Genomic DNA, 126,023 nt, shown 5'->3' on the forward strand with positions numbered 1-126,023 from the left:
TGTTAATCTTTGCAAATGGACAGGTTAGAAAACTAGTAATTAGGCTTCTTCATAAACCAAGACATATGCCCCAGTCATCTCCAGTTGTACTATTGCAATTCACTCTATAGGTGGCTGCCCCTGGAGGGTATTCAGAAACTTCAGCTGGTGCAAAATGCAACATTGCCAGCAGTTATGTGTATTCCAGGTAGAATGCATTACATAACACTGTTCCAATATCTCAGGGGTTGCCACAAAGAAGAGGGAGTCAGGCTATTCTCCAAAGCACCTGAAGGAAGGACAAGAAGCAACGGATAGAAGCTAATCAAGGAGAGAAGCAACCTAGAACTAAGGAGAAATTGCCTGACAGTAAGAACAATTAATCAGTGGAACAACTTGCTTCCCAAAGTTGTGAATGTTCCAACACTGAGAGTTTTAAAGAAGAGATTGGACAACCATTTGTCTGAAATGGTATAGGGTTTCCTGCCTGAGCAGCGGGTTGGACTAGAAGACCTCCAAGGTTCCTTCCAACTCTGTTATTCTATTCTATTCTATTCTATTCTATTCTATTCTATTCTATTCTATTCTATTCTATTCTATTCTATTCTATTCTATTCTATTCTATTCTATTCTATTCTATTCTATTCTATTCTATTCTATTCTATTCTATTCTATTCTATTCTATTCATACCTGTGCTATGCAAGTTACATTAGTTACCGGCTTGTTTCCAGGTTCACTTCAAGCTGGTGTTGACCTTTAAAAGCCTACGTGGCCGGTATCAGTTTATCTGAGGGACCGCCTCTTCCAATTTTCATCTTACAGCAGATCCAACAGTATGTGTGTGTTATGGGTTCTGTTGTCTAGAAAACTATATTTAACAGGCCTTGCCTGATATTGTGCCCACATTGTAGAATTTCTCCCCGCAAAGATGAGGTCAGCCTCATCATTCCTGAGCTTGCAAAGGTCCTTCAAATCTTGTTATGCCAGCAGGCCTGGAGACCCTAGGGAACTGGTGACCCTGTGAGATAGATCTGTTATTATTAACATTCCTATAATACTATAGAATAGAATAGAGCTGGAAGGGACCTTGGAGGTCTTCTAGTCCAGCCCCCTGCTCAAGCAGGAGAACCTATACCATCTCAGACAGGTGAATGTCTAGTCTCTTCTTAAAAATCTCCAGTGATGGAGTGCCCATGATTTCTGGGGATAAGCTGTTCCACTAGTTGATTGTCCTCACTGTCAGGAAGTTTCTGCTTAATTCCAGGTTGCTTCTCTCTTTGATCAGTTTCCAACCATTGTTTCTCATCATTCCCTCTGGTGCTTTGGTGAACTTGGCCTCCTCTGCCTTGTGGCAGCCTCACAGATACTGGAACACTGCTATCATATCTCCCCTATTTCTTCTTTTCTTTAGAGTGTCCAAACCCAAGTCCCGTAGCCGTTCTTCATATGTTTTAGTCTCCAGGCCTTTGATCATCTTAGTTGCTCTTCTCTAATTTTTTTCCAAATTCTCAACATCTTTTTTGTGATATGGTGACCAAAATTGGCTGCAGTATTCCACGTGTGGTCTTACTAGGGTTTTATAAAGTGGTATTAATATTTCACGTGAACTTGATTTTATGCCTCTGTTTATACAGCCCAGGATTGTATTGGCTTTTTTGGTTGCTGCTGCACATTGCTGGCTCATAGTCAAGTGATCGGGGGGGGGGATTTTTGGATGGCTTACAAAATGACTTTAGGGGTCATTGTTGAGAGGTGGGCCCCTTTAGTCAAAACAATAATTCAATATTATATTCATGGCAGGAAATCTGATAGGATATTTTCGGAAAGCTCAGGGTTTGGAAAGCTGAAGCCCTGAAGAATCTGAACCTGCTGTGGTTTTGTGTTTTTAAAAAGTGGATGTTGACAGTAAATGCAATTGCCTCGCCCACGGGCCCTGTGGGAATAGTCTCCTGTTCTTGCTTTGTCTCCTCCCTCCATACTAAGTGGTAATTGCATGTCTCAATTCCAAACCTGCCAGGAGTTCTTTAGGTGTTAATAACACCCACAGCTGGTTGCATGTCTGCCAGCCCTGGCTATATTTTAAATTACAACTCATCATGCTGTTAGAGAACTGATTACTGAACTGACTGGATTGCTTTAAGAGAGAGGGGACAGGAAGAACAGGGAGTTCCTATAGGTATATATAGGTTTTGTTTTCATATTTTTACAGGGCATTGTCTGTGATGTGTTGTAGGGAGGTGTCTGTATGACTTTATGACAGTTAAGGCAGTTCATGCAAAACATCTTGTATGAAACTGTCCATATTTATTAAGCCACACAGAGATATCAGTGCAACAATTAGCTGTATTGTTCCAGGGAATGGGAGAAATGGGCCCATGCAGAGATCTGCTTTACTTTTGTATTTTGCTTTTAATTTTGCTTTTAATTTTATTCCCAGCTGCTTTGGGCATTTTAAATGGAAAAAGTGGTCTCAGTTAAATAAATCTGAACTGATGAACATAATTTGTCATCTAGCCATGACTGTATGCATGACAGTGCATCTCTATGTATACTCCCGAAGAAAAATCTGTGGAGATATATGCAAATTGCCCACCACTGCAGAAATGCTGTTATCCATATAAGATGCTCTGCTTCTTTTTGTGGGACCACTCACATTTTCTAATCCGATGGCATTAGAGGACAGGCACCTTAGCAAACGTACAGGCTGCTGAGACTGCAGTGGGCGGGTGGATGAATGCGTGGAAGGGAGACGGAGGGAGTATTGTCTGATCCGGCATCACCATGGCAACCATTCTGAAAGAAACTGGAAATCCCATTCTCTAGCCTACTTTCCTTTGCAAGGCATGAGAGAGAAAGAGGCAGATGAAGGGAAGCAGGAAAAAACAACAACAGCTAAATAAAAGCTGATGGTTACTTCTGTCACCCAAGGGACAGTTGGGAAAAGCTGGGAAGCACATTTTCCATCAACAACCTAATAATAAATAGAAGCTGAATCTTGTTTACGGATGACACTAGATGTCGCTGACGTCCTAATTTCATCTGGTTGAACAAAGGACAGGGCAAACTCTTTTTTTTGCATCAGCCCTTCACCAAAACCATCCTCTCCAGATGTACTGGGGCTTTGGTTTCCAGGAATTCTGGGAGCTCCATATCTGACTGCTGGGAGAATCATCGGGGAAACCACCTGGAATATTGAAAGGCAGATTTTCCTGACTTGATTTCATCCCAGCTTCACATCTGGAGGGCACCACATTGGGGAAACCTGCCTTTGTGCCATCTATCAGGTATCCCAAAATATACACTTATTTCCAAATATTCTGTCTGCTTGAACGGTCCCCAAGTTTTCCTGGAAACAAATCAAGCAGCTCTCCTCCATCCAGATGTACAATGGGGAACTTTCTCTTATTAAATCCCTTATTGTTGTGTAATTAAAGACTCATGAGTATTGCATGGAAGACATGGGGGGAGGACAAGTGGAGAGAACACATAGTATCAAAATGTGGGTGCTTGGTGGGATTAAGGCTGCAGGTTGGATCCTAACCCTCCAATGCTCCACCCCACCCTGCAAGTTCCCTCTAATAGTTTCAGCCCCCTTCCTGAGACGTAGTGCCAACTCATCCAAGATCTAGAAATAATCATTCAAGAAAGACAGGGTTTGTATGTGACTCATTGCATTTTTCACCCAGGCAAACCAGACCAGCCAGCATGTTAGCTCACGCTTCTCCTGGGTAAGCTTTTTGAAGTTCAACACGCTATGCAAACTTGGCCCATGCAGGCAGGTTTTATTCCACACATCCAGAAAAATGAAGTCATGAATGAATACAAGTAGGCTCCACAAGTTTGTCCTGGATTACATGTTGCAGAAGAATGTTTGTATGTAATATCGTAACTTGAGATTGCTTTAATTGCTTAGGTGGAGCCAGTTTAAGGCAAAGAACTACGTAGAAAGGGACATCAATAATTATATATCTATCAATATTGTTCAGTTGGCTCCTCATCGGGGTATGTTAGCAAACCATTCATTTTATTTTTCCAGTTTTTCTTTAAAAAAAGTGCATCACTTATATACTCTAAAGCCAGTCCCACAAAATTCAAGGAAGATTCTTTCCCATTATTTGACTATAGGATTATATTTTGAGCATGCTCTAAATACTTTTTTTTTGCTCACTTAAAAGTAAAAACTAATTGAATTATCTGATTGGGTTCACACATTACTTTTAAGCAGTGTTTTAAAAATAAAAATAAAAAGTTTACATCTGCAAATAGCACATTGATAGGGCTACCAGGTCAGGAATGCAAAAATCTGGGGAGTTTTTTCCAGTCCCCAGAATTCCTTCTGAAAGGGTGGACCTCACATTTTCAGTTGGGGGTGGGGTGGGGGCATTTCTGTAAAATATTGGACGGAGGGTCAAGATCCTTAAGACATGCATTTCAACCCTTCGGGCTCCAAGCCCCTCCCTGGTTTGGAGTGAGCTGTCCTCACATTAGGCAAAGCCTGGCGCAGCCTCCAAGCAAAGAGAAGTTCTGTACCATTTGCTAAAGAGATATGATCTTGGGTGGCAGGAAAAAAAAATTATGACATGCCCAAAGCAATCCAGATCTTGTGGGGCTCTAAGTCCTTTTCTCGCGCCACACAACCCTTTGGTAGTTCTTCCGTAGCTTCTACCTGTTGCTTCCACCTGGCTAAATCTAAGCAGGCCTAAACACAGACCCCTGGAAGACACTTTCAACAGGTTCTGACAGGCCCGGCATGAACTCTTGGCCTAGACGAATGGAGGCCTCACCAGGTGTTTCAGAGGCACCAGCTGGTGAGCAAAAATGCAGCTCCCTCCAGGCTGCACTTGTAGATGAAGGTAAGGGGGGGGAAATTTCCACTTGATGTAGGAAGACTTCAGATGGAGGAGGAGGAGACAATACAAATGTCTTTAAAGGGGGGGGGGGAACTGAGAGGCTCTGTGGTGGTGGTGGGATTAGAATGCTAGACCTGGCATTCTGTTGCCTCCTCAGCCATGACACCCACTGAACAATGATGGACCAGCCATTATCCCCCAACCTACCTCTCAAGATTGTTGTGAGAATAATGTGGGAATGAGCATCTTTAAGATCTTCCAGGAAAGATGAAGTCTAATGTAAGGCTATATTGGTGAAAGTGGAATTGCAAAATGTAGTATATTGGAATCTAGTTTAATGAAAAGAAGAAATAAGGGTGACATGATAGCAGTGTTCCAATATTTGAGGGACTGCCACAAAGAAGAGGGAGTCAAACTGTTCTCTAAACACCTGAAGGCAGGATAAGAAGCAACGGTTGGAAGCTAACCAAGGAGAGAAGCAACCTAGAATTAAGAAGAAATTTCCTGGCAGTTAGAACAATTAATCAGTGGAACGACTTGCCTCCAGAAGTAGTAGGTGCTCCAACACTGGAAGTTTTTAGGAAGAGATTGGACAACCATTTGTCTGAAATGGTGTAGGATTTGCTGCCTGAGCAGGGGGTTGGAGTAGATGACCTCCAAGGTCCCTTCCAATTCTGTTGTTCTGTTATTCTGAAGCCCAAGAATCCAAACAACCGCTAGTAGTATATTATTTTTATATATAAAAAATCATCTCTTTTTTCTCATTCATATCTGTGTCACTTACCCATGTATATTATATACAGAGGTGGGGAATCAGCTTCAAATCCTTTTTGAACTGAGATTCTGCTTCCCAATTCTAAGATGGAATCGTGCCCCACCCACCTTTTTCTGAAATAAAGTCTTTGGCCTTGCCTACAATGGGGAAATCAAAGAGTCTCCTTCTTTCCTTCTTAGACTGTGGCTGTTTTGGTTGAAAAGCTGAAAGTAGAAATTCTACTTCTAATTTCATATACTTAACCACTTCCATCTTAATCAGCGTGATACTGCTGTTTGTCTGTCTCCCCTCTTATACTTCCGGCCAAACAGCACAACCCATTTTAGAAATACTTCCTGAGCTTTCATTGCAGTATCTTCCTTTCCAACACGGTAAGACCTGAAAATAACATTCCTAGGATAGCACATTCAAGAAGCTGTTGTGGAGTTGTGACACACGGAACACTTCACTGTGTGTTCCTCATTACAAAATACTTCCAACGGCACGTGCTCTCAGCGCGTTCTTGTTATTATTTTGATCAGATGCAGAGGATGAACAGGAAAACTCTGCTAAGCTCCGGAAGCTCTGCTACTGTTTCGTTTTACAAGAAGTTTAATTTTTCTGCAGTTCAAAGAAAAGCAGAGACCTGAGGAAAACTTTGCAGAGCAATAAATGGGAGATGATGGACAGAGATACCCCTTAAAAATGATTGCTCCAGGAGAAATCAGAAACTCTTCTCATTGAAGGAAACTCTACCAGTACCATCCCATCATTCACAAACATTGGCTATGCTGGCTGGGTATCCTGAGAACTGGAACCCCAACATGTACAGAGGATGTTAGATGGGGGGTGGGGGGTGGGGGGATGATCAGGCAGGGGGGGGAAATCTGCTTACATTCATATATACAGGCAATTATTCATAGAACAGAGATTTAAAAATTAGAATGACTCAGTCAGTTCCTCCAGTACACAGACAAGAATGGAGAAGAAAATGCCTTATATTCTTCTGCTACCCAGTTCGGTTTTCCTGGACAACTGTACTGGGGAGAAAGGGAAGTTTCAGCTCTTTGAGATGGGCCAGGTGAGGGAAAAGACAATGCAATGATTACCTCAACTCTATTGTTGTAGAGCAGGGGTCTTCAGACTCGGCCCTTTTATGACTTGTGGACTTCAACTCCCAGAATTCCTCAGCCAGCGTGCCTGGCTGAGGAATTCTGGGAGTTGAAGTCCAAAAGTCATATAAGGGTCAAGTTTGAAGACTCCTGTTGTAAGTAGAGTATTATAATAGAATCTCAAAAGACTGTCAGTTTCCCTCTGCCCCCCTCTTTGTAGTCCTCAACTTACCACAGTTCATTTAGTAACCATTCAAAGTTACAATGGTGCTGAAAAAAGTGACTTACAACCATTTTTCACAGTTGCAAGCTTTGTAGCTTCCCCATGATCGTGTGTTCAAAATTTAGATGCTTGGCAACTGGTTGCTATCCTATTTATGATTGTTGCTGTGTCCCAACGTCACGTGATCACCTTTTGCAACCTTCTGACAAGCAAAGTCAATGGGGCAGCCAGTTTCACTTAACAACCTAGAAAGCAAAAATAACCTTGCTCCCTTCCTTAAAAATAACTGGACTGGTTCAGGACAGGGCTCCATTTGTCTAGGCCTTGGTTGGTCACCACTTAAACATCGTCAACTCTGTATGATGGTAGAAGAGCTGCATCCAGTAAACAAAAGAAGTTGGCAACTGTGGTCAGTCAAGCAAGCAAGTGTCCTTCATTACCGACCATTTCTGGGTCTTATTATGCCCTCTTAACTTGGCTTTCCTAGATTTTGCATCTCAGGTGGACTCCTAGTCCCAACCTGATTGCAGCGTTATGGGACTAGAAGTCAAGAGCGCCAATGTGGAGAAGGCCTATTTTGGAATTAGCTGCGGGGGGACTGAAGAAAATCAGAGCAGCTTGAATGAGTGAGCCAATTTGAGCAAATCCCAGGTTTTTCTTCCTATTCAGCCTTTCCTCTGCTTGCTTCCCCAGCTGAGATTCAATTTGCTGCACCCTAGCAGTTCTTTATTGAGCCCACGTAAAAGCTCGGGCCAGCCTTCACTCATAGGTTCCCCCTCCTTGCCTACAAAATGCTGAGACAGGATGAGGCGTGCCAGGCACTGGGCGAGGCAGATCCCAGTGCACCAACCAAGACCTGCCCGCCTTGGTGGATATTCCTTCCCTCAGGTGGTTGGTTGGGTTGGGTAGGGAAGGCCATGGAATGCAGCTCGACTGCTCTGGGGTGTGCAGGGAGCCGGCCTTGACACGCGCCCCCAGCTGCTTGGCTCGTGGCTCCCTCACGCCAGGACTCGTGGGCCCCACCTCTCCCCTTTAACCCTGTAGTCGCCAGATCCTACTACCAATCCCTGGGTTTCACAGCTAGTTATCATGGGATTTTTGCATAAATACCATCCCCCATCCAGAGCAGCCCTTTCTTCCCATTTACATAGGGAGATTAAACACTAAAGCAGGACTAGCTTGATTAAAATCTGTCAGTGGATAGCCTTAGGCCAGCTGCTGCCTCTCAGCCCCTTAAACTCAAAATAGAGATAACAAGGTATCTGCTTAATAGACTGCCCCCATCTCAAGGATGCTTATGCAGGTGTACATAAAATAGAACTATGGACATTCATATGTGTAAAAACGCAAATCTGGAAATGTATATTATATAATGGACAGAAATGCAGAGCATCCCATCAAACTGGGAAAGATTGGCCAGCTTACAATCAGAGCCTCCTTGTTGGGAAGGGCTATCAATTTTCCCTCCCCCAGCTCCAAATTAAAGCCCCCTGCCCCCCCCCCCAGATACATGGCTGTCTAGTCCTTGTCTGAACACATCCCAAGAAGGCGAGTCGACCATCACCACAACCCCGGGTAATTAATTCCATGGTGAACCTATTCACAATGTTAGGCTGTCTTCTAATTGAAATCCTTTATTCCATGTCCTGCCCTCTGGAACAAGAGAGAACAGGTCTTTTTTTTCTTCCCTGTGACATCTTTTGCTTTTAACTATGTAAAGAATGCTTTCTATTCCCCTCTCAGTCCTCTCTGCTCAAGGGTTAGCGTATCCAGCTCCCTCAATCTTGCTTCACTTCATTTCTCGTTCTGCGGTCACTTATGTAAGGCACCAAACCAGGCTGTAGACGAGCAGAATAAAATGAAAATATTTGCTGCCTGTGGTGCTGCTCGAGGCTGTCTGAATTCCGCATTGCCTTCCTCTGTAGCTAAATCACACTGCTAACTCATACTAAGTTTGAAATTAATTGGGCTACTCAGTGGTGTTTCAGAAGACACAAGTACTAAGGAGAAACTTCCTGACAGTGAGAACAACTAACCAGTGGAACAACCTGCCTCCAGAAGCTGTGAATGCTCCAACACTGGAAGTTTTAAAGAAGAGACTGGACAGCCATTTGTCTGAAATGGTATAGGGTTTCCTACCTGAGCAGGGGGTTGGACTGGATGACCTCCAAGGTCCCTTCCAACATCATCATCATCATCATCATTAAGAACGTTTGGGAAGCATCCCTCAGACTTAATTTCATTCTTTCCAGGAACCACAGAAAAATGTGAATTACATAGGCAGTTGGGAAGAGGACAATATCCCCTATTTGCTTTGAGATTTTTTTTTTCACAAGTACCATTATGAAACCAGATAGTCCTCACAAACAAAAACACAGACACACAGAACACAAGATTTTGCTTTCTCACTGAAGAACCTGCATTTGTCACTGTTAAAATTCATGTTGCTATTTTCACTCCGTTTCTCCAACTGATCAAATTCTTGTGAAACTGAGTTTTGCCTTCTAGTGTATGTTACTCCACCCATTTGCAGACATGGCAAACTTTTCCTCCACCTCTTTCTCTTCTAGGCTGTGTTCTTGTTCGCTCAGCAAACCAGACATTCCTTTTGGATGAGCAAATTCGAAGCATCGCCTTAGAATTATTTGCCTTTCAACTAAATTAGGCAGCCTTTCAGGCAAAGGGATAAAGTGCTGTGCAAAGGAGAACCCTTGAGCAGCCTAATGCACACCAGGCTTTGCTGCACATCAAGATTTGCTGGGAGAGATTTAAGCTACCGCATCTGAAGCACTGTTAAATTCTAAAATAGGATTTTCCAACCTTGTGCCTTTCACATGTACCGGATTTAAGTTCCCAGGATGCTCAGTTAGCATGACAAGCTACAATCCATCTAGAGAATTATTGAATTGGTTGAAGTCCAACACGTTTGGGGAGCATCAAATTGGGAAAGTTTTCTTTATCCGAGCTTCTCCAAAATCAATTTAGGCAGTTTCTCCAAGCATCCTCCATTCCCATAAGACCTCTGTCCGCTTCTTATTCCAAACTCTCCCACATCCCTTGACTTCGGAAATAAACATGTGCACACATGCATACATGCATTTGCATAACCAAATGCACACATGCCTGCGGATAACCACATGCATACAGGTGTGAGAATGCGTGCACACACACACACACACACACACACACACACATTGCTTGTTGCCCAATCCAACTGAAGATGCATGAATGTTTGCTTATTACCCAGATTTCATGTCATTTTAAAGAGAAACTACAGCTTGTGCCAGAAAGCTTTCCAGAATGTAATCCAGGTCGAACTAAGAATCCTCTCATCTTTCTCCCACTCTGCAAGCCCCTTGACATTCTCATGCATGAAAATCCTGAATAACAACTCTCTCATTTCTTGACTTATACCACCAGTAAGGTATCCTTCCAACCAACAGCTTTCCTTCTTTCCACCAGTCTTCTCAAGGGTCTTGGGGGCAGGGGAAGTAAAGGAGCCCCCCCCCTCCAAATTCAAAATGGAGGTTAGTGTTTGAAATAATCATGTGAACCAGTCCATTTGATTAGTTGATTAATGACTCTTGAATTCTTCAAAAGAGCCCACTCTTCCTACTTATCCTTCATAAAAAGAAAGCAATATTTTAAAAAATGAAATTAAGTTACTGCAAAATTATTCCATTGTATTCTGGTTTTTTTTATCGGTGTATAGGTAAAAAAAAAATAAAAAATAAAAAGTCTAGATTAGCAAGTCTTCCCCAGAAATAATAGAGTTTGTCTGGGAGTTCCTTTCTTCTCTTTGTTCCTGTCAGCAATGAACTTCTAAATGCAGATCATTCCTCTGAAATTGATCACATGTTTCCTAATAGAGCCAATATTTCCTACTCCTCTTGGACCCCCATCATGCCTGCCTCTGCCTTTTACTTCCATTCCAAATCCGCCCTGTCCCCCCCTACACACACACACACACACACACACACACACACACACAGCCCGCAAGGGAATGGCACAATCCAGGCACACGCACATGCCCGGAGGGGGCTAACAGGCTTGGAGAGGCGTGTGTCGGGCCTGTTGCGACTGGCCAACTGAAGCCCCACCCGCTTCAGAGGCACACTCCAGAAGTTCAAGAAGGGAAGTGCCATGAGCTGCAAGAGTGTGACTTTTGTGAAAGAACAACCTGCAGGGTCCAGGCAGTTGGTCATTCCTTCCCTTCTCTGAAGAAAGGGGACACTTTCCATGCAGGAAGGTTAGGAGGAAAGAGAGAGAAAGAAGGATTTAGGGCTGACATTCCCCAGGTCCCTGCTTCCTGAGCATAAGAAGGCCTGAAACTTTTAGATTCCGGAGACCACCTCCTTGATACCCCCATTCTACAGCAGAGTTAATATTGTTTGCAATTGTCTGGGGTCAGCATCTATCCCCTGTGGACAGTCCCTTCATCCAGCAGTGATGGCCTTGGCTGATTTTCATTACACCACAGGGATCAGCAGTGGATTCAAAGTCTATATTTTGGAAGGTGAGTATTTGAAAACCTTTTTTTTGTTGGCCCCACCTTCTTCTATGGTGCTTGGCGATTTTCAGGCTTTGATTGTTTAGTTCAGGATTGAACTGGCATCTGCTCAGGGCCCAAAAATTGCTATTGGGGAGGGGTGTGAGAGACTTTTATTAATTGAAAAGTAAGAGCCATCAGAATCTGTCAGTTCCAATGTCCAGCCTTCTCCTTAATTCCCGGAGGGCACTGGGGGGGTAGAATGATTCAAGCGTGTGTGCGTTTCACTGAATCTGGGTGATCCAGTCCTGAGGATCAATCAGATCAGGAAAGTCCAGTTTGAATGGGAAGAGCTTCTTTGCAGCAGCTGCGTTACTCCTGCACAAGACAGCTTGACAATCTCCTGAGGGCATGAAAATTCATTCATGAGGCTCCAGTTGACGATAGGCCTTCTTGGACCTGCACTCTGCCTGTCTCCTTCCACCAAAGCAACCAAACCCCTCTCACTCCATTATGTCTTTTTTTTTTGTTCACCCTCTAAGCTGAAATAATCAGCCTTGGAGATGCAACAGCCTCAAATGCATAATCCAAATTCTAATGTGTTTGCTTTCGTTAATACTGCTTTATTTTCAACCTCATTGTCTTTACTTTTGGATCTCCAACCTCTTTGTCACCTCGCTGTTGTAATCAGTCCCATGGGTTGCCTTGTGCACGGCTAACATTTGAATTGGAAGCTCGTTGAGCGAGAACAGGTAATACTATATTTAGCAGAAAGAAATAAGTGTTTTCCTTAAGGAATTTATTTTTTAATTGGAAGAATTTGCTTAAATTCCTTAAGATATGACCATGAAATCAGATGAATTGGGGGTGGGGGTTTCCTGTGTAAAACTTCCTTTTGATATGGGTTGAGAAGGTGTTAATAATTTAAATTCAGAGTGGTCTTTCTTTGCTGTTGCTGTGGTTTTTATTTACCCTTAATGAAAACAATGATTCTGGGGATCCTCGTTGTGAAATGAAAGCACTCGGATGTTGCATCTGTAGAAGGGAAACCAAGTATTGAAGAATTCCACCATTCAAATCATGCACAAGCCAGCACCGCCAAGTGAAGATCTTGTAGTACACCATGTTTTGTGTGTGGACTTCAACCTCTATGGCTACAAAGGGCTCTTCCAAAATTACTCTTTTTCTTTCTCCAAATTTCAACCAACCAAGGCCCCTAATTCTTTGAAACAAAGGAAATCTGGCTCGCAAATTGGCCAAAGTTCACTGCTAATTAGCAAATCCCAGATGCAAAAATGCAGGTCCTGATGTGCCTCTTATAAATGTGTGTCAAACGCCATACCAAACCTGTCTGAACAGGAGTCATTCGTCACAGCAATTATGCCACCTACTTTAATAAGGGCAGAAGAGTTCAGCTTAAACATCTTCCCGGAGGGGCAATTTAGAAATTCAGGGAAAGTGTATGCCTCAGCCTGCCAAGAAATGCATTAGATCTCCTTAGCATGCAGGTGAGGAAGGCTACCTGCTTGAACAAACCAAGGGTTACACCAGTGGCCCATGTCCAAACAAACAAGGAAGAACCAGGAGGGATCAATTAAGAACTTTTCTGGTGTTCCATATGTATGCTACATGTCATGCAAACCTATAACATCTGTGTTTATGACTCATCTCCAGTCCTTTGGATGCCATAGCAATGTGGAGTTCTGCAATTCCGATGCCATGTATTTAAACTGCGCATGCTGCATGCCCACCCTGGGCAATGTTGCTGGTTAATGTGGCAAAATCATGACATTTCTCCCAATGCATTATTTCAGTCAGTCTGACAATATTGCCTATATCAGAGAGAAGTATTTAGGTGATCTTGGCTGATCCATGAAAGCTAACCGAGCTTGGAACTGGTTGGTATTTGGATGGGAGACCAAAAGGAAATCCCAAGATTATAGACTGGACTGGGAAATCAGAAAAAAAAACATTGTGAATGAAGGCAATAGTGAATTACAGTACTTACATACTATAGCAAGAAAATTACACGGATATGCTCATATAGTCATATCATAATAATCTTATACCATACCATACCATAGCACAGCAATCCCAACCTTTGCGGCTTGGTAGGCTGGTTGGGAGGAAAGAAGGGATCCGAGCTATGTGAGCGGCGGGCTGGTGCACATGCACATGCAACTCCACTAGTGTGAGCAGTGGGCTGGCATGCCTGTCAACGTACACCAGCCCACCTCTCAAGAGGCCTGGTTTTGAATAAGCCACAGTCCAGTAATAGGCCACAATCTGGGTGTTGGGGACCCCTGCCGTAACACACCATAGTGTTATCATTGTTAGATACTGGGAGCAGGGCAGAAAAGTTGGAAAAATCATGTCTTGCCTAATTCTACACAAATCAAAGACATGATTTGAACTCTGGAGGGGATAGAATTTCTAGTTCACAGATGGAACTTGAGCTGAGTTTAAACTGACAGGGAATATGGAAAAAGTCTCAACTGAATTAAAGATAGATGCCCTCTGGATGAAAACGGGGACCTGTGAATCAGTCTGGTGTAGTCTGGCCCTTGCAACATTGTCAGGGAGCTTAGTAAAGGTGATGGCAATCATCCTTGATTGGCTAAGATAGCCTCTACAAAGAAGGGGGGGGGAATCTATGACAGTTTTATGAAAAGTCTATTCCAGAAATAATAGGACCTCTGAGAATAGAGACAGGTGATACATTAGGAATAGCATCCTTCCATGGCACAACCTGACATTTTTTGTTTCCCGCGCACCCAGTTCAACACCTAATGTCAAAAGCAATAAATGCAAAAAAGTACTTGCTTTCCTTTGACAGGAACTGAAATGAAATGATATCCATTTGTTAGTTTTGACACCATTTCATTCTCCAGTGCTGCTTGGGAAATCAAATGTTTCAGGGGAAGGCTTTTTCTATGCAGCTGCCTGCTTCAAATTCCCCAAGGTCCACGTGAACCTGTTTTCCCATTGTTTCCCTATTATTTTCTCTTACTGGAAAAAAAAATAATAATAATGAAAGAGAAAAAGGTGTTGCTGAAAGGCTTTTTTCTAATATATATGTATTTCTTGATATGGTAAAAATACAAGACAAAAATAATAACTGCAAGAGAATAATGAATAATGGAATAACGAATGAATAATGAAAGAGAAAAAAGTGGATTTCTGAAAGTCTTTTTTTCCTGTGATATTGATATGTGTGTGTGTGTGTGTGTGTGTTTGTGTGTGTATAGGCACGCGGTGGCTCAGTGGGTTAGGACGCTGAGCTTGTCGATCAGAAGATCGGCAGTTTGGCGGGTCAAATCCCGAGTGCCGCGTAACAGAGTGAGCTCCTGTTACTCATCCCAGCTTCTGCCAACCTAGCAGTTCGAAAGCACGTAAAAATGCAAGTAGAAAAATAGGGACCACTACGGTGGGAAGGTAACGGCGTTCCGTGCGCCTTTGGCATCTAGTCATGCCGGCCACATGACCACGGAGACGTCCTCGGACAAACGCTGGCTCTTCGGCTTTGAAACGGAGATGAGCACCAGTCCCTAGAGTTGGAAACAACTAGCACGCATGTGCGGGGGAACCTTTACCTTTAATATATAGATAGATATAGATAGATAGATAGATAGATAGATAGATAGATAGATAGATAGATAGATAGATAGATAGATAGTAAAAATACAAGAGAAAAATAATAACGGAAGAAGACTCTCCTATCTGGAAGAACCCACAAATCTTTAACCGAGCAGACTATTTTTTTTAAGCCATAATATATCAGTGCCAAACATGGTCCTTTCAAACAATGGGTGACATTTGTATCATCAACGGAAGGTTTAAAAACACAACCCAGAATTTCCAATTTAATGCTTGCTTGCAGCCTTCTCTAGTACTGAAATACAGTGGTATTCACCCCCCAGCCCACCCCAACCCCCCACCACGTTTTCTCCACTTATCTCAGCTGCCATCCTGTTTCCTCTTGCCAGGCCACTCTTCCTTTGAGAACCAGCAGAGGTTCCACCCACTCCCACCCTACCGGCTGCCCACGTGTCCCATCAAGCGCAAGGCCAGCCTTGACGGGAGAAGAATTCCTGAGGGTCAGAAGGCATCCAAAGCCAGGAGATTGTCATGCCTGCCTGTTGCCGCGTGAGTATACTTAGTTGCCCAGTAGGGGGCAGTGCAGCCCTAGGAGAAAATCCGCCCCAGGGACTGAATCTTGGCATTCAAGTCCCAAACGTGCTTTTTCGGAGCAACTATGACCTGGATGATGAGAATCTCCGTAGATACTTTACCCCGAAGAATGACAAGCCTTTGGGGAAGCTTGGGGGTTCTGTTCTATTTTCTGTGTATAACGATCCTGCAAGGTAGCTGAGCGGTATCACTTCTATTTTGCATAAGAGGACAAAGAGGAGGGACTTGATGCAACATGTGCCTTTGATTATAAGGGGTGGGGGAGAGAACACCATAGGAGGAAAAATACATAAAGAAGCATAAGGTAAAGGTTCCCCTGCACATGCATGCTAGTCGTTTCCGACTCTAGGGGCCGGTGCTCATCTCCGTTTCAAAGCCGAAGAGCCAGCGCTTGTCCGAGGACGTCTCCGTGGTCATGTGGCCGGCATGACTGGACGCCAAAGGCACACGGAACGCTGTTACCTTCCCACCGTAGTGGTCCCTATTTTTCTACTTGCATTTTTACATGCTTTTGAACTGCTAGGTTGGCAGAAGCTGGGACGAGTAACAGGTGCTCACTCTGTTACCCGGCACTCGGGATTCGAACCGCCAAACTGCCGACCTTCTGATCGACAAGCTCAGCGCTTTTTTTTCTCATAGAACGCCCAGAATGGAGTTCCAGCACCTTTTCTGGATGGAACCTTGTAGGGTAGGCAAGGCGGGTTGTATGGCATGTGTGAGTTCCGGCACCTTTTTCTTTTACAAAAAAAGCACTGAGCATACCTATTTTGAGAGTTGCCTATTGGAGTTTGCAAGAACAGTACGAAATTTAGGGCAAAAATGTTCTGACTTATAGCTCAGCTTTTCACCCAAGAATTGAAATCTCCTATTGGGAACACAATTTTACTCTGTGTTTATTTTCTATCACCTAGAACAGGGGTCTTCAAACTCGGCCCTTTTATGACTCATGGACTTCAACTCCCAGAATTCCTCAGCCAGCATGCCTGGCTGAGAAATTCTGGGAGTTGAAGTCCATGAGTCATAAAAGGGCCGAGTTTGAAGACCTCTGACCTAGAAACTTTTTCCACCTATAGCAGCATTAACTCTGGGGAGGTCTCTCTCATCCTCTTAAAGGAAGACACACGGAGGTGGTCCTCAACTTGTTACCACAATGGAGCCCCAAATTAATGTTGCTAAGTGAGAAATTTGTTAAGTGAGTTTTGCCCAGTTTTACCTTTTTATTTGCCACGTTTGTTAAGTGAATCGTGGCAGTTGTTAATTAATAACACAGTTGTTAAGTGAATCTGGTTTCCCCATTGACTTTGCTTGTCAGAAGGTTGCCAAAGGGACACTGAAACCGGTCATAAAGATGAGTCAGCTGTCAAGCATCCAAATGTGAATCACGTGACCCTGGGGATGCTGCAGAAGTCATAAGAGTTAAAATGGTTATAAGTCACTTTTTTCAGTGCCATTGTAACTTCAAATGGTCACTAAATGAACTGTTGAAAGTCGAGGACGAGCTGCACTCCGTTTTATGCCAGTCACATCACAACCTGCCAACGTATCGCTGTGTCATTTCAAGCTGCTTCCGGCTCCTCAGGGCAGTTGGGTTCCCGCTAATCTGATTTAATTTTCTTCTCCTTCCTCAAAGAGAAACTCCTGTTTTAAGAGGATTCTTTCTTTAGGCCAGGGGTGTCAAACTCAATTTCATTGAGGGCCGCATCAGCATTGCGGTTGCCCTCAAGGGGCCGGGTGGGTATGGCCAGGGTGGGCGTGGCCTACTGGGTGGGCGTGGCTAGAGGGCGTATGGCCTACTGGGTGGGCGTGGCCAGCTCTACATCGTTCGCATCAAGGGTGCCTATGGGGGCCTGGGCAGGAGTGGGACAGATCTGAGGGTCTCTGGCAGGAGGAGGGTCTCTGGGCCAGGGCCAAGGCAGTGGGGGCCGTTCCCTCACTGTTTCCAGGATGGCTTCGCGGGCCGCATGAAACCACTTCGCGGGCCGCATCCAACCCCCGGGCCTTGTGTTTGACATGTCTGCTTTAGGCAGTGACTTCAGACCTGGCTTTGTTCTAGTTTTTCCGTTTATCTGAAAAGCAGAATTTCTGGAGAAGCCCTAGAAAAAGTCCAAATGGTGGGTTTCCAGATGTCAGCTAGAAAGTTTCTCACCCTCTCCTTCACTCCATAACTCCTAGGATGGATAAGTGCCAGTGAATAAATTCCCCTGTGAACATGTCTCCAAACAGTGAGTCAAAGTCCATGCATCCTTTCAGAAAAAAACAGAACCGGGTTGAAGGTATTCTTTGCCCAAAGGACCCACTTTAGCAAACCTGACATTATTTTCTTTTTCTCCCCCCAAAAAAGTTTAAAATTCTAGTGTCCAATTGATATATGGCCCTTGTCTAGAGCCAAATGTTTCCAATTTAATAACATTCCAGTTTAAATGGCACACTGTGAATTTTAAATCCGGTTGCACTGGGTGAGTCATTAATCTCTAAACTTCAATTTCTCATGAATAATATAAAAGATTAAAATATGTAGGCTATCTTAGATCCATTTCACTTCTGTTTATATTAAATTAATGGGGGGGGGGGGAAACCCTGAAAGAGACCGACCAGTTGGATATGAGCCATGTTTTAAGCTGGAAAACTATTCTGGGAACTGATTCAAAGACTGAGGGGCTTATCCTATTATAAGGTAGAAGAGCACACCTTGAAATTCCACAGCCTATCTAAAAAATGCCATAAATAGATGCTTTCTTAAGGTGACACAAGAAAGAACATGATTAAATGTATTAAATATTAAATCAAATTGAATATTTGTCCTGGTCCGGTCCACTTTTTTGGACCTAGCTACCTTCCTTACAAGGGACGCGGTGGCTCAGTGGGTTAGGACGCTGAGCTTGTTGATCAGAAGGTCGGCAGTTTGGCGGGTCAAATCCCAAGTGCCGCGTAGCAGAGTGAGCGGCTGTTACTCGTCCCAGCTTCTGCCAACCTAGCAGTTCGAAAGCACGTAAAAATGCAAGTAGAAAAATAGGGACTACTACAGTGGGAAGGTAACAGCGTTCCATGCGCCTTTGGCGTCTAGTCATGCCAGCCACATGACCACAGAGACGTCCTCAGACAAGCGCTGGCTCTTCGGCTTTGAAACGGAGATGAGCACCGGCCCCTAGAGTCGGAAATGACTAGCATGCATGTGCGGGGGAACCTTTACCTTTACCTTTTTTACCTTCCTTACCTTTTGGACCACCACATCAAGTGCAGAAGATGGTGTAATATCCACACACACAACGCAGAGGTCTACATCCATACATTATAGACCTCTTCCTGTTCTAGAAGTTACATTCCAAAAATATATACAGTAAATCATCCCTGGAACAAAGATCAGGCCATTACTGGAAGGAGCTGGGAGTGGTGTAAGAGAGGAAACAGGCCTTTCTGTTTTGAATATCATCCCTATCTCTGTTTTAAAAGGTAGCAATTGTATCAAAGCACCGAGCCATAATCTAAGGTCTCTTGTCCCTGATTTCTGATGCACAAAGGTAACCTATCCTATCTTGTGTCTGAAATAATAAACTGAAGTGTCTTCCCTCCACATTTTTGTTTATCTACTTATTAGTACTGTTTTGATAAATAACTCAAGGCAATGAACATACCTAATGTTCTGTCCTCCTCCTATTTTCTCCCCAACAACAACCCTGTGAGGTGGGCTGGACTGTTGGCCCAAAATCATCCAGTGGCCTTTCATACCTAGGGTAGGATTAGAACTCAGTAGCTCCTGGCATCTAGCCAGGTTCCTTAACCACTAGGCCACCTTGGCTCTTTTATGACTCATGGACTTCGACAGCTATGCTGACTCAGGAATTCTGGGAGTTGAAGTCCATGAGTCATAAAAGAGCCAAGGTTGCCTACCCCTGCAGTAGACCAAATATTTTATCTTCACTGGGGTAAGGTGTAGTGCTACATCAAAGAGAAGTCTTTCCCGCGGCTGTTGGAGCAAAGACTTCTCTTTAATCTACCAACGTTAAGCTGCATGATGAGGCCTCCTTGGTGTTAGACTTTGCACTCTGCACATGGCTCAGAAGCACTTTATTACTACTACTCAAGGGATGAGACAGACCCTAAAGTCACAGAACAGACTTTCTATACCGTTCTCCGAACCGATCTGATACCGTTTTGCATTATAGGTTCTAAAAACCCATTAATCATCTCTGTTGTACCCCTCCATCATTTCCGGAACTGTCCCGGTTGGAAAAAGCTTGATCGATTTGCTTATTTTTCTCTCTTGCAATCACCCTTCCCTCTGAGTTTGGATTCTGTGCGGGGGGGGGCTATGGGAAAGATGCAATTAATCCAGCTGTGTGAAGCCTAGACAACCTCCCTGCCGATGGGTGACAGTTTCTGTGTGTGTTTCTCTCTCTTCCTCTCCAGCTCTCTGGAGCGGGTGGCAGCTCCTGCAGCCATCCCCGTGGCCCCCATTGCCGTGTCCTGCGTCTCCACTTCCAGCACTGCTGCTTGCAGGGATTCCCAGGGGCTTCTCCCCTCCTGTGCACAGAAACGCCCCCCAAGAAAGACTCTCTCGGAGCCCGCCCTCACAGTCGCCCAGCTGCAGCAGGTAAGTCGGCTCAGTGCCCCCCCTTTCTTTTTTTGCACCCCCTCCTCTTCTGACCCCTCACGTCCTTCTCTGCCTCGACCTTTCAGATGCGACCATCGGTCATCACCTGTGCCCCGCGTCGGAGCTGCCCGGAGGCGCCACCAAGTCCCAGCTCCCCAGTAAGTCTCTTCCCGTTTCCCCACTCGCGCTTCCTTTCCTTTCCTTTGAGCCCTGCGAGACCGACCGCGTCTCCTTTACCGACTGGGAGTTCCCTCCCTGCAAAGGGACTGGGAAAGAGCCATCTCTGGTGGGGACGGCTGGGGCATTTTGGTTGCCGAGCACTTGAATTGCGATCACTAGACAGCTGAGATGCTACGAGGGCTGCCACCACGAGGACTTTCACAAGTCCCCCCCCCTCACCCAGCACTGTTGTGACTTTGCACAAAGGGTTGTTCAGCAAGGACTGCCTGTAATCACCAAATCTTGCAACTTCTCGACTTAAGACCACAACTGAGCCCAAAATTTCTCTTGTGAAGTGAGACATTTGTTAAGCGAGTTTTGCCCTGCTTTACGACCTTTTGGCCACCGTTGTTAAGTGAATCACTGCACTTGATAAGCCAGCAACTCGGTTGTTGAGAGAATCTGGCTTCTCCCCATTGACATTGCTGGTCAGAAGGTCGCAAAGGCTGATCACATGACCTCGGGACACAGCAATGGTCAGAAGTACGAACCGGTTGCCACACATCTGAATTCTGATCACGTGACTGTGGGGGATGCTGCAAAGGTCATAAAACGGTGAAAAACGGTCATAAGTCACGTTTTTCCAGGGCCGTTGTAACGTTGAACATTCACTAAATGAACTGTTGTAAGTTTGAGGACTACCTGTATATCCCTCCTTGTAGTTCAGTGGATTAAGGGGGCATCTGGTATTTGCCTGACTTCCAAAAGTTGCCTCTTGTTCTGGACTGGAAAAAAAATGTTTCAGCCCCTTTTAACAACAGCAACAGCACTTAAGACTTATATACCACTTCATCAATCTTTACAGCACTCTCTGAGCAGTCGGAAGATTGCTGAGTCTGTAAACCACTTACCTTCTGCCTAGATTACACTTCTTGCATATCCTGGGGGTCCTTGTCTTACAACCATTTGTTTAGTGACCATTCAAAGTTACAACAGCACTGAAAAGTCACTCATGACCGTTTTCCACACTTGTGACTGCTGCAGCATCCCCCATGGTCAGATGATCGAAATTTGGACGCTTGGCATCCGGGATGCATTTATGACGGTCGCAGTGTTCCCCCGGGGTCACGTGATCAACTTTTGCATCCTTCTGAGAAGCAAAGTCAGTAGGGAAGCCAGATTTGTATAACAACTGGGTTACTAACTTAGTAACTGCAGTGATTCACTTTACAACTGCAGCAAGCAAGGTCATAAAGTGTGGCGAAACTCGCTTAACTATCTTGCTTAGCAGCAGAAGCTTTGGCCTCAGCTTTGATTGTAATGAGGACTATCTGTATCCATCAAGTTCACCTTTCTCGTTGGGGAGTCCTCGGTGCTCTCTGAGCGTGGTTGTTTGTTTATAGACGTTTCGCAACCAGACTAGGTAGTACCTTCAGTGCTAGAAGGGAGTGGGATTTGTTTTGTTTATACACAGTACCTTGCCCTGTCGGCGCCGTTTTCTCCTTGGACATTTCTTGATTGTTCAGAGAGGAGGGTCTACCAAAGATCTCTTTGATAGGTCCATGAACAAAGAGCAAACCCCACTCCCTGGAGTTTCTGGGTTGAGACAGCGGTCAAGATCACTGAAGTCAGAAAGAGCCATCCCTCAGCAATATTAAGAGTCAAGGACCATGTACTTGACCGATCCATTTTTAGAGATCAGAGGAGGAAGGAAGGGGGAAAGAGGACATTTAGAAAAGAGGATGTGGAACCATGGCCCTCCCACTGACACTGCAACACGTAATGCACTACTGGCCAGACTGGCTACAGCGGCTGATAACTGGACTTCAGATTGACCCAGGATAGATGTAATCTTAAATAAATGAAACCAGAAGTCAAGGTTTCCCAACTAACCTATTTCCCTTTCTCCCTAGCTCTCCCCAGCCAAGCAGAAGAACAACCTGACCTCCAATTCTCCTCGCTCTCCAAGGCTTTGTCCGTGCAACACCAGCATCTCGGCATCATTCCCTAGAGCAGCATCTCCCAAGCAGACAATCAAAGAGGCAGACAGGAATCTCTAACCTAGCTTGTGATAGCCTAGTCGTTGCCCTTGGCCTGGGGGGGAGGGTCTTCTTTTACCCCTGAAGCAGCCCATCCTTCTTAGGACTGGGCCCCAAAATCATGCTCACTTCTTCCCTTTTTTGTATTAAAGAGTTTTACCAAAAAAAATTTTTACAATACATATCCCCAAAACCCACCCACCCCAACTTCTTCCCTTTTTTGTATCTTGGTAGCCTACTCTGTTCCTACACCCTAAACCTGGCTTGGGGATCTTGGTGGTAGCTGCATTCCTGACTCTAAATCCTTTAAATATGTGAAAGCTCCCCTCGAAATAGAGAATTGCCTTGCTAATCTCCACGGGTGAACAATCTTCTAGTTCAGCATTTTGGTTCCCGTAAAAACCAGCCATATGCCTCGCAACAGGCAAGAGATGACATTCTTTGTCCTTGCCAAGTGGTGCTTGGGTATACCTTTATATACTAAGGTCCATTTCGTCACTGTCTCTACCAGTGCTTTTCGGCTTTAAGATGTGTGGATCTGAGTCTCCAAATTTCTCCAGCCATCATTAATGTTGCCAAGTTTGAGAAATCCTTTCCTATACCAATAGTCATCTCAGAATCCTTTGGGAGTGAAAATAATTTAATTTAATTTAATTTAATAATTTAATTTGTATACGGCCCTTCTCCCGAAGGACTCAGGGCGGTGAACAGGGCAATACATAATAAAAAACAGGATACAAAAATTAAAAAGTGATTAAACAACTATGCCCGTAGTAACTGATACATATTAAAAATTAAAACTAATTATAAAAAACCCAACCCCATCCCGTCAATCCAAGTAGAAAGAAGGGGATTTAGGAGTCAAAGAAAAACCTCGGTCTAAGGAGGAGAAGACAGATCGAGCCCAATAATAACTGAACACAATCATGATCCAGGAACATCAGAAAGAGGAAACTGGAGGAAATGAAATGGGGTTTCCTAGAAAAAGGAAACATCATGGTTATCTGGAACCTAGCACATTTTCTTGCAGATCCTACCTGTTATAGCAATCATCCATCAAAGAATCATAGCAGTGTGCATGGTGTCAGCGTATGTGTAAGAGTCATGTGCAGGCTAATAGTACAGATAGTCGTCAACTTACAACAGTTCGTTTAGAGACCATTCAAAGGCACTGAAAAAAGTGACTTATGACCATTTTTTACACTTATGACCATTGCAGCATCCCCACGCTCATGTGATTTACATTTGGAAGCTGGGCAACTGGTTCACAATTATGACGGTCACATTGTCCCAGGGTCATGTGATCAGCTTTCGCGGCCTTCTGACAAGCAAAGTCAATGGGGAAAGCCAGATTCACTTAACAACGGTTTTACTAATTTAAAAACTGCAGTAATTCCCTTAACAACTGTGGCAAGAAAGGTCAAATGGGGCAAAACTCACTTAACGAATTTCTCACTTAGCAACATGCATTTTGGGTTCGTTGCGGTCGTTTGTGGAGGACCCCCTGTAATGAAGTAGAAACAGTATAGCAGGTGCAAATTGTTCTCACAGGTTGCACTTGCAAGCGAATTCTTATTTTCTCCCATACACATGCACCTCCGATGGGGAAATCTTTAGAACAAAACAGATGATGATTTGCAAAGAAATACTGGAAAGAGGAAACTGTGGTTGACCTAGCAATGCCTGGAGAATCGGAAACTGCAAGTAACCTCTTACACTGGAAGAGTCAGATGAGGAACTCCCACAGCCTAGAAACTGGACAGCAGTTTCCCTGCCTATACGTACCTACCTACATCTATCCTATTTGTAATTCATGAATGTCAATAAAGTAGTATTTAACTGTGTATGTGCAAATGGGTGGGAGGTTGTGGTGAGGGTAGAACACCATTTTCTTGAGGCTTGCTATCAAACTCCACAAATAATCATTAAAAAACCCCAACTAACACGGGAGGGGAAAAAAGTTCTTAAATTATTTTCCATGGAACTGGTTTTTCATTATTTGTTTATCTGGCCAAGTGTTTTTTTTTTTAAAAAAAGCATCCATCCGGTCTAAAGCAATGCACTCCATTCTACCATTTCATATCCCTGCAACTTTAGTTCTGCTGCAAATCAGGCTTCAGGATTGCGTGGAGCAGACATGTCAAACACAAGGCCCGGGGGCCAGATCCGGCCCGCGAAGTGGTTTCATGTGGCCGGCGAAGCCATCCTGGAAACAGTGAGGGAACGGCCCCCACTGCCTTGGCCCTGGCCCAGAGACCCTCCTCCTGCCAGAGACCCTCAGATCTGTCCCACTCCTGCCCAGGACCCCATAGGCACCCTTGATGCAAACGATGTAGAGCTGGCCACGCCCACCCAGTAGGCCATACGCACTCTAGCCACGCCCACCCAGTAGGCCACGCCCACCCAGGCCACACCCACCCGGCCCCTTGAGGGCAACCGCAATGCTGATGCGGCCCTCAGTGAAATTGAGTTTGACACCCCTGGCGTGGAGGATCAATAATATGTGGAGAAAGAGGAAGGATGTTGGTAAACATGCACACACAGACACACACACGCTTCTCAAATAGATTATTATCTGACTTCTCCGGGACAAATAAACTGAGAGTGTGGCTAAGTATTCCATAACAGCAGAACATGCCTGCCAGACCTGCCACAACTTAAACCTCTAAGTAGAAACAATCCTTGGCTCAGTTTGTTGAGAAAGATATAGTTTTATTAGAAGTCAAGTATATTGCAGCAGTGCAAAGCCAGAACTGAGAATCACATGCCAAAGTCCCTAAGTTCTACTTTTCTTTCCCTTAACTCTCATTGCCCACCCCAGTATCTCCAGGTTCAGGCAAGATGTTTAGGTAACAGTCCAAGTGCACTTTAGTATGCGGCTCCCTCCTTCTTCCAGTTGGATGACCTTGAGGCAGCATCTCAAGGAGATACAGCACTTACTTTCATTTCCCCAAGCATTTTCCCCTTCGTTCTCTCTCCCCACAGTTCATGGCAGTCTGTTACTGCATAGCAGCAAAGCACAAGCAAGCATGAGGTGGTAGCTGACAATGCCATTAATTTAATAATGAAATCTCTAAAACAGATTTGTGTGTTTTTTTTGCTTTACAAATGTTTATGGCTTTCAAGCAAACTGACTAACCTATTTTTCAGCACATCTATATGTTCATTGCTTTTGTCATTGTATGTACAAGTAAAACATTCTGGTGCCCCAGCTGATTCCTTTGCTAAAGTATATCTTTAACTCTTGTGGAACTCTTAAATGAGGGATCATTAGCTTAACACACACTGAACTATACACCTTAAACTGTAAATATAGATGCAATGCTAAAAAATATTTAAAATCAAGTTTGCCTTATATTTGAAATAGGAACATAACACAAACATGTGCATTTTTTCTTCTTTACTGTATATAGAAGAGACAAAAGTCCAATGTAATGTATACCCTATGATCAATCATTAAAAAAGCAGCAGATGATGGGTTCAAAAATCATAGGAAGCAAAGTCAGCATTTCTCACAACCTCATATATTGTGGTTTGCAGGAATTTCCAGGACAGCAATTTATAGCTTCCAGTTCTGTAGCATCAACCTACAAGAAAGTTTTAAAAAGGAGTTGGAGTAAACAGGAAATCCAAGAAACTGCTTAGCAGCTTTATACTGAATTGGGGAAATGCCTTTGTGTAATTGCCTTTGAATGAACCTTTATTGTCAAAGTACAGCCATGTATACATTGAAATTGGCTTTGTTAAATAACCAGGAATCAAGTCCTTGCTGCTTTGGAGCAATTCATGCAGAATTCCACACTGTACTCTTTAACAGGATTTAATTTTTGATGCAGGAATAAAGTTTCCCCCCCCCTCCCAAAATGCTTCCTTTACATTCATCACTAACCTGCCACCCAAGTTGTATTGTAAAATGGGAACCAGGAATCTGGGCAGAGGGCCTAGAAGGATCTGAGACTCACAATCCTTAGGATTGCAAAATTCTAATCCAACAGAGAACAGGAGCATTCTTGTGTGCATGATGAAACCCTCCCTTCCCCTTCCTCCAGTTTTTTGCAGAAAAATTGTATTTGGAATACTTGGAATACATGTAGCACTTGACACTTGCATTCTCTCTATAACCACAGATAAATGCCAGCAACTTCAAAGCATTCCTAAATGCAGGATGGTCCCTTGCAGATTTGTCCGTGACGCTTCCCAAGATAGCCCAGAATTTGAAGTGCAATTTTCCCTCTGGCTCCTGAAATGGGCACACACACACACACACACACACACACACACACACACACATGAAGGAACCTCACTGTCACCTCACCTTCGCAAGGAGGCACATTTTGGCACGGTGTTTCTTCCACCAGTTCCAAGACTTGTCCTTCCAGCTGCTTACATTGAGGTTTCGGGTTTCCCCAAAACGTTACGTTATGCTGCTTCCCGTTCTCTCCTGGCACCACCCTCCTACAGCCCGGAAGAGAAACGAAAGGAAAAAAGAAAAAAGAAAATCAGAGCCAACATCCTAGAAAGATTGAATGGTACATTTTCTCTTCCTTGTGCCCTGATCTTATTTGTCTAGGACAGATATGAGTCATATCTAGGTTTTATATGGCGCTCAGAGACCTTACCCATCACCTCTTTAATTTCCCATTACCATGCCTCGTGGCAGGATTTCATGGGGACAAAGTTAAAGACTCTCTTCCCCAGACACCCCAAACCTGAATGACATTCTTGGCAGCCTTAACCAGATATCATAGACCGCCCGTCCCTCAAACGAAGACCAAGAGAGCCCACACAATCCTCCCACTGGCTGCCCGGGGCAGAGCAAGATGGTAGACAGAAGCACCCCATCTCCATTTACAGAACCTGATTAGATGAGCCGTTGACCTTTGGTCTTGCCGTGAGGTATTGGCTTCTTCTGAGCCAGAGGTAGGCCGTATGTCAGATCTGCTCCTGCCTTCCAACAGTTTGTTGCTGCTCCCCGCCTTCTAGCAGCTGCTATTTCATTGGGGCTCAAAAATGGTATCTGGCTCAAGCTGCACAGGAAACTTGCCTTTTTTTCTTTTTTCTTTTTTTGGGGGGGAATTGGTTTCGTTTTTGTGCTCTGAGCATCGGGGCTCAAATGCCACTGCTCCTGTGACATCAGGGAGGGTGAGGCACTAGCCGTGGGACAGACATGTCAAACACAAGGCCGGGGGGCCAGATCCGGCCCGCGAAGTGGTTTCATGCGGCCCGCGAAGCCATCCTGGAAACAGTGAGGGAATGGCCCCCGCTGCCTTGGCTCTGGCCCAGAGACCCTCCTTCTGCCAGAGACCCACAGATCTGTCCCACTCCTGCCCAGGCCCCCATAGGCACCCTTGATGCGAACGATGTAGAGCTGGCCACGCCCACCCAGTAGGCCATACGCACTCTAGCCACGCCCACCCAGTAGGCCACGCCCACCCTGGCCACACCCACCCGGCCCCCTGAGGGCAACTGCAATGCTGATGCGGCCCTCAATGAAATTGAGTTTTACACCCCTGCCGTGGGAGAAAGCAAGGAGACCAAAACAGATGGAAAGGCAACAGGTAAAAAAAGAAAGAAGAAGAAAATCACCAAGCAGGCCAAATCACTCCAACCCCTGCCCCAAAGTATAGAAAACCAGCTCAGAGCACCCGCAGCCAACGTTTCCTGGGAAAGAAGCAAGCGAATGAATGGGAAGGGGAGAAATGGACAGGGAGCAACAGGAACTGAGAGATGCCAAGGGTGATTGAAGAAATTGCTCTTTACCCAGAAATCATTTATCACAGGAACTGATTACCGTTAAGGTGAAGTTGTTCAGGAGAGCAACAAGTTGAGGCTTCTTCCACCAGCAAGAAATCTACCCATCGCTTTCCTTAACCCATCCCTTATCATATCTCTGAGAAAAAGTTTTAGCTGTTACCCTTGTCAGAGAGGCAGGTTGGTTGTCACACCTACAGTCCTTTTTAATTAGTTGGGATTTGCTTTTAACTGATTGGATCAAGACGTGGTGCTCATAATAAGGCTCCAAAATGGCTGCCAGGCTGGCTCTTCTCATTCAGAATTGGGAGCTGCCCTGCCCAAAAAAGAAGCTCTGACCTGGAAACCAAATTGAAGGCTTCCTTTCTGCAAGCCCAGCAATTCTTAAAGTCCCACGGGGGAACCAGAAGTCTGCTAAAGGATGTAGCAATCCTCATAGTCAACATGAAGCCTATCAGGTTCTACACTTTTGTTTGGCCCAAGAAATTGGATACTATGACGGCAGCCTTTTACACCTACAGAAACACCCCAAATTAGCAACTGATTGCTGTGTAGGGTAATACTTCAGCCCAGGGAAAACGATAGCATTATCCTTTACATTTGGATAAAGAACTTAAGGGGTGAAGGGAAGGATGCATGAAAAGCATCTCTCCCAAATACCCCTGGGCACCCCAGACTATGGCTTTCCTTGTTCCTTTGAAAGTAAAAGAAGATATTTCAGAACGAGATGCAAAGGGCAGAAAAGCCAGATCCTCAACCCAAAATGTTTCTCCTTACTTGCCTTCTCTAAGATGGCACCTTCCAGAACACTGGAAATCCTCAGCCTTGCAATCCCCATCAGTCCTCAACCATTTGGAAAGGTACTAAAGGTCTCGATAAGGCTATTGAGGAACCAGTTAATGGTTGTTATGACTGCCAAAGGTCCAGACCTGAGATGCCCCATGCACCAGTACTCAAGTGGGAAGAGACACACACTCCATGGTCCAGAGTACACATTGATTACACAGGCCCCTTCCAGGGACAGTTGTTCTTGGTGGTGGTAGACAGCCACTCTAGGTGGTTAGAAGTGGTACCAGTCACTAGCATGACCTCAGCCAAAACCATCCAACTGCTCAGGGGGCTCTTTGCCACACACAGCCTTCCAGACGTATTAGTTTCAGACAATGGGCCTCAATTCACCCCTGCTGAATTCCAGGCATTCACCAGGGCCAACTTGATTAGGCATGTTACATTGGCGCCCTTTGCCATGAAAACCCTATGGACAGTACCAAAAGGCAATACGATATGATGCTGGAAGATGAGCCCCTCAGGTCGGAAGGCATCCAATATGCTACTGGGGAAGAGCAGAGGGCTAGTACTAGTAGCGCCAGAAAGAATGAAGCGACTGGGCCAAAGCTGAAAGGACGCTCAGCTGTGGATATGTCTGGTGGTGAAAGGAAAGTCCGATGCTGTAAAGATTTTTTCTCCATAGGAACCTGGAATGTAAGATCCATGAATCAAGGAAAGCTGGACGTGGTCAAACAAGAGATGACAAGACTAAACATTGACATCTTAGGTATCAGCGAACTAAAATGGACAGGAATGGGTGAATTTTATTCAGATGACCATCAGGTATACTACTGCGGGCAAGAATCCCTCAGAGGAAATGGAGTAGCCTTCATAGTCAATAAAAAAGTAGGAAAAGCAATACTGGGATACAATCCTCAAAATGACAGAATGATTTCAGTTCGAATCCAAGGCAAACCATTCAATATCACAGTAGTCCAAGTCTATGCCCCAACCACCGGTGCTGAAGAAGATGAAATTGACCGGTTCATGGAGAAAGCTAGGGAGTTCCAGAAAAACATCTACTTCTGCTTCATTGACTATGCTAAAGCCTTTGATTGTGTGGATCATAACAAACTCTGGCAAGTTCTTAAAGAGACGAGCGTACCAGACCATCTTATTTGTCTCTTGAGAAACCTATATGTGGGCCAAGAAGCAACAGTGAGAACTGGACACAGAACCACTGATTGGTTCAAAATCGGAAAAGGAGTCCGGCAAGGCTGTATACTGTCGCTCTGCCTATTTAACTTATATGCAGAGCACATCATGAGAAAGGCAGGGCTAGATGAATCAAAAGTTGGAATTAAGATTGCCGGAAGAAATATCAACAACCTAAGATATGCAGATGATACCACTCTAATGGCAGAAAGTGAAGAAGAACTAAAGAGCCTCGTGTTGCGGGTGAAGAAGGAGAGTGCAAAACTTGGGTTGAAACTAAACATTAAAAAAACCAAGATCATGGCATCCAGCCCTCTCAATTCCTGGCAAATAGATGGGGAAGAAATGGAGGTAGTGACAGATTTTATTTTCCTGGGCTCCAAGATCACCACAGATGGGGACTGTAGCCAATAAATTAAAAAACGCTTGCTCCTTGGGAGGAAAGCCATGGCAAATCTAGACAGCACACTAAAAAGCAGAGACATCACCCTGTCAACTAAAGTGCGTATAGTCAAGGCTATGGTCTTCCCAGTTGCAATGTATGGCAGTGAAAGTTGGACCATAAGAAAGGCCGAGCGCCAAAGAATTGAGGCCTTTGATCTATGGTGCTGGAGAAGACTCCTGCGAGTCCCTTGGACTGCAAGGTGATCAAACCGGTCAGTCCTAGAGGAGATCAACCCTGACTGCTCTTTAGAAGGCCAGATCCTGAAGCTAAAACTCAACTACTTTGGCCACCTAATGAGAAGGAAGGACTCACTGGAGAAGAGCCTAATGCTGGGAAAGATTAAGGGCAAGAGAAAAAAGGGACGACAGAGAATGAGGTGGCTGGATGGAGTCACTGAAGCAGTAGGCATGAGCTTAAATGGACTCCAGAAGATGGTAGAGGACAGGAAGGCCTGGAGGAACGTTGTCCATAGGGTCACAATGGGTCGGACACGACTTCGCAGCTAACAACAATCGGCGCCCTTCCATCCGTTGTCTAATGGATTAGCAGAACGCATGGTAAGAAAAACCAAGGACGCATTGCGGCGCATCATCAATGGCAACTGGCATCAACGATTGGCACAGTTCCTGTTAGTGCAACACACCACACCCTGCACTGCCACAGGCAAGAGTCCAGCAGAACGTCAGTGGGGCCGGAGGCTCATCACCAAATTGGACAGACTGCACCCTGACAGAGTGGCTGCCGAGACTGAGCATCTCAGAGTCCCTAGAGAATTTCTCAATAACGGTTTGGGCAAGGAACTATGGGCCAGGTCATTTTTGGATTCCGGGGGTGGTGGTTGACAGAACTGGGCCATTGTCCTACGTTATTGGGGTGGAGGGGAATCGTCAGATCAGGCGTCATGTAGATCAAATCAGGAAGCGGGTTCCTGAAGGGTCTCAGGGTGACCACTCACAACAAAGAACAATTGAACAAAATGGAAAAGCCCAGGGACGGGGTCAAGCAGAATATTGGGACCAGGGCTCAACCATGACCGATGATGATTTGGAAGACCAGCAAGGACCAAGATGGTCTATCAGGACCCACAGACCACCAACATATCTTGCTGATTATGAACAATCCTGAACAGGCCAGAGCTGTTCACTGCTCGGGCTGATGTTGTATTTGTAATGAATTATGCTTGCCAATTGTTTTTTTATATATGTGTGTCATCTTTTAAGGGGGAAGGGGTGTTATGTATGGGGTGTGAGCAGCAGCTCTGCAGGTACCACCAGGTGGCGCTGTGCTGTAGCCGGATTGGCTGAAAGGGTTTCGGCGAGAGATACGGACAGATGGATTGGCCAGAGTGTCATCTGGCTAGGTATATAAGGGGTCCAGGTAACCCCCTTTGTTCAGTACGCGCCTACCACCAATAAAGAGCTGACATGCAGTACTCATCTGCCTCTTCATTGCCATGCAGTCCACAACCCACTACACAATACATATGGGTGTGAGCAGGATCTCCTTGTAAGTTCTGCTAGATGTCCATTGCAATGACAGTTATTGAACTGACTTCATAAAACCAAATAGACTGAGTTGTACCCACAAATCCCAAAAGTTAAGAACCAGACTGAAATTTTGGTGTGGTCCTAACCTTTGTCCAAAACTGTTCTTATTTCAACCCTCTTTCCTTCCAGATTTCAGACTTACGGATAATTAGGGTAGATGGGCTCACAGACTCTCTTACGAGATTTTTTAGGTTCAGGTCCACAGGCTGGCTCACAGAGACCCCAAGGACTCCAAGCTGTCCAGGCTCCTGGCACTGAGGAAAAAAAACACCAATCAAAACCGGCAGCCTTCACCACTGCCCATTATCTCATATAGGACCATGACAGATATCTCAGGCTGGGCCCAGAAAGACATAAATGGGAATCTCTGCCTTATTTAATTTAATAATTTAATTTGTATACCGCCCTTCTCCCGAGGGACTCAGGGCGGTGAACAGGGCAATACATAGTGAAAAACCGAATACAAAAATTAAAAGCGATTAAACCATTATGCCCATAATAATTAATACATCTTAAAATTAGAGCTATTTATAAAAACCCAACCCCATCCCATCAGACCAGGCCAGCTTGTTCAAAAAAGAAGGTTTTAAGATCGCGCCGGAAGGAGTGAAGGTCGGGGGCCATCCGGAGCTCAACCAGTAAGCGGTTCCAAAGGTCTGGCGCGCCCACAGAGAACGCTCTCCCCCTGGGGGCCACCAATCGGCATTCTTTGATCGGCGGCACCCTAAGGAGGCCCTCTCTGTGGGAGCGCACTGGATGGAGGGAAGTTGACGCCGGCCGCAGGTGTTGCCGTAGGTAATCTGGACCCATGCCATGAAGGGCTTTGTAAGTCATCACTAAGACCTTGAACCTCACCCGGAGAGCAACCGGTAGCCAATGCAGCTCGCGGAGCAAAGGTGTAACATGGGAGTATCGGGAAACCCCCAAGACAACTCGCGCGGCTGCATTCTGCACCAGCTGAAGTCTCCGGGTGGACCTCAAGGGCAGCCCCATGTAGAGAGCATTACAGTAGTCCAGAAGAGAGGTCACGAGCGCATGAGTGACTGTACGCAAGGCATCCCGGTCTAGATAGGGCCGCAACTGGCGCACCAGGCGAACCTGGACAAAGGCCCCCCTAGTCACAGCTCCAATATGCTCTTCCAAAGAGAGCTGTGAATCTAGAAGGACCCCCAAGTTGCGAGCCCTATCTACGGGGGGTAATAGCTCACCCCCCATGGCCAATGATGGAATAATCGGAATTTCCCGGGATGCCGGCACGAACAGCCACTCAGTCTTGTCAGGGTTGAGTCGAAGCCTGTTCCTCCCCATCCATACCCGGACCGCTTCCAGGCAACGGGACATCACGTCGAGGGCATCGCTGGGGTGGTTTGGGGTAGAAATAAAAAGTTGGGTATCATCAGCATATTGGTGATACCCAACTCCAAAACCACGAATGATCTCACCCAGCGGCTTCATATAGATGTTGAACAGGAGAGGCGAGAGAACCGATCCCTGAGGGACTCCACAAATGAGAGGTCTCAAGGTCGATCTCTGCCCCCCTGCCAACACCGACTGCGAACGTCCCAGAAGGTAAGAGGAGAACCACTGGAGAACCGTGCCTCCCACTCCTAACCCTCTGAGACGTCGCAGCAGGATACCATGGTCGATGGTATCAAAAGCCGCTGAGAGGTCTAAAAGGACTAGGACAGAGGAGCAACCTCTGTCCCGAGCCTGCCAGAGATCATTCACCAGCGCGACCAATGCCGTCTCCGTGCTGTACCCGGGCCTGAAACCCGATTGGCACGGGTCTAGGTAATCAGCTTCATCCAAGAACAAAGGGAGCTGCTGCGCCACCACGCTCTCAACAACCTTCGCCAAAAAGCAAAGGTTGGAGACCGGACGATAGTTGTTTAAAATTGCTGGGTCCAAGGCAGGCTTCTTGAGGAGGGGTCTCACCACCGCCTCCTTCAAGGCGGCGGGAAAGCTACCCTGACTCAGAGAGGCCGTAATCACTGCCTGGAGCCAGCCTCGTGTCCCATCCCGGGCTGCATAAGTCAGCCAGGAGGGGCACGGGTCCAACAAACACATGGTGGAGCTCAGCTTCCTCATGATCTTGTCCACTTCTTCGGGAGTCACAGGATCGAACTCTTCCCAGATTAAATCGACAAGGCCGCCCGTATCCTCTTCGTCAGACTCTGCCCAGTCGGAGTCCAAACCGGTCCGGATCCGAGCGATTTTGTCCGACAGAAATCGACTAAACTCCTCGGCTCGACCCTGCAAGGGTTCCTCCCTCACCTCCTGATTAAGAAGGGAGCGAGTTACCCTAAACAGGGCGGCCGGGCGATTATCTGTGGATGCGATGAGGGTGGCAAAGTGGTTAGACCTAGCCACCCTCAACGCTGCGAGATAAGTTCTTGTAAACGACCTTAGTCGTAACCGGTCGGATTCGGATCGGCTGGACCGCCAACAGCTCTCTAGGCCCCGTCTCCGACGCTTCATCTCGCGGAGCTCCATGGAGAACCATGGGGCCCGTTGAGATCTGCGTCGGGTCAAGGGCCGCATGGGTACAACTTGGTCGAGTGCCTCTGTGGCTGCCCTTTCCCAGGCTTCCACTAGGGCATCGACCGAGCTGTGAGCAAAGGAGGCAGGTGGGGGCCCAAGCGCCATTTGGAACCGCTCAGGGTCCATAAGGCGTCTAGGGCGGAACCATCTTATTGGCTCAGCAACCCCACGACAGGGAGTGGCAAAACGGAAGACCATCCGCAGGAGATGATGATCGGTCCATGACAGGGGTGAAATAATTGGAGAACCCCCCCCCCCCAAGATCATCTAACCACCGTCCGGATAGAAAAACCAAATCGAGCGTGTGACACCCCCCCCCCGTGAGTTGGGCCCAGAATAACCTGCTTCAGGTCCATGGCCGTCATGGAAGCCATGAACTCCCGAGCTAACTCAGATGATCCCCCCAGGGATGGTAGGTTGAAGTCCCCCAGAACCATAAGTCTGGGGAACTCAACCGCCAACCCAGAGAGGATGTCGAGGAGCTTGGGCAGGGCTGCTGCTACACAGGTAGGCAAAAGATATGCCAGCAACAAATCCAACTGAGCCCCAGGGCCACATCTCAGGAGGAGCGACTCACACCCGAATATCTGAGTAACGGTAGCCTCCCGTGGACACAAGGTCTCCCTTACAACCACCGCAACACTCCCACCCCTGAGCCCGAGGCTGGTGAAGCACACGGAAACCTGGTGGGCAAAGTTCATTAAGAGGGACACCTCCCTCTGGGCCCAACCAGGTCTCCGTGATGCAAGCCAGATCAGCACGCTCCTCCTCAAATTGAGTTTGACACCCCTGGCTTAGGGTTTGGAAATGGATAACGGAAATGATGGGTCAAAAAATTCAAAACAAACCAGAGACGCTATTATTACAAATATTAGAAAAGAACATAAAGAAAGCCGATACATACTTAATCATACATTTATTTATTTATTTATTTTAATTCCATTTATATCCCGCCCTTCTCCGAAGACTCAGGGCGGCTTACAAGCTTAGCAGTAGCCTTCATTCTAGGTATATGCCTGCTTATTAGGGCTTTCACACACACCCCAAGCGGCATTATTACAAAGTCAGCTTAATTGCCCCCAACAATCTGGGTCCTCATTTTACCTACCTCGGAAGGATGGAAGGCTGAGTCAACCTTGAGCCTGGTGGGATGCGAACCTGCACTAATTGCAGGCAGCTGGTGTTACTTAAGGAGGCATTAGCCCACTGCTCCACCAAGGCTCCATGTCATAACGGCGGCAAGAATTTTGTTTGCTCAAAACTGGAAAGTAGCTGAGGCTGCTAGCGGAGATGCGCTAATAAGGAAAATCTTGTATTGCGCAGAATTGGACAAAATTACAAAAGAACTAAAAGGTCAGGATGAAACAGAATATTACATAGTATGGAATAAATTTTGCAAATGGAGGGAAAAAAGAAGGAAGTCGATAGAATGGATATAAGTAGGAAAAGGTTAACTGGGAATGTATAGCGGTATATAAATATATGTAATAGTTACTTTCTAATGTACCACATGCAAGGTTACCAATGTGGAATGATCAGACAAAGATGTATGTCGAAGATGATACACTATGTTCAATGTTTTTAAACTTTTGTACTTAATAAAATGTTTAATTAAAAAAAGAAAAAAGAAAAGATAAGGTACAAAGAGATCTCACATCCCAAAGCAGTCTTCCCCAATTTGGTAGGCTCCAGGTGCCTGGCAATTACTAGTCTCATTTTGCCCAAAGAGCTCATTGTCTGGGAATTGAATTCCAGTACATTTGGAGAAGCCAGAAAGTGGCTTAATCTTTTTTTCTCTTACACAAGCCTGAGAAAGTTCTAAGAAGTAACAGGCATTCCACTGAAACCTGTTCTGAATATTAAGATCCTCTTAATCCAGGTAGAATTTATCTTTTTTTTTAACCTTTTTGTGAGTATATTGATTATCTTCTGAAAAAGTTCAGGGCTCCAGTATTTTGAGCACTGACTGATGCAGGTGGTGAGGTAAAAAAAATGCAGAAAATGGAAAGAAAGAACCTTATAGAAGTAGGGATTAATTCTGAATTAATTAATTAATTAATTTGCAGCAGAAGCTAACTGTAACCAGCACTGGTGTCCACAACATCATTCTAAAAAACCTGCAGAATTTTGCATTTAATATGGCATCAGAAAAAGATTATTTTTAAGTGACATTTTCATCAGTAAATACACACAGTGCTTTTAAAACAACAAAATGTGTATAAGCAGGGAGAAATGGTATAGGGTCTCCTGCCTGAGCAGGGGATTGGACTGCAACCTGCGGCTCCGGAGCCGCATGCGGCTCTTTCAGCTTCTGCGGCTCCCAGTCCTCTGCCATGTGCAGTCCAAAAAAAAAAGTGGGACTAAAAAAGTTCAACCAACCAATTCAAATATGCAGGGTAGGTGCATATCTCGCCTTGGCTCCACTCTTCAGTCAAACCCTGTTCTGCGCATGTGCGCATGTACGCACATGTGCACACATTTTTTGCGGCTCCCAGTTTTTCATTTTGTGAGGGAACCGGTTCCGAGTGGCTCTTTCACTGTTTCAGGTTGCTGACCCCTGGACTAGAAGACCTCCAAGGTCCCTTCCACCTCTGTTATTTTGTTATTCTGTTATTGCTCACCAAGCCAGCACTGTATTCAGTTAACTGCTCCTTTTGTTATTCATAACACAAACCTGGGAGGAAACTGCTCACCTCATGGCTGACAGACTTTCCATGACTTCTCTTTTTATACTTCGCTATTCCAGAATTCCTACTTCATCCATTCACAAAGGTAGGGTGATTGTGCCACCCTAATACTCTGTATGTATCTGGCATATAGCCCCCATCTAATGTCACAAGAAATTTGTGGTTGAGAGATAACAACTGGCCTAAAGTCTTTGAGTGCTTGCATTTACATGATACTCTTAGCTAGCTTACAAACCCAGAAGAAAAATTCAATAAGCTTGTTTACTATTAAACTGGATTAGATTTTTATGGGAGGTTTATTTTATTGGGCAAACATAACTCATCTGGTTGATTAATGCAAAGCCATAAAGTTGCTTGATGCAGTACTCAAGTTACACATATCTGAACTTTATTACAGTGGCCCCCAACCCTTTGGGCACCAGGGACCAATTCTGTGGAGAAAGCTTTTTTCCCAGACCAGAAGGAGCATGGTTTTGCAGGCTGTCTGCATCCTGTGGTTGGGGATTTGCTTGTTTGTGCACCAGATTTCTGGCATGCCACAGCCCAGTGCCAGTCCACAGACTGGGGGTTAGGGACCCCTGCTTTAAGATAAGGGCCTTCCGTTTTGCCCCCTCTGTCGCGGGGTTACGGAACCGACCAGGTGGTTCCGTCCCAGGCGCCTAATGGACCCTGAACGGTTCCAGGAGGCACTTGGATCTGTGCCTGCCATCTTCGCTCACAGCCCGGTTGATGCCTTAGTGGAAGCCTGGGAAAGGGCAGCCATGGAGGCACTCGACTGCGTTGTTCCCATGCGGCCCCTGACCCGGCGAAGATCCCGGCGGGCACCATGGTTCTCCGTGAAGCTCCAGGAGATGAAGCGTCAGAGACGGAGCCTAGAGAGCTGTTGGAGGTCCAGCTGGTCTTAGTCTGATTGATTGCGGTTAAGAACCTTTACGAGGTCTTATCTCACAGCGATGGAGGCAGTGAAGTCCAATTACTTCACTGCCCTCATCGCATCCGCAGATAATCGCCCAGCCGCCCTGTTTAGGGTGACTCGCTCCCTCCTGAATCAGGAGGTGAGGGAGGAGCCCCTGCAGGGTCATGCCGAGGAGTTTAGTCAATATCTGGCGGATAAAATCGCTCGGATTCGGGCCGGTCTGGACTCCGACTGGGCGGAGTCTGACAATGGGGAATCGAGCGGTCTTGGGAACATTACTTGGGAAGAATTTGATCCTGTGACTCCGGAAGAAGTGGACAGGATCATGGGGAGGCTGAGTTCCACCACGTGTTTATTGGACCTGTGCCCCTCCTGGCTGGTTTATGCAGCTCGGGAGGGGACACGAGGCTGGCTCCAGGTGATAATAACTGCTTCTTTGAGAGAGGGTAGCTTCCCTGCCGCCTTGAAGGAGGTGGTGGTGAGGCCCCTACTCAAGAAGCCTGCCCTGGACCCGGCCATTTTGAATAACTATCTTCCGGTCTCCAACCTTCGCTTTTTAGCGAAGGTTGTTGAGAGTGTGGTGGCACATCAGCTTCCTCTGTTCCTGGAGGAAGCGGATTATCTGGACCCCTACCAATTGGGCTTTAGGCCCGGGTACAGCACGGAGACAGCATTGGTCACACTGGTGTATGATCTCTGGCGGGCTCAGGACAGGGGTTGCTCCTCTGTCCTAGTCGTATTAGATCTCTCAGTGGCTTTTGATACCATCGACCATGGTATCCTACTGCGGCGCCTCAGGGGGTTGGGAGTGGGTGGCACTGTTTTACAGTGGTTCTCCTCCTACCTCCTGGGTCGTTCGCAGTCAGTGTTGACAGGGGGGCAGAGGTCGGCCTTGAGGCCTCTCATTTGTGGAGTCCCTCAGGGGTCGGTCCTCTCGCCCCTTCTGTTCAACATCTATATGAAGCCGCTGGGCGAGATCATTCGTGGTTTTGGGGTGGGGTATCATCAGTACGCTGATGCTACCCAGCTTTTTATTTCCACCCCAAATCAACCCAGTGATGCCCTCGCCGTGATGTCCCATTGCCTGGAGGCGGTGAGGGTCTGGATGGGGAGGAACAGGCTTCGTCTAAATCCCGACAAGACCAAGTGGCTGTGCATACCGGCATCTCGGGTTGTCCACTCTATTCCATCTTTAACTATAGGGGGTGAGGTGTTACTCCCCATAGATAGGGCTCGCAACTTGGGTGTCCTCCTTGACTCACAGCTCAGTTTAGAAGATCATATAGGAGCTGTGACCAGGGGGGCTTTTGCCCAGGTTCGCCTGGTGCACCAGTTGCGGCCCTATTTGGACCGAGATGCCCTACGCACAGTCACTCATGCGCTCGTGACCTCTCAGATAGACTACTGCAATGCTCTCTACATGGGGCTGCCCTTGAATACCACTTGGAGGCTCCAACTGGCGCAGAATGCAGCCGCGCGAGTTGTAATGGGGGTCTCCCGATACTCCCATGTAACACCTCTGCTCTGCGAGCTGCATTGGCTTCCAGTTGTCTTCCAGGTGAGATTCAAGGTGCTGGTGATGACCTATAAAGCCCTAAATGGCATGGGCCCTGATTATTTACGGGAGTACCTTTTGCCGGCGTTAACTTCCCATCGTCCTGTGCGCTCCCATAGAGAGGGCCTCCTCAGGGTGCCATCGGTCAGGGAATGTCAACTGGTGGCCCCAGGGGGAGAGCATTCTCTGTGAGTGCGCCTGCCCTCTGGAACCAGCTTCCTGTTGAGCTCCGGATGGCTCCTGACCTTCGCTCTTTTCACCGCGACCTGAAGACTTGGTTATTTGAACTTGCCGGCCTGGACTGAGGGATTGGGGTTTTAGATTTAAAATTCCAAATTTTAAATTTTAGAACGTGTTTTATTGCTTGGGCTACTTGGTTTAATTTATTTTATTTTTTTTATATTATGTGCTGTATATTGTGTTTTAATTGCCCTGTACACCACCCTGAGTCCTTCGGGAGAGGGGCGGTATATAAATCCAATAAAATAAATAAAATAAATAAATAAATTTCATTGAGGGCCGCATCAGCATTGCGGTTGCCCTCAGGGGGCTGGGTGGGTATGGCCAGGGTGGGTGTGGCCTACTGGGTGGGCGTGGCTAGAGTGCATATGGCCTACTGGGTGGGCATGGCCAGCTCTACATCGTTCACATCAAGGGTGCCTATGGGGGCCTGGGCAGGAGTGGGACAGATCTGAGGGTTTCTGGCAGAAGGAGGGTCTCTGGGCCAGGGCCAAGGCAGTGGGTGCCGTTCCCTCACTGTTTCCAGGATGGCTTTGCGGGCCATATGAAACCACTTCACGGGCCGGATCCAGCCCCCAGGCCTTGTGTTTGACATGTCTGCCCTAAGCCAATAAATCTGTAATCTTTGCAAGCCCACCAAACATGAAAATATGTACCCTTTTCCTTCTTACATTTCCAACAGGTTGGTGAGTAACCACTATACATTCTTGCAAGTCTGGCCGGTGGCAGGTGCCACCTATAAAGCATCTTATAGAGATTTTCTTTATAAGATGTCGCTAAAGTAATTTTATTATTACGTTCCCAGATTGGCTGCAATTGATCCAAATTTGTAACTTTGTATCTTTTCTGATTCCCCATACTCACCAGGGCATCCTTCAAAATTGTAGCAGGCCCTGGATTCTCTGCTGGATCCCTCACAACGCTTGCCATCATGGCGCCGTCCAGTACAGATCCTAGTTCTTATATGAGAGGCAGGGATGTCCTCACATTCAATATTAAAATCATGACGGCTACACGGCTTCCAAGGACTCCATTCCTTCCAATAACCATCCACTATGGGAAATGTTTGAAAAAGATCTGGTCAGTGCAGAAAAGGGTTGAGGCCGGGGGAGGGGGGCAGTTCTCCAGCCAGATTCTCTGAGAGAGAAGAATCTAAGCCCAAAGCCACCAACAGTTTTACAGGAACAAAATCATCCTTCCCCGTATAGTTGGGGTCCTATCTCTGGCAGTGTATCCAGAAGGGCGAAGGAACAGCAGTGCCACTTCTGCTGAAGCTACCCGATGTTGCTAGCCCAGAAGTACCAAGGACTATGCAAAAAATATCGTCCCGACTCAAGAGACCCTGTTAAATCCATCAGTCCTGTTTTCCCATGTTCAGCTTGCCCCATCTCTTAGTTTTTCAGAAATCACATCTCATTTAGGTTCCAATTTATGCCAAAGTCAACTTAGGTAAAGCTTTCTAGAATAGAACAGTTGCATAACTTGAGGGTGGGGGGAGCATCTCATTGGATTCAGCTACCTTAGAAGCAGCTCTCTGTGTTCATGTTGTGGATTACCCCGCACAGTCTCTACTTATTCCTTCACCTTCTTAATTTTCCCCGTTACCTGGGCAGGGCACCTTGACAGTGCAGGGTTGTCTACTTATGTCATCCCCAGGGCAATTCCGCCCTCCGTACTTTGGTGCAGGGTTATCACACAGACGCTTCTGCAGCATTTGGCCAACTCCACAGGTCACAGTGCAGGGTTGGAATGGTTTCCAGCTGCCCCAGTTGCCATCCCCTGTGGGAGAAAACAGTGGGTGGAGTCAGAAGAGAGAAGAGGCGGATCTCGTAAAAGGCTTGTTCAGAGAAACACCATAAATAGCATATTGTATCTTTCCTGCTCTTAAAAAGTAACCAGGACTTTATTTCCTGAAGCTGGCGCTTTCCAGGTGTCCTGGAGGGCAACTCTCATCAAGCCAAATCAAGATGACCAATGACCATGTTTCCAAATAAGAGTGTAATGTATTGGGATTTTTACTTGAACTGATTCACGTGCCTGTTTGAATGCTGCTTAAGGTTGCTCAATGGTGTGTCTGTGTAACGGTCACTGACTAAGCCAGACTTCTTGTCTCCAAGAAGATCATTGGTTGATTTGGGGTGGGAATGGGTTCCTTTAAACCTATTAGCCGCCGCCTAGTGGCCAACCATATAAATAGCTGCGCAGCAACCTCTGTTTCAGTTCTGTTCCTGTTTGCCTAAATAAAGCATGTTCCTGTTTGCAACCCTCCGTCTCGCTTATTGTCTGCAAAGAACTGGCCACACAACAAAGAGCAAATCTGAACGGGCCAGTGGGTCTATTCAGCTGGAACTAGCTGGCCCAAGACTCCAGGGGGCACAGCCTCTGCTCTTCTCCTTTGTTGAGAGGGTGATTCTATGGCCTGCTATAAAGGGAAAGAGCATCTTCCTAGGAATGCTAAGCATAGGAATGCTACACCTGACTAAAAGTGTGGCTTCCTTCTCTTACGTGGACAGTAGGGCAGTCCTGTGCAGCTTTGGGAATCCTGGTTTGCTCCTGGACATGCCTTGCCCCGAGGATTGATAGAAGGTGGAGGGTTGTTACACAAGCGGAATCGTAGTTGTTGAGGCTCTGCAGCTGAGCCTTCTTTAGTGCAAGTATGGGAGCACTGCTGCCAAGGTCCCCAGCTGCCCCAGTTTCCGTGAGCTACATTGAAAAGAAAAACATGAATGAGAGTCAGAGGATGATGGGTCAAAGACCTGTGGAAGAGACCAGGAGTACAATTCATATCAGTCATATTTGTTTCTGCTATTTTGGGATCATCATTTCTTCTTCTTTCTGTCAGGCCTCAGTATGTCTCTTCCCCTCGATCTGCCTGATCTGATCAAACTGATCTATCATTGAGATTTCTTTTAATTCAGATTTCCCTAGCTGGTTCCTCCCAAAAGGGTCAAATTCATTATGCAAAATCCTGAAAACTGAAGTTAGAGGAGTTGAAATTACTGTCTTAGTACACTCAGATTTTTTCTATCTCTTCTTTAGTGCCTTTTATCTCCCCATTCTCAAAGCCTTCCTTCCTTCCTTCCTTCCTTCCTTCCTTCCTTCCTTCCTTCCTTCCTTTCTTTTTTCTTTCTTTCCATAGCAAAGGAAGTGTGGAAACATTTTAAAAATTAAAATTGCTATTCATGGTTGGAAGGAAATTCTGCTGCAAATCCTGAGATTGTGAGCCAGGCCAGAAAAATGTCACAGCTTCCTTATGGAATTGCCAAGTGTATCCTTATCGCTTTTAGGTCTTTTGACCCTAAGTAAAATTTATTGGTTGAATCTTATCTTACAATTCTAAAGAGGAACTTGACTTTTGCCAACAACTTCAAATAAAGCTGTTCTGTATTGATCTGCTAGCAAAACTCAAGTGATCACTGATATTTTGCATAATTAAGAAGTTGTTAGTTATCCTTTTCCTATCTAGTGGTGAATGGAAGCCAGTGAAACTGCCTTCAATCAGGGTTGAAACTGGAATCCATACAGTCTGTTGTCAAGCCTTCAGCAACTGGTTGCTCCCCAGCCCAAATCAATGAATCCATATGCAAAGCAGATTACCCACTCTAAATTAGAGATTGAAATAGAATCTCTAATAAACATTTCCCTTTTCTCCATCATGCTGCTTTTCAACAATGTTTGTGTGTGTGTGTGTGTGTGTGTGTGTGTGTGTGTGTGTGTGTGTGTGTGTTTGTACAGGCACGCCTTCAACTCCTGGAAACCACCTGAACAAGTCCCTACAGTTTTCTTGGCAAGATTTCAGAAGTAGTTTGCCATTAACTGCTTCCTAAGGCTAAGAGAAAAAAACTGATGGCTTTGGAACAGAGGCAGGCCTAGAACTTGCTCTTTTCCAGTTTCCAACATATGCCTTAAACTACTACATCAAACTGCCTCTCTATCCCAACTTACTTGGGCAAATCTGCTGGGTATCACATCTCTTAGTTTCTTTGCTGGCTCCTGAGCAGGTGCCTCCACAGATAGGGGCTGGATTGGTGCAAGTTCGTTCCCTTATCTGGGTCCCAGTTAGACAGGTCACTGAGCAAGGTTGCCAGGCACTCCATTCTGTCCATCCACCCATCACTGCAAGGAGAGAACAGCTGAGGTCAAGGTTCAGGCATGCTGGAGACTCAACAGCTCGTGGACATGATATAAAGCAATCCACATCCAACCAGGGGAATTTCTAAGTTGCATAATCCCATTTCCTTAGGAGGGAATTCCAAAAGGCTTACATACATGAGGAAGTGAAAGTATCAAAACAAGTTATCACATAGGAAACGTAATTTGTGGGCTTATTAACCACTATTTTCTGGAGCTGTACCAAAACATGCAGGAATATGGGATCACTGTTCCACACAAAATCACTAATGTGCTGTACAAATCATCAAAGAAATCTGCCTTTAAATTTTCTGATTACAGGCACTAAAGGAAAACAATAGAAAGTTTTGAAAAACAAAAACAAAAAAAGGTTGTTTGCCTGCTTTCAATTGTCTGTTGTAACTCTCTTTAAAAACAATTTAGCCTGCTATCTCTACCCACCAAAACCACCACTTGTCTCCTGTTTTTCTGCCCATCAAAATAATTGCTGAAGCCATGAAGAATAAGAATGCTTGTGCTGTTTTTCTTTCTTCTAGTTCATTGATAACTTTATTTCATAAACCAGGGCTTTTCAACCAGTGGTACGGGTACCACCTGTGGTACATTGGCACCTAGCAGGTGGTACGCAAAAATCCTAGAAAAGTGGTAGTGGGGGAGGGGAATGAGCTGAACCAGTGCCGCACAAGCCTGAGCAAGAGATGACTGGAACTGCAGTGCTGTCAGGGCTGAGCAGAAGTGCCAGGATCAGTGCCAGGCTCCAGCTGGAGCTCGGCACTGATCCCGGTGCTTCTGCTGAGCCCAGAAGAATGTTGGAATCATTCCGATCAGACCCAGCATCTCCAGGGTCTTGTGATTTACATTCAGATGCTTGGCAACTGATTCATATTTATGATGGTCAGTGTCCCAGGGTCATGTGAAATGACCAAAACCTGCTGCAACCACCCAGCGGGAGGGGGGGGAATAAAAACCAAACACCCCCACCCTACCCATGCTGCCAATCCTCAACAGAAATGCTCACAACAATGAAAACCTCAGACAGGAGGAAGAGCGCCGCCGGGCAGGCAGGCAGGCAGGTGTCTTGCTCGGCTGTGGCTTGGGGGGCACTTTTTTCAGTGCCATTGTAACTTCAAACAGTCACTAAGTGAACTGTTGTAAGTCGAGGACTGTTCTGAACCAGCCCTCTTCTCGCAACCCCTAATTAAGAGAAGAGTCTGGAAAGCGTCCAAGGCTAAAAGGCTTCTGCCAAGATTTAATTACGCAGTTAACAAAAACACAAGAGCTTGTCTTCTCAAGCGGAAAAGTTGCTTTCAGCAACCAGCCCCTCCCCAAACACTTCTTTTATAGAGAGCTCAGGGCGTGGTCTCCCTGTGCCTCCTCCCGAGGAGTCCCATAGTCTTTCTTTGTTTGTCCCTGCTCGTCTGCCTCCTGCGTCGGGCGTCCTTGAACAGGGCCAGCTGTGGGTCATCATCCTCCGCACTCTCGGGCTCACACAGCTGAGAAGAGGTCCCCGGCTGAGCACTCTGCAAAGCCTCCAAATCATCATCAGCCGGTTCGTTTCCCTCCTCCCCCACATCTGAGTCCTCCGATACATCGGACCCGGCTGTCGGACCCACAGGCTGGCCCTGAGTCACAACACTATCCCGCACCGCAGGGCCCTTCCCTCGGGTCTGCCGATCCGGATGCGGTCGGGATGGGAACTGTTCGTGAAAAGCAGTCACCAACGCAGGGGCATGAACGGCGGTCGCGTCTTCCCATGTGAAGTCCTCCGGCCCGTACCCTTTCCACTCGATCAGGTACTGGAAGCGACCTTTCAGCCAGCGGGAATCCCTGATGCTGGCGACCTCGTACTCGGGGGTGCTGCCTCCATCACGAGTTCCTGATGGGGGAGGTTCCGCTTTGCGAAGTGGACAGGCCGGTTGTTCGGGGACCAACAAGGACCGATGGAAGACGGGGTGCACGCGCAGGGAACGTGGCAGAGTTAAACGATAGGCGACCGGGTTGATGACGGCCTCGACTGGGAACGGTCCAAGGTAACGGTGGTCCAGCTTCCTCGCCGGCCGAGTGGATGGTAGGTTCCTGGTGGACAGCCAGACCCGATCCCCCACCGATAGTGGAGGCGTATCCCTTCTCGACCGATCGGCGAACCTCTTGTAGTCGGCCTTGGCCTTCTCCAGCTGCCGTCGCACCAACCGATGGATCGCCTGTAACTCCGCCATGAATTCGTTCGCTGCCGGCTCCGGTGAGTCCACGGGAGAAAGAGGGAAGAACCTGGGGTGATAACCCACGTTGGCCAAGAACGGTGTCATCTGCGTGGAGGTGTGTTGCGAGTTATTAAAGGCAAACTCGGCTATGGCCAAATAGTCCACCCAGTTGTCCTGCTGCAGGTTAACATAGCAGCGCAGATACTGCTCTAAGATGCCGATGACCTTCTCGGTACCCCCGTCGGTCTGAGGATGATGCGCGGACGAGAGGCAAACCTTAATGTCCAACGCCCGCATCAACTCCTGCCAGAAGCGGGCTGTAAACTGGGCCCCCCTATCGGAGACGACCCTATCGGGGAGGCCGTGCAGCCGAAACACCTGTTGGATGAACATGCGACTAGTGGCGCGAGCTGACGGTAAGCCGCGACAGGGGATGAAGTGCGCCATCTTGGTCAACATGTCCACCACCACAAACACTGTCGTGAAGCCGGAGGATGGGGGTAGATCCGTCAGAAAGTCCATGGACACAGCCCCCCAGGGTCTCTTGGGCGTTGGCAAAGGCTGCAGTAAACCAGGCGGGGCCCCTGTCGCTGACTTGGCCTGCCTGCATGGGACGCAGGAGGTGACATAAGACTGGACATCGTGTCGGACTCGGGGCCACCAGAAAGTACGGGAGACCAGGTTCAGAGTCTTGAACAGGCCAAAATGCCCCGCAGCCGGGTTATCATGACATTGGCTGAGGACGAGTCCCCTGAGTGGCCCTCCTGGAACATAGAGCCGGTCACGATAATACAGGAGTCCATCCGTGACCGACCAAGGCGAATCTGGCCCCACCTCTTCCTTCCGCTGAGCCACCCACGCCTCCTGCTGCTGCGCCTCCCGGATCCGAGCCCGTATATCCACCGGCTCCCGTACCGCAGCAAAAGACTCGACGGGGATCACTGTCCTGGGCGGAAGCTTGTCTTCCACTCGGGTGTACTCGGGCTTCCTGGACAGAGCATCCGCTCTCTGGTTGTGCCCGCTTGGTATGTACCGCACCCGAAAGTCAAACCTCGCAAAGAAGAGGGACCACCGGATCTGGCGTTGGTTCAAATTCCGAGCGGTCTGCAGGCTTTCCAGATTCTTGTGGTCCGTCCGGACCTCGATTTGATGCCGCGCCCCCTCCAGATGATGCCTCCAAGCCTCGAACGCCGCCTTGATGGCCAGCAGCTCCTTCTCCCAGATGGTATAGTTGCGCTCCGAGGGATTCAATTTCCGAGAGTGATACGCGCAAGGGAAAAGGGTACCGTTGGGCGTCGCTGCCTGGAGTAACACGGCCCCAATGGCAATGTCGGAGGCGTCCGCCTCCACGACAAACGGCCGTTGCGGGTCAGGATGCTTCAAGATGGGCTCCTTCATGAAGGCGTCCTTCAAAGCTTGGAACGCCTGTTGTTCGGGGGCGTTCCACTGGAACCGAGTCTTCTTCTGCAGGAGCCGGGTGAGGGGGGCTGTCAAGGCAGCAAAGCCAGGGATGAATGTCCGATAGTAGTTGGCAAATCCAAGAAGTCGCTGAACATCCTTCACGCGACGCGGGGGTTGCCAACTCTGCAACGACTCAACTTTACTTGGATCCATGGCGATGCCCTCGGGAGAAATGCGGTGGCCCAAGAAATCAATGGTCACCTGGTAGAACTGGCACTTCTCCAACTTGGCAAACAGCCGATGTTTCCGGAGGCGCTGCAGGACCTGACGGAGATGCTGATGATGCGCTTCACGCGACGGGGAGTAAATCAGGATGTCGTCCAGGTAAATCACAACAAACTGGTCCAACAGATCCCGAAAGATGTCATTCATAAAATGCTGAAACACAGCGGGGGCGTTGGTCAGGCCAAACGGCATCACCGTGTACTCGAAATGTCCATAGCGAGTACCAAACGCTGTCTTCCACTCATCACCCGGCCGAACCCTGACGAGGTTGTAAGCTCCACGCAGGTCCAGTTTCGTGAAGATCTTAGCCTCCCGGAGTCGGTCCAAGAGCTCGGGGATGAGGGGCAGCGGGTAGCGGTTACGCACCGTGATAGCGTTGAGTTTCCGGTAGTCACAGCAAAGCCGTAACTCGCCCGACTTCTTTTTGACGAAGAGCACAGGCGCAGACACTGGCGAGGACGAGGGCCGGATGAATCCACGAGCCAAGTTCTTTGTCAGGAAGTCCCGCAATGCGGCCAACTCGGGCTCCGACATGGAGTACAAACGCCCCACTGGGAGAGGCGCATCAGGGACTAGGTCAATGGAGCAGTCGTAGGGCCTGTGCGGGGGTAATTGGTCCGCCTCTGACTCGCTGAACACGTCAGCAAAGTCGGACAGTACGGGAGGCAAGGAAACCCCTGAGGAACCCTCCACCTGGCCGGCACAGATATGGCGGGTGTGGTCCACGCACTGCAAACTTGGGAAGGTGACCAAGTTCTGAGACCAATAGATCTGTGGATCATGCGCCCGGAGCCACGCCAGTCCCAAGACCACGGGGAAGTGCAGATCCGAAGTGACGTAAAACTGAATGGCCTCCACATGGGTACTGATGGCCATACACACGGGTTGCGTGGCGGCCGTGATAGGCCCGGACAGGAGCACTCGACCATCGATGGTCTCCACAAGCATGGGCGGATCCACCGGACACTGGGGAACAGCCCATTTGGCCACAAAGGCCGAATCCATAAAGTTAGTGGTAGCCCCAGAGTCAATTAAGGCATGGACCGGAATCCCCTCTGGCTTGCCAGGAAGGATCAGTCGTGCCTCCAAAATCAAATGCCGTGGAGGTTCACAGGCACCGTCGAAACGGCGTCGCTCGGCGTGATCGTTGTGGGTTGCCCGATCTTTCACACCGTCTAGATCGGGCTCGGGCCGTATTCCCGATAGCAAAGCAGGGGACTTTCTCAGGGCCGGCTTGGTCACTGACGCCCGCTGACGCTTCTTCGGGCAAGAAGCAGCCAAATGTCCAGGGTCCCCACAGTAAAAACACAACCCCTCCGATCGTCGTCTGTCCATTTCCGTCACCGATAGACGGGACCTGGCGGCACCCAGCTCCATTGGCTCCTCCCTCTGGACTGGGGGCTCACGCACAACAGGGGCGGCAGGGGTCTGTGGGGTGGCACGGCGACTCTTACGCTGCTGCAGCCGGGCATCGATCCGCAGACAAAGATGGATCAGCCCATTCAGGTCTGAGGGAATGTCCACGCGGGCCAGCTCATCCAACATCTCCTCTGTCAAGCCATCCTGAAAGGCATCCACGAGCGCAGCCTCATTCCAGGCGGAATCCTGGCTAAGCAGCCGGAAATCGCTGATATAGGCCTGTAGGGGGCGCTGACCCTGCCTCAAAGCTTTCAGACGTCGGGTGGCGGTCTGCGCCTTAATCGGGTCCTCGTACATGAGGCGCATATGGTCACAAAACCCCCCAAAGTTATCCAACAAAGGGCTAGGCTGTGCCAACAGAGGCGTGCCCCAACGAGCTGCATCTCCCGACAGAAGGCTCAACACGAATCCCACCTTATCTCGGTCAGTGGGGAAATCAGCTGCTCTCACGCTGATATAAAGCTGGCATTGTCCCAGGAAGGCAGGAAACAGTTCTGGTTTACCAGCAAATTTATCCGGCATAGCTAACTGACATTTCCTCCTGGGTGGGGGGGCAGCATGTACCTGAGCCTGCAGTTGTGCCACCTGAGTGGCCAGCAAGGTGAGTTGCTGGTTGAGCTGGGCATTCTCGGCAAGAAGCTGCTCCATCGTAGTATTAAGGGGTGGGTGGCTGAAAGCAAACTGTTCTGAACCAGCCCTCTTCTCGCAACCCCTAATTAAGAGAAGAGTCTGGAAAGCGTCCAAGGCTAAAAGGCTTCTGCCAAGATTTAATTACGCAGTTAACAAAAACACAAGAGCTTGTCTTCTCAAGCGGAAAAGTTGCTTTCAGCAACCAGCCCCTCCCCAAACACTTCTTTTATAGAGAGCTCAGGGCGTGGTCTCCCTGTGCCTCCTCCCGAGGAGTCCCATAGTCTTTCTTTGTTTGTCCCTGCTCGTCTGCCTCCTGCGTCGGGCGTCCTTGAACAGGGCCAGCTGTGGGTCATCATCCTCCGCACTCTCGGGCTCACACAGCTGAGAAGAGGTCCCCGGCTGAGGACTCTGCAAAGCCTCCAAATCATCATCAGCCGGTTCGTTTCCCTCCTCCCCCACATCTGAGTCCTCCGATACATCGGACCCGGCTGTCGGACCCACAGGCTGGCCCTGAGTCACAACAAGGACTACCTGTACTTCATCACTTTTTTCCTTTTTTTTTTTTTGTCATCAAGTTTTTGACACCTTGCTAGGCGACTGGTGGTACTCGGATGTTGCCATATCCTTAAAGTGGTACAATGGGTGAAAAAGTTGAAAAGCCCTGTCATAAACTATAGAAATTCTGTCAAAGCCAGTATTATCCACTATTGCCGAAAGTGGGTGCCTCAGACATTGACTATCTATCTCTTTGAGAGCCCTAGTGGCACAGTGGTTAGAGTCCCCTAGTACAGGCTAACTCTGCCCACATCCACGAGTTCAATCCTGACGGGACTCAAAATGAACTCATATTGGGGGCAATATGTTGACTCTGTAAACTGCCCAGAGAGTGCTGCAAAGCACTATGGAGGTGATATATAAGTCTAAGTGCTATTATTATTTATGGACATAACTAAAATGTTTTAAGCTTATTTAAGTCCTTATCTAAGTCCTCATTTAACAACCCCTTCTTCAGTGATTATTTGAAGTTACAACAGTGCTGATCGGGAAGACTTACAACCAGTCCTCACAGCTGCAACCATCACAGTCAGAAGATCATGGCTCTAGTGCTTGCAACTGGTTCACAACTGCAACAGTTGCAGCATCCCAGCAGTCACGTGATTGCCATTTGTGACCTTCTCTGCCAACTTTCCGCAAGCAAAGTCAGTGGGGAAGATGGCAACAGGTCACAAACAGCAAATGACGTAATGTCACGCCTAATAACCACATGGAATTCATTTGACGATGGCCACTGAAATTGCCACAATTACTGTTGAATTTTGGCGTGATCCACACGATGCTATGCTTTACAACCACATTGCTTGGTGACAGAGTTATCACTTTTGAGTTCTTAACTGAGGATTACCTGTATTCCAAATAAATGAGATGAGATGTTGGGTCTGCTTGAAATTAAGCCCGACTGTGTCCAGTCCAGTTGCTCAGAAACAAGCCTAGGTTTTGCTCGGTAGGACTAGCTGCTAGATGCACGGATGTAAAATTGCACCTACTGTGAGAATCTAATTTTAGGCAGATAGGATGCCATTGCCACTAAAGTGGGCGAGACACAAAAATCCCTCCAGGGCCTAAATTTGGAAGGACCCTCATGGAATCCAACTTACATGTACCTTTTTCTTTACAGGGTACATTCTGCCAAAAAGGGAAAAAAAGGAAATATTCTGGAACATGGCATTAAAAGTTGGTTGCGATTGGTGCTGACAAACTAACGCTTGTGATGTCACAAACACACCTCCCCCACAACTTCTGTTGTTGTTGTTGTTGTTGTTTTTAATGAGGAAAAGCAAGATGGCATAAATGAATAAGTATTCAGGTAGTGCTTTGGAGGGAGAAATTCTCAAAATATCACTTGAAAAGGCGGCGGGGGGGGGTTAGGACAGGTAACACTGCCAGCTAATTTAGAGTCCTACTTCACAAGACTCCAAAATCTCAAAACTCAAGGTCATGCAAGGATAAAGAAATGACCCTGACTCATTTCTAGCTTCATGCTTAGGACAAAGATCAAGAGTAGAGAAAGATGATTACCGGGGCAACACTCCTTCAGGATGCAGGATTTCATTTCCCTTTCACGTGTATCACTCGGACACATCCCTGCACGGTAGCCATAACACACCCGACTGCGTCTCTGGACACCTTCAGTGCAGGAGACAGAGCACGCGCTCCACGCGCTCCATTCATTCCACCTAGCTTCGCTATAGGAAAAGAAGAACAAAGATGGATGTCATGACTGACTTGGATCAGGGTTTCCCCGTGACGTAAAAATCCAACCATGAAGGATCCCCTTAGATCAGATCAAGGGTCCATCTAGCCCAGCATCCTGTTTCCTAACAGCAAAGGAAATACTTAAGGGACTTCAGTAGTGGGATCCAAATACAAGCCAAGAAGAACTGTGTTTAGATTAGAGGAAAGGGCCATTTCCCCCCAGCATTTTGATCCCATAGTGCAGGGGTGTCAAACTCAATTTCATTGAGGGCCGCATCAGCATTGCGGTTGCCCTCAGGGGCCCGGGTGGGCGTGGCCAGAGTGGGTGTGGCCTACTGGGTGGGCGTGGCTAGAGTGTGTATGGCCTACTGGGTGGGCGTGGCCAGCTCTACATCGTTGGCATCAAGGGTGCCTATGGGGGCCTGGGCAGGAGTGGGACAGATCTGAGGGTCTCTGGCAGAAGGAGGGTCTCTGGGCCAGGGCCAAGGCAGTGGGGGCCGTTCCCTCACTGTTTCCAGGATGGCTTCGCGGGCCGTGTGAAACCACTTGGCGGGCCGGATCCGGCCCCCAGGCCTTGTGTTTGACATGTCTGCCATAGTGGCTGCCATCCAGATGTCTCCAAGGAGTGCAAGATATCAGCAAGCTTCTACTTAGGGTAGACTTAACCATTATTAATCTGTCAAAAAGCTGTCCAAATTTTTGATCATCGTGACATGTTCTGTTAGCATATTCCTCAGTTTAACTAGGAATTGTATCTAAGTGTATGCTTATATCTCTGTTCTATAATTCCACAAAGAACATGGGAGGTGGGGGATGAGTGGGGGGAGGAGAAGGAAGTGATTGCCCAGAGTGTTAATTCAATGGAAAGGAACAACATTTGGTTAAATCTGCTGTCATATTTCTTTAGAAGGGATAATCTGAAATTAAAATAGAATGTTTTGTTTCCCAGGTATTTCTCTATATTTAGATGTAGAGAAAGCAATGCATTGGTCAATGTATTAACCAGATCCAGTGCTAGATAAAGCAACAGGCAGGGAGAATTTTTTTAAAAAAAGTCTGGAAGTTATAAGTACAAAAATATATTAAATAAAAATATATTGAAATGTAGGAAACTGCCTTATGCAGCCTGGTTTTACAGATACTTGTGGCTCATAATGGCTTCAGTATATCATCGTTTAAAAACCCTGGCTTAGCATGATTCATGGACACAGATCAAAGATTAAATTAACCATTTTAATTAATTTTAATAACTGATTTTAATTTGGGTTTTGACTCTAACTGCATCAATATTCTTGTTATGGTTTATACTCCACATTTTTATTGAAATAATAGCAATAGCACTTAGACTTGTAGACCAGCCCACAGTGCTATGCAGCACTCTCTGGGTTGTTTTACACTGTCAGCATATTGTCCCCAACAATCTGGATGCTCATTTCACCAATCTTGGAAAGTTGGAAAGCTGAGTCAACCTTGAGCTCCGTCAAGATCGAACTCTAGACTGTAGATAGAGTTAGCCTGCAAGACTGCATTCTAATCACTTTGCCACCAGGTCTCTTAAATAAGTTGCCCTTAATGGTGGTTCAAGTATAAACAGGAATCCTGGGTATTAATTAAACGCTTCTGTCAATGGGGCACATGATGGAATGTTGCTGTCAGTGACCAATAGGAGCTTTTGAATCTTTGGGCAGAAACCTATTTAGCCCTGCTTGGAGACAGCAGGGTTGCAGATGAGAACTGCATGCTGCCATACGCACACTACATGCGGCTACTCTATAGACACTCTTCCTATACAGGAGATGGGATAAGCAATCCTAAGGGAAGATGCCCAGCACTCAACCAATAGGCAATATCTGGAGGTTTCAAAGACAGGAGGCTTAGGACCATTTGTGCAGCACAGGCCAAAAATGTAGCTAATTAGAACTGTTGGTGTTTTACTTACCGGCAGGACTGGCAGGGCCCCTGTTGAGTCACCTGGAAACCATATTGATGGTTTAGGCAGCAGTCTTCCTGGGAAATTTCACTTCCCAATAGGTTCCTGCAGGCCCCTGAGATTTCATCAAAAGTTTTGTAGCACAGAATATTCTGAGCCTCTGAAAAAGGGAGCCCAGTTTAGTTTAGCTGAGATCAAACAGAGTGCCACTTCCCAGAGATACACATTTTTATCCATTTAAGAACAGTCCAGAGGAAGATGCAAGAGACAGGAGGGGAGCAGCAAAATAAAAATCAGAAAGCTGAGAGGATGCTTGTTTCTTAAAGTGATTGTTTCTTTTCTCTTCTTCTGCCTTTCATAACTATACTCAATATGAGCATTTATTTGTCCACGGCAGCAATTAGTCCCTTAGTCAGTTAGGTATTAAAAATCAATAATATCAGTTTTGCTCAAATACCTGCATTTTTAAAAAGACATTTACCCTAGGACACCAATAAAATAGACATATAAAAAATACAAGGGAACAAGTCCCATTTGAATGTTCTCCATGGGTGAAGGAAGGCAAATATACGTGTCCCACAATAATATTGCAGGATCCAATCTGGGCCAGTCACTGGAACCAGAGGTTTTTGTCTTCCAAGCTTTCAGATTTGTGCTGGAGCCCATCCCTCAGGGAACCTCTCTCTCGGGGCTCCAGCACGTGTCCGAAAGCTCGGAAGGCAAAACCTCTCAGGTCCCGGTGTGTGAGCCAGATTGGATCTTGCTCTCCATAGACACCCAGATTATCAGTGTGGAGAATAACCCAAGGCCTTGCATTTTGCTTCACCAAACAGAGAGGCCAGATTTCTTATGAATGAAGGAGTAGACTCAAGGGGTATAGTTGCAGAAGACGATATAAAAACCTTCTCATTTGGGAGCCAGCTGTTGAATTTGCTGTTGAATTTTCTGCCTATTCTGGTGATGGGATGGTGTCCTACAAGCTGACCTAAGGGCTGAAAAACTGCCATGTGAGCCACTGGAAGGCCAAAGGGCAGAACCCATTCTGTTCTCCAAGCAAAAGAGGGTTCTAGGACAGTGGTGGCGAACCTTTTAGAGACCGAGTGCCCAAACTGCAACCCAAAACCCACTTATGTATCATCGGGTGCTGGGTGGGCATGACCCATTGGGTGGCCGTGGCCCATTGGGTGGGCATGGCTGCAGTGGTAACAGCAGACTGGGTGGGACTAAAAAGTTCAATCAATCAATTCCAACTTTGCAAGATCTTTTTTTTTTCCCGCGAGAAGTTGAAATTGATTGATTGAACCTTTTTTTTTTTTGCACGCGGCGGCGGAGGCCTAAAGTGAAAAGGTTTTATAAAACCCAGCTGAAGGCCTAGGACTGGGCCGATGGCGTGCGTGCCCACAGAGAGGGCTCTGCATGCCACCTGTGCACCCGTGCCATAGGTTCGCCACCACGCGTCTAGGAAGAACTTCTGAAGGGAAAGTCTACATTACTGCTCCCTATCCTCCAGTTATCACCATCGTCTCGAACTGCTGAACTTTTTAAATTTCCCAGAAGATATTAAGATAGCAACAGCTCTGAGTACTTTGGGGGATTTAAATGATGGCTTGTCTCAACTGGTCCAAACTACTCCATGGACCAGAAGAGCTCTGCTCCTTGTCCTCTATCTTTCCTTCTCCACCTGCCTGAGGCAGATTAGAGTCTTCTTAGCAGAAGCATAGTTGCCCTCATTCCTTCAGTGATTAGGCATTTGATAGCTATAAAGTTTCAGTTTTAATGAATGCTCACCAACTGCGCTTTTTACATATGTCTCTGCAATGCATCTGTTGTTCCCCTTCCCCTTGTCAGCTGAGCAAGGGTAACATTTCATGTGCCTAAGGAAGTGGACATTGATCTATGAAACCTTCTGCTGTAGTAAACATAAAAAATGTCATCATTCTTTATTTTATTTCTGATGGTAAAGATCTCAAGGTGGGATTTATGGAAGGCAGCTCCAGAGTACAATTTATAAATCCTAATTCTACGTTGTCCACAGTTGCCTGATAAGACAGACAATAAAGAGGAGAGCTTGCATTCAATTAAAAAAAGCAACACGGGAAATATATTTTTTTGAATCAAAAGCAGGAAGTTTACACTTTTACACCAGGTTTTTATATTCTCAGAAGTTTGTAATTCCTTATCAACACAACACACTCACTTATCTCTTTAGTTTCTGTTAATTGGACTTTCTCCTACAAATAATGTTCAAAAAACAGATAATGTTCAAATAATGGGCTTGGATTGTAATTTTTATCAGTATGATATCCTTACTTTAACTACTTACGATTTGTTTGCTGGAAAGCTATATGCTAATGCTGCAATCAAAAAATAAATATTCCTAAGAACTTCACAGCGTATTGTACTATTTATTGCCAAGAGTAATTTCTGTTGGCTCCAGTGGTATATACTGTAAGGAAAGGAAAAGAAAGGAGTACCTGCGGATTTTACTCCACTAGTTGTTGCCAACTATAGGGTGCAGCGCTCATCTCGATTTCAAGGCTGTGAGCCAGCGCTCTCCGAAGAGCCTTCCGCAGTCATTCTCCCCACTGAAGTGGTACCTATTTATCTACTCACATTTGCTTGCTTTCAAACTGCTAGGTGAGCAGGAGCTGGGGCAAGTAATGGAATTCACCCCATCCACGTGGCGCTCAGCCCCAAACCCGGGCTATTGGCTTTCTAGCCGACAAGCCCAGCATCTTAACCGCTGAGCCATTGTGCTGCTCCTCATAAACTGTAAACCCGATAGATAATAAAATTACCCAATATAGAATTAGATTAAATAACCTTTAACTAACCTTTAAAATAGATAAATGTTGAGAGCACAGCAGAGTGAGTTGCCAGACTTCTACCAATTATATTACTTGAACTGACTGGAGAGCCTTTCCAATTAACATGAAATCCTACAGTTCTATCTAACATTATACAAATGTTGGATAGGGAATTGGGGTGTAGCAATTTCCCACAACTGGACAGAAATTCTGAGGAAAATATTAAGGTTACTCTAGGCAAATTATCAAAAGATTATTATTTTTTTTTATTATTATTATTATTATTATTATTATTATTATTATTATTATTATTATTATTATTATTATTTGATGGACAACATAGAGCTGGTTGATATATGGAGACAGAAAAATGGCAGTTTAAGAGAAAATACCTATTTTCCTGAAAGACATAAATCCTTTTCAATAAAAGACATAATTTGAACTTCAAAGAATTTGGCTACTAAGGTTTCTAAAATTGAGATATTACCAAAGAGTTTTTCAGATCATAATCCCGTGAGTTTGGTTTAAATAAGAAAATCTAATTCTTTTAGTTGGAGACTAAATAAAATGTTGGCATAGAATAGAAGCAATGGTGGAGGATTGTAAAAAGAAATTAAAAGTAAAAAAAAAGTTTATGTAAATTTATTAATTTAAGAATGGTTTGGGATGCAAGTAATGAGAGGTTAGTTTGTATAACATGATAGCAAAATTAGAAAAATCAAGAAAAATGCAGGCTATTTTGAATGAAATAAACAGGATTCAGGCCAGGGTATGGACTGAGACAGCACTGATGACATTCTTGGATGACATTCTTGGAGAGCAGGTTAGGGGTACTGCATCCATCCTTGTTCTTCTTGACCTCTCAATGGCCTTCAGTACCATTGATCATGGTATCCTTCTGAAGCAGTTTTGGAAGTTGGGGGTGGGTGACACCCAGTGGTGGGATTCAAATATGTGAACAACCAGTTGCCTGTGTGGATGCCACTTCCGGAAGTCCATTCTGGGCCTGGGCAACAAAAAATTAGCTACTGGTTCTTCCGAACTGGTGCGAACCAGCCGAATCCCACCACTGGTGACACTGTGTTGTGCTGGTTCTCTTCCTTTCTCTTAAGTCAATTCCAGCTGCTGTTGATGGAGGAGGATGTCCAGACCACAGCTCCTACTTTGTGGGGTGCTGCAGGGTTCGGTCCTCTTTCTTATTTAAAACCTACATGAGGTTGCTGGGTGAGGTGTTTCGACGGTTTAGAGCAGGGGTAGGCAACCTGTAGCCAAGAAATTAAAAGACGCTTGCTCCTGGGAAGGAAAGCCATGGCAAATCTAGACAGCACACTAAAAAGCAGAGACATCACCCTGTCAACAAAAGTGCGTATAGTCAAGGCTATGGTCTTCCCAGTTGCAATGTATGGCAGTGAAAGTTGGACCATAAGAAAGGCTGAGCGCCAAAGAATTGAGGCCTTTGAACTATGGTGCTGGAGAAGACTCCTGCGAGTCCCTTGGACTGCAAAGCGATCAAACCAGTCAGTCCTAGAGGAGATCAATCCTGACTGCTCTTTAGAAGGCCAGATCCTGAAGCTAAAACTCATATACTTTGGCCACCTAATGAAAAGGAAGGACTCACTGGAGAAGAGCCTAATGCTGGGAAAGATCGAGGGCAATAGAAGAAGGGGACGACAGAGAATGAGGTGGCTGGATGGAGTCACTGAAGCAGTAGGCGTGAGCTTAAATGGACTCCAGAAGATGGTAGAAGACAGGAAGGCCTGGAGGAATGTTGTCCATAGGGTCGCGATGAGTCGGACACGACTTCGCAGCTAACAACAACAACAACAACAACAACAGGCAACCTTGGCTCTTTTATGACTCGTGGACTTCAACTCCCAGAATTCCTGAGCCAGCCATATCTGAGGGGAAAGGGAGAGTTTCCAAGCTGAGCCATGCTGGCTCAGGAATTCTGGGAGTTGAAGTCCACAAGTCATAAAAGAGCCAAGGTTGCCTACCCCTGGTTTAGAGAGATCAGTATGCTAATTGTATCCAACTTTCTATTGCCACCCCAGCTGCCTGAGCGATGCTGTGGATGTCCTGTCCCAGTACCTGGAGGCTGCATGGGGCCTGGATGGGGCACAATGGGCTTTGGATCAACCCAAGTAAGACTGTGGAGGTCTGGGTATTTAAGCCTTCCAGTGTCAAGGTTTTTCCACCTTTGCTCCTCAGTGGCATGGCACTGGTACACAGTCTGGGGTTTCTCTTGGACTCACAGCTTCTACTGGAAGAGCAAGTAGTAGCCACGACTAAGAGGGATTTTGCACACCTTTTGTTTGTGTGTCAGTTGTGGCCATTCCTGGTTTTGCTGTCACTCATGCCCTCGTGACTTGCCATCTAGATAATAGCAACCTGCTCTACATGGGGCTGCCCCTGAAGAGCATTTGGAAACTCCAATTGATGCAAAATTGATGGATAGTAAATGGTGTCAGATACTTGGCACATGGAACCCCATTTTGTTTTAGTTGAATTGGTTGCCAATGTGCTTCTGGGTGCTGGTTGTCTTCTTTAAAGCCCTTCATGGCTTGGGACTGGGTTACCTCAGGGACTAACTTCTCCTAGTTGTTTCTCCCCATCCAATTTGGTCAGTCGGCTGGGCATGCTCTGGATCCCATCTGTTATGTACTGAGCTTTTGGGAAGACCTTATCACGTGTATGCTGGAATGCTAACGGTTCTCCAACAACACAGATGGGACTTTCCAGTCAAGGCTGCAGTCAACTTGGCGGGAATGATGGGTTCAATCTGATTGGTTGTTCAGACTATGGGAGACTATATAAACACTGCATGGATACCCCTAACCCTCAGTACAGTTAAAGTTATGAATAAAGCAACTATTCTTCTGTACTCATCTGCCTGGCGTCTTTCCTGCTCGTCCGAACCCGAAACATAACACCATCAGCCAAGGAATATTGACTGGCAGGAATTACGAAGCATACCTAATCCCAGGAAAAATGACCTTATGGTTTATGTTTTGATGATTAGACAGGATAGAAAGAAGTACCCGTATATACTTGAGTATAAGCCGAATTTTTCAGCCCACTTTTTGGGCTGAAAAATTCCACTTCGGCTTATACTCCAGTCAACAAAAAAACTTACCGAGGACTTGTGCGCGGCCGAGGCTTTGGTGCTTCCGGGATCGCCCGCACCTCTCCCAAGCCACCGCCGTCCGAGACCTGCCGAAGTTTGGGGAGGTTTGGGGAGGTGCGCGCGCACCTCCCCAAACCTCCCCAAACGGCAGGTCTCCGGAGCTCCGCGCCTTGCCTGCCTGCTTCTTTCCGCAGCGGAAAGAAGCAGGCAGGCAGGGCGCGGAGGAACGGAGACTTGCCGACGTTTGGGGAGGTTTGGGCGCCTCCCCAAACCTCGGCAGGTCTCCGTTCCTCCGCGCAGACCTGCCGACGTTTGGGGAGGTTTGGGCGCCTCCCCAAACCTCCCCAAACCTCGGCAGGTCTCCGTTCCTCCTGCCGACCTTTGGGGAGGTTTGGGCGCCTCCCCAAACCTCCCCAAACCTCGGCAGGTCTCCGTTCCTCCTGCCGACCTTTGGGGAGGTTTGGGCGCCTCCCCAAACCTCCCCAAACCTCGGCAGGTCTCCGTTCCTGTTTGGGGAGGTTTGGGCGCCTCCCCAAACCTCGGCAGGTCTCCGTTCCTCCGCGCAGACCTGCCGACGTTTGGGGAGGTTTGGGCGCCTCCCCAAACCTCCCCAAACCTCGGCAGGTCTCCGTTCCTGTTTGGGGAGGTTTGGGCGCCTCCCCAAACCTCCCCAAACCTCGGCAGGTCTCCGTTCCTCCGCGCAGACCTGCCGACGTTTGGGGAGGTTTGGGCGCCTCCCCAAACCTCCCCAAACCTCGGCAGGTCTCCGTTCCTCCTGCCGACGTTTGGGGAGGTTTGGGCGCCTCCCCAAACCTCGGCAGGTCTCCGTTCCTCCGCGCAGACCTGCCGACGTTTGGGGAGGTTTGGGCGCCTCCCCAAACCTCCCCAAACCTCGGCAGGTCTCCGTTCCTGTTTGGGGAGGTTTGGGCGCCTCCCCAAACCTCCCCAAACCTCGGCAGGTCTCCGTTCCTCCGCGCAGACCTGCCGACGTTTGGGGAGGTTTGGGCGCCTCCCCAAACCTCCCCAAACCTCGGCAGGTCTCCGTTCCTCCTGCCGACGTTTGGGGAGGTTTGGGCGCCTCCCCAAACCTCGGCAGGTCTCCGTTCCTCCGCGCAGACCTGCCGACGTTTGGGGAGGTTTGGGCGCCTCCCCAAACCTCCCCAAACCTCGGCAGGTCTCCGTTCCTGTTTGGGGAGGTTTGGGCGCCTCCCCAAACCTCCCCAAACCTCGGCAGGTCTCCGTTCCTCCGCGCAGACCTGCCGACCTTTGGGGAGGTTTGGGCGCCTCCCCAAACGTCCCCAAACCTCGGCAGGTCTCCGTTCCTGTTTGGGGAGGTTTGGGCGCCTCCCCAAACCTCCCCAAACCTCGGCAGGTCTCCGTTCCTCCGCGCAGACCTGCCGAGGTTTGGGGAGGTTTGGGCGCCTCCCCAAACCTCCCCAAACCTCGGCAGGTCTCCGTTCCTGTTTGGGGAGGTTTGGGCGCCTCCCCAAACCTCGGCAGGTCTCCGTTCCTCCGCGCAGACCTGCCGACGTTTGGGGAGGTTTGGGCGCCTCCCCAAACCTCCCCAAACCTCGGCAGGTCTCCGTTCCTGTTTGGGGAGGTTTGGGCGCCTCCCCAAACCTCCCCAAACCTCGGCAGGTCTCCGTTCCTCCGCGCAGACCTGCCGACCTTTGGGGAGGTTTGGGCACCTCCCCAAACCTCGGCAGGTCTCCGTTCTTCCTGCCGACCTTTGGGGAGGTTTGGGCGCCTCCCCAAACCTCCCCAAACCTCGGCAGGTCTCCGTTCCTCCTGCCGACCTTTGGGGAGGTTTGGGCGCCTCCCCAAACGTCGGCAGGTCTGCGCGGAGGAACGGAGACCTGGGGAGGTTTGGGGAGGCGCCCAAACCTCCCCAAACGTCGGCAGGTCTGCGCGGAGGAACGGAGACCTGCCGAGGTTTGGGGAGGTTTGGGGAGGCGCCCAAACCTCCCCAAACAGGAACGGAGACCTGCCGAGGTTTGGGGAGGCGCCCAAACCTCCCCAAAGGTCGGCAGGTCTGCGCGGAGGAACGGAGACCTGCCGAGGTTTGGGGAGGCGCCCAAACCTCCCCAAAGGTCGGCAGGAGGAACGGAGACCTGCCGAGGTTTGGGGAGGTTTGGGGAGGCGCCCAAACCTCCCCAAACAGGAACGGAGACCTGCCGAGGTTTGGGGAGGTTTGGGGAGGCGCCCAAACCTCCCCAAAGGTCGGCAGGTCTGCGCGGAGGAACGGAGACCTGCCGAGGTTTGGGGAGGCGCCCAAACCTCCCCAAAGGTCGGCAGGAGGAACGGAGACCTGCCGAGGTTTGGGGAGGTTTGGGGAGGCGCCCAAACCTCCCCAAAGGTCGGCAGGTCTGCGCGGAGGAACGGAGACCTGCAGAGGTTTGGGGAGGTTTGGGGAGGCGCCCAAACCTCCCCAAAGGTCGGCAGGAGGAACGGAGACCTGCCGAGGTTTGGGGAGGTTTGGGGAGGCGCCCAAACCTCCCCAAAGGTCGGCAGGAGGAACGGAGACCTGCCAAGGTTTGGGGAGGCGCCCAAACCTCCCCAAAGGTCGGCAGGAGGAACGGAGACCTGCCGAGGTTTGGGGAGGCACCCAAACCTCCCCAAAGGTCGGCAGGAGGAACGGAGACCTGCCGAGGTTTGGGGAGGTTTGGGGAGGCGCCCAAACCTCCCCAAAGGTCGGCAGGAGGAACGGAGACCTGCCGAGGTTTGGGGAGGCGCCCAAACCTCCCCAAAGGTCGGCAGGTCTGCGCGGAGGAACGGAGACCCGCAGAGGTTTGGGGAGGCGCCCAAACCTTCCCAAAGGTCGGCAGGAGGAACGGAGACCTGCCGAGGTTTGGGGAGGTTTGGGGAGGCGCCCAAACCTCCCCAAAGGTCGGCAGGAGGAACGGAGACCTGCCGAGGTTTGGGGAGGTTTGGGGAGGCGCCCAAACCTCCCCAAAGGTCGGCAGGAGGAACGGAGACCTGCCGAGGTTTGGGGAGGTTTGGGGAGGCGCCCAAACCTCCCCAAAGGTCGGCAGGAGGAACGGAGACCTGCCGAGGTTTGGGGAGGTTTGGGGAGGCGCCCAAACCTCCCCAAAGGTCGGCAGGAGGAACGGAGACCTGCCGACGTTTGGGGAGGTTTGGGGAGGTGCGCGCGATCCTGGAAGCACCGAAGCCTCGGCCGCGCGCAAGTCCTCGGTAAGCTCCGGGCGGTCACTTGCTTCACGTCTCCTGAGGGAAGGGGGGGCGACTGGAGCGGGCGTGTTTCCTCGCCTGCTGGGCGCCGCGATTTGCCCGGGGAACGCGCGGGCCCCGAATGGCAGCGTGGAGCGAGGAAGCGGACAGCCAGGGCTTCCCCGAGAGCCGCGGCCACACAGGGTATTCCTGTGTATTCAGGCTTGCAAAATGGCGGATCGAGCCTCTGCTGGCGGCAGAGGCTTGCAGAACGGCGGATCGGCTTATACTCGAGTCAATAACTTTTTCCAGTTTTTGGGGGTGAAATTGGGGGTCTCGGCTTATACTCGAGTCGGCTTATACTCAAGTATATACGGTAATTTGTAACCCCAGAGTAAGAGATAAAATTTACAATTAAGATAAGATTTATTGTCATTGACCAGTAAACACAACAGCACAAATTAAAATGAAATTCCAATGCTCCGCTCTTGAAAGAAGGAATGCCACCCACCAAACAATGTCATCACCCCAAGATAACAATAATAATATAATAACAGCAGCAGCAGCAGCACCAAAAATGCCAAGTTATACAGAAATGACACCCAAGCTTATATTAATCACAGTCCATTTTGAATACATAGTGGAAAAAAGAGTCTTGAAAGATAACAAGGTTAATACTATATGGAACAAAGCTGTTGTGGAATCTATAACAGCCTCCTCCCAGAAGGCAACCATGAAAACTGATCACAGAGAGTCCCTGACAATACTACAGACCTGGTCAAGCAGCGTTTATATGCCATGTCCTGATAGAAGAAATTGAACTTCCAATAATCCTTTCTAACCCCCTCCTCACTCTTTGAACAGCCTTCCTGTCAGAAGCAATAATGCTTCCAAACCAACCAGAAATGCAATACGATAGGTTAGGATGCTTTCAATCGTCTCTCTATAGCAGGGGTCTCCAACCTTGATAATGTTAGCACTTCTGGACTTCAACTCCCAGAATTCCTCAGCCAGCATGGCTGCTGAGGAATTCTGGGAGTTGAAGTCCACAAATCATAAAGTTGCCAAGGCTGGAGACCATTACTCTATAGAAAGTGGTAAGGATTGTACTTATAACTGCTATAAAATCAGAAACTACTTCTTTGTACCGTTTCCTTTTTTATTTTACTTTACTTTTTCTCCCTTTCTTATACTTTTTTAGCGTTCTCGTTTATTTCTTTTTCTTTTCTTGTTCTTACTTTATATTGGTTTCTATTAGTTTTTATCTTCCTTTTCCAAAAACTTTCAATAAATATCACATTAAAAAATGACATTATATAAGGAGGTTTCCATTCACAGACAAAAGCCTTTCTTAATATTGTCTAAACTCTTCCACATCTGTTACTTTAGCCTATTAAAATATAGATCACAATGATCACAGACCACACAAAAAAAAATTAAAAAGCAAAAAAAATAAGTGTGTAACATGTGTGTTTGTTAAAAAAAATATTTATGCCTCAGCTAAGCATCCCTAGGCAAGTAGCCAAGTTCAGAAAGTCTAATTGCCACTGCTAATAGTATAAAGTTTGGCTACAATTCTAGATGTTTCAGATAATAATAATTTGTCTTATTTTTCAGTTTCACTTCCTGTGCAGATACAGCACCCTAAAACAACTGATACGATTGTCTTACAGATTTTTTTACACTAAACATAAAAAGTAAAAAGGTAAAGGTTCCCCCGCACAGGCGTGCTAGTCGTTTCCAACTCTAGAGGCCGGTGCTCATCTCCGTTTCAAAGCCGAAGAGCCAGCGCTTGTCCGAGGACGTCTCTGTGGTCATGTGGCCGGCATGACTAGACGCCAAAGGCACACGGAACGCTGATTACCTTCCCACCATGGTGGTCCCCATTTTTCTACTTGCATTTTTACGTGCTTTCGAACTGCTAGGTTGGCAGAAGCTGGGACGAGTAACAGGCGCTCACTCTGCTACGCAGCACTCGGGATTCGACCTGCCAAACTGCCAACCTTCTGATCGACAAGCTCAGCGTCCTAACCCACTGAGCCACCGCATCCCACACTAAACATAGATATTTAAATAACTATCAGTACTTCTAAAGAGGTTTTGCATCGATTCTGCCTGGGCAGCAATCATTCTCACCTAAAACCAGGTATTAATCCAATTTCTTAAGAGATTTAAAAAGAGTCAATATATCCGTGGGAAGCAATTGGAGGTGACATCTCAAGTTCCACGAAAATATTTTCCACTGTGGTTTTTAGCCACAGCTTCATTCCTGCAGGCTTAAGTTATCCTCCGAAAAGCATTCTACTTCAAGCAGGGAACCAGTTTGGTTTAGGGGTTAAGGCATCAGGCTAGAAACCAGGAGGCCCTGAGTTCTAATCCTGCTTTTAGGCACGAAAGCGAGCTGGGTGACTTTGGGCCAGTCCCTCTCCACCCAGTCTACCTGGTTGTTGTCATGGAGAAAATAACATAACTTCATTATTTATAAACATAATAAAGGTGGGATATAGATAAATCTTTAAAGGAGCATATTATTTTTTTTAGATCAGGGTTGAAAGGAGCAGTGGCGTAGCGTGGGTTGTCAGCACCCGGGGCAAGCACCCGGCCGCTGCACTGTCCCTCCCCCAGATAGTCCCTCGCTCTCTCTCCGCACCGCACCGCACGCCTGGCACCCTCCCCCCTCCACAGTGGGCGGCACCCGGCGGCTCGGATCGGATTCGCACAGCCAGCACTGCAGTGAGAGAGAGTGAGTGAGCCAGGCAGGGGCAGAGAGCTGCGAGTGCGAGCGCGCCCCCCCCAGATGTTGCGCCCGGTGCGGCTGGCCCCCCCTGCACCCCCCACGCTACACCACTGGAAAGGAGGGGTCCTTGGTGCTCTCTGAGCTTGCTTGTTTCCTTGCAAGCATTTAATCACCCAAACTAGGTAACAGCAGCACCTCTCTAGCATTGATGATGTTACCTAGCTTGGTAATGAAACACCTGCAAGAAAACAACCAAGCTCAGAGAGCACCAAGCACCAAGGACTCACCCCACATAAACCTTTCCTTTCCTTTCCTTTCTCCCTCTACTTAACAGGTGCATATCAGGCAGGAGCTGTACAGGAAGAAAGCCTAGCTGAAGCCCTGCCTTCCGTGGAACTAATCCAAAGTACACCAGTTCTGCTGTGGCAACTGAAAACTAAGTAACCAGTGCAAAGTGTCCTTGGGGCTGCCACTTTTTAAAACTTGGATTTGTTTACTGGTCGATGACAATAAATTTGCGTGTCTCTGTTAGTTGGTGGTACATAGATATAAAGTTTCCCCCCCCCCAAGGATGGAAAAGAATAGGGCAAGGGGCTTAATTTCTGACTGTGGTGTTAAAGATACAGGTCACAGGTGCACGGGTGGGGAAAATGAAAACCCTTCCCCTGACCTCAATTCCCTCTCCCCTTTTACCTGTAGGAACTTCCAGGCTCACAAGAAACCAGCATACTATCAGGAGGAACTGCAGCCTCTTCCACCCCAGAGTCCCCATCATGAGCTCAAGGGAAGCATGAGAACAGTGGAAAGGCTTTTAAATGAGCAGCAAGGGTGTGACTCCACCCTGGTAGGTGGGAACATCCTGAGGTTTTAAGATCTCTCTTTTGGGAAGCCTCTATAGCAAGGGGCAGGGCCAGTCCTGGCCAGGGACAGTGGACAGTTTGCAGGGATATTGCAAGGGAGTTCTGGTGTGTGTCCACAGAAGGAAACAGTGCCTGCACAGTATATAAGATCATCAATGTTCCAGAATGCAGTAACAGGAAATAGCCTCTCTGCCCCCGATGAAACTTCTACTCTGATCAACCCCAAACTGCTGTAATTAGTCTGGCTGATCTTTAAATGCCCCACAAATCAGGGCTTCCATAGGACACCTCAATTATACCATCGTTCTGCCTCTTTCACAACATTTTACAGAGCGTCAAAATGTCATTGTCCTCCATGTGAGACCCTTCTTACTTTCCCATTGCTTCTTCCATCTATTTTTCCCCAAAAAAAGAAGAATCTGTTAATGATGGAAAGATGAAGTCACTGTCCCATTTTACGCGGTATTTTTTAAACTTTCCATCTGGAAGGTTCCTCTCTGCCGTTAACAGAAATCCGCCAGTCTATGATATGGACAGGAAGGGTTTTACATCCCTGACTTGCTTAGAATTTGTCAACTAACAGAAATTTAGCTTCCTGATGAAGTATCTGACGCTGACATACGAAGGGAAATAAAGTTACCTCAGCATTTTTACTATTGTCCCTGTTTTATATTTTGGCAAAAGAAAATATTGTGTTTTTTGCCCAAAAGATTATTTCTTATGAAAAAGAAAATGTACAATGCATATATGAGTGGGAGGGGAAAAGACATGCAGCCCGTATTAATAATTTTACTAAGTGTAAGAATTCTTGGTAACATTAAGAGGAAGTTTCATGCTGACCTTATATCTTCATAATTGCAACACACTTGTTTTTCTCCCGTCACATTTGTGTTGGCTCCGTCTTTGAGTAGAAGCTCCTCCCAGGTGAAGTTTGGTCTCAGAGCCTGCAGACATCACCATCTTTGAATGCAGAAGGTAAATCAGCCACAGTGAATCTGGCAGCAGCTTATATGGCTTAAGAGTGGACTGCACAGATTAAGGGAACCATTATATGGCAGCAAATGGACAGTATTTTCTATGCCAAGTGACCCTGGTTGCTACCAGCAGTTTTTCAGTTCTGAAGTAGTAGTTTACTTCTATTTTTTTCCCCTACCCCAAGATAGGAGTGGGATAAATCCTCCCTCCCTTCCCTCCTTTCCTTGCCCCTTGAAGTACCTTTCTCCCTAAAGAGGCAGCAAAATAGCAAATAGAAGGGGAACTCATCAGATCTGCAGACAACACTCAACTGGCAGGAATAGCCAACACCACAGAAGACAGGCTGAAGATCCAGATGGATCTCAACAGACGTGAACACTGGGCCCTATCCAACAAAATAAAATTCAGTGTAGGGAAAAGTAAGGTCTTACACTTAGGCAAGAAAAGCCAAATGTATCGGTGAAACCTTGCTCAATACCGGTAGTAGTAACTGTGAGAGGGATCTTTTCTGTCTTAGTGGACAATCACTTAAGTATGAGCCAGCAGTGTGCAGCAGCAGCCAAAAGAGCCAATTAATAGAGGGATGGAATCAATATCAAGTGTAGTATTATTATCACTTTGTAAAGCCTTAGTAAGACCACATTTACTAAGTGGAACCGATGGAACAGTTTGCCTTCAGAAGTTGTATGTGCTCCATCACTGGAGGCTTTTAAGAAGAGACTGGACAGCCACTTGTCTGGAATGGTATAGGGTGTCCTGCTTGAGTATGGGGTTAGACTAGATGACCTTCAAAGTCCCTTCCAACTCTGTTATTCTGTTATTCCTAGTCAATTCCTGAGTGGAGTGTTGGAAGTTATGATGGCAAGAACTGTTGTGTGATCCAAGTTGGGAAGCCCTGGTCCATACAGTTTGAAAATAATATATTTGGTAAGATCTGAAAATAAGGCTGGGTTAAGGATACAACTACAGCAGCCTTGTGAAAGAGATCTGTTGTCTGCCATAGCAATTCTCTGGATTGCTTTTCCTACAAATTAGAGGTCTGACTACAATTTACAACCACAGTTGGGACTAAAATTTCCATTGCTAAGCATGGTGTTTTTTAAGTGAGATGTCCAATTTTACCACCTTTTTGCCATGGTTGTTAGGCAAATCACTCTAGTTAAGCAAATTGTGTTTGCTAAACAAATCCGGCTTTCCCCCATGCTTGTCAGAAGCCAACTGGGACGATCACAAATGGCATACAAAGCATCTTTCTGCAGAATTCCACTTAACATCCACCCGAAATATTTTTGAAATATTCCAGCCACGCACGTGCACCCTTGCCCACCAATCAAAATATTTTTTGGGGGGAAAAAAATTCCAATTGTGTACATGCAGACTCGGTCATTATTTATTGTTTTAAACTTGGGCCCTCCCACATCACACCCTTGGGCGACACACAATTTGCATACTGGGTTGCAATGTCCCTGGGTGGCTTCGATGTGGAAAAAGAGCATACAGAACTGGAACAGGGATTCCAGTCCTTAATATGGAAATATAATATATGGAAAAATCAAAATAATTAATAAGTGAATTTGCTAGGAGCAATAACATGCCCCCATTATTTTCCATTTGGGCAAAGAGCGGTTAAATCTGTCGCCCTCTTAACTTTTTGAAAAAAGGCTTGGCTTCCCTCTTTTATTTCCTCATGTTGCATAATGAAGAGGCAAGTGGTAAAACCAGTGCCACTCAGCTATTCCCAGAAACCACAATAGAAATTCAGCTTCTTTATCAGGAATGGGTATTCAAGATACAGAAAACTAAATAACAGAGGGTAAAAGAATCCTGGCTCGTAAATAAACTCAAAGAGCTATGGTCACCTGGGAGAAAGAGTTGCTGCTCCAGAGGGAGACAAAAATGGGGAAGAAAAGGGGATCCTATGTTAAAATTAAAAGCATTTCCTCAGGACTGTAATGGAATAGCCAAGTGGATCGCACAGCAATGGCCTTCCAATATTTTGAGCCACAATAGCTACAATCTATGAATATTGCTGCGCTCACTGGTGTTGATGAAAGTTGATACAAGACACTTGGAGATATGGGCTAGAGAAGGCTGGCCTTAGTTGTTTCACCTGAAGTAGGCGTCTTTCATACCCTTTCATGCACATTGCATTATACAGACTAGCCTTCCTAAGCTTCCGGCATACAGGCTGCCTGGTGCAGAGTTTCAATCCCCCTGAATAATTCACTGCCCAAATGTTGGTGGGGTGAGACCCATCACTGCCAGGGCCCAGCCAAGACAAAGAACTCTCAGTTCTTTTAAGAGGCTTTTCTTTGACAGCCCACAACTTGGTAATTCTTCCCCACCCACTCACCCCTTTTATTTTATTTGCTTTTCTGCTTTACAAGATTCTGAAAAAAATACATAAAGGAGTAGCTTCTAACCTTCATCACAAGAACTATAAACAAATGTAGTAACTCTTTGCCCCCTATAAAGTTACAAACCGATATCTCTTGATCCCTTTCCCATCCCTTATCTATCAGCCAATCTATAAATCAACAACTTTTCAATTTCTGCTGTCAACAAAAGTCTATAAAGGGTGGCTAGAACTTTGCAGGACAAAATTCCTATTTTAACCTTGATCAAATAAACCAACCTTATATTCCTTCCTTTAATTTCTAACAATCTTAATCTTTAATTCAATCAAATATTGTCATGTATATTATATTTATATTTATTAAATTTTTATACCGCCCTTCTCCCGAAGGACTCAGGGTGTGATTTGATTTATCTTCAATTCTTCTTTATCCCATCACCTGGGATTCTTCAAGGTTTTAACAAGGCTTTTGCAAATCCAGTAAGAAAGCATTTTTCAGATCATTCTATTGGTGTATCATTTCTATTTCCCTTGTAATTTTTAAAACTTCAGTCAGTTTATTTTGCATATCTGGTAAAGAAATACTTATTCGAGTCTTTCTCTTGGCCTGTCATTTGTAGTTCTAATTTCAGTACTTTATCTGTCTTATTAAATAACATTTGTTCTACATCTGATATTCCTTCATTAATATCTTTTGGACATAGTTTATTCAGAGAATCAGATATTAATACTGACAGTGTTGATTTTGTAGTTACTAATTTCTGGCTCCATTCTTCAAAGATCTCCTTTAATGTTTCCTATATTATAACTTTTTGTATCATTTGGTAAGTTCCCTGTATTAACTGACATTAAAAACAGACTTTTATTTTTTTCCCCTTCTGCTTAGAGCCTTTAGTGCCCTCTAGTGTTCAGTTTCTAAAATAATAAAATAACGTATCTTTTTCAATAGCTAAGAATAACATACTGTAAATCTGTTTCCAACAAGTAGCTATTTATTTTTAGAATTAATTCCAAAATCTTATAGTAAATAATATAGTCAATATTCCAAATTTATTGAGACTTTTGGTTCTTTATTTCAAATTATTTACATTTCTAAGCTGATAATGAATTTTTCTTTTGTTCAGAGTTGAAGTTAAAACTGATCTAATGACTTGCTAAACTTGTTCTAAAGTTCTCTTATAGCTTTAAGATGGCTAGTAGGCAATTTGTAAAAGTGATTAGAAAATAAGATTTGTGAATTTAATGTCCTTAAAAAAATGAATTTTTAAATGCAGTTAGAAAAGGAGGTTTGCAAACTTACTGGCCTTTAAAAGATGCCAAGTGCAGTTGCAAGCAAGATATCCCTTGCTCCCTTCCATAACTTCAGATGATCACTGTATGGCATTTTTAAAAAAAAACACCCTCTGTGCTGCCATCTACAGGGTGCCCAGGCTTTTATAATTAAATAAATAAAATAAAAATAAATGAATACAATTTTTATCTTTGGGTATCTGTGGAGGTCATCCTTACTTCTTTGCTTTTAAAGGATGGGTGACTCAGCATAGAAAGCAGAGTTGCACAATTTGTAGAGAAATGCATATCTATTCCAGAAATGTATTCAAAATCTGTGGGACAACATCGGCTGATTTAACCAGGATTTTTTTCTTTCAATGATTCACAGAGATATTAGACAAAAATGAATACAATGTCTACTGACAATGAATCAGGTTTTTTATGCCATTCACGTCTGGTTTGTATGTACACTGAATGCTTCTGCATTGGAGACAAATACTTTTGTGTGTCCAATCATAGTTGGCCGAACAAAAGCTATTCTATTCTATTCTATTCTATTCTATTCTATTCTATTCTATTCTATTCTATTCTATTCTATTCTATTCTATTCTATTCTATTCTATTCTATTCTATTCTATTCTATTCAGACCATTCATCAGAAATCATAATTACTGAGGTTGAATTCCTCACCTCCATTGCAAAATGGAATAGAGAATAGAGTGGCTTTTTCCAAGCTTGAAGACCTAAATATTTGTGCCTCTTTTCAACAAAAAAACTCTTTTAGTATAAATAGATTAGAAGACCAGCTCCTATGGAAAATCATATCTTATGTGGATATTTCAATCCTATCAAACGACTTTTTTGTCTGCAGTAAGTAGTCTGAGGAGTGAAAAAATAATAATCAGCACATATCATGAAATATTTTTATACAATGCATACACAACTTGAATAATATACCATAGTCATAATAGGGGATAAAAAGTATATATTTAAAAAGCAGAGCCAACAATTGCCATGGGTGTCCACAAGAGGGAGATGGCAAACCATCGAATTCACCACATTCACTAGGAATGGCATGTTCAAAACAACCCCAATCCTCAAATCTCTGTGGGTTTTAAGCCGCTTTGTGAATCACCTAAATTTCTTATTTGATGATATTTCTAGTTAAGCCTTTACTGATGTGTTTTTTAGACAGCTTGATTGCTGTTTTCTATGCAGTATTTATTGGGATTTTCTTGTGTATTTTATTGCCATACCCATTTTTTTTGTGGGAAAGGCAAAATGTGAAAGTAACAGAGGAAATGTTAAAAAGAAGGCTTGGGGAAATATAAACCATTTGTAGAATCTTACCTCCTCAGAGAACAAGTTACAACAACAGCAAGAACCGTGTTTCTGATAGCTGCCCAAATTAGCGTGATATGGAGTTTTTGAGTCATACTGTACTGTGTATAGGCTGAGGTCATTTGATGGAGGGGCAGGAAAGGATAATCATGAATATTAGTGCATAAAGGGCTATTCCAAGCATTTGAAAGACACATCATCGCCATCTGTCCAAAGAAAAACTAAAACCTTTTATTTTTCTTTTTCTCCTGGCATAGTTGCTTAGATGGTGGGAAGTATGAGGCAGTGAAAGCTGCTGGCGCTGTCTACTGCTTTGCTAGCCAAATAACAGTTGTGTCACCAGCCAGGGTGGGGGAAATTGTTTCAGTCGGGAAGCTGTGATACTTCCTGGGTTGCACGAAGTCACTGTCCAGAGGAAAACCATTGTCAGCCCTTAGAGGTAGTCTAGATCAGAAGGACTAACCATGAGTACTAACGCTGCCCTTACAGTAACAAAATCTTACAAATCTGAGAGCACATCTCTGTGCCTCCTCTTCCTCCTCCTCCTCTTCCTCCTCCTCACCGACCATTACAACCACTCCTGCAAAGATTGAAACTCTGGAACATTGTAAAGAAGCATGGAGATGGCCACGAAAAAGAAATTCATTAGGTAAACTGAGAAGGGAACTTCAGAATGCCCTGTCTTAAATATAAGAGATTCTCTTGGATATAAGCGATGGGGGAATGAAAGCCTTTGTCAGGCTTCCAATATTCTGTCATCGTATCATCCTTCAGTAATAGAGTACCAGTAGTTCTTCTGGTATCTTCAGTATTTCCCAATTATACTGAAATATCGAAGGGCTGACAAACATGGAGAAGATCCAGGGTTTTTCTCCATCACCCCATCACTCCCCATTTTATAGCCAGAGAGCCATGGAAAGAGAGATCTGCGACAATGTGGCCATAGCGGAAGAGTTTTTAGATTATTTTATTAGCATTTGAAGGAAAAGTTCAACTTTTACTCCATGCCTTCCAATTAAACATGATGATTGTCTCCACTTTCACATGTTAAACTCAAAGTGATGTGCAATAGCTCTACCTGCCAGGTCGGATTGTGACAGATTTTTTATTTTATTTTATTTTTACACACAGCACAACTTTGTCCTCAGAACAAAGCCCTGCTCCTCAGGATTCAGCTTCGTGTTCTATTTATTAAATTCCACCCCGACCTTCCCTCATCCGGAGATCTTTAAGATCTGCTGGACTTCAGTGATAATGATTCTCAGATAGCACGCTGGGAATTATTCCTCTCTAGGAATTACGTAAAAGGATTGAGATCAAAGACATCTGGAGGGCACCAAGTGTTGATGTCATTTGCTGTCAGGAGGTAGTCATAAGGAAGAGTGTAGCCATTGTGTCATTTCTCATTTGGACCATTGGACCGTGTCCAAATCCTCTTCTGCAGTTACAGTATAACTCTGAACAATAACTCTTGCATGTCTTTCTATTCTCCTCTCCCTTCCTCAATTTAATATTAAAGGCTCCTGGTATTTTATGTGGGCCCCGGAATCTTGAACATTAGGCTAGGGAAGCAAAACTGACTAGATCCTACTAGAAAATGATTTGAAATTATCAAGGAGCCTTGGGGTTGGGAACGTTTCTGTCTAGTTTTTAAGGGGCGGGGGGGTTCTCCACCGCTGAGCTGCCCACCAGTCCTTGGGTCAGTAGAAAACTCTACCGGCATGGAATTGCCTGCCTGTTCTGAGTCATTGCAGAATGAAACCGCCGCTAATTTTGCGTGCTTGGCATAGGATAGGTTGAAGTCCTCCAGCTTTGTTGCCCTCTGCCTCTACAGCAGCTGGCAGGGAAAGAATTTGCTAAGCACAGCACAACAGCAGGAATGGAGCAGATCTTACTGCAAGATTCTCTCCATCAGCTCTAGAGTCCTTCCTGGACTTTTTTTTCCTCTAAACTCCCTTCTGTTTGAACTTGAGTTGAATAAAGTTGCTGATGGGATTAGAGCAGAGGTCCCCAAACGTTTGGGCACCAGGGACCGGTTACAAGGAGAGAGGTTTTTCTGCGGACCGGAGGGGTTGTGGTTTTGTGTGCTGCCTACATCCTGTGGGTGGGGCTTTGCTTGAGCAAAATGCTATCAGTCTTGGTTTGTTGGATAACACTGAAAGTCTGAATTGCTGTGGTGGTCCTGAACTCTGAAACAGTCTACCTATTGACTCCTATCCATCACCTGATCTGGTTTAGCATAAGGTATCACTTTAAGGCAGGGGTCTTCAAACTTGGCCCTTTTGTGACTTGTGGACTTCAACTCCCAGAATTCCTCAGCCAGACATGCCTGGCTGAAGAATTCTGGGAGTTGAAGTCCACAAGTCATAAAAGGGCCAAGTTTGAAGACCCCTGCTTTAAGGCATTCAATCAGACTGACCTTCAGGAATGTTTTAATCTCAGAGCTATTTTCAGGGCAGCCGTCATCTCAGCTGTTTTTATCTAGATCCATAAACACATAAAATATTTGGATAAAGAGCAGCAAAACATGCTGCAGAATACAAATCTGAATACCCAGTGCTTTTTTTTGCAAAAGAAAAAGGTGCCGGAACTCACACATGTCATACAACCCACCTTGCCAACCCTACAAGGTTCCATCCAAAAAAGGTGCTGGAACTCCGTTCTGAGCGTTCTATGAGGAAAAAAGCCCTGTGAATACCAGTGGAGCACAGCTGCTGCTGCTGCTGCTGCTGTTCTTCTCCCCAACTCCTCAGAAACAGTTCTGCCCTGGGTCACATGATGGGAGGAGGAAGGAGAAGGGCTTAAAATGGAGGAGGGATGCTTAGTGGTCCTTCGTTCCCGAATCTTTTCCTTCACAGCCCTTCTCATTCTCCCATCCTTCCTTTTACATTCTCCCTCTTGACATGTTTTGTGCCGTTCATATTCACGTCTATATACAACTTTTAACATTTTATAATTCTTCCCACCTCATCTCTTTGTGATGATCTATGACCATAATAAAAATTTATTGGATTTTGTCTGAATCTGGCCCATTTCCAAACTTGATTTTGCCTTTCTCAGTTTCCATCACAAAGACGTGCACAGGTCAAAAGTGTCCATTTCTGTTCTGATTTCAGGGACCTGTCCTGATAACAAAGTCTTGAACCCCATCCCATAATTTATTTCCAACACTCCCCTGAGTTGGAAAGAATAAAAAGAGATGGATGAGAGGGAGAGGGAAAAACACTAAAAAAAATCACTGAAGAGAATTTAGTAATATAAAATATAGTCCTGCAGACAATGATCAGCCATAAATACAACCCCTTTTTTCTTACAATATAAAATATATCCTTCTATTTTTTTAAAAAAAAACTCAGCACCTTCCCAGTCTAATGGACTACAGGTCTCATAATTCCTAGCTACTAGTCTGGATGAGGTAACAAGGATTGCTCCTCATCCAGATCTAGATCTAGAATTTCCAGATCTAGCTGATGGATATTGTCATGTAGACCATCTGAGGATATCTGGTTATTCCAGAAACTAGGATTTAGACTGAGCAATGGTTTTCAAGACTTTCTGTCTTCAGCTGTCCTTTTCCTACCAGCATCTAAACCAGAGGTCTCCAAACCTGGCAACTTTGTAAGACTTCTGGACTTCAACTCTCAGAATTCTTCAGCCAGCCATACTGAGTTGGTCCACAAATCTTAAAGTTTGGAGACCTCTGATCTAAACCACGCTTCCATCTTTATGATTGTCACTGCACGTTTTGTTTGTTCGTCAGAAAAGTTCATTTCTTTTTTTTTTTTTTTTTATTGAAAAGTTTTAAAAATACAGTTTTCCTTTAAAAAACCCCCTTCCCCCTCCCTACCTCCCCTCCCTACCTCCCCCCTTCCCCCCCCTCCCCCCCTCCCTCCTCCCCCCCCACCTCCCCCTAACCCCCCTCCCCCCCCCGGACTTCCCAGAGCTAAATACAAGGTATATATATATAAAAAGGCAATCATAAACAACCATATACTAACAACTATAAATTCTAAAATCCATCACTCTCTAACTTATATAGGATCAAACAAAACTTAGCGTTATTAAATATATATAAAAGACAAAATAAAAAAAGAAAAAAGAAAACGAAAGAAGACTTATTCAAATGCTAGATAAAACTTCTTGACCCTATACTTATTCTGGATAAACTCAATCCATTTTCTCCATTCCATAATATAATGTTCTTGCGAGTAATCTTTCAAATAGGCCGAAATCTTCGCCATCTCTGCCAAGTCGGAAACCTTTAAAATCCACTCTTGTATAGTCGGCAGTTCCTCTTTCTTCCAATATTGACCTATCAAAAGTCTTGCTGCCGTAACTAAATTCAGCATCAACTTAGAGTCCACAACTGTAGCGTCAACAATTATTCCCAACAAAAAAAATTGCGGACAAAACTTTATCCTCCGTTTAAAAATCTTCTGCATATTCCACCAGACTTTTATCCAAAAAGCCTTGACCTTTTTACATGTCCACCATATGTGAAAATATGTTGCCTCTTCATCACCACACCTCCAACATTTAGGCTGATAATTCGGATACATACTTGCAAGCTTTTTAGGATCTAGATGCCATCTATAAAACATTTTGTAAAAGTTCTCTCTTAAACTTTGAGCTTGAGTGAATTTTACATTCCTCACCCAGATCTTTTCCCACGTGTCCATTGTAATAACTTCCTGAATGTTTTGGGCCCATTTTATCATACAATCCTTAACAAGCTCTGTTTCTGAATCGATCTCTATCAATGCAAGATATATCCGTTTAATATGTGCTGGTCCTTGATTTCTAATTTGCTTTATCAAATTTTCATCAGTCGTTGCAAATCCATTTTTTTGGTCTTCTTTCCACCTGGCCTGTAACTGAATATATTGAAACCAAGTCTGAACAACCTTCTCTTCTCGCAAGAAACTATATGATTTCAAGCACCAAATATTCCTTTCCAAACTTAAAATTTCCTTGTAAGTAGTCTCATCATGTTTGAAACCAGCATGTATATTTTCTATTGCGTGTTTTGGGATTGCCCACAATGGTATCTTGCTGCTTAACTTATGTCTATACTTCTTCCAAACTCTCAGCAATGCCTGTCTTAAAATATGCATCCTAAACACAGTATCTACCTTCTTATCATACAACAAATATGCATGCCAGCCAAACAACAGATCATGGCCCTCAAGATTTAATAACCTCGATTGTGTCAAATTAATCCAATCACTTATTCCTACTAGTGCAGCAGCTTCATAATATAATTTAAAATTAGGCATTTTAAGGCCACCTCTCTCACGAGTATCCTGCATAATCTTAAGTTTAACTCGTGGCTTTTTCCCTGCCCACACAAATTTATTGATACCACGCTGCCATTCCTCCAAGTTAGAGTCTTTCTTAAGAATCGGTATCATTTGAAATAAGAATAAAAATTTGGGCAGGACATTCATTTTCACTGCTGCGATCCGTCCCAACAAAGACAATTGCAATTTTTCCCAACTCTCCAGTTCTTTTTGAATTTTCCCCCATAACTTTTCATAATTATTTTTATATAGCTTTGTATTAGAGGGCGACAAAATCACCCCCAAATATTTAACCCTTTTAACAATCTCAAATCCAGTTAATCCTTCTAAGAGAGCCTTCTGCGAAACTGTCATATTTCTAACCAAAATTTTAGTTTTCTGTATATTTACTTTAAATCCAGAAACCTTCCCATATTGTGTTATTATCTCCATCAGGTCCACAACAGAGTTCTCTGGCTGGGTCACTGTAACAACCAGATCATCTGCAAATGCTCTCAATCTATAATCCTGATCTCCAACTTGTATCCCCTTAATTTTTTCCGAATTCCGAATCTTAACCAATAGTATCTCTAATGTTAATATAAATAACAAGGGCGATAGCGGACAGCCTTGCCTTGTGCCCTTCTCAATATTACATACTGTTGTCAAACTATTGTTAACTATAATTCGGGCAGTTTGTTTTTGGTATAATGCCCTAATCGGTTGTAAAAATTTTTCCCCAAAATCCATTTTGTCTAAAACTTTCAACAAAAATTGCCAGTTCAATTGATCAAAAGCCTTTTCAGCATCTAAAAAGATTAGCACAGCAGAGATCTGGTTGTGCCTTTCCAAAAACTCTAACACATCAACTATATGTCTCACATTGGTTTTCATTTGTCTTCCACTAATAAACCCCGTTTGGTCCCCATGAATCACCTGTTGCAGAACCCTCATCAGTCTATTAGCCAAAACCTTAGCAAATATCTTATAATCTGTATTTAAAAGCGATATCGGTCTGTAATTTTTAACTAAAGTAGCATCCTGGTCTTCCTTCGGAATCAAAGAGATAAAAGCTGTTCTCCAAGACGGGGGCACCTTTCCCCCCCTCTGGATTGTCTGGAACAGTTCCTTTAACGGTTTTATCATCTCTAATTGTAAGTTTTTATAATAGGCCGCAGTCAAGCCATCAGTGCCTGGTGCTTTATCCACCTTCAGTTCCTTAATAGCTGTAAAAATTTCTTCTTCTGTAATCAGTTGGTTAATCCCCTCTTTTTGTACTTGCGTAAGAACCGGGATGCTAGCCTTCTCCAAATACGTATCAATATCTTTTGCATTAATGTCCTCTTTAGTATATAATTTCGAATAAAAATCCACAAAGGCATCCTTAATAAGATTCTGTTGATACACAACCCTTCCTTTATGCTCAATCTTATCTATATTAGATGCCCTTTGTTTTTTCCTCAGTCTATAAGCCAACCATCTGCCTGGCTTATTAGCATTGCAAAAAGTATTATGCCTAGCAAACCGCAGATTGGTCGCCACTTGATCAGCCATTAATTTATCAAATTGTCCTCGTAACAGTCTAATAGCCTCCTTGATCTTCACCTCCTCTGGGTTCAAAATCAAAGCCTTTTCTTTTTCCTTTATTTCATTCTCCAGTTCTTTCCTTCTAGTTTCCACTGCACGTCTATGTCTATTATTCATATATATCAACACCCCTCTCATATAGGCCTTGCTAGCATCCCAAACCATATCCATAGAGGTACCCTTATTCATATTCATCTCAAAAAAATCCTTCATCCGCTGTTTGCATTCTTCCACATTTCTCTGATTTCTAAACAAATTCTCATTTACGCGCCATGAGCGTCTATCTCCTCTTTCCTTATCAATCTCCAACCACACTGGACTGTGATCAGAGATAATTCTTGCGCAGATTTTCACCTTTTTAGTTCTCAAAAGAAGATCATTAGTCAACAAAATAAAATCAATCCTCGAAAAAGATTGGTGTCTATCAGAATAAAATGTATAATCCTTCTCCCGCAAATGTCTCTCACGCCAAATATCTCGCAATTCCAGGTCATCCTTCATTTCAAAAAAAGATTTAGGCAGTCTAGCGTGACTTGGAATGCGTTTAAAGGCTCCAGCCTTATCCAACTGTACATCCATAACTCCATTCCAGTCCCCCATAAAAATAAAGGATTTATAATCCAACTGGGTAAGCTTTGTATGAAGTAAACTAAAAAAGTCAGCTTGTTGTTGATTTGGAGCATATAATCCAACTAAAAGCATCTTTTTACCTTCAAACAACAGCTCGATCATAACATATCTTCCATGCTTATCTGCTTCAATTAGGTCCGCTGTTAAGGCACTTTTAACATAAACAACCACTCCATTTTTCTTATTCTCTGCAGAAGCAACAAATTGCGTACCCAGCCTCGAGTTCAATAAATACTTTTGATCCAAAACTCTAATATGCGTTTCTTGCAGGCATATAACATCTATCTTAAATTGTTTTAAATATTGAAAAACTTTCTTCCTCTTCTGCGGTGAGTTTAGTCCATTAACATTCCAGGTTAAAAATTTAGTTGCCATGTATATCCTCGAAAAGCTCTTGGACCACAGCTTTGATAGGACTGGTTACTTTAGGCCGTGCTCCTCCCACAGCTTGGCTATGAATGCGATGTGAAGAATCTGAAGACTTTTGCTGATCTTGTTCTTTTATTTTCTTTGCTCGTTTTAAAGCAGCACGCGTCACTCTTTGCTCTCTAGGATCATCCAAAGAGATTGTAGCTTGATCTCCTCCAGCACCATTTTCCTCTGTTTCCTCCTCTTGTTGTTCTTCTTCTCCAGATCCCTTTCCAGCTTCCAAGAGCGTTAATGAGGTTGCTTTTAAGACATTATTGTAGAAATCACGTGCTTGTTTCACAGTAGTCAGCCTATACCTTTTACCTTCATACATCACCATCAGCCCCTCTGGAATCTCCCATCTGAACCTTATATCTCTTTGCTTGAGCTCTTGCACAAGAAATGTATAGTCCTTTCTTCCCCTTAAAATCCTTGGAGGAATTTCTTTTAAAACCAAGACTTCTTGTTCAGCAATCACAACCTTAACATCATAGGCAGCTTGTATAACTTGATCTCTAATTTCTCTTTTTGCAAAATAAACCACCACATCTCTAGGCAACTTTCTCTGTCTGGCAATCCATGAATTCACCCGAAACACTTTATCCATAGCTGCTCTTATTTCAGATGCTGGCTGGTTCAATACCCCTTCGAGAGCCTCAGAGATCAGCTGCTTTAAATCTTCTTTAACATTCTCTTTTAAGCCTCTAATTCTGACAGCAAACTGCATCTGGTAATGTTGGGCATGGCTTAACTCCCTTTCCAACTTGCCTCTTTCAATTTCATTCTCCCGTGCTTTTACTTCTAGTATAGCATTCCTTTGAGCCAAATCATCCACTTTTTCATCTAAATCTTCCACACATTCCGCCACTTTATGCACTGAAGTCAAAATGTCTACCTTCATCACGCTGTACTTCTGTTCCATCCTCTCTTCCATTCTTTCCTCAAATTTCTCCAATTTCTCCTCTATCTGTGCAAATTTATCAGCAATTGATTGATTAATTGATTCCAAAAGTACCTGGGCATGTTTATCCAAGGCATCTCGCAAATCCTTCGATGTCAGCACTTCAGGAGGGTGCAATGCCTGTAGTGATGATTGTTGCACCGGCGAGGATCCTCCACTCCGAAGAGTTTTAGAGGGAGGTTTAGCCGCCATCTTTTAATCCTCAATTATGACGCACTTTCAATTAAAGTTTAAAAAGTCCAACAAGTTAGAGAGTACAGTAAAATAGTCCTCTTCACCTTTTCCTCTTGTACCGCTCTGCCTGCTCCTTTAAATCATAGTCCTTTCATCAGGCAGGGCTGGTTCGCAGACGCCTGGCTCTGCTCCAGGAAGTTCGGAGCAGAGACGACGGCCAGCTGGGAGCAACCCAGGCTTCGGGGGAGTTCGATCCTTCAGCCGCCCAAGCTCAAAGCTCAGGCGGCCTCGGAGAACTCTACCCCTACCTGGGGCCTCACCCCCTCCTCTTCTCCCGAGGAGGGGGCTTCAATTTCGCCCGAACAGCTGATCGGCGCTGTTTCAGGCAAAAAAACAAACAGCTGAGCCGCGGGCAGCCAGGGGAGGCTGTCTTCAGCGCCGCGCCGCCAGCGGAAGTCTTCAGAAAAGTTCATTTCTAACTGTACATTTCCCCTGCTCTCTGCACCTGTTGTGATAACTTATCTGGTAACCATAGTGAATCCCATATGACTAGTTATGTTATGGTTTCAGTCTGTTTAGTGCGCATGTCTAGAAAAAGTTCTCACAGTGTTTTCTTTTTTGTTTTTTCACTTTGCTGTTACTGTCTGTTACGTTAGGATGTAGTCAGCTAGCTCTCTTTATAATATATATTTAGTTTTTATATATTTTAGTTTTTATATTTTTGTAATTAAAAGGTATTTAGTAAGATTATGCGTCGTGTTTTATTTCCTTCCTTCATGCACATCATGCATTCTCTGAAGCACGGTCCTTCGCCCTCTACTAAGGTGATTTACACCTTAACAATGATGGAGGCATCTTACTGCTGCTACAGCACCTACATAGCACTTCCAGCTATGCAGCCCAGTATGGCATCTGAGAGAAGTTTCTAAACCACTCTTCTGTACCATTCTTCCATTTGACCTTGCAGCTTGGTACTATAGTAGACTGCTAGATTAACACTAAAGTTCCCGGCTTTGCATGTAAAAGTTCCCTTGTGGATTTTACCTGAAACCTTCCACAGTCATTTATTACTAGTCATTATGCTAAGTTAAAAACATCAGAGCGTCATCATACGTTCTTAAGCAGCAGTATATAATTTCATTTCCTAACTTCATGTAAGACAGCCTTTTAAATCCATATTTTAAAACCCCTCTTAATATATTCTGTGTCATGTCTCTGGCTCTATGGCCCATTTGATTTTTTTAAAACTGTTTTAATTACAATAATAATAAAAAAATTAAAGGGAAGCTAGCATGCTAAGAAGCAAAATGTCAACATCTGCAGAAAGAATTATGTCCAAGAATGCATCTGGGTCTCGTGTGAACACCAGAAGTATTTTTAGAAACTAAAAAGGGTAAGTGACAGCAGCCTAGCATTTTATTTGGAAATGTGCCCTTCCTGCTCAAAAGAAGAAGAAGGTAGTTGAGGGGACTTCAGAGAGCATCTAAGAGGACTAGAGGAGGCAGCAAGGAGTGATCTCATCAGTTTACCTGCCACTAAATGGATGCTTTGTGGCAACCATTTTGTGAGAGCATTATGACATGCTATTAAGACTCTAGAAAGGGTACAGAGAAGGGCAACAAAGATGATTGGGGGACTGGAGGCTAAAAAACATAGGGAACGTGCAGCGTATTTCCATAAATGACAGCTGTCACAGGCCACTCCACGTGGCCGCACTGACAGCTGTCAAAAGGAACGCGCACGCGCAGTCGCGCTCCCCGGGCTGTCAAAACCGCTCCACGCGGGCGCTTTGACAGCTGTCAAAAGCCGCGCATGCGCCCCAGTCCACGAGCTGTCAAACAGCAGAAGCAGTGGACTGTCAAAGCGGCGGCAGCCGCTGAACTGTCAAAATGGAGCATGCGCCTAGGCCGCGAATTCTGACTGGCACTAGCTGTCAAAATGCCGGCTGGATTATTCCGACCCCGGCTGCTCGGGCAGCCAGCTGACAGGATTTCCCCAGCCCAACGCGCATGCGTTATCACTGGGGAAATGTCAAAAGCTGCCAGCTGATTATTGGCACAGGGTCTCTCGGCGGGAAAACACCCGCCCCTGATTCGTCGACTTGTTATGCCGTTGCCTATATAAGGCTGTTGTAATCGCCCTGTGGTTGTCCGGGCTATGTTAATAAACCTTTTGAACCGAAGACGCCGTCTCTCTCTCGTCCCTGCCTCCGCTAATTCAGAACGGTTGCTGGAATTGGGTATGTATAGTTTAACGAAGAGAAGGGTGAGGGGTGACATGATAGCAGTGTTCCAATATCTCAGGGGCCGCCACAAAGAAGAGGGAGTCAAGCTATTCTCCAAAGCTCCTGAAGGCAGGACAAGAAGCAACGGATGGAAACTAGTCAAGGAGAGAAGCAACCTAGAACTAAGGAGAAACTTCCTGACACTTAGAACAATTAACCAGTGGAACAACCTGCCTCCAGAAGCTGTGAATGCTCCAACCCTGGAAGTTTTTAAGAAGAGACTGGACAGCCATTTGCCTGAAATGGTATAGGGTTTCCTGCCTGAGCAGGGGGTTGGACTAGATGACCTCCAAGGTCCCTTCCAACTTACTACTACTACTACTACTACTACTACTTATTATTATTATTATTATTATTATTATTATTATTATTATTATTATTCATTTGAAATATTCCCACTGTCCCCAAATGGTTGGGGAGCCCTGCTTTGTGCCACATGCTTTTGATCAGCTTGTGCCAAGGACTTCTTTGGCATTGGTGACTACTTATATCTCCCAATTCCTGCGGGGCTACTTGCTCCTTGGATAATCCCAGGAGTTTCAGACCTTAAACCTAACCTTCTTATGAAGCCCCAGTAGAAGGACAAAGAAAAGCATTTTCAAAATACGTTGATGTCATCTGTATGAAATCATCTCCAACCCCATCGCTGTTGTACATTTCACAGTTGCTGGAATGGTTTCTAAAATTGAACAGTGTCATAATCAAGCTCTTTGTTAGCACAGAGTATGCTCTCTTGCCAGATAATGTTTCTGGTAGTCAAATCCCTGATCTAAATCTCTCCAAGCACTTACACAGAACTCTCATCATAAGAATATACTAGCACTCAAGATATTTCCAAGAATCCTTCATCATAAATTGCAATGCAGATGGGCTTGCCGAATGCAATGGTGATATGGGGTGAAATAGATCGAAGCCCCCAGTGCGTGGCAGACTTCCCAGGGCAATTTTGGATCAGTTATTATCCGTCAGTCTATCTCCCATTATACTGTACTTCCAAAATCGTTGCCTTTTTTTAAAGAGAAGTTAGGATATGAGTAAAATAATAGAAATGTGAGGAAAATCTGAAGACCCACTTTGGTGTTTTCCACCCTCTTCCCTGTCCCCCCCCCCACACACACAGGTTCATTCGGGATTGCTAGCTCACACTCCGGGCAGATTAAGTTAGAAGCAAGTTTTACTGAGTTCAACACAGCTTCTTTAATCATTTTTATTCTTAAAGAGTTTGTTCTCAAAGAAATAACATCTTCTGTACCCTTTAAAGCTAAGCCATCTCTAACATAGGTGACCCTTCTGTTATTCTTAGTAAGCATCCAGTCCTTTCTGGATCACACTTCCCCCCCCCTTTTTTTTCTTTTGCTCTTCCCAAATCCAACCTTTCCCCAAATAGGTGCCTTCCAATTGTCTTGGGTGAACTCCTACCCCTCTTAGACAATGAGGTTTGCAATCCAACCCATCCGGAGAGTGCCGGAGTTGAGGAAGCTTGCCAAATTCCAACAGATCCATTTACCCAAGAGAGCAACCTGGTGCCCAAAGTCATTCAGCCCAGCCAACCACCCACCCCATCCAGCAAGTAACTGCAACATCCTCTCTTCCCCGAAAAAAGGGAGGGGGGGATCCAAGTCACCGCTTCCCCTCATCCCCTCCATATATCATGACATCATCCCCGTACTTTGCCCACCTCACCGAATGGTGCTCTCCATCTGGGCGGCTCTCGCCTCCCTATTGGCCATCAGGAGCTGCCTGTCATTCCCAGAAGTAGGCGGCCCCACGCCGCTCTCCCTACAACCTCCCTCCCTGGATCTGGGACTTCAGAGCGTAACAGCTGGTAGTCGGAGTTGGGCACCAACCCCCAGCGAGAGGAAGACAGCCCGACTCAGTCACAGGCAAGCGGGTGAGTGAGCCTCTGGGTACCACATGCCGCTGCTGAAGGATGCAGTTGCTGGGGGAGACGGGATGCAGGAGGTGGGAGGGGGAAGCAGCTAGGCGTAAAGTTTCTCCGTTTCGTCTGGTCCTCTTGCTGACCTAATTTCTCAGCCCTCTAATTTGGAGCCCAGCGTCTTCCTCCTAGTTCCTCTGGGCTTCCTTGGTGCTTTTTTGGCCATTCCTTTGCTCTGCCTTGCATTCTCACTGGTGCATCATCCCCAACTCTACTTCCTGGTCCCAAGACAATATGCAGGGAAATTGTTTAGCTCCTAAGCCGCCTGCATGGTCCAACACCTCGCCTAAAGGGCGAGGAATGTAGCCCTGGAGTTGCTGCTTGTTCTTACAAACTGTATCTCTCTGAATTGAGAATTTGAACTCTGAGCCTGAGCCGTTCTTCCACAGGCACAGAAAGAGGCAAGGCTGTGGGGAAAGATTGAAGTAATTGTTAAGCGGCTTCTCTTTTTGGCATTGAAGAAAGCTCAGCTGGGATCTGAAGGAAAGTCAGAGTTGGGAGGGCATTAGAGGGAAGAGTGCCAGAAGAAATCCTTGCAGCAGAGAGGGACAATAGTGACTGCCCCCCCCCGCCTTCCATTCCCCTCCCCCCCCGCCATGCCATGATGTCTAGCCAACCTCTTCTGATTTTTAAGGGCATATAGTTGCTTCTCATCTATTTAATCGTCCATGCGGAAGCCCATTTCGCCTTGCTTTAATGTCAAGGGCTTTCGAATTAATTGAACAATCCCAGGTTGCGATGAAGGGCATGCTATATCAACAACCAGCGCATACTTAAGCAACTCCATTACTTAACTCTGCTGCAATGCATGATTTGCATCAAAGAAGGACATGACTGTGTGGTCTCTCACTTCCTGCCACCCCCACCCCCCCAAACTCAGCATCCTTGAAAAGTGGGGCTAAGAAGGAAAGCTCTTCAGGCAACCTGACCCTGGTTAAAGTTCTTTTGGGAGAAGGACCACTTGTGGCCTGGACTGGGATTCCAAAGTTGGGTAAAACACCAAAAGGAGGACCATGTTTTAAAAGAGGAACTGGCCAGAGGGCAAGGCTGCCTCAAAGGAGTCCGGGAAATTAAATTCCCAGAGTCAAGGACAGGGGTAGGCAACCTTGGCTCTTTTATGACTCGTGGACTTCAACTCCCTGGGAGTTAGAGTCCACGAGTCATAAAAGAGCCAAGGTTGCCTACCCCTGGTCTAGGAGGCCTTGGCCAGTTTGACCTTGCATCTGCGTTCATTTCTTCTGCTTTCTGAAGTCAATCTCGTCATTCCCTTTATTGTTCACCAGCCTCTTCCTCCTCTTCTCCTGCCTGGTGCTTGCCGTATGTGTTGATATTACAACTTACAGAATCTTACAGCCGCCCTGAATGTAGGAGTTGTAATCCCAACGCAACCAGGGATGACGACTGTTGTGCTGGATGTGAAAGAGAAGAAAGGCTGCTGCCCTGTAGGGAAGGACGGGTCTAATTTGGTGAGGAACTGCAGCCTATTCACCGTTAGGCTGTTAATTTTGTTTCCTGTGTAGGAGAGCAGTCTGGTTATTTATTTAGCATATTGTGATGGCATTTTTATCCATACAGAGGGGAAGGGGGTTTTTGAGAATAATTCTGCCCCAGTTGTTGAGAACTGCTGCGGGGACAAATTCAGGTGAGGTAATTTGGGATGGGACACCTAAGGCGAGGGAACCCCTGCCTTACTTGTCATTGTCTTTTGCTCTGTCCAGTTCTTCGGACTTTCACACATCCACAGTAGCCCGTGTTTACTTGTTTCTATATCTCTTAAGGGACGTGGTGGCTCAGTGGGTTAGGACACTGAGCTTGTCGATCAGAAGGTCAGCAGTTTGGCGGGTCAAATCCCGAGTGCCGCGTAACAGAGTGAGCGCCTGTTACTCATCCCAGCTTCTGCCAACCTAGCAGTTCGAAAGCACATAAAAATGCAAGTAGAAAAATAGGGACCACTACGGTGGGAAGGTAACAGCGTTCCGTGCGCCTTTGGCGTCTAGTCATGCCGGCCACATGACCACGGAGACGTCCTCGGACAAGCGCTGGCTCTTCGGCTTTGAAACGGAGATGAGCACTGGCCCCTAGAGTCGGAAACGACTAGCACGCATGTGCGGGGGAACCTTTACCTTTACCTATATCTCTTAATTGTTAATTGGCATCCTACCTTTCCTCCAAGAACTCAAGCCAATGGCCTCCTTCCCTCCTCTAATTTTTCCCACAACAACTCTAGCGGGCAGACCAGACTAAGAGAAAGTGAATAACCCAAAGTCATGCACTGAGCTTCCATAACTGAGGGGGGTGGGGAGGACTTGAACCTGGGTCCCTGCTTCTAATCTAACACCTTTGTGGCTAGTTAAGATTTTTGGATAGGCCTGAAAAAGCAGGTGCCATTTGCTGCTCTACCTCAGGCAGCAGAATGCCTCGGCCCTGTCCTGAAGCCGTTCATGTCTCTTTGGAGTAGAGCAGAATAATGATAGCAATAGCAGAATAATACCAATTAACAAAAATAGGAGGGGAAAGATAAGCTAGCAAAGCCCTTTGAATCCTCCCCCAGTAATGGGTTCCTCTGGGCATCCTTCCATTGAAGGATTAATATAATCATTCAATAATTCTCTACTGTTCTGACTCGTCATCAAATTCCCTCCAAGCTTTGCTTTCTCCCCCCCGATTCTTGGAAACACCCTCGTGGTTTCACTGTGAGGCCCTGGCCTGTTGGGAAAGAAATTAAATATTCTGGGGATAAATCAGATGGGATCTAGAGAAGGCATTAGGAAATAAAAGAAGGGAGGAAGTAGAAGGAAATGTACTGTTTTCACAGCTCTGGGTAACAAGGGATCCTTGTTTGCCGGAAAATTTAAATACTGAAATTGGCAGGAAAAGGGGGGATCTGCATTCCTGCCAGAAGAAGCAAAGGGCTTCTACACCAAAATACCAAAAAAAAAAAAAATAAATAAAAAGAAGACCAATTTTCTTGCTGGGAAAAACCCCAAACAAACAGACTTCATTAGTGGAGGTACGGTGTATGCATAACTGTCCAAATTAATTTCAGATGAAACTATCTTGATCTAACACAGAATGTCAAGTTTTTCAAGATGCCTCTTTGAGTTATCTTTCTGGGATTGTTGGTGGCTATTCACTGCTGAAAATAATATTCTGTAGGACCTGCTTTTATTTATTGTTTTAATTCAGCACTAAGTACCTTGATCTGTAATCTTCTCTACTTGCTTTCTGTTCTGTACAATTTCTATTTATTATAATAATTGCTTTCTAGTCCAATTGCTTAAGTTCTTTTTTAATATCATAACAAAAGCATGAGTTCAGTACTGTTTAAAAATCACAGCCCACCCAGCTGTGCCTGAAGTAATAAGAATTTTTAATAGATGGTAAAAGAAACATCCAGCAACAGCTTAGTATGTCCAGTAATTTGATTACTGAATTAATTTATTTTCTAGTTGTGGCCAGTGCTAAATAGTAAAACAATAAATAAATGCATAATAGAATAATATCACTAAATTGAAAAACAAACTAGAGCAGGCTGACCAAGGTTAAAACTGTTGTGTGAATGCAGCTACTAAATCTTTAACTGGGTATGTTAAGCATGCTGTTGGAAGCCAGCATAAATAAGAGGTTACAACAAACTCAGGATCCCAACTTGGCCTGCTCTTTTGGAAATTTTCTCCCTCCCTTTCCATTACTTTCTTACGAAGTGAGTCATAGCAAACGTTAAAAAAAAAGCTGTTGAAAACATCAAACAAGGCTTTACCATCAGTCTTCTAATCCAAGATAAACGACACTGAAGGAATTAGGGTCCTTGAACAAGTCAGTTAAACCTCACTCGCCAGCCTGGCTGTACCAGGCAAAATAAATCGTCTCATTTAGGCAGCAATTGTTGAGGTAATAGGGCAGGGGTGTCAAACTCAATTTCATTGAGGGCCGCATCAGCATTGCGGTTGCCCTCGGGGGCGGGTGGGTGTGGCCAGGGTGGGCGTGGCCTACTGGGTGGGCGTGGCTAGAATGTGTATGGCCTACTGGGTGGGCGTGGCCAGCTCTACATCGTTCGCATCAAGGGTGCCTATGGGGGGGCTGGGCAGGAGTGGGACAGATCTGAGGGTCTCTGGCAGAAGGAGGGTCTCTGGGCCAGGGCCAAGGCAGCGGGGGCCGTTCCCTCACTGTTTCCAGGATGGCTTCGCGGGCCGCATGAAACCACTTTGCGGGCCGGATCCGGACCCCGGGCCTTGTGTTTGACATGTCTGTAATAGGGGAACAGGTGGGGCAGCCCAGTTTGACAGCCCATTCTGAGAGGACTGTGATTAAGCACCCCAGGTGACTTGGTGACAATGCTATCTTATACTGACTGATCTTTGGAATATGGAAATAGCCACAGTGCTGGGTGGGATTGCGCCTGCTAGACCTCTTCCTAGTAGGCAATCTCCTGAAGCCTCCTGATATACCAAGAAGTTGCAGATGAAATGAATGTGTCTAAGCAGAGGTATGTGCCCATGTTAATATCTACACACTGGTGATCAGAAAGTCTCTGCTTTCCTCTGGGCTTAGTGCAGCCATAATTTCCCAGCAAATGGCTCTATTAAGGATGAGTTGAACTCCAGCCATCCGGAGTTTTTTGTGGGGTACCTTACAAAGGAAGTTTCTCACTTTCATCAGATGTGGATTATAGTTGGCGAAGCCCAAGTGAGATGCAGAGGGCTATGATGATGGATGGAGAGATGGACAGATAGAGATAGACAGACGTAGATATTATATAGAGATATATAGAAGATATAGGATAGGATACAGGGTATATATCCCACCACATCTAAGCTAGATCTAGACCCCTCTTCACTTCTGAGTGGGAAGTTTATGATTAGATTTAGGAGTTGGTAAATTCTTCTCTGAGGGAAGGCATGATTCCATCTGCTTCAAAGGAAGTAGTGGTTTCAGCTTGTAATGGTATGTGGGAATGACCTTGGGAGACAGGAGGAAAACCCACACACTGGACAATGGTCAGACGAGTACCAGCTGAGTCTTCAGTAAGAATGGCTAACTTCTTGGATTGTAAAGCAAGGAATGAGAAATGTACTTTCACACTTTCAAGATTGACGTCAACCTTGCAAGGCAGTTAAGACAAGAAGCACTCCCGAGAAATACAGGCTCTGACAGGATCTTGCAAAATGGAAAGTACATCTCTACTCCCTCTCCCTATTGTCTTGTCTGCAGATATTCTTCCTGTCTTTCAACGTCATTCCCACATACTACCCTCCAGAAGAGGCCATCTCTTGAACCTATCGTATTGGATGACATGGGGGGAGGGGAATGGTGGAAGAAAGAGGCCATGGTTGCCCCAGTGTGAACTGCCATAGGATTTCCTCCTGTCCTTCATATTATTTACTACTTACATGAAATCACTGGATAAGGGCCACTACAGATAGTCCTTATCATAATGAAGCCCCAGTTGTTAAGTGAGTTTGTCCCATTTTATGACTTTTTTGCCACGGTTGTTAAGCAAATCAATGCAGTTAAGTGAATCATGGGGTCGTTAAGTGGATCCAGCTCCCCCCCCACTTTGACTTTGACAGTCAGAAGCCAGCTGGTAAGGTTACAGATGCTGATCACATGATCCCATGGCAGTGCAACTGTCATCTATCTTGACAACTGTTGTATAATTGAGTATCATCAGTAATTCGATGACGCCTCATTCCAAACCAATGCAAGTCATCCTTGAGTTACAGCCATTCGTGACCATTCAAAGTTACAACGGCACTGGGAAAAGTGACTTAAGACCAGTTTTCACACTTATGACCCTTGCAGCATCCCCATGGTCACCTGATCAAAATTGGGAGGCTTGACAACTGGCAACATTGGTTTGCCAGTTGGTTTGGAATGAGGTGTCATCGAATTACTGATGATACTCAATTATACAACCTATCCCAGAAAAGCATGAAGTCCTGAACCAACGTTTGGAGGCTCTAAGACACTGCAGTGGCCAAAACAAACTCAGATTAAACCCAAGGAAGACAGAGGTGTTGACCTTCCATAAACATCTGGCCTGTCTGGAAACATCGGTCTTGCAGATTGCTCTAGACAGGTCCACCTTTCCCCTTAAGAAGCAAGTCCATGAACTGGGTGTTATGTAGTGGGCCCGATGCAAGGAAGAGACGCCAGCCAGAGTACATGTTCAGCTCTTTATTGGAGGGGGGAACGTACTGGGGAACAAGGGCTACCGGGCCTCCTTAAATACCCAGCCAGGTAGGCGACCAGCCAATGGGGTTGGCCCTAGGTTTCCCGCCGAAACTAGGTTTCCCGCCAAAACCGTCCAGGCCAACGCCCCCTGGTGGCTGTTGCTATGCAGATGACTTGGATACATAACACTGGGGGTGTTCTTCCTGGAGCCCCAGCTCCTTCTTAAACAAGAGATGCAGGGCACAGCAGAGACTTTTTACCCACCGGGTGCACCAGTTAGAACTTTTTTGAGCCAAGAGGCCCTGGTGATGACATGATTGGACTACTGCAATAGTGTACCCTCTACATGAGGCTGCCTAACCTGAAACTGTAACTAGTTCACAACAGCCAAACTTCTGGTGAAGGAGATCTGCAGCTATAGCAAACTCTCTTCCATTCTACTGCATAATAATTGGTTTCACGGACAGCAGATTTCTGAGCCTGATTCCGGGTGCTGTTTATCACATATAAAGTCCTGCATGGTGCAGCACTGGATGATGTCGATGGCCACTTTACTAAATGTGATTCTGCCTCTCCTATATTTACAGCTAGAGGAGACCTGCTCCAGATGTCCTCTCCCTGCAAAAGAGGGGCTACAGTCCAGAAGGCAATGCTGGTCTTTTCTGTAATGGCTCCCGTATCACTGAATAACCTGACCCTGAGATACATGTGATATTTCAAACAGCTCTGAAAACCATCTTGCTTCTTTGCAGTCATTTAATAATAATAATAATGAAGTTGGAAGGGACCTTGGAGGTCATCTAGTCCAACCCCCTGCTCAGGCAGGAAACCTTATACCATTTCAGACAAATGGCTGTCCAGTCTCTTCTTAAAAACTTCCAGTGTTGGAGCATTCACCGCTTCTGGAGACAGGTTGTTCCACTGGTTAATTGTTCTAACTGTCAGGAAGTTTCTCCTTAGTTCTAGGTTGCTTCTCTCCTTGATTAGTTTCCATCCGTTGCTTCTTGTCCTGCCTTCAGGCGCTTTGGAGAATAGCTTGACTCCGTCTTTCTTGTGGCAGCCCCTGAGATATTGGAACACGGCTATCATGTCTCCCCTCATCCTTCTCTTCATTAAACTAGACATACCCAATTCCAGGAACTGTTCCTTGTATGTTTTAGCCTCCAGTCCCCTAATCATCTTTGTTGTTCTTCTCTGCACTCTTTCTAGAGTCTCAACATCTTTTTTGTATCGTGGTGACCAAAACTGGATGCAGTATTTCAAGTGTGGCCTTACCAAGGCATTGTAAAGTAGTATTAACGCTTCACATGATCTTGATTCTATCACTCTGTTAATGCAGCCTAGCACTGTGTTGGCTTTTTTGGCAGCTGCAGCACACTGCTGGCTCATATCTAAGTGATTGTCCACTAGGACTCGGAGATCCCTCTCACAGTTACTACTATTGAGCAGGCTCTTTCAGTCCTTGTGAGGAAATGTGGGTGAGCAGACAGCTCTATGTTTTTGAAGTCTGTTTAATAGTATACTATGGTTTGTCAGCCAGATGTTTAGGCTGGTTGGGGCATTTTTATCTACCTTCCAAGGGACCTGGAATAGGCAGGTGTTATTTGATGGTATTAAAGGTATTATTGCATGATGTCAGTTGTTAAAGAGGAAGGCTGCCTTTTGCAATTGACTGATGGTGATTTTGTCAATGCGGGTGTTGTTCAAATGGGGCTCTGGAGGGTTTGAGATTGCACCCAAGGCACCTATTACTATTGATACTATCTTTGCTTTATTTTGCCACACTTGTACTACTTATATTTGCAGGTCTTTGTATTTCGTGATTTCCCCCCCCTCCCGCCCCCCAGTTCTTTCTCTTCTATTCTGCTGTCTCCAGGAACTGCCAAAGACTTTATTTTTCCTATTGACAATTGTTAAGCCTGGGGCATTGTGTGGCAGATAAAACTCAATGTTTGAATTTTAAAGTACCAGAGGACTTCATCTTCTTCATTTTCTATGACTTTGTCTAATTTGTGGTTCCAGAAGTTCTTGTTTGCAAGCAAATGGTATTTCTTGCAGATATTGCAATGCACCCTTTTTGCTACTTTGTCGAGACGTTGTCAGAATGTGTGATCTTCTTGCAGCAGCTAACTAGGCAGTCCGCTGTTTCTTCAGCTTCTCTGCAGAGATAGCATTTGCTGTCTGTTGCTGTCTTCTCAACTCTGGCTTTGTAGGCATTTGTTCTTGAGGTTTGGTCTTGTGCAGTCAGAATTAGCCCCTCTGTGTCTTTCTTCAACTTTCCTGCTCTTGGCCACTGCTCTTGTTGTTATCTGCTTTGCCTGCTAATGTAGTGGCCATGACATAGATGAGGGAATTGAAGGGGAACTCATCAAATCTGCAGATGACACCAAACTGTCAGGAATCACCAACACCACAGAAGACAAACTCAGGACCCAAAAAGATCTTCACCAACTCGAACAATGGGCCCTGTCCAACAAAATGAGTTTCAGCGTGGAGAAAAGCAAAGTCCTACATTTAGGCAGAAAAAAACAAAAGCACGAATACAGTTTGGGCGAGACCTGGTTTAAAAACAGTAACTGTGAGAGGGACCTTGGGAGTGCTAGTGGATGATCGCTTGACTATGAGCCAGCCTGTCATGGCAAGGAAATGAAAAGAGGCAGCTGCCAAACCTTTTCTGCAGGAATGCTCTCTGCTTAGGCATCTGCTCCCCCTGGTTATTGCAGACCCCATTGTTTCTTGTAATGACAGGCAATTACGGAACAGCAAAAGGCAAGGCAGAAGGTGGCTTGGCTTAATTTCTTGCTTAGAGGAAATCTATGTTTCCTGACCTTCCCATGCAGCGCTACAGTTTGGACTTGAGGCCACAGCAGAAACATACCAGTAAACAAGTGCTTGCTAGGGAGAAAGGCTTTTTTGTTCTGATCTGCTGGCATTTGCACATTAAGCTCTTATTGTGGAGCACCTATGTGTTGTTCACTCAGCTTAGTTCCAGACCAACTCTCCCTGTCATTACGCAGGCTGGGGAAAATTGACCTACCCCTGGAGATATGTTGGTGGTTACATTTCCACTTGGGTTGTGTTTTCTCTAACGTAATTTCCTATATCCAGCTCTTATGCGGTAGCCCCCCCCCACCCCGTCAGGTTTTAGATGGAAGTCAAACTTCCCCCACCCTGTGTAAAGCCTGCTTCTGTCATCCTCGTGGGTAGGGAAGCGCATTTCTCTTTTTTCTGGCCTAATGGTTTGGTCGAGGGTGTACCCCATATAGTCGGAAAGATCACCCTTGCTCTAATGTCTTCTGTCAGTTGCAGATTTTCAGCCTGAAAGCACTATGGAACACTCTTCTTGCATTCCAGCAGTACATAAAAATGGAGGGAATCCCAATCCACCCTTGTCTCTATCACATACACCCTCTGATCCGGAACAAGAACCCTCAGTATCTGTAAAATTCACTCTTCTGAGCAAACATCGCCAGGAACATCAATTACTACGCTCATCCTTACTTCACTATTCTGCTCTTTGCACCACCTAATAACTGTGTTAGGGTCCATTTTGTTCACCTGGCTCATATCTCTACGTGAGACCAAACACCCCCCCCTTTGCTAAAAGAGGAAGGGGCCAGGCAAGGTAGCCCGGACGAACCCCCACGTGTAGCATTACCTCCTCAGAGGCCGCCAAAGCCCAGACCCTCCTAGCCCCCTCCCTCCTTCCCGTTATGCCCAGCAGCCGCGCTCTCTAAAGGAATGTCCTTTTTAGTGGGAGCTCACGTGGGGTGGAGGGGTGGCAGGGTCTCATTGTCAACAGAATTTACAGGAACAAAGATGACCAACCCCTAACCGCGGCAGTCCATGTGTGACAATGTTTATCAACCCCCCTGGCAGTCGTGGCGGTAATAGTCAATGGCTTGTAGCAGCCACTTGGAGAAATAAAGGGGGTGGGGGGAGAAGACCCTCCAGCTCCAGGCAGCAGTGGAAAGCACCAGCGAAGATAGTCAGTGCTCCGTGGCAACAGCTCACCCCACGAGGGCAACTCCCCAAAGTGTCTTCAGCTTGCACAGGTGATAATAATCAAAGTTTGGATGGCTGCTGGTCTCCAAAATTGTAGCGGCCAGCCTTTCCTTCTTTTCTGTCGTCCCTCAAAGCCCAAATCCACCCCCTTCCCTCATTCTCTAGCTAAAAACCCCAGCAAACTTTCCCTCTTCTCACTCTCTCTTCCCTTCGCTCGTAATATCCCCCCTGCAAAAGAAAGCAATAAAACTCCGCTTTCTCTCTCCCTCTTTCCCTCTACCTCAGAGGAAAGGAATCACCTAAAAACACTAAAGACCTTTTCACCTTCACCTGGTCTCTCTCTGACAACAACAACCACCCCACACACCCCTTTCTCCTTCCCCCTTTCTTCTGCCCGATCCACGCCCACTGCGCCCAAACCGGCCACAGCTGTCCAAGCCTCCCACTTCTCTCCCCGGTCAGGCTCCCGCAAAGCCTTTCAGCCAGCCCCGCTACACATGCATGTTGTAAAATAAGCAAATGGACGAATAAATAAAATTACTGCTTCATTAGACTTGACATGCACCCTTATGTTACCTTTTTATCCTTCACAATGGAGAAGGCCACACTATCTCCAGTGTTAAGGGAGATTCAATTAGCAGTCTATCAGCTAGGGTGATAGAATGAGGAAAGGACATTTTGTCTTTTGGCCCAGAGGAAAAGAAAGCATTTAGCCAACACAGTATTTGCCCTTTTCAAAATATGGCCTTGGACATGAAAGAAGGAAGGAGTTATTGTGATGTTAATGATTATTCTGTTGCTTTGAATGCACACTGAGAGTTTCAACACTGGAGACAAATTAATTTTGTATCTAATAAAACTATTCTATTCTATTCCATTTTTCATTTTCCATTCCAAGTTTTAACTTCCTTTGGAAGGAGCTCCAACTATGTCATATGCCAAAATGTTTTTCCTCCTTTTCCCATGCAGCGTAATGAAAGAGAAGTTGACTTTTGAAATGTCCTTCAAAGAAGAATTTTGGTGAAATTCTCAAGCATGAAATGAGACATTCTTGCACTTATCTACTTCCAAGGTAGCCAAGGGGTATATTTAAACAACTTGTCTTTAAATGTTCAAAAATTTCTTCACTTGTCTGTTGACTTCCAAGGAGGGAGGGAGGGAGGGAGGGAGGGAGGGAGGGAAGGAAGGAAGGAAGGAAGGAAGGAAGGAAGGAAGGAAGGAAGGAAGGAAGGAAGGAAGGAAGGGAGGGAGGGAGGGAGGAAGGAAGGAAGGAAGGAAGGAAGGAAGTAATTCTTTTTTTCATACTAGGCAATCAGAATGGCTTCAGACTAATGCAAATATACAATATGTAGTAAAACAATACTAACTTCACTAGTAATTTTCCATTGTAAAGCAAGCTCAAAACAACAGCCAAGAGAAATTTGAACCTCTCTGTGAATAAGAGAATTTAAAAAAAAAACACCTCTTTTGTAGAGAAATTAAACTTTTGAGAAATCGCCAGACTGATCTCAACACCTTAGTCCCAACAGAGAAGGCAGACATCATTGCCATGGTTTCTCTTTACCCTAACTAAGGATCCCCTCCCCAGACTTTTATGTTGAAGAGTGTTTTGAGACTTTTGAGAGTCTATGAGAAGGTGCCCTTGTGGTATAGTGGTTAAGGCTGGAAACTGGGAGACCATGAGTTCTAGTTTCTCCTTGGGCACAAAGCCAGCTGAGTGACCTTGGGCCAGCCACACATTCTCAGCCCTAGGAAGCAGGCAATGGCAAATCACTTTGGAAAAAGCTTGTCCAGGCTGTCAGTAGGGATCAACAATAATTCAAGGGCAAAACAATAGCAACAGATAGCCCTCACAAAATGCGTGTGTGTGAGAGAGAAAGCCACTCGGAAAATACTGTATAGATTTACAAAATATTTACCACTCACGTTTGCCTGCTATTCTGGGTGGTCTGCCACATTAGTACTGCTTATCTTCAACCTTTTCTGGAGTAGGGAAGAAATTTCAAATATACTACAATCATTCTGTTACTATTACTTTCTTTTCATTTTCTAAGAAAGCATCTACGATCTATTTGCAGTTCAGAGGGATTGCTGGAAATACAGATAATGGAGGCTGACATTTCACTTTTCAACATTCCAATTTCTTTTTTGCATTAAAATATTTTTAACGTTGGAAAAAAAATTCAGGAGGAATTGGAGCCTGACAGGCAGTAAGAAAAATACTGTAGGCATGAACATTTTTGCTTACATTATATATTTCAGTAGAGGAAGATGCAGAATTCTAAGACGCTTGGGAATACCTCCGAAATAAATTGGACTGAATTGTTGGTCCAATTTATTTTGGCGGGTCCGGATTTAGGAATGATACTTCATTTTCTCAGTTAATTGTTATTAGCCACTTTGAAGTTATTTCAAGAAAAACGAAAATAAACTAGATGGCTTAGAAAATAAAAACAGAAAACGGGGACAACCATCTCACAGGAGAAGGGATGTTGTGGGCCATCCTGAGGCATGAAAACTGTATGGCTGGCTTTGGGCCAGTTCCTCACTCTCAGGCCAATCCTGAGAGATTCTTGTTGACGTGATGGGGAAAACAGAAGGAAGAAGAAATATTAAATATGTTTGCTGCCTTGACTATATATTAAAAAGGGCAGGATAAAAATCTAACAATAACAACAGCCATCTTCCCACAGTTAATTGATCTGTGCTTTATAACTATTGTACTTCTTAGAACCATTTTACTCTTGGCATTTTATAAGTTTTTGCTTGTTTGTTTGTTTAACTTTTACCTTTGGCCAAAAATGTGCCAGGGTGATTTCAGTTTCATAAGTAAATTCCTGCTTTACAGTCTTATGTCTGGGCACACCACATTTATGTTCTAGCCTAATGCGTAAACTCAATTATTGTGATTGGTTAACCAAAATCCATATGTAATGTTTTGGATGAAGCCAGCCATTTCTGATTTATTCAGTAAAACATCACTAAAATCATGGGTGCATTATTTGAAGAAAAAAAAACCCTATAAGGTTAAAGCAGGCCGAAGGAGAAAAGAAGCAAATGCAAGTCCAACGTTTAAAGTCTAAATGGAAGTTCATAGAAGGATTATTGAGAAGAACATTTTCTTGTTCTTCACCCTGATAAATCACTGTCTCTGACATTGCCTTTTGTGGGAATGTCTTCTAAAAGTGTTCGGGTGAGGACGTCAGCTGCCGTTTGTCAGGGCTTGGTTCCTACCTCAAGTTGCATCTCTGAATGATTTCAAACACACACAGACCCACACACTGGGGCTGTTGAGAGCTTTGCACAAAGCAATCATGCTTATTGTATCAGTTGCCAAAAGAATAAACTCAATTGGGTTTTTAAATCAGTGATGGAGATGCTGCTGGCGAGTAAATGGAAATAGCAGCCAGTGGGTTGTAATCATCACAATATGCAATAATCAGGGGAAGAGGTAGACATCTGTTACAAAAAGAGGACTGTCTCTATTTTCATCTGTGAACAGACAGAGAATTTGAAGCAAGCTAAGATTTTCAAACCCTGATTAGGCCCAAATTAGACTGCTTTTTTAAAAAAATGTAGAGACCAATCAGCATCTTTTTGCCTGCAGCCCAGCATTTTAGCAGTCCAGGAATAGTACTGAAAGAGTTGGCTGCGTCCTCTCCTTTGGCTAAATGTGTTTGGAATGAAAAATAAACCAGGAGAGATCAAGACTCTTCATTTCCTGTCACTTTCAAAGTGACAAGCTGCCTTTAAATTTGACTGTAAAATTCCAGCTTCATAGATAAGCTGCTGACTGCTTTTATTAACAGGGATGAGTTTTTAATGGAAACTTGCAGCAGATTTGCTCCAAGCTGGAAAAAGAGCTGAGAGGTGTGCTTGTAGAGACGGTATGCAGTTAATTAGTTGTGCCTGAAGACAGGACAGGTAGATGGAAAAAGCTGTCTTCCTCCAGCTAATGAGAAATGCACTCTGCCTCCCACCCTCTCTTTGGCATTTGTGGATTTAATGGTGAGAGGTGTGCAATTTATCTGAAGTTGGCCTGGGAGATATCCTTTTAATTGGGCCACTTTAGGGAACTCTTTCATCTGTATATAGCCAAAGAAGCCTATGGGAGACGTGAACGGTAGAAGGCAAGACAAGCAGCTCTGGGGTGCTGGCTCTAGAGATGTAGTCTTCCTTAGAACGCAGAGCCAAGATAATGGATACTCAAAGATGCCGAATTGATGGAAGAGAGAGAGGCCTTTTGGTCCTCCACAGTTTAGAGGACAGCAGACACACAGATGGCTTGCAGCCTTTATTCTCCTATTTTCATCACTGAATGTTCAGGACCAAGGTAAGGCAGGGAAAAATAGAAAAATCTGTCTCGATTCACATGCATTTCCTTGCTTAAATATTTTACATTTCATTCTTTGCTGCAGTGAGCCAAGGAGGGAATGCACATTTTCTTTAGACACAAGACAGGAAAACCAAACGTCCTGAAATTATCTAACAACTCAATGCAAAATCAGACTGAATGCCTAAAAAGCTTTTTGAAATAGGCGTAGTAATAGTTATCGCAGGCATCCCCAAAAACATTAACAGGCATGGTGCTGTGTAGCTTTGTTTTAACAATGTCTTGTGTTTGTAGCATTTAGATTTAAATTAGATTTTAGATTTAGGTTTGTTTTTTTAACTCGCCATTATTCCAGGCTACTGAGTATTTCTGAGCCATTGACTTTTACTATCAAGAAATTAAATCTATAGCAACCCAAGGGATGGCTTTATAAAAACAGAACAAAAGAGATCAGTCCATCCAAGTGAATGAACAGCACCCACTGAAGTGGGGGTCTGTTTTTCTACTGCAGATCCAGAATCATTTCCAAGTAAATTCTGCAGTGGTCTTACTGCATAGCTTAGATATCTCTCGTGGTAACTATCGCCTTCTGTCTGCATTAACATCAGAGCAAGAACGTCTACAAAACCTCTCATCTGGACCAATTAATTCTCAAGACTATGCTATGTTTCAACATGAATTTATACACTGCAAGCATAGTCCTTAGGACTGTGCATGCTTCAGAAATGATTAGCCAAGAGCTGCATTAACCTGAATGAGTCACTGGCTTAAAACAGCACTAGGCACCCTGCTTTAATTTTTTTCAGACTCACACTGAAGCCTGGCAAAAGTTAGACTGTATTAGTGAACAGGTTCTCTCTTGCATGGATTCAGAAACATTTCTTCCAATCATTTTTGAAGCACACATAGTCCTAATGCTTGCCTCTTTTCTCAAAAGGAGGTAACTCACCTTGAGTTCATATATCACCTTCCTCTTTATTAATGGAAGCGATTGTCCAGGACCTCTGAAAGTTATTTGGGTGGGAAACGGGAGGTGGGCTCATTTAAACCAAGCTAGAAATATGTACTCTTTTTTAAAAAAAAACCAATAATATTTCTTCCATTCTGTCTACCTGTCTATCTATCATCTATCATTCTACTCTGTTCTATTTTATTTCTATTTCTATTCTATTGGCTTAAATGCAGACTTGCCATCAATGACTTAAGGAAAAAGACTCTCTCTCTAAAAAGTATGATTATATGAATGCAAATACATGCACATTTGCAAGTTATTCACTCTCTAACCATAAATGGGCTGCATCAAGTGAGAGAGAGAGAGAGAGACCAAGTCTAGCATACTCTGTTTTATGACATCTGGCTGCATGAATGCACATCATGTTGAGGTTCACACACCCCTCCCCAATCTTATAATACTGTTGCTGGGTGCTTATCATATGTCCCAGTTTATCCTCCAATCCCGAACTCTCTGTTACTCCATAAATATTGCTTTTAAGCAGTGGTCACTGTTGAACACGTAGCAACGTTTTATCATGTTGTCTTGCACAAAGCGATCTGGTGATCACCGAAGAGGATCCCTAGCTTTTACCTCCCTTCCATTTCTTGGGGTCCTGACATGGCTGCTGAATGTCCTATCTAGGTAGAGGGACCAAAATCTAGTTTAGCTATTAGGACTGTGTAAATAGGTTGTAAGACAAGGCCTGCTTGCCACCATATTGAACCCAGAAACCCCTTATCGTTGTTTCTAGGAAGCCCCAGGCTTATTTTTTTGGCATGATACTCCAAAAGCAGCATGATGCACTGGTTACTGATTAATAAGCATACACTGACTGGCTAATAGTTTTTTGTGTTCAGCTATAGGCTGGGGAGAAAAAATTCTCACTGGCTTTCAAACATGAGTGCTCCTTGGTGTTCTAATAGCTTTCAGTTTTAGAAACAGTAAGAAACAATTAATTTTTGCTGCATTTTAATAGTGGAACCAAGAAGATTTTGGAAAGACTGGCTATCTCAAAAAACCATCTGTTTGCTCCATTATCTCTTAATTTAATTTTATATCTGAAACTGTAAATTAATTTCACTCATTCATTCATTCGTATCTGGGATTGAGCTTTATGAAATATGTATCGACTGATGAAAATCTTGGATAACATTATTGCAGACATTCTATTGATTTGGGAAAGGTACAACCATATGAAGATACACGCGTTGTATTCTCCACTTCATATACAATCATAGCACTCTTGTCTGTATGAAGTCAGGGGATTGTTATACCGTACTTTTTTTTTAGTTTTCTGGGTGGAATAGAAGGACTTTAATCATTCTGACTTCTGAGCATAACTTGTCTAAGTAAAACAGAGGAGAGTAATTCTGTGCTATTAACCAGAGAAAAATATCACAGAGATAGCTCTTCTCATTTCTTTGGAACAAGCCTCTATTCCTACAGAATAGCAGCCCCTTTCATCTGCTCATCTAAGGGAAGATAGGCTTTACACACAAAACTATGTATGCAAATAAGCACAATAGACAAAAATCAGAGATTCTCAACCTTTCCTTCACCACAGACCCCCTTTAAATACCTTTTGTGGCTAAGGACCATGGCCACAGACTCCAGAGTCTTACTCAAGGTTTAAATCATAACATTTCTTCAAGCCATCACGGACCCCCTGTGATGACATTGTGGCTCCCTAGGAGTCCGTGGACCGCTCCAGGGTAGAAATATCAACGCATTATATTTTAAAAGAAGTATTGTTCAGTCCAATAATAGTCAGAGAGCAAATGAATACCTACAAAGGATTGGATAGGAGGGAGAGAAATCAATTATTGAGACCAGTTCACGTGCTTAAGTCTTGGGCACCAAACTGTCAAAAATTAGCAAAGGATAAGTAATATTTTGTGAAAAGGTGGTGGTGGGGGAAATCCTGTTTCATAACCCATTTCTCTTCTTGCTGGTGCCTGGCTTCTATTAGGTGGGACTTTTCTCAGGTTGGTTGGGTGAAGTCCTGCAAGTGATCTCACTCAAATGCTAAGAATAAAACATCATCTCACACATGTGATCCTCAGTTCTAACAAGTATGTGAATTGGGTGGGGGGATTGTTGACCAAGAGTCATGTAAGAGCCTGAAGTAACCTCCTGTGCAGCAACTAAACCCATCCTTGAAGATGGCCCTCTGCCACCTCTAGGTGCATGGCATGCGTATCTGACTTGTATATCTGTCTCCCCAGAAGATCAACCAGTAGGGGAAAGTATCCAGCTGACTTCAGAGTCTGATACTATAATAGGTTTCTGGGTACTTTCTTGCTAGCTGAATTCCAGCTGAATTTGAAATATCAGCTGTTTAGGTACCATAAGTAACAAGTCAACAAGTATTCAAAGCAACATAATACCAGGTAAACTGAATTAAACGGCTGTCCAGAGAGAATAAGACAGCCGCCATCTTGCATCCAAATGGAAACAAAGGTACCAAAGAAACATTTCCAAATGGTTTTCACAACATTTCTAAAGAGGCAGCCTGCTAGCGGAGTTTTGTTTAGAGTGACCGCCTGCTTAATCTCCATTGTCAGGCGCATTCAGAACAAGGCTCCTCAAGAAAATCTGTGGAGACAAGCTTGGGATGAGCTCCTATCAAATCTAGCCAATGCCAATTCCTTTGTAAGAGTCCCCGGAATTAATCCTAACAATTAGAGGCTGCATGTTGCTGTCAGGAACTGATTCTGCCCAAATACATCCCAATTCCTGCCACTGTCTTTTCTGTCACTTCCTTTCCCCAGTGAATGATGCTACTGTACTTAAAGCAAGCGGCTTCACTTTGTTGCATAACACAGTCTGTCCTAAGACGCCTTTTCTCTTATGACCAAATATCAATCAGACACATGTCATCACCTATTTATTTGGGCTACAAGCTTTCTCAGGAATCACTTGCAGTCCAAATACACGGAAGGCCTCCATATTGGAAAACTCAGTCAATAGTACTTGATTCAGTAAATCGGGGTTAAGAAATTGTGGCTTAAATGGAGACGTGAAGTTAAGTTGACTTAAAACTTATCAATGGGTTGGGGAAATGATATGACTTGCCCTGTGGCTTTAACAAGAGTGTGATGTGCAGACCCCAACTAGCAGTGAGCTACACTGCCTGGAGAACACCAGAGTCCCTTTTAGCAAAAGAAGCTGAGCAACATTGGCCCTTGTCCTGCTCAGGCCTCAAGTTATGCACATTCAAGCAGGCGGGCCGGCAGATGCAATGGAGTTTTTCATTCTCTGCACGATGGCAGCATGTTTTTTCACAGATCAGCAGCCCACCATTACTGCAGGCCCCACTGCCAAATCACACACGCGCAACCTGTCTCAGTGTTTTTAGCAATAACCTGGCAAATGGAAAAGCAGCCAGGGATGCTTCCTCTGGTGTGAAGAAACTGAGCAGGTGCAGCCTGTCATGGCAAGGAAATGAAAAGTGGCAGCTGCCAAACCTTTTCTGCAGGAATGCTCTCTCCTTAGGCATCTGTTCCCCCTGGTTATTGCAGACCCCATTGTTTCTTGTAATGACAGGCAATTACGGAACAGCAAAAGGCAAGGCAGAAGGTGGCTTGGCTTAATTTCTTGCTTAGAGGAAATCTATGTTTCCTGACCTTCCCATGCAGCGCTACAGTTTGGACTTGAGACCACAGCAGAAACATACCAGTAAACAAGTGCTTGCTAGGGAGAAAGGCTTTTTTGTTCTGATCTGCTGGCATTTGCACATTAAGCTCTTATTGTGGAGCAGCTATGTGTTGTTCACTCAGCTTAGTTCCAGACCAACTCTCCCTGTCATTACGCAGGCTGGGGAAAATTGACCTACCCCTGGAGATATGTTGGTGGTTACATTTCCACTTGGGTTGTGTTTTCTTTTAATGTAGTTTCCCATAATACAGGGGTGTCAGACTGCCAGCCTATGGGCCGGATGCATCTTGCCGAAACCACACCCACCCCAGCTCCGGCAATGAGGAAAAAGTCATAATATGTCGTGAGACGTCACGTGACATTGCGAGTTTGACACCCCTGCCATAATGATGTCAGAAACATATTTACATGGTGACATGTCAGTGGAACAGTGCTTTAGGGCAGATTTGGAATCCCATTTTTTAAAAAGAGATTCTGTCTTTCTGTTAATATCATATGCCACTATTATTATTTTTTAGTTCTTTTCCCCCCAATTCTTAGCAATATTGAAGAAGTAGATCACAATCTCCTGCTTGGTAAGCTAGAAAAAGGTGGAATAGATAACATCACCACCAGATGGATATGAAGCTGGTTGACGAAACGTACTCAATGAGTAGTCCTCAATGGCACTACATCCACATGGATAGAAGTAAGCAGGGGGTTACCACAAGGTTCCGTCTTAGGCCCAGTACTCTTCAATATCTTCATCAGTGACTTAGATGAGGGAATTGAAGGGGAACTCATCAAATTTGCAGATGACACCTAACTGACAGGAGAAGCCAACACCCCAGAAGACAAACTCAGGATCCAAAAAAATCTTGACAGACTTGAACAATTGGCCCTATCCAACAAAATGAGTTTCAATGTAGAGAAAAGCAAAGTTTGGAGACTAAAACATATGAGGAACGGCTGCGGGACTTGGGTTTGGCTACTCTAAAGAAAAGACGAAATATGGGAGGCATGGTAGCAGTGTTCCAGTATTTGAGGGGCTGCCATAAAGAAGAGGGTCACGTTATTCACCAAAGCACCAGAGGGCAGGACGAGAAACAATGGTTGGAAATTGATCAAAGAGAGAAGCAACCTGGAATTAAGGGGGACTAAAAAAGTTCAACCAATCAATTCAAATATGCAGGGTAAGTGCATATCTTGCCTTGGCTCTTCAGTCAAACCCTGTTCTGCGCATGCGCGCATGTACGCGCATGTGCACACATTTTTTTGTGGCTCCCAGTTTTTCCTTTTGTGAGGGAACCGGTTCCGAGTGGCTCTTTCACTGTTTCAGGTTGCTGACCCCTGGACTAGACAGTCACTTGTCTAGGATGGTATAGGTTCTCCTGCTTGAGCAGGGGGCTGGACTAGAAGATCTCCAAGGTCCCATTCTATTCTATTCTATTCTATTCTATTCTATTCTATTCTATTCTATTCTATTCTATTCTATTCTATTCTATTCTATTCTATTCTATTCAGTGTCCTATTAGCACTTAACCTTTAGAACAAATCTGAAAGAAAATGGGCTAAAAGATTTTTGTTTTAAAATGTAACAAGAGATTCCAGGCAAACATGTCCTATACATGTCCTATAAAAAAAATACTGTAGTGTAGCTGGAACCTGGGAATGAATAAAGTGAGTCAAATTTTGCTCTGGCACTTTAGCTCCCCTATATTGATGGGGGAATTGATCTTAGGGGTATTGATCCAAAATGGTTTTGATATGAGGACCCAGATTGTTGGGGGCAATTAAGCTGACTTTGTAATAATGCCACTTGGGGTGTGTGTGAAAGCCCTAATAAGCAGGCATATACATAGAATGAAGGCTACTGCTAAGCTTGTAAGCTGCCCTGAGTCTTCGGAGAAGGGCGGGATATAAATGGAATTAAAATAAATAAATAAATAAATAAATATATCACACAAAGGGGAAATATGGTATGACGTTGTCAGTGTGGGTAGGTAGGCAAAGAAAAGGAAAAACGAGCATCCATGTTTCCTGTCCAACATTACAGCTACTGAAAAATTATTACAATTATTAATTGTAATAAAAAACTAAAAATAAAATTAACATTATTAACTAATTTTTAGCAGAAATCATTAATTCATTGAAGGAAAAACTGCTGGCCTTAACATACTGCATCCCAGCAAAATGCCCCCTCAAATCCACACTGAAGATGAAAGAGAAGTGGTAGCAAATCACCTTTTATATTGCAGCTGATGGTTTGGGGTTCCCCACCAGGAAGGCTAACCAATACAATGATCTCTTTGGAAAATTCCACATGAGCTACGGTTGTTACTGCCTGTGGGTGTGAAGGACCCTATGGGCTTTCAACGTTTTACATTGCAGGCTTCAAAAATGAATTCCTACCATCTGATTGGTTCTTTCTCATTAAGGAATTCAGAAGCACAATTTTAAGTGGAGAAAATGGGGGCATCGGGCTTAGATTCTTTCCAACTGAAAGAGAGCCCTCCAAAGTATGCTGCTGTATCTCAGATGAGTCAGACAGAAGAGCACTTATTGTTCAAGGCAATAGCTATTGCAGTAGCTTCCCCCCCACACCCAACCCCCCATTCCATTACTTAGACCAGATTTCAATGGATTGACTGCTAGTGTGGTATGGTACCGGTAGTTATGATCTTGGTTTATGAACTAGGATTGGAAACATTTAGGTTCATACTCCTCCCCCCCCCCATCATGAAAGTTCATGAGGTGACTTTAGGTCATTGCTTTCCCTTAATCCAATCTACTTCACAGAATTGTTATGGAGGAGAATTAGAGGACTTTTTTTTTATATGTAACCTTGAGCTCCAGAAGAAAGGTGATATACAAACGTAAATCAATACATGAAAAAAATGCTTTTACTAGTTAAGAAAAACAGATAATTTAGAAAAATAAATGCTTTCGTAGGTGGCAATGAGAAGAAAGTGGTGGGGAGAGTATCAAGTGCACATTTGGCCCCCAGGTAAAAAGACCCATTATGTGTATTCCATTTCCAATGTCTAGAAGGCTTATCTCCTATCCTCTTTCCCTAAACAGATCTCCATAAGAAGCTTCCTTTGTAATTGGCTTCGCAACAAAGCTGACAGGAGAAGCCCACCTAAAAGGGCCCATGAGGTCAGGATTCAGAATGTTTCAGTGATGGAAGAGAACCGCCCTTACAGTAGTTTACATCAGGGATAGGAACCGGTCATCCTGTACAAATATATTCCTCCTAGCCTAGGCACCATAGCCAAACCAAGGGAAGCATCCAAGGAAGACCTCAGGCCAGGCTCAAGGTCATGTCTCTTCTGAATCAATGTCAATTTAGGTGCTGACCTTCAATCTCTCAGCTTTATTCAGGGTTCCCATCCTCCTCTCTGCCCCCCCACTCTCTCTCTCTCTTCCCCTCCTCCCTCCCTTTCCCCCCAAATCTCTCTCTCTCTCTCTGACACATCTCTATTTTTAGCGTCTCCTTCACAATGTTTGGTTGCTGTTGCTGCTCTCAGCCCTTGTGCAAATGAGCTCACGCTCTACCTCACACAGCTCAGTCACAGCACCTTCCAGGCTTGGTGCCAATTCAGCAACTCTGGGGGAAGGGGAAGGTGGGGGAGGGAGAGGCAAGGAGGACTCCCCATTCTTTCAGCCATTATTAAGAGGGCACAATTATTTGCACATCAGAGTAGGGCTGAGGAGACTCAGTTTCCACTCCCTCCTCAGGTGATCTGGCTGAGATTATCAGATTATGCCACAGTTCATGCAGCCCTAGTTTTTGGAATAAACTATAAAAGACTGAAATCACCCAATATGCTATGCCAAGAATGTGCCATTTCTGTCAGCTTGAGGGCCACGTCAGGCATCAAATGATATGTCAGTGATCACACGTCAAAGATAAGCAAGGTCAAGCTTTATGGAGGGAAAGCGTTTGAGGCTTTTAAAGCTGTGAAGCTTAGAACACCCATCTTCCCACGTATCCAATAATAGAAAAAAGGCAATTTGTTTTAAGTCATACAAGGAGACCCCTTTTCACATGGGCAACCCAGCAAGCCAAAGACAAAGACAAAGATTTGAGATAATAGATTTATTCATTGAATATATTATCCAAGAGAGCTTCTTTTACAAGGCTGGCCCCAAGGGTTCCCCCCTGGGGGGGGATGAGGGGAGCATCATAATATGCTAATGAGGGGGGAATCATCCTCTTGATTTCTTGCTTTCCCAGCATTGAGGCGAGCTCTGAGGAATCCCTCAAGCATTCCATACCATTTTAAAAACAGCACCAGACCTCACTGTTTTCTAAAGCTGAGCCAAATTATTTGTAGCTCAGCTGTGGTGCATCTAAAACTGCAATGAAATGTGTTTGTTGTTTCTACTTAAAACACCGCAGTTCTGTGAAATTTGTGGGTCATCCATTTTACTGTTTATGAGAACTCCTGTTTTGCCACACACCCCTTTTGGGTCTTTGAAGGGGAGAGGTGGCCTTGATTACTTTCTAACTCTCCCTCATAGCAAGTTTATGTTTGTATTACCTGTATGCACAGATAAAGTCAGTAAAGAAATCTCTATAGAATAGGGTGAGGGAGATTCTGCTATTTATGAACTGGCAACTATTCATGGAATGGGACAACTCCTGTTAACGGTGTTTTGAGATAGGCAGGTTTAAAGATGATAATGGTGGTGGCTCATCTTCAAATTTCCTTTGAGGAATTGGGGTATGAAAACAACCATAAGTAGGCTAAGCCCGACAACTTAACTTCATCTCCTTCATCACCAGCATCTCTACATCTACATGTCCATTTTGGAAGGGCTATCAAATCTAGCCTACAAAAGCGTCTGGGATTTTGCAGCTGAGCCTAGATATGGTAAACTAAGTTTTGAGCTCTCCTCATCATTCATCTCTCTGTGTACTGCCCCACCCTCAGGCAGTCCACAAAGTAGATCAGGCACCAGCCATCCCACACAGCGGTTTATCTAGGTCACCAATTATGCAGCAGGCACTCTTTTCTACCAGCATCACTGTTAGGATTCAAAGAACTGACATGGAGTTTACGGCCTGGACTAAGAAGCAGATTTTCTTTTCTTTTTTTCCCTTAAGTAATTTAATTAAAGATAATTGTAATAGTAAAAATTAACACATACTGAAGAAACGTAGAAAAATATAAGGAAAGGTGCAAAGAAAAAAAAAGGAAAGATGTGAAGAATAGAAAGAGAAAGAAAAGAAAATGAAAACGGATATATAAAGAAATGACTCCCAATCTTCATCACAAGTATAAACAATTTTAGTAAATAATTGCCTATATTTAAATTACATTGAATGAGTTTTTTGCCCATATTCTATCTCTTTATTTATAAAAAAAATCCATAAATCCATATCTCAGTTCTGGTGTCAGCAAAAATTCATTAAGGGTTATCAGAAATAACAACATATCTATGTTAAGACTTATATACCACTTCATAGCTCTCTGGCCCAGGCTGAGAATTTTAATTTTAATTTTAATTGGGGTTTTTTTACTTTTTCAGGGACTGTTCTAATTATTATTAATTGTTTTTAACTTTTGTATTTCCTGTTTTAAATACCCTGTAAACCGCCCTGAGTTCTGCGGGAAAGGGCGGTATATAAATCCAATTAAATAAATAAATAAATAATAGTGTCTTACAGCCCTCTCTAAGTGATTTACAGAGTCAGCATATTGCCCCCAGCAATCTGGGTCCTCATTTTACTGACCTCAGAAGGATGGAAGGCTGAGTCAACCTTGAGCCGATGAGGTTCAAATAAACGAACTTTATATTCCTTCCTTTTATTTCTAACAATCTTTATCTTTAGTCCATTCAAATAATGCCATAGAACTTGCTTTCTTTTTATTATTTCTTCTTTATCCCTTCTCACAAAATTCTTCAAAGCTTTGATTAAGCCTCTTTTGTAAGTCCAATGTAGAAAAAGTATCTTGCTTTTTTGTTTGCCTCCCCTTTTAATTATTAAAAGATTAGTCAGTTTCTTGAATATCCAGAACATCTTTTTTTGATGTTCTTGTAGTCTGTCATTTGTAAGTCCATTTTCAACTCAATCTGTTTTGTCAAATAAACTTGTTCCTGTTCCAGAGCATCTTTTAGATGCAATCTAGCCATACAGACAGATGTCACTGTTGACATTGCTAATATTAATTTCTGACTCTATTCTCCAAAGATATCCTTCAATAATTCCAGTGTTAGAATACTTTACACTATTCTGTAACTGTTAGTCATCCACGTGTTCTTCTCTTTTAATTGAAATCTTTAGTTCCCTCTGGTATCAAATTTTTAAATTCTTATTTTATTATGTTATTTTTAAAAAAATTCAGAACAAAACCATTTTCCCACAGGAAGGATTATTTATAATTAATTCCAAAATCTTACTTCAAATCTATCTGTACTGTTGGTCTGTGTTTAGCCTTCTAAAAGCAAAGTCACAATCAACTTGTTGCTGCTTAAAAAAAATATATTAAGTTTGAAGTTAAAATTTTCTTTCATTAAGCTCTCAAGGCAGACAGCTCTGTATTTTCAGACCTGTTGATTCAAAGGTTTCAAATTGCTGAAAATAGTTAATAATCAATTTCCAAGTGGGATTAGAAAAGTATACAAATTTAAGTGTCCTTTTAAAGATGCCAACTTCAGTTTCAGGAAGGTGACTATTCCCTCATCTCTCAGTACTCAAAACCCACCTGGTGACCACTGCCTTGTGGGTGGTCTCCCATTATCTCTTTGTCTTTGTCTACTTTCTGATTACTCATTCTTCACTGTGGTCATCAGCTCTGCTTTTCATGGGGCCATCTTCAGTCCTCAATATCTCCTTTGGAAGACCACAGATTTTCAAAAGCACATAACAGGCTCATGTCACACCTCCAAAAGAAGGAGCAAAGATTGAGGCCTGTGAAGCAGCTGTTTTTTTAATTATTATTATTGCTATTAGTCCTAAAGAAGCTTCATCAAAACTGGTTCAGTCTTCAGCCACTTGGGGTTCACTGTACCAAGCAAGGCTTATTTTATTGATATCGGTGCTTAATTAAATAATTTTTTCTTTGTATCAATAAACGCCTCAGAAAATTCTGACTGATAGTTTGAAATACCAAGTTAGGGAGCTTACTCTCAAATAAATGATTGGTAGGCTGTTTTACCATTTTACATGCCAAAATGGTTAAGCAGACTATAGGAAAATCTGTCCACCAGCACAATGGTCCCCAACCTTTCTGGCTCCATGGGCCAGCAGTAGCACTAATGGTGCTGGGGAGGAGGGGATGGATTTGTGTGTGTGCCTACCACTTACACAAATGGAGCTTTGTGTGCTTGCACACTTGCCCACCGTTTGCATGGCCTGGTTCCCAACAGGCCACGGACCAGGGGTTGGGGACCCCTGTACTAGCACAAATAATCTCGGAAATTTGTACTCAAAACCATGCTCTTGCCTCTGCTTTTGGGAAGATATGCTTTCCAGGTATTTCAGAATATCATTAGCAGATGAGATAAATTTTCCTGGATATATTTGCTGCATTTATTTTTGCTTTACCTTGCTATTGCATCTTAAAATAGTTCTTAGAGCAGCCAGTAATGAAAAAACAATAACAACCAGTTAAAACAAATGACGGGCTAAAACTATAACATACAGTATTAGGAATCAGCAGCAATGTGGGTTGTTGTTATCTAGCAACTGACTCATTTAGCAACCATTTTCAGTGTTGATGAAAAAGTAATGTTGTGAACAAGGTCGGGTTTACGACCTTCACAGGAATGCAAAACGAAGGAAAACTGAAGTATATCCATAAGCTTAGTCACAGGTTTACTTAGCAACTGCTTCACTTAACAAGCAAGTTGCTTCTCCCAATTGTAGTCACAACTGAGGAAGGCCTGTAATCTAGGTGTTAAACTGCCACCCCCTCCTCAATTTTACTCCAGATAAAAAAGTAATTTCATTACATTTAATCAAAGGCTGGGAGACAAAATGCAAAAGACTTCCAGTTAGGACTCCTGCTTCAAGCAGAGTCCTTTAAGGTCGTGTCTTAATTGTTTTCCTCTTGAGAAGAATGGGGCACCATATGTTTCCATCCACTCTGTGGAACAGCACTTCCATGAACAGCAGGAATTGTAACAGCCCCTTTTTCACTCTAGGCAGCTCCCTACACACTGGCAAACGTCACAAAAAGTAACATATTTGGTCACCTCTTGCTCAGTAGAAATCACAATGAATGAACTGAGCAATCACAAAGAACCAACACCACCTAGGAACAGCTGTGTCTCCTATCTTTGCCTTGGTTGGTGGGTCTAAAGGAAAGTGAAGATTGGAGTTAAGACTGGGGTTTTCCCAAGAAGGAAGTTGCATTTGGGATACAGGATATAATTGAGATGGACAATCTGTGGCTGCCTAGCCTACAGTTTCAAGGAACCACGGTTACATGTTTCCAGATTCAGCTTATGGTCACTCATAACCTGTTAAGGCACACAGATCTTGTAAGCCACTTGCTTAATTTCAGTTTTCCAGATAAGTGCACCTAAAGCAGAGAAGACACATAGTCTTGGTCAACAGCCAGAAAATAATCGGAGACTCTCTCTCATTTTCTCTCTCTCTCATACACACACACCCACATACACACCACACACACCCAATCACTTTCAACTGAACACTGGGGTGCAAGAGGTTTTTTGGAATACATGGAAACTCAGTGAATTTACTGATTATAATGTACACTTGCTCTTTATCTCACACACATCCACACTTAATGTACATTTGCTTGCTCTCTCTCTCTCTCTCTCTCTCTCTCTCTCTCTCTCTCTCTCTCTCTCTCTCACACACACACACACACACACACACACACACACACACACTTACCCACACTTACCCACACTTACCCACGTTCTTCTCAACTAGGCTGCCAGGCACTAAGTAGTCAGAGGGATGGAAGCTGCCAAGTCTGGATCCAAAAATAACTCAAATGACTCAAGAAGTGGGCAGGTTTCAGTACCGCATTTTATTCTCTAAAGTTCTTCCTTTGTTGATTAGCTAGGATTTCCCCCCCCCCCCATGTGTTAAGGTCCTGCTTTTTTTTGTCTGGTTCAGGTGATATTTTTCCTTTATTTCCTTAACAATTTGTTTCCTTCTTAGCTACTTCCCTGAAGGGATATTTTAGCAAGATTCCTGCTTATGTGCCAGCTTCATCTTTTGTTATGGCAGTTTCAGCCTAATCTCCTACCACCAAGAACAATGCTAGGAGGTGTAAGGAGCTGGTACATTTGGAAGATATCAAATCCCTTATTCCTGCAAAAGAAACTTCGATATACCTGTCACCCAAGGTAGAAAAAACATATAACATATTCTGCTGAAATTCTGTTTTCTTCACAGTCTTTAAATATGCAAGATCCCTGTTCTCTTTTGCATCTGGTTACCCTAGTATACAAATTAAAGCGTACCCATTTTATGGGCACATTGATGACAAGGTACTCCATCCATGCCTTTGGGATGTCTACATTAGTAAATCACCCCAGTTTAATCCCTGATGGATAAAAGCAGTTTTTAGCAGTAACTACCTGTATATATTTCGCACGTTCTACTTTGTCATTGTCATACTTACAGCGAAAATGCATTAAAATGTCACCTTTGAAAATGAGCTGCAGTACGGAATCTCCACACTTTCGAAAATTTTCTGGTTTTAGATTTTTGGGATCACCAGAAATGATCCCTTCCCCCACCTACGTCATTAAACGTAAGGGTCAGGCAAATCCTGCAAAGAAGCAGCGCATGGTAAGAATTAGGATATAACTGCTGGAACTTAAAGCTTTCAAATTAGGATGCGAAATGAATTTTCAGAGTGCTAATCTTGCAAGGAGATGGAGAAGATTGCCATCATTTGGCAGAGCTGAATCGCATCAGAAGAACAGCAGTTTATGAAAATTCACACAAAGGATTTTTCTGAATTCCCACCAAGGCATCTGCCCACTGAGTGAAGCATAGTCCATAATCCATCAGCAAAAGCCAATTTATTATTTGAAGGAGAGTAGCTTTTGCCAAAACTGTCACTGCTCTTCAAAAGAACATAACTTTTGCCTGTCAAATATCTGGCTTTGGAGAAAAGAAAAAAAAAGGAAAAAGCTCTGAATGTTTCCACCAGACACTTTAGTTGAATAGAGGTGGAAGCGAGCTGAGCATGATGGGCACATTCTACTGTAGTGAATGCCTGTGCTCTCACCCAATCATCTCCCTCTCCCTATTCAGTGCACCAGCTTCACGATTTCAAAAGGACAGCTGCTGCTTTGTAAGGGACAAGAAGGCAAATGAAGGGTAGGTTGCCATAATTGAAAGATAGATTGGATAGGTTGGTAGTACAATCCTATCTGCTTAGGTAAAATGTGTCGAATGTACATAGCACTGTAGGATTTATTTCTTTAGGAAATTTATTGCAGCCTGAGAGTAGACCGACATTCTTGGAGAGAAAAGTAAAATTGGTTCAATATTCAATTTGCTACCATGTAAAGTAGGTTACGGGATGCGGTGGCTCAGTGGGTTAGGACTCTGAGCTTGTCAATCAGAAGGTCAGCAGTTTGGCGGGTCGAATCCCGAGTGCCGCGTAACAGAGTGAGCGCCTGTTACTCGTCCCAGCTTCTGCCAACCTAGCAGTTCGAAAGCACGTAAAAATGCAAGTAGAAAAATAGGAACCACTACGGTGGGAAGGTAACAGCGTTCCATGCGCCTTTAGCGTCTAGTCATGCCGGCCACATGACCACGGAGACGTCCTCGGACAAGCGTTGGCTCTTCGGCTTTGAAACGGAGATGAGCACCAGCCCCTAGAGTTGGAAACGACTAGCACGCATGTGCGGGGGAACCTTTACCTTTACCTAAAGTAGGTTATTTCTTTGTGCTTGTACATTCGGTCATTACCCTGCTAGAAACTCAAGGAAGCATGTACAGATTTTCCAAACAGCATGTTGTCCAAGTATAAACTCGAATCTGATTTTCTGAGCTTTTAGGAAAGACTAACAGCATAACAGAGTTGGAGGGGACCTTGGAGGTCTTCTAGTCCAACCCCCTGCTCAAGCAGGAGATGATGGATTACATTAGCCACTGCTCATCCATTGTCCATCATCCATCATCCATCATCCATTGTCCAACTCCCTGCTCAAGCAGATGATGGATTATATCATCCAACAAGATGATGGATTATGTCATCTATCTTCTTCTTGTTCTTATTCCAGATATAATATCTTGTAGTAGCAACTACTCCATCTTGACTGATCTCAAAAAAAAAGTGTTAGGCAGAATCAAATTTGGCTAATACTTGGGTAGGAAATCCAGGAGATGTAGTAGGCTGGATTGAGGAGTCAAAAGGACATCCTGGAAGAAGAACCAATTTTGTATTGTTGCCAAAGAAAACTGCATATATGTAGCCTTACTGTAGTCACCAGAAGTTGAGCTACAACTCACCACTTCCTTACCTTTCTGTGTCTTCATTAATTGAAATGGTTCTCTGTATCACCAGGTTTTTGGGCGAGCAAAGCAAGATAGAAGGAAAATTAAGTTTCTTTGAAAAATATACATATGTGCAGTTCCTTCTCTTGCATCAGTAATACCAGCATAATTTACAAAGATCAACTCAAAGAAGCATTCAGTGCCAATTTTCATCATACAGGAAAGGTTTTGTCAGGCTGCCTAACTAGTTTATTCCAGATTACTCCAGCCATGAGGGAGGGAGGTTGAAAACAGCCACACTGGATCCCTGGTTTTAGCCCTCTGCTGTCTTGACCATCTTCCAATGCTCAGCACGTTCTCTTCTTGTGGGCTTTCCATCCTGATGGCCACAGGAAGAGCTGCATTGGAGAGTTGCTTTTCAATTACATACGGTCACACAAAGTGACTGCACGCCAAAGAGTGCTATGGTATGTTTTAGTGTGAATTACTACTATGTTTGAGTGAATTATCATGCAGTGGTTTGTACACATTAAACCCTAAGCCATGGTTTGCTGGCTATAAAGATTGGGCCCCCACAAAATCTTAGCCCATAATGTGGTTTGATTGGTTTTAACTTAGCATGGGCCAGGAACTCTGTTTTGTATTTCTTCCCTGCAGGAAGGGACAGCAGGGAAAAGCTGTCCTCACTCCCCATTCAGTCAATCTATTTCCAATTACAGTTCTGCTTTTTAAAGGTTCATGGCGAAATGGCTTAGAGGCCAGAAAAGCCTCTCCCTTGCCCCTCACTGCTTCCATCTTACCACAGGAAGCAGACAGGTGTGTTGTTGTTTTTTAAGACAGGGACTTTGTTTGCAAGATGTTAACCTGTGTTTTTGTGTTTGCACAACCATTTGAATCATAAGCAAGCCACATGGGCTGGGAGCGAATAACATTCTGCTTAAAACACAGTTTGTCCTAGTTTTGTGGCCTGGTTTCCCCCCCCCCCAACTCAAACAATTCATGGTAAGCTGTTTCTCATCTTAATCTTCTGAACAGATGAATGTCAGAAAAAGGGAGAAATTCCCAATATTCTACTGACTGACTGACTGTTAGTCTATCATTTATCTATCTGTCTGTCCATGATCTATCTATCATCTGTTTATCTGTATTTTTATGTCTTTATTGTTATCTTTTTCTGTCTTTATCTATCTATCTATCTATCTATCTATCTATCTATCTATCTATCTATCTATCTTATGTATCTATTGATATCTATCAATATATATCTACAGTATGTATATATATTTTTATGTGTGTATCTGTCTAAGGCCATGGTGGCGAACCTATGGCACGGGTGCCACAGGTGGCATGCAGACCCCTCTCTGTGGGCACGCGCACCGTTGCCCCAGTCCTAGGCCTTCAGCTGGGTTTTATAAAACCTTTTCGCTTTAGGCCTCCGCCTCTGTGTGCAAAAAAAAAAAGGTTCAATCAATCAATCAATTTCAACTTCTTGCGGAAAAAAAAAGATCTCGCAAAGTTGGAATTGATTGATTGAACTTCTTAGTCCCACCCAGTCTGCCGTTACCACCACAGCCACACCCACCCAATGGGCCATGGCCACCTGGCACCCAGCGATACATAAGTGGGTTTTGGGTTGCAGTGTGGGCACTCGGTCTCTAAAAGATTCGCCATCACTGGTCTAAGGGGATGCAATGTCTCAGAGCTGAGTTGTCAACTGGAAAGATGACAGCCAGGGTTCAATACCCAAGTGCTGCATGATGGGGTGAGCTCCCATTTTTGCCCCAGCTCCTGCCCACCTAGCATCTTGAAAGCCTGCAAATGCGAGTAGATAAATAGGTACCGCTTCAGTGGGAAGATGACAGTATTCCATGTGCCTAGGCATTAGTCATGCTGGCCATATGACCACGGAAGTGTCTTTGGACAACGCAGGCTCCCTTGGCTAAGAAATGGAGATGAGCATTACCCTTTAGAGCAGGGGTGTCAAACTCGCAACATCACGTGACATTGCGCGACGTATCGGAGCTTTTTCTCCATTGCCGGCAATGGGGTGGGCGCAGTTTCCTGATGACGCGTCTGACCTATGGGCCGGCAATTTGACACCCCTGCTCTAGAATCAGACAGAGGAAACCTTTACCTTTAAGTCCAAAAAATTTGCACTACAGTAGATGTAGCTTTTTCCTGTAACAAAGCAAGTTGAAGAAATTCTGCTTCTCCTAAGTATCTTAAACCATAGAAACAATCATCAAACACTGGCTGGATGACTTTTGTGGCATTAGGAAGTCAGGCAAATTCAGGCTTGCCCTTTTAATTTTTATTTATGGTAATTATATGCAAGATTATTATATGCACAATGATGCAAAAATACTAAAGCATCCACAATGGAGGAATGGATAGCAAAGATGGCAGAATTGGCAGAAATGACAAAACTGACCTGTCTGGCCTCGGACAAAATTAAAACTATTAGTGGAAACCTTTTATAGACTTTTTCCTGAAATAGAAAAAAAATGAAATGAGTTTGAGATTTGACAATTGAAAAAGGATTGATTAAGGGACTGGAAGGATTTTTATAATATTAAAAGTAGGAAGACGGACAATGAGTTTGTTTATAACATTTATTTTTTCTGGTTCTTGTGTCCTTAAGTTTCTCTTCTTTCTTTCACCGCATTGCTTTTTGCACTTTTTCTTTTTTATCTTTTTTGTCTTTTATCTATGTTAAAAACTCTTAATAAAAATTACATTAGGCAAGTTTTGCCCTTTAAAAAGAAAAAAAATCTTGTGACATTTTTAAAACTGAAAAAGACACTCTTAGTTTATTTATGTAGTGCATATGTGATTTAATAATCTGTTTTGTTATTTTATGGTAACAATAGGCGACCTAAAATGTCATCAGTCTGAATTCAGAAATGGAATCTAGACTGGGGTTGTGAAGGGAGTTTTATGTGGCAAACTTAATGCAAGCTCTCTAAGGCCTGAAATGTAGGAACTAAAACAAATCTGAGCTTATCAGCTCAGAGCAGAGCTGGGAAATGGATGTGAACAATATGAGACAAAAACAGGGACTAGGAGAGACGTAAGGTGTCACAGTGGCTGTAAATTACAGCTTGATTATTCAGAGTTCTTGTTTAAAATTTCTGGCTGAGGTTACCTACCTTTTGTTCTGTAAAATAAGAGGGAATTTACTCTAAAAATTAGTACCTGTAGGAGCAAGTGCACATTTTGTAATGCTGGGGGCCACATTTGACCTACAAGTGGCAACTCCAGGGCTGCACTTTAAAACATTACCAGAAAAAGGGCAAAAACTGATGTGAATCTACAATATAATTGTAAAATGAATAAATTAAATCTGGTTAATATAACATTCATTCATTTCCTCTTTTCTCTGCTAATGCTGCCACCAATTACAAGGGGTGGACAAAGTTTAGAGAAACTCTTTGAAAGACCACGTGACCTCAAGACCCAAGCTGACTGCTGGCTAGAATCTCAACAGCTTTGATTAACTTTCAGAATAAGTGTTTACCGTAAGAAGCCTTATACTTTCATATCCATCCTTTCTTTTCTCTTCCAGAGATGACAAGACATCACTGGCCATTCTGAGCTCATCTGATGGATTAGGATCATCCTTTGTAGCCAAAGCTACACCACAAGCAGTCGGTGGTCAAGAAGGTTGATATCAGGGGAACAGCACCATGTCCTGTTTCCCCTTGTATGCTCTGCTGTTGCTGTGCCTACAAGGATCACCATCTGCCACTCACTCCTGCCCTCCACAGTGTGTCTGCGAGACCCGCCCATGGTTCACTCCCCAATCCATTTATCATGAGGCCATCACAGTGGACTGCAACGATCTGCTGCTCACCCGGGTACCCTGCAATCTCTCCTCGGACACCCAGGTCCTTCTGTTACAGAGTAATAAGATCTCCACGGTCAACAGGGAGCTCCAGCACTTGTCCAACCTGACTGAGCTGGACCTCTCCCAAAACCACTTTTCCAGAATCAGTGATGCTGGGTTGGCTAACCTTTCACATCTCATTACACTTTACTTAGAAGAGAATCAGGTGGAGGAGCTTCCCAACCACTGCTTAAGTGACCTTACTTCACTAGAGGAACTCTACATTAATCACAATTGTATCTCCTCTATTGAGCCGTTGGCTTTTGCCGGCTTAACCAGCTTGCTTCGGCTGCATCTCAATGCCAACCGTCTCCACGCCATTGACCATCGTTGGTTCCTCCCACTCCTCAACTTAGAGATCCTAATGATTGGAGAGAATCCCATCTCCCAGTTAACAGGGGGAAGTTTCCAGCCTTTGGAAAGGCTTCATAGCCTCGTCTTAGCTGGGATGCAGCTAACTGAAATCCCTCCTGATGCTTTCCAAGGCCTGGACTACCTGGAGAGCCTCTCCTTTTATGATAACCATCTTTCTTATGTTCCCACCAAGGCACTAGGAGGCCTACCCCTCTTGAAATTTCTGGATCTCAACAAAAACCCTATCACAGAAATTCATCCAGGAGACTTCAAGAACATGCTGCATCTGGAAGAGTTGAGCCTCAATGGCATGGAGGAACTTACTGGCATCCACAAAGGGTCATTTGAGAATCTTCCAGAATTGGCCAAGCTTGAGCTGTGCAACAATCCACATCTCTCATACTTGCACCCAGTTGCCTTCCGCGGGGTGCCAGCTCTTCGCACTCTGCTAATCAGCAATACAGCCCTTGGCTTTCTTCCTTTAGGCCTGAGAGATGCCTTGCCATCTTTGGCTGAACTCAGTCTCCATGGGAATCCGTTGCGCTGCGATTGCTTAGAGAACTGGAAACCATGGACCACTGGGCATATTCGGCTGATTGAATCGCAAACTACCCTCTGTACTTCACCTTCAGAAGTCATGGGTCAAGAACTCCAAGAAGCCCTAAAAAGTGTCAGGGGGGAAGGTTGTTTGCCAGAAATCACACCCAATCTTCCAGAACACCTGGAGGCATCATCTGGTTCTACAGTAATTCTTGACTGTCAGGCCAGCTCAGAGCCACCACCACAATTCCATTGGGTCTTACCTTCTGGGAAAAAAGTGACTGCCGGAACGGGGAAGATGCATCTTAGGGCTGGGGGAACCCTTGAGATTAGGAGAGCCAACCCAGCAGATTCAGGAATCTACACTTGTGTAGCCTGGAACGAGCTGGCCTCTACAAGCCACAGTCTGTCCCTCAATGTCATTGGAGAAAGACCTGTAACTCCTGCTAGGCTATTGATCTTTGTCAAAAAGGTACAGTCACATTTTGTGGTGTTGGAGTGGACATCTTACATAGAGGGGCAGAAAAATGAGAGAGATGAATCAGCTACGCCCTACACACCACCTCCTCCACCCTGGTCATCAGCTACCATGAGCATCCATAACCCCCATTTTACCTACACCGCACGGGTTCCTGTGAGCATCCGGGAATACAACCTCACGCACTTGCAACCTTCCACCCATTATGAGATTTGCCTTACCGTCATGTCTTCGGTTCCCAAGTCCTCAGCTGCTGCCAGTTACACTGATGTTCCCTCTGCATTAACAGCTTCTACAAACTCTCCGTTGCCTTCTGTGAGTTCTTCAGAAATGGTCACAGCAACCATGGATGCTTCTGCACCATCTCTCGGCTCTTTGGCAATCCCTAGGGGTCCTGCCTTGTCTCTCATGAGCCATTCAACTGTGGTTTTTCCGGGAACTTCCAAAGCCTCCTCTGCACCCATGACAGGTCCCATGGCAGCTTCTGCAGGTCTTCCATCTGCTTGGTTATTGCCCCACGCTCAGCATGTCTGTCTCAATGTCACCACCAAGGATGCCTCCCTCTCGGTGGAGCTGATGGGAGGCTGGGCAGGAGGGGCAGCCTTGGCTGCTATTACAGGTTCCTTATTAGCAGCTCTGAGTGCTGTGCTCCTGCTCCTTTGTGCTTCTCGTCGACTCAAGGAGAAAGGGTGTCGCCATTCACTCAAAAAGTACATGCAACACGCAGCCGCCATCCCCCTCAATGAGGTCTACCCTCCCCTGATCAGCTTGTGGGATGCCGAGGGAGACCCTCCCCTCCCAATGGCTCCATTAGCACAACTGGCTCCACCCACACCAACCTTGCCACCTCCCCCTGCCACAGGAGGGCACACTGTTTTGCTGCCACCTCCTCCTGGCCAAATTGACACTTCCAAGACTTACTTGTGGCAACAGCCATGAAGGAATTTGAGGTGTGCTGGTACCCATACCTCAACACAAGACATTTTTAGGAAATCTCTCCTCCCTGTGGCTTTTAGGATGTCAGAATTGGGTCTCCAGGCCTTCCCAGTTCAGGTTCATGCCTCCCACGTTTATCCTTGTACTCATCTGTGCACTATATGTACCGAGGGCGCAAGAAACCTGGACATTTTTAGCCAAGGTCTCACTTTGTAGTTATAGCCAACAAGGGAGTATCAGGCAGATAACAGGGCCCCTGGGACAGTGTAGCCCCTGGGGGGCAGGTAAAAAAAATGAATAAAATTGAGTTGGACAAAGTTTAAAATGTGTGGATGTGTTTTTTGGAAATGGAGATATATTGAAAACAGCCAAAGCAAGGCACCAAATCTCTTCGCGTTCACCCAGGATCATACACCTTTTCCTTTCACCCAAGAAGATTGATATGCTGCCCTCTAGTGAACATTTTGGGGATAATAAGCCTGCTTCTCCCTTTTGAGCACGATTACAGGCTCCCATTTCAAGAGTCAACAGTAGCAAAATAAGAGTCTGAATAAAAACCTTCTAAATCTATCCTTCCATTGTCAGACAGGTAGGTTATTTTTACTGAGTGCTGATATAAAGGCACTATGCATATGCCTAGAGCCCCCTAATTATTATTTTATTACTTCACATGCCCTAGAGCAGAGCTCCCCACCTCCTGGGCCGTGGCCCACTACTTCGGAACTGGGCCACAGAAGTGGCAGGCGAGCATGCCCGCACATCTCCACTTGTGCAAGTAGTGGGCAAACACGTGTGTGTGTGCTTGCCCGCTGCTCACTCGGAACCATCCGCTCTCTCCCCCCCCCCCCGTTCACAAAACCGGAAGGATTGGGGAACTCTGCCCTAGAGGCTTGAGCAATTAGGAAAAGGTTTAGGAGCCAGGAAGAGTGACACCATTGGGCAGGGTGAGACAAAGGCCTCAGGTGCAGGTGCTAATTTCCAATCTTCCAAAATTGTTGTTTTGGGGGATAGACCTGAGCATGGGCACTCTGTCCTAGGGCTGCCAAACTACGCTGGCACTGTGGCACAAAGAAGAACATTGTCCTATTACCATTGTGGGAAGTCAGCCCCCCAGAAGAAGGAAATATTAAAAGGGCAGAAAAATATATTTCCTCAAAGGATCTTGAAGAGGCAGAAAAGCATGCCCAGTTTTCTCAGTAGCCCCAGGTCTCCAAGCAGAAACTAGCTCTATAGAAATGCAGATGTAAATCCAGGAAGGTTGGAGCTAGAAGATTAGGAAGACAAAGACACCTAAAATCTACATACCCCACCCAAAGTCTAAGACAGGACATAATAGGATTAACCCAAGATGCCAAAAGGCACACCCAGACTCAGGTCAAAATACATGACATAGGAAATAGCCTAAAACAGGAACAGGAAACAACTCCAAACAAACAGCTCAAGAGGGTATAAAAACCCACTCCCTACATGTGCTCAGCCCTTTTCCTCTTTCTTCTAGAGCCATCTTTCTGTCTGGCTCTCCTCTTCAATAAACTGCAACCTTCTTCCTAAAGCAGTCGCCATGTTTATTCCCAGCTTGGACTGAACCACGATGAAGACTTTTCTTTCAACACCATCATCGATGTGCCAGTCAATTATTAATCCATTCCACTTCTAGACTGGAAAGGAGACACCATATTATTATTATTTTAGTGCTTTGTCTTTTGTCTTGCGCAGCAGCAAATTGTCTTTGGCTGAGTCTTTCTATGCCCCATCTCAAGTCAGTCTTTGGCCCGACTTACAGGAAAGGGTTTAGCCTTCTGTGGTTCCCACTTTTTTCTTTTACTACTATTTTCAAGATATTACACTACCCGATAAGTATTGGGGAGTGAGGTTTTCAGTGGTGGGAGGTATTTTTCAGGGTTTCTTTCTCTCTTTCGTTTCACTTTACAAATTAGAAAGCTTCAAATGCTCTATTTTGTTTTCATTAAAATTGGCAGGAAAATCCCCATAGCAATTTCTCACTGAATTGTGAGAGTCCAGTTCTCAGGGTTTTAGGAAACCACAACAGAGGCACTGAGGACGGTGTGCAAGCCGAGCTGTGAGTTTCTTCCCCTAGTTCTATGTGCTCGGGCTTGATATTCGTCGACTTGGATGTTGTTTCTGCCAAAACTCTTAGCTCTTGTTGCAAGAGAGCACCAGGAACCAGGCTTCTTATGGTATCAACAGGGTTTTGCTGAGATTTGCTATAAACTAACTGGGGGATGCTGATACCATTGCTGTTCTTTCCCCAGGGCAAACCACTTTTTAACAAAACCTTGCCATGAAAACTGCAGAGACTAGAGTCGGATAAGAGTCCAGGCAGTCACCAGGAGCTGACTTGAAGGAGATACATATATTTTCATTCTTCGTCCAACCCCCCACCCCACCCCACCCCCACGCTGAGTTTTCTTTATTTCTTTTCTTAATTAAGCCACTTACCAACCGTATTATGTCTCACAATTTTTTTGTGTCTAATCATCGCATTCTCTGGTCACTTGGCATCCTCAAAGGGCTGGTTTCCCCCCCTCCTTGTTTCCCCCCCTCCTAATTTATGTGTTCGTGCGAGAGTGTGTGAGAAAGACTAAGAGAGAGCCCACAAAGGAACTAGCATGTATTCTTTTGCAAACTTTTTAGTTTGCCAGGCCTGCTGATACCAAAGTGCTGCTATGCTATGCTGTGCTACACACAATAATCAGCAAGCGGAGTGAGTTTGTTATTAGTATATCTCATTGTTAGATGGAATATCTCTTTATCATCTACACACCTAAACACTAGATGTAGGAGACAATCAGCAGGGGAAGTCCATCACTTTTACGCTCTGCTTGTGACAATCTGGAAGAAACTGGCTAGCTGCTAATATAAAGAAAAGAACCAGATCAGCCTTCCCCACCCAGTGGATATGAGAGATAATTACTCCCATCACCTCCCAAAGGGTACATTTTAGGAAAGCATGTACTTCGTTTCTGCAGTGAATCCAACACAGCCTGGACTTGGAATTCTGAATACTTTTTTTTTTTT

At 44.9% G+C, this 126,023-nt stretch overlaps 3 protein-coding genes across 3 annotated transcripts; 2 read left to right on the plus strand and 1 right to left on the minus strand.

Annotated features, from left to right (window-relative positions):
* The first annotated feature begins 11,063 nt into the window (after positions 1-11,063).
* Positions 11,064-22,436, plus strand: LOC308664393 (uncharacterized protein). Its single transcript, XM_081321617.1, has 5 exons — positions 11,064-11,435; positions 15,395-15,554; positions 20,007-20,190; positions 20,277-20,348; positions 22,263-22,436. The coding sequence occupies exons 1-5, from the start codon at positions 11,369-11,371 to the stop codon at positions 22,407-22,409; spliced, it is 630 nt and encodes a 209-aa protein (XP_081177743.1). The 5' UTR covers positions 11,064-11,368; the 3' UTR covers positions 22,410-22,436.
* A 2,657-nt stretch (positions 22,437-25,093) lies between these two features.
* Positions 25,094-66,926, minus strand: CFP (complement factor properdin). The gene is made up of 10 exons (XM_081316668.1): positions 66,833-66,926; positions 54,313-54,463; positions 52,197-52,363; positions 43,999-44,169; positions 42,559-42,756; positions 41,659-41,832; positions 40,918-41,106; positions 32,257-32,368; positions 26,704-26,843; positions 25,094-25,975 (listed from the first exon to the last, which is right to left on the minus strand). Exons 1-10 carry the CDS (start codon positions 66,912-66,914, stop codon positions 25,971-25,973), a joined length of 1,389 nt encoding a protein of 462 aa, XP_081172794.1. The 5' UTR covers positions 66,915-66,926; the 3' UTR covers positions 25,094-25,970.
* Positions 66,927-86,025: 19,099 nt separating this feature from the next.
* Positions 86,026-123,286, plus strand: LOC308664201 (leucine-rich repeat neuronal protein 1-like). The gene is made up of 2 exons (XM_081321231.1): positions 86,026-86,157; positions 120,356-123,286. The coding sequence occupies exon 2, from the start codon at positions 120,477-120,479 to the stop codon at positions 122,985-122,987; it is 2,511 nt and encodes an 836-aa protein (XP_081177357.1). The 5' UTR covers positions 86,026-86,157; positions 120,356-120,476; the 3' UTR covers positions 122,988-123,286.
* Positions 123,287-126,023: the final 2,737 nt, after the last annotated feature.

The sequence above is a fragment of the Vipera berus genome, assembly GCF_964194415.1.
Source record: "Vipera berus genome assembly, chromosome: 2".
In the NCBI taxonomy this organism is placed as follows: domain Eukaryota; kingdom Metazoa; phylum Chordata; class Lepidosauria; order Squamata; family Viperidae; genus Vipera; species Vipera berus.

Coding starts and splice junctions, on each gene's coding strand:
- LOC308664393 (XM_081321617.1), top strand. CDS start 11,369: ATGGCCTTGGCTGATTTTCATTACACCACAGGGATCAGCAGTGGATTC. Junction 11,436..15,394: donor CAAAGTCTATATTTTGGAAG/GTGAGTATTTGA, acceptor TCCTCTTGCCAG/GCCACTCTTCCTTTGAGAAC. Junction 15,555..20,006: donor TCATGCCTGCCTGTTGCCGC/GTGAGTATACTT, acceptor CTTCCTCTCCAG/CTCTCTGGAGCGGGTGGCAG.
- CFP (XM_081316668.1), bottom strand. CDS start 66,914: ATGATGGGGACTCTGGGGTGGAAGAGGCTGCAGTTCCTCCTGATAGTA. Junction 44,170..52,196: donor CCTGAAGGAGTGTTGCCCCG/GTAATCATCTTT, acceptor CTCTCCTTGCAG/TGATGGGTGGATGGACAGAA. Junction 42,757..43,998: donor TACCCAGCAGATTTGCCCAA/GTAAGTTGGGAT, acceptor TTTTCAATGTAG/CTCACGGAAACTGGGGCAGC.
- LOC308664201 (XM_081321231.1), top strand. CDS start 120,477: ATGTCCTGTTTCCCCTTGTATGCTCTGCTGTTGCTGTGCCTACAAGGA.